Raw genomic sequence first — 125543 nt, 5'->3', positions numbered from 1 at the left:
TATATTCATGTCACCATAGTCATATTATTTACTTTTTGAAATTATTTTTTGTCATCTTATAAAATTGTTTTATTGGAGTATAGTTGATTTACAATGTTGTGTTAGTTTCTGCTGTACAGCAAAGTGAATCAGTTATACATATACATATATCCACTCTTTTTTAGATTCTTTTCCCATATAGGTCATTACAGAGTATGAGTAGAGTTCCCTGTGCTATACAGTAGGTCCTTATTAGTTATCTATTTTATCTATAGTAGTGTGTATATGTCAGTCCCAATCTCCCAACTTATCCCTCCCCCACACCTCTTTCCCCATCCCCCCCGGTAACCGTAAATTTGTTTTCTACATCTGTGCATAGTCATATTATTATATTTCGAGGGACTCTGAAGTTGCAGGTGCTAATACACATACTGTCTCCAATATTCCCAGGGACCTGGGGACTTCAGTTTGCTACCCTGGTTTCCTGATGAGGAAAATAAACTTCAGAGAAATTCAAGAATTTGCCCAAGTTCTCTTGGAAAGGAAATGACAGAGCTGAGAGGCAAACCCCATTTGTTGGCTACATTGGAATCTGTGGGTATTAAAGAATTCTTGACAAAGTTTTTAAAGCATGATAATGGTATTGTGGTTAATTTTTTTTGTTTTTCCAAGTCTTTATCTTTTAGGGACTCAGAACAAAATATTTACAGAATGATAAGATTTATAGAATGACTGGGGTTTGCTTTGAAATAATAATCTTAGAAGGTGAGGTAGATGGAGTGCGGTTGGCCAGGGGGTAATGGTGGCCAGGGCTGGGGCTGAAGGCTCATTTTACCACTCTGCCTACTTTTGTGTTTCCAATTCTCTGTAGTAAAACTGTAAAATATTCTTACGTCTTGCTCTTAGGAAATAGTCGTTATTATCATTATGTATTGAGTAGGGCCTGAGCCCTAGTCAGATTTCCAAACCTCCTCTGCCATCCCGTAAGCCTAATGTTATCATTCCCACCTTACAGGAGAAGAAAGAATCTTGGCTAGGAGGTGTTAATAACCTGAATCAAGCTCTTAGCCTGGAAGGTGGTTCCGGGAGTGAGCATGAGTGGGGAAGCAGCGCCGCCTGGAGGCCATCGCTGGGCCTGGCTCGTGAGCTTGAGCCCCGTGCGGAGGAGGGGGATGCAGTAGAGGTGCTGGCTGGCCTGAGGTGCAATATTTGCGGTGGGGGGGGGGGGTGCCAAAACAACACAGCAGTAGAGATAAATAATATTTTTTTATTGTCGTAGAAGGATAAATAATATTTCAATGCAATATTTTTAAAAAATCAAAATCAATGAAGAAAAATCCACATCAATTAAATATCACAATTTAAAATACAGTGAAGTGGGAATTCCCTGGTGGTCCAGCGGTTAAGACTTGGCGCTTTCACTGCCCTGCACCCAGGTTTGATCCTGGTCGGGGAATTAAGATCCCACAAGCTGAGGAGCACGGCCAAAAAAAAAAAAAAAAAAAAAAAAATACAGTGAGGTGAGTGAGATGAGTATACAAATGTAGGATCCTGTTTTTATTAAGATTTTGATATTTTGGTTATCATGGACTTTTGTTTGCATTGATTTTAATTTTTTTAAAATTACTTTAAAATATTATTTATTTGCAAATCAAAACCACAATGAGATACCACCTCACACCCACTAGGACAGATATCATCAAAAAAGTAGAAAATGGGCTTCCCTGGTGGCGCAGTGGTTGAGAGTCCGCCTGCCGATGCAGGGGACATGGGTTCGTGCCCCGGTCCGGGAAGATCCCGCATGCCGCGGAGCGGCTGGGCCCGTGAGCCATGGCCGCTGGGCCTGCACGTCCGGAGCCTGTGCTCCGCGGCAGGAGAGACCACAGCAGTGAGAGGCCCGCGTATCGGAAAAAAAAAAAAAAAAAAAAAAAAGAAAAGAAAATAACAAGTGTTAGTGAGGATGTGGGAAAATTGGAGCCCTCATGAGCTCTGCTTAGCGACAATGTAAAATGATGTAGCCGCTGTGGAGAACAGCTTGAATTCATTAAAAAGTTAAATACATAGGACTTCCCTGGTGGTGCAGTGGATGACTGCGTGCTCCCAATGCAGGGAGCCTGGGTTCCACCCCTGGTCAGGTAACTAGATCCCACATGCCGCAACTAAGGATATAGCCTGCCACAACTAAGACCTGGTGCAACCAAATAAATAAATAAATAAATATTATTTTTAAAAAAGTTAAACACAGAATTACCATATGATCTGGCAATTCCACTCCTAGCTATACACCCAACAGAATTGAAACAGATGTTCAAACGAATCCTTGTACACACTTATTCGTAGCAGCACTAGTCACAATAGCCAAAAGGTGAAAACAACCCAAATGTCCATCAACTGGTGAATAAACGAAATATGGTAAATTCATACAACAGAATATTATTCAGCCATAGACAGGAATGAAGCACTGATACATGATACAAAGTGGGTGAACCTCAGAAGCATTACACTGAGTGAAAGAAGCCAGACACAAAACGTCACAGAGTGTGCTAGTCAGGTTATATAAAATGTCTGGAACAGGCAAATCCACAGAGACAGAAAGAAGATTAGCGGAGCTGGGGGAGAGGGGATGGAGAGTGACTGATAATGGGCAGGGGATTTCCCTTTGGGGGTGATGGAAATGTTCTGTAACGAGACAGAAGTGATGGTTGCACAACATTGTGAATGTATTGATACTTAATGCACAAAATTGTACGTGTCAAAATGATTAATTTTGATATGTGAAGTTTACCTCAATTAAAAAAATAGTTTTAAATAGAAAAACATATTGAGGGGCGGAGTCAAGATGGCAGCGTGGGAAGACGTGGAGTTCCAGTCTCCCCACAACTGGGGTGCCTGCAGGCCCTGGTGGGGGACCTCGATGCCCAAGGAGACGGGAGGAACCCCCAAGCGAATCCGTAGGACGTGTGGGGAGAGAGAGGGAAGGAAAAGTGGAGGACAGGACCGGCGCCCCCTGAGGGCGAGGGGGGTTCCCACTCCAGGAGGGACCCTCAGAGGCTCGGATCAGTGGGTAGTGCGCGGAGTGTTTCTCCTGCCCAATTGGCAGGGGAAGTCTGCCTGGCTCTCGGGCCGGGTCCTACGCCCTCAAAGGCCCCTTCCAGGCTGCATTGGTCCTGGGGGCATAGGAGGGAGGTGAGGGAGAACAGGAGAGGCAGGCGGGAGGGGCCCTCCAGGACCGCGGTAGAGGAGTGGGGGCCCGTTTGCCCTGCTCACTCAGCTTTGGAAGCCTGCTGCGCTCCCAGGCGGCATGCCCCACCCTCTGAGGCCAGAGGCTCGGCCTGGGCCCCTTCCGTTCCATGGAGCCTGAGCCCGCCATACACACCCCCAAGGGCCTTTACCAGCCCTGTGGGTCCTAAGCATAGGCCCTGCTCACCGCCCAAACCCCGCCCCTGCTTAGGCCCCACCCTCCACAGCCAAGGCCTTTTCCACCTTTTTTGTTTTTTTCTTCTCCTCTTTTTTACTATTGTGGCTCTATTTTACCTTCCAGTTGTTGTTTCAGCTATTTTTTTATTCTTATATTCTTTCTAACATATCTGTTAGTTTCCTAGTCTAATTTTATTTTTTACTCTTTGTTATTGTTCTCCTTTTTATTTTTTTTTGCCAGCTTACGTGGCTTGTGGGATCTTAGTTCATGAGCCGGGGGGTCGGGCCGAAACTCCTGCAGTGGGAGCTCTGAGTCCAAACCACCGGACTAATAGAGAACCTCAGACCCCAGGGAGTATTCATCAGAGTGAGGTCTCCTGGAGGTCCTCATCTTGGCACCAAGACAAAGCTCTACCCAACGGCCTACAAACTCCAGTGTTGGAAGCCTCAGGCCAAACAACCAGTAAGATAGGAACACAATCCCACCCATCAAAGAAAAAACAAATGAGACAGCAAAAAAATATGTCACAGATGAAGGAGCAAGGTAAAAACCTACCAGACCAGATAAATGAAGAGGAAATAGGCAGTCTACCTGAAAAAGAACTCAGAGTAATGATAGTAAAGATGATCCAGAATCTTGGAAATAGAATGGAGGCACAGATTGAGAAAATACAGATGTTTAACAAAGATCTAGAAGAACTAAAGAACAAACAGAGATGAACAACAATAACTGAAATGAAAAATACTAGAAGGAATCAATAACAGAATAACTGAGGCAGAAGAACGAATAAGTGAGGTGGAAGACAAAATGGTGGAAATAAATGCTGAGGAGCTGAATAAAGAGAAAAGAATGAAAAGAATTGAAGACAATCTCAGAGACCTCTGGGAAAACATTAAATGCACCAACATTCAAATTATAGGGGTCCCAGAAGAAGAAGAGAAAAAGAAACGGTCTGAGAAAATATTTGAAGAGATTATAGTGGAAAACTTCCCTAACATGGGAAAAGAAATAGTCACCTAAGTCCAGGAAGCACAGAGAGTCCCATACAGGATAAACCCCAGGAGAAACACACCAAGACACATATTAATCAAACTAACAAAAATTAACTTCAAAGAAAAAAATATTAAAAGCAGCAAGGGAAAAAGATAACATACAAAGGAATCCCCATAAGGTTATCAGATGATTTTTCAGCAGAAACTCTGCAGGTCAGAAGGGAGTGGCAGGATATACTTAAAGTGTTGAAAGAGAAAAACCTACAACCAAGATTACTCTACCCAGCAAGGATCTCATTCAGATTCGACAGAGAAATCAAAATCTTTTCAGACAAGAAAAAGCTAAGAGAATTCAGCACCACAAAACCAGCTTTACAACAAATGTTAAAGAAACTTCTCTAGGCGGGAAACACAAGAGAAGAAAAAGACCCACAAAAACAAACCCAAAACAATTAAGAAAATGGTAATAGGAACATACATATTGATAATAACTTTGAATGTAAATGGATTAAATGCCCCAACCAAAAGACACAGACGTGCTGAATGGATACAAAAACAAGACCCATATATGTGCTGTCTACAAGAGACCCACTTCAGACCTAAGGACACATAAAGACTGAAGGTGAAGGGATGGAAAAAGATATTCCATGCGAATCAAAATCAAAAGAAAGCTGGAGTAGCAATACTCATATCAGATAAAATAGACTTTAAAATAAAGACGGTCACAGACGTAGAGAAAGGACTTGAGGACACAGAGGGGGGAAGGGTAAGCTGGGATGAAGTGAGAGAGTGGCGTGGTCATATATATACTACCAAATGTAAAATAGATAGCTAGTGGGAAGCAGCCACATAGCACAGGGAGATCAGCTCGGTGCTTTGTGACCACCTAGAGGGGTGGGAGGATGGGAGGGAGACGCAAGAGGGAGGAGATATGGGGATACATGTATATGTATAGCTGATTCACTTTGTTATACAGAAGAAACTAACACACCATTGTAAAGCAATTATACTCCAATAAATGTTAAAAAAAATTAAAAAATAAAGACTGTTACAAGAGATAAGGAAGGACACTATATAATCATCAAGGGATCAATCCAGGAAGAAGATATAACAATTATAAATGTTTATGCACCCAACGTAGGAGCACCTCAATACATAAGATAAATGCTGACAACCATGAAAGGGGAAATCGACAGTTACACAATAATAGTAGGGGTCGTTAACACCCCACTTACAACAATGGACAGATCATCCAAACAGAAAATAAATAAGGAAACACAAGCTTTAAATGACACAATGACCAGATAAATTTAATTTATATTTATAAAACATTCCACCCGAAAGTGGCAGAATACACTTTCTTCTCAACTGCGCATGGAACATTCTCCAGGATAGATCATATCTTGGGTCACAAATCAAGCCTCAGAAAATTTAAGAATATTGAAATCATATCAGCCTGTTGTATTTTGTTATAGCAGCATGAACAGATTGAGACAGACCTTGCTGCATACCAGGTCACATCATGGTGGAGCCAGTCAGGTGGATCGGATTCCCGGGGATGTTATAACAAACAAGGTGGCTTAAAACAACAGAAATGTATTCTTTTACAATTCTAGAGGCCAGAAGTTGAGATCAAGGTGTCAGCAGGACCGAGCTCCTTCTGAAGGCTCTAGGGGAGGATCCTTCCTTGTCTCTTCCAGCTCCTGGGGGCTCCAGGCATTCTTTGGCTCATGGCTGCATCACCCAACCTCTGCCTCATTGTCACATGATGTTCTTCCTATGTGTCTGTGTCCAAATTTCCCTTTTCTTATAAGGACCCCATCCACCCTAATTCAGTTATGACCTCTTCTTAACTTAACATCTGCAAAGACCCTATTTCCAAATAAGGTCATAGTCACAAGTGCCAGGGATTAGGACTTGAATCAAATATCTTTTTGAGGGGACACAATTCAACCCACCATACATGGGTTTGGAGGAGACAGGCATGGGGGTTAATTTAGTTAGTACTGTGACTTTGGTCAAGCTCTTCCCTCTCTGAGACTCTGCTAAAGCATGGTGATGACCAACACGCCCCTCCTGGCCCATCTGATTGTCTCCCAGCCTTCTGCATCTCATTAACAGTCACCCATACACCCAGTTGTTCAGGTCCCAAACCCAGAGTCATTCTCAGTTCCTCCCCGTCACCCCAAGTCTGTCACCTCAGGAGCCATCCACCCAGTCCAAGCTCCACCGTCACCTCTCAACTCATCTCCGCATCTCCACCTTGACACCCTGAGGTCTGTTTTCCACTTCTCAGGCAGCTGGTGGCTAATCTCTTCCCCTGACATTTAGAACAAAATCCAGTCTTCTTAAAAGAAGACCCAATTTGTCTCCTCGACCTCATCACTGCTGTATGTCCCACAGACCCATGGTAGAGGGCTGAATGGTGGCCCTCCCAAAGTGTATGTCCATGTCCTCACCCCTGGAACCTGTGACTGTGACCTTAACTGGTAAAAGGGTCTTTGCAGATGTAACTAACTTAAGAATCTTGAGAAGAGATCATCCCGGATATTAGGATGGGCTCTAAATCCAATAAGTGTTCTTATCAGAGAAAGGCAGAGTGGGATTTGGGAGGAAGAAAGAGAAGAAGGCCATGTGAAGACAGAGGCAGAGATTGGAGTGATGTGGCCACAAGCCAAGGAACACCTGGAGGCCCCAAAAGCAGGAAGAGGCAAGGAAGCATCCTCCCCTAGAGCTTTCAGATGGAGCTCTGTGGTTCTAATAAGGAACAATTTCCAATGTACATAGTGGAAAAAACAAGATGCAAAACAGCAGGTATTTTAAAAAGAGAAGATGGGGACACATATATGTATACATGCTCACATAGGGAAAGAATATTTTTAAATTTATTTATTTATGGCTGTGTTGGGTCTTCGTTTCTGTGCGAGGGCTTTCTCTAGTTGTGGCAAGCAGGGGCCATTCTTCATCGCGGTGCGTGGGCCTCTCACTATCGCGGCCTCTCTTGTTGCGGAGCACAGGCTCCAGACGCGTAGGCTCAGTAGTTGTGGCTCGCGGGCCCAGTTGCTCCGCGGCATGTGGGATCCTCCCAGACCAGGGCTCGAACCCGCCTCCCCTGCACTGGCAGGCAGACTCTCAACCACTGCACCACCAGGGAAGCCCGGGAAAGAATATTTTTAAAGTGGGGAGAGCAAGGGGGCATGGTGGTGTCTGGGGGAGGGAGACAGAAGTTGGGGATGGGGAGGAGACTTGGGAACACTGCTCACGTTTTGGAGTCTTTACATCTTTTATCACGTGCATGTATCACAGAGATCACCTTTGTTTTAAAATGCTGGTTAGAAAGCTGGAGCAGTGCTGCCCCCATAGAAATTTCCATGATGATGGAAATGTTCTCTGTCTGTGCTGCCCAATACAGGCAGCCACCAACCACACCTGACGATTGAGTGCTTGAAATAGGGTTAGTTCCACTGAGAAAGGGAATTGTCAATTTTATGCAAGTGTCATCCATTTAAATTTAAATGGCTACCAGCTACCAAATTGGACAGTGCCACTGTGTAGCATCGTGGACAACGTCTTAGGATAACATATTAGGTGAAAAGAGCCAGGTCCAGAAGTGGAGGTAGGATTTGGAGGATATTATGTTAAAAAAAAAAAAAACAGCTAGAAGTACAAGGGGGAAAAAATGACAAGAAATAAAGCAAAACACAACCCACAGCTGGAAATGGGGATTATTTTTCTTTCTCCAAATGTTCTGTAATGAGTTTACATTATTTTTAGAAATATATGTATGTATTGTTCTCTATATATAGCATATTATATACGACAATGTAATAGTATAGTAAATTATATATAGCACATTAAATTAATGTAAATTACTATATGTTATGCTATAGTATATAGTAAATTAAATCACATATATTTTTGTATGCTGTATTAAATGACATATATTGATACTATATTAATTTATCATATGCTATTATAGTACATAATAAATCAAATTATGTGTAGTATATTAATTTACTATATGCTGTTACAGTACATAGTAAATTAAATGACATATAGTACATTAACGTACTATGTGCTATTTTATAGTACATATGAAATCAAATTACATATAATATATTAATTTACTTATACTATATCATAGTATACTGTTATACTAATAATATTAAATATAAAATTATATATTCAATATAATTTAGATATCCTAACTTATTCGATGCCTTCTGAGTTTTGCAAGTGCTGGACGGTTCAGCTCCCTGGACAGATGAACCTTCTCTGTGTCTGGCAGTCCAGTGTTTATGCCTCTTCCTGTCCTTCTCGGATAAGCGAATTCAGCTCTCTGAATGTTAGTTCCTCACCTGCAAAATAGGAAGGTCATCGTGCCTCCCACGTGCTAGAAACTGCTTCTCCAAATGTGCTCAGTGCACCCATGTGGTCCCTGAAATCCTTTCCAGGATCTACAAGGTCAGACCCCTGACCATGACATTAATACTACGTCATTTGCCTTCTTCCCTGGGTTGGCATCTGCCCTGACGGTACACTAGCAACCTGCTGGTGCCTTAGCTGGAATCAAGACAGCAGCGCCAAGTGTACAAGGAATCGCGGCTGCTCACCACAGCGCATGCGCAGAAAAAGCAAAAAAGCGGGGTGGGGCGGGGGAGCCAGTGTCTCTTGATGTTATTACTGAAGCTTGGTGAAACAGTAAAAATTACTAATTTAAAAAAATTTCAACCCTTGAGTATGTTTTTCCTCCTCATTCACTTTCTCATGTTATTTTATAATTCACATACGATAAAATTGACTCTTCTGTTTGATGTGGGGGTGGGGTAGCAGATTTTAGCGCACGCGCAATTCGTGTAACCACCGCCACAATCAGGATGCTGACCCGAAGAGCTTCATCAGCCCTCAAAACATCCTTAGGCTGTCCCATTGGACATCCCTCCCCAACTCCTGGTACCTCCCCGTTTCTCTGTCAAGGTAAGTTCTTCTTCTGGAGAATGTCACATGAATGGAATCATACGGTAGGTAACCTTCTGAGGCTTCTTTTCGCTCAGCATAATGCCTTTCAGAGTCGTACATATTGTCACGTATCCAAAGCTCTCTCTTTTTCATCGCTGGGCAGTATTCCATTGTACGCATATATCAGTCTCTACTCAAGATATTTGGGTGATGGATAGTGTCTTGGGGCTGCCATGACAAAGCACCATAAACTGGGGGGCTTAGAACAACACAGATTTATTCCCTCGGGGTTCTGGAGGACGGAAGTTCAAAATCAAGGCATTAACAGGGCCATACTTCCTCCCAAGGCTCTAGGGAAGGATCCTTCCTTGCCTTTTCCAGCATCTGGTGGTGGCTGTCAGTCCTTAGTGACGATAATCAGCTTGTAGATGCATCGCTCCAGTTTCTGGCTCTGCTGTTACATGACGTTTTCCTCTTTATGTCTGAGTTCAACTTTTCCTCTTCCTGTAAGGACAGCAGTCTTACTGGATTAGGGCCCAACCTGGTGGCCTCATTTTAACTCAATGACATCTGCAATGAACCTATTTCTAGATAAGGTCATATTTTTAGATACTGAAGGTTAGGACTTCAGTACATCTTTTAGGGGGACACAATTTACCCCACAATAGGTGAGTCCATGTCTCTTTAATATTTTGTGTAACAAAATGGGAAATACACATAAAGTCCTCCTAATGAGCATTAAGTTCAATGGTCATCTCTAAAAAAAGGCACTAGAACAAATTTTCGAGTCCAGCTGGCATCTTTTTTCAGGGAACACCATTTTTATTTGAAATATCTGACAAACTATGATTCAGACTTGGCTGTTTGGCAGACAGTTTTCTCAAAAACAAACAAAAGGAGCCTGTTACTTCAAGGAAAACAACACAGTTCTGTTGCCAACGTAAGATTTAAGCTTTCAAGGTAAAATCAAAATTTTGGAAATCCCATGTCTGCCACTGTCTGACCACTTTCTGACACTTTTAAAATTTTTTTATTTATTTATTTTTGGCTGCATTGGGTCTTCATTGCTGTGCGTGGGCTTTCTCTAGTTGCGGCGAGCAAGGGCTACTCTTCATTGCGGTGCGCGGGCTTCTCATTGCAGTGGCTTCTCTTGCTGCGGAGCATGTGCTCTAGGCGCACGGGCTTCAGCAGCTGTGGCTTAGCTGCTCCGCGGCACGTGGGGTCTTCCTGGACCAGGGCTCGAATCCGTGTCCCCTGCATTGGCATGCGGATTCTTAACCACTGCGCCACCAGGGAAGCCCTCTGACACTTTTAAAAGGCTTTTCTTATGAGACAGAATGGTGGTGATATTAACAAATGTAGGTTTCTGATGTTGAACAATAAAATGTGACAACTTCTGCGTAACCCAGGGAACCAATATTTTGCAAATGATCGATGTTACAATCATCACAGGAGATGTATTCAGAGCGCAAGACAGATCCATAGATTTTATTTTATTTTATTTGGTTGTGCCAGGTCTTAGCTGCAGCAGGCGGGCTCCTTAGTTGTGGCATGCAAACTCTTAGTTGCGGCATGCATGAGGGATCTAGTTCCCTGACCAGGGATCGAACCTGGGCTCCCTGCATTGGGAACATGGAGTCTTATCCACTGCACCACCAGGGAAGTCCCAGATCAATAGATTTTAATCTAGCCAAGCCTAGTGAGTTGAATGGGGGCTGCCAAAAACATATTCATGCTCTAACTGCCAGCATGTGAATGTGACCTTAGTTGGCAAAAGAGTCTTTGCAGATGTAATTAAGTTAAGGATCTCAGGATGAGATCATCCTGGATTACCCGGATGGGCCCTAAATCCAATGACAAGTGTCTTTATAAAAGACAGAAGAGGAGAAGACATAGACACAGAGGAGGAGGCTACGTGGTGAATAGAGACAGGGATTGGAGTGAGGCAGCCCCAGCTGAGGAATGCCTGGAGCCACCAGAAGCTAGAATAAGCAAAGAAGGATTCTCCCCTTGAGGATGGTACATGCAAATGCTCTGGGGTGAGAGACAGCGTGGCATGTTCTAAGAACTGCATAGTTTGGAGAGGCTCAATATTAGACATAAGATATAACAAATTTAGATATAAGCCATGAGAAGTAACAAAATAGACACTTTTTCTATTAAAGTCCAGATGGTAAATATTTTCAGCTTTGCAGGTGAGATGGTCTATGGCTCAACTATTCAGCTCTATCATTGTTGCTTGAAAGCAGCCATAAACAATACATAAACAGATGGGCATGAATGTGTGCCGATAAGACTTTATTTCTGCATGGAAGCAACCTAAGTGCCCATCGACAGATGAATGGATAAAGAAGATGTGGCACATATATACAGTGGAATATTACTCAGCCATGTAAAGAAACGAAATTGAGTTATTTGTAGTGAGGTGGATGGACTTAGAGTCTGTCATACAGAGTGAAGTAGGTCAGAAAGAGAAAAACAAATACCGTATGCTAACACATATATATGGAATCTAAAAATAAAAATGGTTCTGAAGAACCTAGGGGCAGGACAGGAATAAAGACGCAGATGTAGAGAATGGACTTGAGGACACGACGGGGAAGGGTAAGCTGGGACAAAGTGTGAGAGTGGCATGGACTTATATATACTACGAAAAATAGATAGCTAGTGGGAAGCAGCCGCATAGCACAGGGAGAGCAGCTCAGTGCTTTGTGACCACCTAGAGGGGTGGGATAGGGAGGGTGGGAGGGAGACGCAAGGAGGAGATATGGGGATATATGTATATGTATAGCTGATTCACTTTGTTATACAGCAGAAACTAAGACACCATAGTAAAGCAATTATACTCCAATAAAGATGTTAAATAAATAAATAATGAATACACACACACACACAAGACTTTATTTCTGGACACACGTGATTCGAATTTCATATAATTTTCACATGTCATGACACAATTGTCCTCTCTTTTCCCCCCAATCATTAAACAAATGTAAAATCCATTCTTAGCTCTAGGGTTGTACAAAATCAGGCAACCCTGACCTAGCTTAAAAAATAGAACATTTCCAATACTTGAAAGTTCCCTGCACCTCACCCAGTCATGTTCCCAGCCATGATCTTGCATCTTGTGTTCATCATTCTCTTCGTTTGTGTGACGGTTTTGTTACCAAACCAAGCTTAAGTATGCTCACCAGCACACAGTAAAGTCAATCTACTGACAACAGGTTGTGTTAAAGGAAAGTACAGCAATTATTGCAGGCACCAAACAAGGAGTCCAGGCAACTAACACTCAAAAGACCTGAACTCCCTGATGGCTTTCAGGGAAAGGTTTTTAAGGACAGGATGAGGGAGAGGCTTGCAAGGTGCATGATCAGTTCATTCTTCTGATTGGCTGGTGGTGAGGTAATCAGGAGTCAACATCATCAACCTTCTGGTTCCAACGAGTCTGGGGTCTATGTGTTTGTGGTCAGCATAGAGTTAACTTCTTCCACCTGAATTGGGTTTTCAGTATCTGCAAAATAGCTCAAGAATATGGCTCAGAATATTATCTATAGCCCTTGAGGAGGAACTAAAGGTCTTTGATTTTGTTTAATGGCTAAACTATTATTATTTTGTCTTGCTTGACTGTTTTTCTTTGCTTCTTCACTTTCTCACTTCTCTAAATTTATTCTTTGGAACTTGGGGAAGGCCTAGGAGGCTAAGGTTTTTCTACAAACAAGAGGCAGGCAGAGGACATGGTGGGTGGATCTCTCTCTGCTCTCTGCCATGTGAAGATATGAGGAGAAGACAGCTATTCACAAACCAGGAAGAGAGCCCTCACCAGACACTGGATCCGCTGACAACTTGATCTTGGACTTCCCAGCTTCCAGAACTGTGAGAAATAAATGTTGTTTAAGGAGGCCAGTCTGTGGTAATTTGTTATAGCAGTCTGACCTAAGATACCTAATTATGGTAGGTTTTTATGAGGAAACGTGTATACTTGAGGGATGGCGAGATGCCCATTTGTGGGGTGGCACAGAGTTTGATACGACCGCCTTGGTTTTACCTAGTTAATTGTACTGTTCATTTCTTCCATTAATTATCAGATTTTTAGAGTTAGAGTCTTAAAAATCTTCCAGTCCAGGGCTGGCAAACTTTTCCTTCAGAAGACTAGACAGTCAATATTTTCAGCTGCACAGGCCAGTCTCTGTTGAAATGACTCCACTCTGCTGTTATAGCTTGAGAGGGGCCATAACAATGTGTAAGCAAATGAGCGTGGCTCTGTGCCAATAAAAGTTTATTGACAAACACAGGCAGTGGGCCGGATTTGGCCTATGCACTATGGTTTACCTACCCTTGACCTGGTCCAACATTTTCATTTAATAAGGAGGAATTCGCCCGGGATCATGCAGCAGGTGAGAAGCACTCACTCTCAGAACTCACTCTCAGGCTTGCCAACATCCTGTCTTGGTGCCTTCACTTTGACCTCTCAGCTGGCTTCTATGAGCTCAGATGCTTGTATCCTCCGCTGCTTAAGCTATGACTTTTCCCAGATGCCTCCAGGCAGGTACCAATCAGAAGGTGCAAAATAAACACAGTTATAACCGCCCACGTCTGTGGTAACCTTTGGATGATGGTCTTACCTTTGCTAAACACCTGCTCAGCATCAGAGACTCTGCCAAACTCTTCCCACGTGTGTATCTTATGCTTCCTTAAAGAAAACCAGAGAAGTGAAGTGTAAAGGAAGAAGCCTATCTCTTGGAATGAGATAGGTATGGATTTCAGTTCTGCCCCACTGTCAGCTCTGTGTGATTGATGTCAAGTCACTTGGCCACTGAGCCTAAATTTTTTCCCTTAGAGTGTAACAACCCACTTCAAAGACATACTGTTTAGAAAATACCTGCTTATGTGCTTGGCATGTTTCAAGTGCTTAATAGAAATTTCTAGCTGCAACTGTGGTCTGGATTTGCTTACGAGGAATAGTGGGCGGCTTCTGTGGGTCCCTGCACCTGGTGCCCGCAGCTTTGTATAATCCCTACCCTTGATTGTAGGGTACTTGGAATTTGCTTTGAATGAACATATATCAACAACTGATTGAATGTGATTCCTCAAAAAATTAAATATAGAATTACCATATGATCCAGAAATTCCGCTTCTTGGCATATATCCAAAAGAATACAGAAGAAAACTTTGTAGGTGATGAAAATGTTCCATATCTTAATTATGGTGGTGATTATGTGGGCATATTCATTTTGCAAAACTGATTAAATGGTACACTCGAAATGGGGATGAGAAGCGATGAAATGTCACTTCCAAGATTAGGTTGTAAAAAATATATGACCCAGAAATTCCACTCTAAGGTATATAACCCAAAGATATGAAAACAGGTATTCAAACAAATGTTTAGAGCAGCACTATCTACAATAGCCAAAGGGTGGAAACAACCCAAATGTCCATCAATGAATGAATGAGAAACAACACGTGGAATATTATGCAGCCATAAAAAGGAATAAAGTTTCAATATATGTTACAAAGTGGATGAAGCTCAAAACCATTATAAAAAATTATGCTAAGTGAAGGAAGCCAGACACAAAAGGTCACGTACTCTCTGATTCCATTTGTATGAAATGTCTAGAATAGGCAAATCCATTGATACAGAAAACAGATTGGTGGTTGCCTGGAGCTGCAGAAGCGGGTATGAGGAATGACTGCTACTGGGCATGGGGTTTCCTTTCGGGGTGATGAAAACGTCTTGCAACTAAAGAGAAGTGATAGTTATACAACATTATGAATGTACTAAGTGCCACCGAATTGCTCACTTTAAAAAGCTTAGTTTTATGTTATGTGAATTTCACCTCAATTTAGAAAAAAACAACAACTGTGACTTCCATTTTCCTAACAGGAAAGATATTTCTTGCTGGCTTTGATGAACTTGCCGGGTTGAAGAAGCCCCCATGGCAAGAAATTGAGGGCAACTTCCTGTCAACAGCCCGTGAAAAACTGAGTCCTAGTTCAACAGGCCACAGGGATCAAAACTCTTGCCAACAACCATGTGAACTTGGAAAGCTGATTCTTCCCCAGTCAAGCCTCAAGATGAGACCACAGCCTCACGGCTCTTAGTTAATCCTTGAAATAGCCCATTGTAGAGGCAAGATGCTTGAATTTCAAGAGGTAAAGTCACCTGCTTATTTTTAATAAGTTTACCCTGACACTGAGCCCCTGCTCATGTCACCAGCTCTGTGGCCTCCTATGGCTAACATCTGTGAGAGATGCAAATACCTAATGTACAGTAGTTTGCTTGATAAATATTCTTTTGCTTCCTCCTTCCCTTTCTTAGGTGGAGAGTAGGAAGAGGCATCACTTAATGGTTAAAAGAAAAGACGTTGCAGATTTCTCCCTACTGGAGAAGACTACAACATACCCTGTGCTGCTGAGTATTTTTTACAAATTGAAGATCTGTGGCAACCTTGTGTAGAGCAAGTTTATCGGCACCATTTTAACAACAGCATTTGCTCACTTCATGTCTCTGTCACATTTTGGTAATTCTTGTAATATTTCAAACTTTTTCATTATTATTATATTTTTCACGGTGATCTATGATCAGTGATCTCTGATGGTACTGTTGTAATTGTTTTGGGTGCCATGAACCGCATGCCCATGTAAGATGGCGAACTTCATTGATAAATGTTGTGTACGTTCTGACTGCTCCATTGACTGGCTGTTCCCCCATCTCTCTCCCTCTCCTCAGCCTCCCTATTCTCTGAGACACAACAATATTGAAATTAGGCTGGTTAATAACCCTACAAGGGCCTCTAAGTGTTGAAGTGAAAGGAAGAGTCACGTGTCTCTCACTTGAACTCAAAAGCTAGAAATGACTAAGCTCAGACATGTCAAAAGCTGAGACGGGCCAAAAGCTAAGCCTCTTGTGCCAAACAGCCAAGATGTAAATGCGAAGGAAAAGTTCTTGAAGGAAGTTAACAGTGCTACTCCAGTGAACACATGAATGATAAGAAAGCGAAACAACCTTATTGCTGATACAGAGAAAATTTTAGTGGTCTGGGGAGATCAAACCAGCCACAATATTCCCTTAAGCCAAAGCCTAATTCAGGACAAGACACTGACTTTCTTAAATCCTATGAAGGCTGAGAGAGGTGAGGAAGTTGCAGAAGAGAAGTTTGAAGCAAGCAGAGGTTGGTTCATGAGGTTTAAGGAAAGAAGCCATCTCCACAACATAAAAGTATAAGGTGAAGCAACAAATTATCCAGAAAATCTAGCCAAGATAATTAACGAAGGTGACTACACTACACGGCAGATTTTCAGTGTAGACCAAATATCCTTATATTGGAAGAAGATGCCATCTGGGACTTCCCATAGCTAGAGAACAGAAGTCAATGCCTGACTTCCAAGATTGAAAGCACAGTCTGACTCTTATTAGAGGCTAATGCAGCTGGTGACTTTAAGTTGAAGCCAGTGCTCATTTACCATTCTGAAAATCCTAGGGTCCTTAAGAATCATGCTAAATCTACTCTGCCTGTGCTCTATAAATGGAACAACAAAGCCTGGATGATAACACACCTGTTTACAACATGGTTTACTGGATACTTTAAGCCCACTGTTGAGACCTACTGCTCAGAAGAAAAAGGTCCCTCTCAAAATGTTACTGCTCATTGACTATACACCTGGTCACCCATGAGCTCTGATGGAGATGTACAATGAGATTCATGTTGTTTTCATGCCTGCTAACACAACATCCATTCTGCAACCCATGGATCAAGGAGTAATTTTGACTTTCAAGTCTTATGTTCAAAAATACATTTTGTAAGGCTATGGCCACCATAGATAGTTATTCCTTTGATGGGTCTGGGCGAAGTAAATTTAAAATCTTCTAGAAAGGACCCGCCACCATTCTAGATGCCATTAAGAACATTTGTGATTTGTAGGAAGAGGTCAAAATATCAACATTAACAGGAGATTGGAAGAAGTTGATTCCAACCCTCATAGATGACTTGAGGGGTTCAAGACTCAAGTGGAGGAAGTAACTGCAGGTGTGGCAGAAATAGTAAGAGAACTAGAATTAGAAGTGGAGCCTGAAGGTGTTACTGAATTACTGCAATATCATGATAGAACTTTAATGAATGAGGACTGCTTCCTGTGGATGAGCAGAGAAAGTTGTTTCTTGAAATGGAATCTACTCCTGGTGAAGATGCCGTGAAGATTATTGAAACGACAACAAAGGATTTAAAATGTTACATAAACTTAGTTGACAAAGCAGTGGCAAGGTTTGAGAGGATTGATTCCAATTCTGAAAGAAGTTCTACTGTAGGTAAAATGCTGTCAAAAAGCATCACGTGCCACAGAGAAATTGGTCATGAAAGAAAGAGTCAACAAATATGGCAAACTTCATTGTTGTCTTAAGAAATTGCCACAGCCACCCCAACTTTTGGCAATGATCAACCTGATCAGTCAACTGCCATCAACTCTGAGGCAAGACCCTCCACCAGCAAAAGGATTATGGCTCACTGAAGGCTTAGACGATGGTTTGCGTTTTTTGGCAAACATGTATTTTTAAATTGAGGTGTACAATTTTTAGACATAATGCTATTGCACACTTAATAGACCTCGGTATAGTGTAACTTTTATATACACTGGGAAATCAAAAATTTCATGTGACTCACTTTATTGTGATATTCACTTCTTTGTGGTGGTCTGGAACTGAACCTGCAATATTTCTTAGGTGTGCCTGTATGGATGTGTGTGTCATATTCATATGCATATTTCAAAGCTCTGACCTCTGGACATGGTGACTAACTGTCTCAGTTTGCCTGAGACTATCCCAGTTTCAACACTGAAATGCCCACATTCTGGGAAACCCTAGGGTGGTTGGTCATCAACTGCTGAGCTGGAACTAGAAGCAATGATATCCCAGTAGCAATGAGCACACCTCATGCACAGGTTTTGGTTTCTAAATACCATTGTCCAACAAAAGAACCAGGGCTCCTTGGAGAAATGGTTGGTTCTAGGGCTGGAACAGCAGAAGTATCTTGTGTCAGTTCCTTCCCCTCTCTGAGCCTCAGTTTCCCCATCAGTCCAGTGGGAATAACAGTTTCCCACCGTAATGGGTTGAATTGTAACCACCCCCACCCCCCAATAAATGTCTACCCAGAACCTGTGAATGTGATCATATTTGGAATAAGAGTCTTTGCAGTAAGGATCTTGAGATAAGATCATCCTTGATTTAGAGTGGGCTATAAATCCAATGACAAGTGTCCTTATAAAAGAAAGGGAAAGAGACAGAGAGAGAAGGCCATGTGAAGATGGGGGCAGAGATTGGAGTGATGGCAGCAACAAATCAAGGAATGCTTGAAGCCACCAGAGCTGGAAAAGACAAAGAAGGATCCTCCCCTAGAGCCTTCAGAGAGAGCACAGCCCTGCCCACACCTAGATTTCAGACATCTGGCCCCCAGAACTGTGAGAGAATTAATTCCTCTTTTTTTTTTTTTTTTTTTTCCTTGCGGTTCGCGGGCCTCTCACTGTTGTGGCCTCTCCCGCTGCGGAGCACAGGCTCCGGACGCGCAGGCTCAGCGGCCATGGCTCACGGGCCCAGCCGCTCCGCGGCATGTGGGATCTTCCCGGATCGGGGCACGAACCCGTGTCCCCTGCAACGGCAGGCGGACTCTCAACCACTGCGCCACCAGGGAAGCCCTAATTCCTCTTGTTTTAAGTGACCAAGTTCATGGTAATTTATTACCATAGCCACAGGAAATTCATACACCCACCTTGGACTGTTGCAATGACCAAGGAAAATAAGGCATGTACAGTGCTCATCAAAGGGTGTGGCACCAAGAAAGAAAGCCCTCGGAATGTGGTTACTGTTCTCTTTCTCTGTAGGACTAGACCCTGGCACCCAGTGGCTCTGCATCCACCCCATCCTTTTCACTACAACAATCTTCCTCTTAACTGAAAGCAGGGTCTCAAAGAGGTATTTGTACACCCATGTTCCAGCAGCATTTTGCAAAATAGCCAAAAGGTAGAAGCAACCCATGTTTTCATCAATGGATGAATGCATAAATAAAATGTGGTATATCCATATAAAGTAATACTATTTACCCTTAAAAAGGAAGGAAATTCTGACCCATGCTACAACATGGATGAACCTTGAGGACATTATGATGAGTAAAATAGTCCAGTCACAAAAGGACAGTTACCGTATGATCCCAGTAATGTGAAGTCCCTAGAATAGTCAAAGTCTTAGAGAAAGAAAGTAGAATGGTGGGTGCCAAGGGTTGGGGGAGGGGAAATGGGAAGTTTGTGTTTGATGAGGATAGAGTTTCAGTTTGAGAAGATGGACGAGTTCTGGAGATGAATGGTGGTGATGGTTACACAACAATGTGAATGTACTTAATGCCACTGAATTGTGCACTTAGTAATGGTTAAGATGGAAAATTTTATGTTGTGTCTTTTACAATAATAACAATAATAATAGAACCATGTTGTGTATTTTACGATAATAATAATAACAATAACAATAAAAGAACCTTCCTCTCACCTCAAGACCAAAGAAGCTACTGAGCGCGACACCTGCATCTAAAATTAGGCTGGACTTGAGAGCTGGCCATCAGAGTTCTCACACCTACATGGGATGGCAGCGTCAGCCTGCCCTGCCAGTCATTCCCCAACCAGCCCGTGGCTTGCCCACCCCCTTCCCAAAATAGGCTGAGAGGCTATTTTGATACAATCTGTTCTCTCATAAAATGAGATCTCAGAACATTTGTGCTGGAAGGCAGGGAGCCAGCTTATTGCCAACACCCACCAGGTGCTAGATGAGTCCAAGCAGAAGCATTCTGTGCACTCTTACAGAGCTGTCTTTGTAATCCAACTCCAGACACTCCTGCTGGTTGTCCGAGGAGGAAAGTGAGGCTCGGAGAAGGGGGGTTACTCGCCCAATGCCACACGCCTCGAAGGTGAAAAGGCAGGATAGGAACAGGTCTGAGAAGCTTCAGAGCCTATTCTAGTTTTCCTTTTCTTTTGATTAAGGTAGAATTCTCAGCATACGGTTCTGTAAGTTTTGACCACGATCAAGATACAGAACAGTTTTGCTGCCCTCTCCCCTTGAAGTTCCCCTGGCCCCTTTGAAGACAGTCTCCCCTCCCACTCCTAGTCCCTGGTACCCACTGATCTGTGTTCTGTCTCCATCATTTTTGCCTTTCCTATAACATCCTATAAAGGGAGCACACGGGATGTAACCAGAGTCCGGCTTCTTTTGAAATTCATTCACATTGCTGTGTGTGTCAACCATTCGTTCCATTCCTTCTCTGAGTAGTATTCCATGGTGTGATGGGATCATTGTATGATGTTCATCCACTCACCAGCTGATGGGCATTTGGGATATTTCTGGTTTTGGGTGATTACCAAAACCAGCCACTATAAACATTTCTTGTGCGAACATGAGTTTGTGCTTTACTTAGAAACGGGATTGCTGCGTGATATGGTCAGTGATGTTAAATTTTATATGAAACGACCCAATTCTTGTCCACTAGCAGTGCATGAGCATTCCAGTTGCTCCAAATCCTTACCAGCACCTGGCATTTTTAGTTATTTTTATTTTACTCACTTTAACTGGTATAGTATTCGTGTGCTAGGGCTGCCGTAACAAAACACTACAGACTGGGTGGCTTCAGCAACAGAAGTTTATTTTCTGACAGTTCTGGTGGCTGGAAGTCCGAGATCAAAGTGTCAGCAGCACATCTGGTTTCTTCTGAGACCTCTCTCCATTGCCTGTAGATGGCCATCTTCCCCCTGTGTCCTCACATGGTCTTTTCTCTGTGTATGTCTGTGTTCTAATCTCCTTTTTCATAAGGACACTCATCATACTGGATTAGGGTCCACCTTAAAGAGTTCATTTGAATTTAATCACTTCTTTAAAGACTCCAACTCCCAAAATGGGGGTCGGGGGGTGTCACAATTCGGCCTATAACAGATACTTCAGTGGCATTTTATCATGGATTTAATGTGTATCTCATGTGATTACTTGTCATACATCTATTCTCTTTGGTGAACTGTCTGTTCAAATCTTTTGCCCAATTTTTATCGAGTTTTTTTTCTTAAGTTTTTTTTTACAGCTTTATTGAAATACTATTGACATACAATAAACTGCACAGATTTAAACTATACAATTTGATAAGTTGTGACATGTATATAGACCCGTGAAACCATCACCACAATCAGGAGGGTGAAGACATCCATCACCCAAAGTTTTCTTCTGCTTCTTTGCCATCCCTTCTACCCCAGCACCTGTCTCGTCTCTCTCCCCGAACACCCACTGATCAGATGTTATTACAGGTGAATTTGCCTTTTCTAGAATTTTATGTGAATGGCATCATCCCATATGCATACTTTTTTGTATGGCTCTTTTCACCATCATGATGCATTTGAGGCTCATTCATGTTATAGTTTGTTCCTTCTTATTGCTGAGTACTATTCATTCAAATTTTTTTTTTTTTTGGCCGCACCGCACAGCATGCAGGATATTAGTTCCCTGACCAGGGATCAAATCCCAGCCCCCTGCATTGGAAGCATGGAGTCTTAACCACTGGACCACCAGGGAAGCTCCCATTCACCTTTTTTTTTTTTTCTTTTCGGTACGCGGGCCTCTCACTGTTGTGGCCTCTCCCGCTGCGGAGCACAGGCTCCGGACGCGCAGGCTCAGCGGCCATGGCTCACGGGCCCAGCCGCTCCGCGGCATGTGGGATCTTCCTGGATCGGGGCATGAACCCGCATCCCCTGCATCGGCAGGCGGACTCTCAACCACTGCGCCACCAGGGAAGCCCCCCATTCACCTTTTGATGGACATTTGTTTGCTGTTTCTAGTTTGGGGCTATTACAAACAAAGCTGCTATGAACATCCGTGTCCACGTCTTTTTTTTTTTTTTTTTCCCCGGTACGCGGGCCTCTCACTGTTGTGGCCCCTCCCGTTGCGGAGCACAGGCTCCGGACGCGCAGGCTCAGCGGCCATGGCTCACGGGCCCAGCCGCTCCGCGGCATGTGGGATCTTCCCGGACCGGGGCACGAACCCGCGTCCCCTGTATCGACAGGCGGACTCTCAACCACTGCGCCACCAGGGAAGCCCCGTGTCCATGTCTTTGTGTGGACACATATTTTCATTTCTCTTGGGCACATAAATACCTGAGTGGAATGTCTGGGTCATACAAAACTTTTTAAGAAACTGCCAAACTGTCTTAACTTTTGTTTAACTTTTTAAGAAACTGCTGAACTGTCTTCCAACGTGGTTGCACTGTTTTCCATTCCCACCTGCCATGTATGAGATTTCCATCTGCTCCACATCCTCACCAGCACTTAGTATGGTCAGTCTCTTTACTCTTAGCTCTCCTAGTGGGCGTGAAGTGGTGTCTTCCCACTCGTTTCCCCAATGGCCAAGGATGTTGAGCAACTTTCATGTGCCTATTTCTATACCATCTGTATATTCTCTATGACAAAATGTCCACTCAAATCCTTCGCTCCTTTTTAAGTTGAGCTGTTTTCTTATTATTGAGTCTTGAGAATTCCTTACATACGCAGGATACAATCCCTTTATCAGATGTGTGATTTTCAAAGATTTTTCTCCCAGTCTGTGGCTTGACTTTCATTCTTTAACAGGGTTTTGCACAGACTCTTAGCTGCAAATCCCAACCACTCCCATTAATCCTCCCACCTGTCTTTGAAGGGCAGTGATAACATCATCCTCTTTTTCCCAAGAAGCAAACAGGCTTAGAGAAGGGGAAGCCCCATGACCGGTCAATGGCAGAGTGAGGATCAAACCCATTTCTGCTTAACTCCAAGCCCCACAGACTTCACCCACTGCCTCTATCTCCCACTGGTGAGCAAGGGCTGCCCACGAGCCTCGTTCTCCTGGAGACTCCATGCGTCTCTAAGTTCGCAGGACTCCCATTGTGCCGTGAGGCCAAAAGAGCAAGAATGAATCAGACAAGCCATCAGGGTTCTTTCACAACAAATTTATTTGCTGACCCTTCACGCTGAGCCTTGATGGACATGCAAAAGGAGGAATTGGGGGGCCCTACAGCCTCAGGACCCACCTAGCTCCAAGGCATCACCAGATCAAGGCACTTTCCCAATAGCTGGGCAACACCTGGAACCCCAACAACCCCACACCACTCTGACACAGCTGCAGGCTGATGCCCTGAGCATGCTCTCAGCACCCGTGTACAAAGGGCAGCCCCAAGCTGGCCTGGTCTGGGCCCCAACCCCATCTGAGACTGGCCATGCCCAACCCACCTACCCTCTCAGATGTCCTGGTGACCTAGGCTGAGATGAAGATGGCCAGGAGGGGTGCTCAGCTCCCATCCCCCTCGCACACCCTGAATCAAGTTCCCAGCCTGTCTAGCAGCAGCACAAGGTTTGGCACATAGTAGGCATGTGTTTGTTGAATGACTCAGTGAGCGGCAATGAAGGATGACAGCATGAGGGAGGTCTCATGCAGCTTCCCAGGTCCAACAGTGAGTTCTTGGAGCCCCTGGACAGAGCCAGATCTTGGAACCCCTGACCAGCCAGCTGCATTTCTTTGGTTTAGGAACAACCTGAAGCCAAGGATCAGAACAAGCCTTCCCCACCCTCCACGCTCTCAAGTCTGGCTTAGACATGTCTCCTGAAGGGCTCCTTTGTGCCAAGTAACTTGTGGGGTTCTCCAGTCCACAAACACAAAAGATCTAAAATGCAAAGCCATTTTTACGCACAATGAACATCCACCAAGGCCTCCCCTCCTAACTGCATTGTGCTTCTGAGCTTAGAAATCTGGTTCACGTCCAGCCTCACATCAGCCCCTGCATACAGAATGGGGTGAGGAGCCACTATATAGATGGGGCACGCAAGGCTCAGAGCAGGAGGCAACTTGCCCAGGGATGCCCAGGAGAAGTCGGCAAGAAGAGACGTGGAAATCACAGCAGCTACCTTACAGCAGACACTTAGTATAACGTCTGTCAAATGAATGAGCCTCAACATGGCTTGAAATTCTTTTGGAGTCAAGGTGTAATTTTAGAGGAAATAATAGAACCAAGAACATAACGGCCAGGGTTTCCGGCTGGAGCTGCTGCTGGGATTCTGTGAACTCCCCCCCCACAAAAGCTGTAACTCTATGGGGACCTGGCAGAAAGAGAAAGGGACCCCCCATTCCTACAAATGCCCTTCACCCCCATATCTCATTTAACCCCCACATCAGCCCTGGAGGGGGGGCTAATGGCTCCAATTTGTAGATGGCGAAGTAGAGGCCTGGAGAGGGGAGAACTGAGCCCAGGTCCTGGGTCTGGGTCCTCTCCTTGGTGCCCTGAATGCCCCCAGGGCTGCCCTCTAATCTGCCTTCTTGGTTTTTTTCTTCCTGGAGCCCTCACTCAGCTCTTCCTTGGACTTGGTGGGCAGGGCTGAGTGCGAGGGGCCGGGCCCACTGCCGCCCTGGGATCCACCGTGGTTGTCATGGTGATGGTCGCTCCCCCAGGCCGACCCAAACAGCACAGGGCAGATGTAGCCTTCCAGAACATCAAAAGGGGAACTGTGGGAGTGAGTGGCCATCAGGAACACCTGAGGTGGTGTGGCAGAGGGACAGGAGAGGCAGCAGAGCCAGAGGGAGAATGAGGCAGAAGCAAAGTGGGGGGTTGGGGGGGAAAAAGGGAGAAGGTCAGCCAGGTGAAGGGCAGAGGTAGCCCAGACCCAGCCTTCTGGCTGCATGCACCCCTAAGAAGGTGACCAAGTGTCCTGGGTTTTCTGGGAGGTGAGATTTTAGTGCTAAAAACCCAGGCACACCAAGACAGTTGGTCACCTTTTCCCCAGGAGTATCCCACACACACACCTGGGCTCAGAGAGGAGCTGTGTTTGGCTTGGGGTCGCTCACTCCCTTTCCCTATGTGATGGCCTGTGGTCCCTTCCCAAGGAGCCAGCAGCGAAGTCCCTCAGCTCCACGGGGAGGGAAGAGTGCATGGCCCCAGAAGACCTTTCCTGGGTAGGGGGTGACCCGAACTCAAGGCCTGAGGGTCAGACCAGCACCATTCCTGGTCCAGCCCGCTCTCCATGCCCGAGGCACAAGGCCCTGATACTCCAAACAGACTCCGTACACTCCTGCCCCCATCTTGGCCTTTGCCCCTGCTGGGCCCTCTGCCTGGAAGACCTTGTTCTGCTCACCGCCATCCCCACCTGCTGGACACTAATCTTCTCATACCCTTCTCCCATGCATGAACCTACTGACAAGCTCCCCACCCCTTGACCTTAGGGCTGTCCTTTCCCCAGACACTCAAGGCCATGAGTCTAAGCTCCCTCACCTCAGCCTGGGAGGTTTGGGTCGGCGTCAGGACAGGAAGGCTTACCTTACAGGACACCATGAACATGGTGAAGATGAAGATGAGGCTGGCTTTGGACACTGGGAGCCAGCGGGTCTGCTGGAGGGTAAAGAGGATGGCTCCGTACAGGCTGGCCTTGGTGGGGCTGGAGGAGGTAGCTGTGGTTACCGGGAGGTTCTGCATGGCTCAGGCCCCTGTACCACTGTCCCAGGCCCCCTTCTCTGCCCACCCCTGCTGGTCCCAGCACCCATCCCAGCTTCTCCAGAGTGCATGGTGGGAAGGTGCCCATGTGACATGGATGAGGGGGGATCTCCCTGTACAGTAAAGAGCAACCTTGGCCCCAAAAGTGGTCTCTCCTTTTCCCTGCTCCTGGAAGGTGTCCATTAAGCCCTGGGAATGTCCTGCCTGATAGGAGTGTCTTTGTTTACCTGGGGATTTGGGGTCATACCGGATGGTAATGGTGTGATTTAGGGTGGGGTCTTGGGCCACATGGTATCAGCTGAACCTCTGGAGGGACTGGAGACTGAGGTCAGCCATGCAGGCAGTCAGCTATGTCTGTGTGACCAAGCCCCAGTAAAGCCCCTGAACACCAAGGCTCAGGGGAGCACTACTGGTTGGCAATCTTCAACGCATACGGTCACACATCGATGCTGGGAGAAACAGGTGCTGTCCACACAGTTCCACTGAGAGAGGACAGTTTGAAGCTTGCGCCTAGTCTCTCCCTGGATGCTGCCCCACATGTCTTTACCTTTGCCAATTTTCATCTGTAATAAACTATAATCCTAAGTATAATGGCTTGGCCAAGCGCTATGGGTCCTTCTAGCAAATTGTCAGACCTGAGGGTGGTCTTGGGGATTTCTGAACAGTGCACTCCCCCAGAAGGTGAGATTACAACACACAGTTCTTCTTAATTTTCCTTTTCTTCCTTGAAGAATAGGCTTCCGCTATTTTGACTTGTTGCAGAAGACAGACCAGTGACTTCCGTTTCTGAAGTCTGTCGCTCACTGCACATGTTTAATGATGATAATTGGACCTGATATTTCCAAAGCATGCACCAGGAGCCAGGGTCAGAGGGTTATGTGTGTGATGGCGCCTTCACACTCAGCTGATGAGGCAGAAACAGAATCTGAGAGGGGAAGCCACTTGCCCTCTTAGTAGCAAGGGACACAACGGTCTGAGCCCCCATTTCCCTGTCCATGAGCTGAGTGTGGGAACAGACCTCTCATGGGCATAAAGTGAGATAAAGTTATGTTTTCCAACATATGAAATGGAAGCTAGTTTTCATTGGCATATGGGTGAGCCTTTTAATGTTGTCATATTTTAATGGCAACAGCGTTATTGTAGATTGGGAGAAAATTTAACTAGCTTGAACCTTTAGGTCTTTTAAAAATGTATTAGGCTAAACGCCCTGTGGGGTCCTGGGTTGAGTCCTGTATGTTGCCATCTGGCCCTGCCCAATGTTCCCCACTTAGCCGCAGCCACACTCCTCACCCACGCTGTGTGTTCTACATCCTGAATCCCTCACTTCCCACCCACAATCTGTACCCTGACCCTGCAGAACCAGGCAGAATCTTTGCTCTTTTTCTGACTTGAGAGTTGGCAGAGGTGCTGGCCTCTGTCCAGAAGCTCCCTCTTTGCCAGAAAACTCTTATTCGCTCTTCAAAACCCAAATCAAGTGTCTCATCACCCTGCAACGTTGCCTGCCCCTGTCCCCTAGGTAGTGTTAGGGCTCTACCTCCGGGGTCCCCCAGCCATGGTCTCTGGAAGCTTCTGAAAGGAGAATCAGGGGCTGAGACTTCCAAGTTACCAGAAGTATCCAACCCAGGGTCAGGCCCAGGGAATAGGGAGGATGGGATACTCACAAGGACATGTGCAGAATCTCGTTGGTCTCTGGCTTCCAGACCCCTCGGAGCAGCTGCTCAAAGTTGGACATGAGGGCGACACCAGAGCCTATGGGACAGGGTACTTCTAAACAAGCCCGCCACCTCCAGCTCCCTGTTCTTGGCTGAATTCCCAAGGAAGCAGCTTCTTTGCTTCTGGAGTCTCCTCCAGAGGGATACTGAGCCTGGGGTGTATGATCATCAGTTGCAGGTGGGGGAATTGAGGCCCAGAGAGGGGACAGTCTTGCTGAGCGTCACACAGCACATTTGGAGCAAAACCAGCATGAAGTAATCGAGGTCATATCCCACCTGCAAGGTATGTCTTGGACAAATCTGGGTTGTCTGCCCTGATGCTCCCAATCCAGGACCCTGAGGTGTGCATGAGGCTTCCAGAGGGCTCCCCACCCCCAGCCTCTCTTCTCTCTGGGTTCTGAGCTTTCAACCTTTTTCAAGCCACTTGCCCTCTGGAAGGCATGTCATACCCCTGGGGAATTTGCTCTGTAGTACAGGCTTCCTGGAGAGAGAATGAGACCCATGTCAAGATTTCTGGTTAAATTTCTAGAAGAATCTTCCCATTTACCCCAAATGTATTGGCTAAAGAGGCTTGGATGCCCACTCCAGGAGTGGTTGTGCTAACTGGGATGCCTGATAGGCACCACTGGACCAGGGGTTTGCATCTTGGATGACTTTGCCCCCAAGGAGGCATTTGGCAGTATCTGTAGACATTTTTGGTTGCCACAACTGGGGAGGGGGCTGCTACTGGCAACTAATGGGTTGAAGCTAGGGATGCTCCTCAACATCTTACGATGCACAGGACAGCCCCCACCAAAGAGCATGATCCAGCCCTAAATGTCAGTGGTACTGAGGACACTCTGACTCAACGGATGATGATTCTAGACCCAGGCATTTGAGGGTACCCACTTTGGTGAGCAGGAAGCAGGGATTCGGTGCCCAGTGGCATTTAGCACCCGCTCAAGCCTTCTTTCCCTGCCTTCCTTTTACTCCTTGGTCCACCACTGCAACTGTTACTGTTGAATTAGCTATTTCTCCTTTAACTTCCCTCTACTTTTGCTTTATGTATTTGGGTGCTCTGTTTTTAGGTGCATATATGTTTATAATGGTTATATCTTCTTAGTGGAGTGACCCAACATTATAAACTGTCCCTCTATATTTTTAGTAATATTTTTTTGTCTCAAAGTCTATCTTGGTCTACCTCTTAGCATAAATGGAGGAGGATAAAAAAGGAGGGCTCCAAAGCTGTTAGGAGAGTGGATGTTGAATTCAGAGGACTTGGAGTCAAACCCAGCTGTGTCCCCATAGCCATGTGACCTTGGGCATGTCATTTCATTTCCCTCCTCTGTAAAAAGAGATGATGTTAGCCTTCTCCTAAAGGAGAGTCTTAAGGATCAAATGAAAAAAGATGCACAAAGGCCTCAACTCAAAACTTGCCCTGGGTCAGGGATCTTAACCTGGAGTCTATGAACCCAGACAGGAAACAGAATTACATCTTCATTGTCACATCCCTCACTGAAATCCAGCCTTTCCTTCCATCATGAAGGGAGGCAGTTACCTCAGCAGGATTTGCAAGTCTGTGATTCTGTCACCAACAGAATTCATGGATGTTTTTCTTTTCACATTCCCATTGTTGCAGATGGTGGTTTCAAAATATCATTTGTGCTCAACACCACTTCAAAAGTCTGAGAGTTACTAGGAGCCACTGTAAGGTCTGCTATTTAATCACTAGGAAAGATGGATAAAGCTACTACAGCATATATTTTTTTAATTTATAACTACTTTAAAATAATAGGCTTCCTTTATTCTCCTATATAGTTTACTTTATGCATTTAAAAAACAGAAAAGGGTCTGTAGGCTTTACTGGGCTGATCAAAAGGCTGTAGTCCACAAAGCGTAAGAACCTCTGTAGTTCCAGGGGTATGATTTCCTCTCTAGGAGGCATTTGGCAATATCTAGAGACAATTTAGGTTGTCACACTGGTAGGTGCTACAGGCATCTAGTGGGTGGAGGCCAGGGACGCTGCTCAACATCCTACGATGCACAGGATGGCCTCCACCACAGAGAATGGTCCAGCCCCAAACGTCAGTAGGGCCACAGTTGAGAAATCCTGCTCTAGAGACATCAGCTGTCATTGCTTCGTTGTCCTATTTACCTTTGATAGTTAAATTTCTGGAAGAATCTTCTCATTTACCCTAAAGGTGTCTACTGATGAGGAGGCTGTCCTGACATCCCTTAGCCCAGAGCAATGGCTGTGCCAGCTGGGGTGCCCGATATGTCCCACTGAACAGGGATTCTCAACTGGGGTGCTTTTCCATTGTTCTCATCATGGTCCTGTTTACCTTTGACCCAGCCAGTGGCGATCATGACGAACCACCCGTGGTGGTAGTGGTGATGCGCGTGATGGATGCCCACGGCGATCTTGCGGACTCTCACCACCTCCTTCATGGCCACGAAGATGAGTTTCACCGGCAGGAAGCAGACACACTTGTAAAAGAGGTCCAAGGGGCAGAAGAAAATCAAGTACCTTTGGGGAGAGAATGCCAAGCCTCAGGGGGAGACAGACCCTGGGGCCCCTCGGAGATGAGGTTGTATCCAGACCCTCGCTCTCACTTGCCGGGCTTAGGACAGCTGGGCAGTGGAAAGTGGTGGGTCAGGACCACTGTGGAGGTTGTGCTGGTGGGTTCTAATTCCTCCAACCTCCCGCCTCCCCAGTCCCAGGTGGCAGGGTCACCCTGCCCGCCTGCTCTACTCTCCCACATCCCGCCAGACCAGTGATTCTTACCAGACTGCTGAGGCCAGCAGGATGCTGGAGTTGTTGCTGAAGTAGTCGACCGGGGGTTCCCCGAGGAGCAGATCAGCCAGGATGTAACTCCCGAAGCAATGCAGCATGGCACACAGCCAGGATGCCATGGGGTGGCGCCGGGACAGCTCGACTGCTCCTGAGGGGCATGGGGCATCCCCCACCATCACCAGGGCATCTGGGACATGCTTCACCCTTTATGCCCTCTGTTCAGCCCATCCTAATTCAGCTGCCTTCAGAGAGTGCCCACCCAATGCCTTGCAGTTTGCCCATTTCAGAGGAAGAACCAAGGCTCAGAGAGGGTGCACACATGTCTGAGGTCACACAGAGAGAAGGCAGAACCAGGCTGGGGCTCTTTCCTCCAAGCTCAGAGAGGTGGCAATAACGATAACACCAGCTCATTAGCAAGCATTCCCAGGTCTCAGACACTGGGTTTAGCATTTATAGGAAGGACATTAAATCTTCATTGATAACTGCAGCCAAGTGATCACTCTTATTATCCCCATGAGAAGACTGAAGCTTGAAGAGACAGGACAACACGCAGTTGGGAAAGCTTTGACGCAGCTACTCCTGCCTTGGGCTGATGCCAAGATCCCTATAAGCTTATACCTGTACTTTTGGTCTCTCCCTATTTAAAAAATTTTTGTGTGCGTGGTAAAATATACATAAAATGTACCACTCTAACCATTTTAAATGTACAGTTTAGTGGCATTAAGCACATTCATGTTATTGTGCAACCATCCTCATCATCCATCTCCAGAGCTTTTCACCTTGCAAAACTGAAACTCTGTCCCCATTAAACACTAACTCAGACTTCCCTGGTGGCGCAGTGGTTAAGAATCCGCCTGCCAATGCAGGGGCCACAGGTTCAAGCCCCGGTCTGGGAAGATCCCACATGCCATGGAGCAAATAAGCCCGTGCGCCACAACTACTGAGCCTGCGCTCTAGAGCCTGTGCGCCACAACTACTGAAGCCCGTGCACCTAGAGCCGGTGCTCAGCAACAAGGGAAGCCACCGCAGTGAGAAGCCCGTGCACTGAAACGAAGAGTAGTCCCCGCACGCTGCAACTAGAGGTAGCCCACGTGCAGCAACGAAGACCCAACGCAGCCAAAAAAACCACTAACTCTCCATTCCTCCTTCATTCCAGTCCCTGACGCCTACCACTCTACTTTCTGTCTCTATGAACCTGACTACTTTATAGACCTCATGTAAGTGGCATCATACAGTATTTGTTGTTTTATGACTGGATTCTTTCACTTAGCATAATGACCTCAGAGTTCATCCATGTCATAAGATGTGTCAGAATTTTCTTTTTAAGGCTAAATAATATTCCATTGGATGGATCTACCACATTCTACATATCCATTCATCCTTCAATGGACATTTGGGTTGCTTACACCTTTTGGTTATTGAGAATAGCGCCGCTAAGAACATGAACATACAAATATCTGCACGAGTTCCTGCTTTCAATTCTTTTGGGTATATTCCAGATGTGGAATTGCTGGATCAAATGTTAATTCCATTTTCAATTTTTTGAGAAACTTCCGTACTGTTTTCCACAGCAACTGCCCCATTTTACATTCCCATCAGTAATGCACAAGGGTTCCAACCTTTCCACCTCCTCAGCAATACTTGTTGTTTTCTGTTTTTTAGGAATAGCTATGCTGATGGGTATGAGGTGATATCTCATTGTGGTTTTGATTTGCATTTCCCTAGTGATCAGTGATATTCAGTACTTTTTCATGTGCTTATTGGTCATTCCTATATCTTCTTTGGGGAAATGTCTATTCAAGTCTTTTGTGTATTTTTTTAAAAATTGGGTTGTCCTTCTGTTGTTAAGTTGTGCTCTTATGGAGAATGTTCATTTGCTGAGTAAAGAGCTTTGGTTGGCCCCAGATGGGAAGGCACAGAAGAAATTTGAAAGGTGGAGCTGAAGAGCTCCGGAGCCCTATCTTGCTGGGGGAGAGCCATCAGTGCAGAGGGAAGTCACCAGGTATTGGTACCGAAGGGGACAGTGCAGGGCATGCCCACATGTGAGGAACGGTGTAGAAAGAGCAATGAGCAAAGCTGGATAATGGAGTCCTTGAAGGCAGAATTAAACTAACAGGGTGAGGAGGGAGAGAGGGCATCCCATGCTAGCAGCATGGAAGGAACAAAGACACAAGCAAAAATGGCCAAGCACAAATGCCACTTCCTCCAGGAAGGCTTCCTTGCTCTACTGAGCCCTTCACTCCTGACTCTGGGCTCTCACCACTCTGTGGACTCCAACCCATTTTTGGTCTTGGTACTTTATTCAATTTTTCACATAGAAAAACAGAAAGTAGATTAATTGTTGCTTAGGGCTGGAGGGGATGGGGGAGATGGGAGGGTAAAAGCTAGAGGATCCAGCTTGGAGGAGATAGTTGCACAGTTCTGTGAATATACTAAAAACCAGTGAATGGGATGATTTAAATGGGTGAATTGGGTGGTGTATGAATTACATCTCCATAAAGCTCTTAAAAAATAAAAGGATAACAAAGAAAAAAAATGTAACAGTTCACAGTTTCTGCAACTGAGGATAAACATTCATAAATGATACTAAATTGAGTCTTCTTATAAACCCAAGGCAAGAAAATGCAAAACACTGGACTAACTTAGCGAACAGAAATAGGGACCCCACACCTAAGGAAGATGGCTCAGTGCATCGGTTTCCAACTTGGCTGTACATCCGTTACCTGGGGACTTTACAAACACCTGATGCCTGCTTCCCATCCCAGAGGGTCTCGGTTTGTCGGTGTGGGATGTGGCTGGGCTTGTGGATTTTTTTAATGCTCCTAGGTGATTCCTTTGTGCAACAAAGTTGAGCACCACAGAGATAGGGGAATGAACTGGCCCATGTCCTGACATCCTGCAGCCTTGATAACCCAAGACCTCCATGGTCTGAGAGGATGGGCTCCCAAGAGCAATGGTTTTCAAACTGTGTTCCTGGGAACCGTGAGGGTTTGCAGGGGCAAAGGAGAAACCAAGCAAGTATGTCCTGGGTCTTCCTCCTGTTTCAACCAGAGCACAACTTCATTTACTGCTTCATCTCAGAGTTCGGCGTAAGATTTTGTTTGAAAAGGAGAATCTGGTATTCACACAGGCGTGCATGCAAATATTCATAGCAGCTTTATTTGTAAACAACCCAAATGGCTTCAATGGGTGAATGGATAAACAAACCATGGTACATCTGTACCATGGAATACTACTCAGTAACGAAAAAGGAATAAACCAGGGATACACAAAACAACCCAGACAGATCTCAACGGTGTGACGCTCAGTGAAAACTGCCAATCTCAGAAGGTTACATACTGCATATGATTCCATTTATATAACATTCTCCAAGCGACAAAACCATAGTGATGAGTGGCAGCGAGCAGATCAGTGGTTACCAGGGGTTAGGGTTCAAAGGAAGATCTAACTATAGAGGGGCATCACAGGGGAGTTTCTTTGGAGTGTCAGAACCATTCTGTAATCCTGATCGTGGTGGTGGTTACTCCAATCTACACATGTGATAAAATTTCAAAGGACTATATTTTTTAAAGTCCATGTAAAAACAGCTGAATAAAGTCTGTAGTTGGTGTTAATGGTATTATTCTGACGCCAATTTTCATGTTTAAATAATGAGCTACCATTAGGTAAGATGCTGTCATTGGGGGAAGCTCGGTGAAGGGGACTTGAAAACTCTTTGCTCCATTTTTGCAACTTCTGGGACTCCCCTGGTGGTCCAGTGGTTAGGACTCAGCACTTTCACTGCCAGGGGTTCAATCCCTGGTTGGGGAATTAAGATCCTGCAAGCTGTGGCATGGCCACAGGAAAAAAAAAAAAAAAAGAACCCATTTTTGCAATTTCTTATGAGTCTTAAACTCTTTCAAGATAAACTGTATTTTAAGCTCCCAAATTAAAATGAAGGCAGGGGGTCTAGTTCTTTAAAAACACGTTTACAAAAAACACTAGAGGTACAGGATTAATGTCTATTAGTCAAATACACTTTATACTACACACTTAAGTCTTTTGTATCTTTTTTTTTAAACATCTTTATTAGAGTATAATTGCTTTACAATGGTGTGTCAGTTTCTGCTTTATAACAAAGTGAATCAGTTATACATATACATATGTCCCCATATCTCTTCCCTCTTGCATCTCCCTCCCTCGCACCCTCCCTATCCCACCCCTCTAGGTGGTCACGAAGTACGAGCTGATCTCCCTGTGCTATGCGGCTGCTTCCCACTAGTTATCTATTTTACGTTTGGTAGTGTGTATGTGTCCATGCCACTCTCTCACTTTGTCCCAGCTTACCCTTCCCCCTCCCCATATCCTCAAGTCCATTCTCTAGTAGATCTGCATCTTAAGACAATAGTAGCATAAAGATAGAACCTAACTATCTCAAAAGATTCAAAAGGAAGAAATGGACAAATTCTTTTGAATCTTTTGAGATAGTTAGGTTCTATCTTTATGCTACTATTGTCCTAATCTTCTATAGCCACACCCCTGAGTTGGAACCTGGGTGTCTCCTGGTGTGACAACTTATTTCATCATCTTGATTCCTTCCCTCCCCCACTAGTTTCATTTTCCAGAGAATGAATTTAGAATTAAGTCATAAGACACAGCTACTTAGCTCTCACAGCCAGAGCTGGTACCAATGACTCTATTTTTTAAGTTTTATTTTAAATTTTATTTTATTGAAATATAGTTGATTTACCATATTGTGTTAATTTCTGCTATACAGCAAAGTGATTCAGTTATACATATATAAACATTATTTTTTATATTCTTTCCCATTATGGCTTATCACAGGATATTGAATATACTTCCCTGTGCTATATATGCTATACAGTAGGACCCTGCTGTTTATCATCCTATATATAACAGTTTGCGTCTGTTAATTCCAAACTCCCACACCTTCCCTTCCCCCACCCCCCACCCCCGCCCCGCCAACCACAAGTCTGTTCTCTACATCTGTCTTTTTCTGTTTTGTAGATAAGTTCATTTGTGTCATATTTTAGATTCTACATGTAAGTGATATCATATGGTATTTGTCTTTCTCATTCTGACTTACTTCGCTTAGTATGATAATCTCTAGGTCCATCCCTGTTGCTGAAAATGGCATTATTTCATTCTTTTTTATGGCCAAGTAGTATTCCCCAGTGCCTCTCTTTAATAAACAATTTACTTAATCCAATGAAAACTCTACTCAGTGTGGATGTGAGATGACAAGCTTACAATATGTAATCTATTAGTCAAAAGGCTAATCAAAAGAAATAATTAGTTCAGGTTTTGGGAGTTTGGGGGGAAAGTTTCTCTTTGTTTCTAGAGATTGGATGCCTTTTGTCTCTAAATTGTCAAATCTGAACGCTTGGCCTCTTTATGCTGTGTACTAAGTGCGAAGCTACTGACATAGATACCTGTATATACTATTGATACACTCAACAAGTTGACTTGATCTTAATCCTTTCGTGAGTACAGGGACCTTATCAGTCTTATCTGCTGCTGAACCACCCCCTTCCCCTGACCCCGTGTGCTTGGCACTATGCCTGATACATGGTAGTTACTCAATAAATAATTGTTAGTGAAAGAACGGTCCACATGGAGGTTACATTCTAGCAAATGTGGACTGAACACTCCTAGGCACTGAGGTTGTATTGGGCACTTTTGGTTACATCATAACAACAACTTCCCCTGCTCCCTTTATTTATTGAGTTACTTCTTTTTTTTTTAATTGAGTTACTATTGTGTCCCAGGCAACTACATACCTTCACACCATCCTCAAGGCTTCAGCGTCAGAGCCCAGGCTTTCAACCACAGGTAAGGTAGGGATCGATATCCCTGCCTATAGTGAGTTATATAGGAGGGACACCCCCCACCCCAAATTCATGTCCTTCAAAACCTCATTTGGAATAGGGTCTTTGCAGATGCAAATAAGGTAAGGCTCTCGAGATGAGATCATCCTGGAGCATCTGGGTATGTCCTGAATCCAATGAGAGTGTTCTTATAAAAGACAAAAAAAGGAGACACAGACACAAAGAAGAAGGTGTTGTAAGTTGAACTCACAAGAAGATATGTTTAAGTCCTAACCCTTGGTATCTGTGAATGTGACCTTATTTGGAAATAGGGTCTTTGCAGATGTAATTAAGTTAAGATGAGGTCATTAGGTGGGCCTTAATCCAATGTCTGGTGTTCCTTATAAGAGGAGACATATCACAGGGAAGAAGGCCAAATAAACAAGCAGGTAGAGACCATAGGGATGCATCTACAAGCCATGGAACCCAAGGATGCTAGCCACCTCCAGAAGCTAGGAAGAGGCATAGAAAGATTCCTTCCCAGAACCATCAGAGAGAACATGGCCCTGCTGACACCTTGATTTTGCATTACTAGCTTCCAGAACGGTGAGACAATACATTTCTGTTTTAAGCCACTCAGTTTGTGGTACTTCATTATGGCAGCCAAAGGAAATTCATACAGATGGCGATATGAAGACAGAAGCAAAGACTGGAGTAATGTATGTATAAGCCAAGGAATGACAAGGATTGCTGGAAGACACCAGAAACCAGGAAAGAGGCATGGAAGCATCCTCCCCTAGAGCCTCCAGAGGAAACCAGACGCCTTGACTTTGAACTCTGGCCTTCAGAACTGTGGAGAATAAATTTCTGTTGTTCTAAGCCCTCTGGTTTGTGGTCATTTGTTATGGCAGCCCTAGGAAATTAACATAGCATCTGACAGATGAGGCAACAGAGTCTCCCCAAGGTCAATGGCTTACCCAAGATCACCCAGGCATTCAGTGAGTGTTTTTGAGCTCTGACCATGTGCTGGGCTCTTGCTAGGCACTGGGGATGCAGCTATAAGCAAGAGCTGGTTCAGGCATTACCTTTGTGGGGCCCATAGTGTGGTAGAGAGGCAACGTGGTTAAATAATCCCACAGATGAAGGTTAAACCTCATAAGGGAGAGACACATGGTGCTTTGAAGGGTTTAATTGGGGAACTGTCCCAGCTGAGGAGGTCAGACTTCATTTAGGAAGTGGCACTTAAGCTGAGATCTGAACAATGAGCAGGGATTTCCTAGAGGACGGGGGTGGAGGGGTGAAGATGATCCAGGCAAAGGGAGAGCATGGGAGAAGGTGGAAGGGGGAGGAGAGAGGAAACCTAAGGGCTAAGGGGCACTCAATGCCAGATATACTGGTCAGGTCGGCATGGGCTGGATATCCAGCAAAGCAAGTGACCAAGCCAGGGCCACACAGACCCCACACCTTTCAACATGGCATCCAAGCCTCTTTCCTGGGTTTGATGTCCAATGTTCTAAGCCCGTGTTGGGGAAAGAAACATGAAGTCTACTGTACTCCATAGAGGGAGCTGCCTTCTTCTCAAATCTGTCAACCTCACAGAGAAGTGGGGAGGGGACTATCTGCCCCTCCTCCAGAGGGAAAAAGCCCAGGTTTCCCTTGTACACACACAGTTGGGAGGGTCAACAGGCATAACCAGCTTGGAGGCAATCTGACAATACTGAGGAAGCCAGAAGCTGTGAGTCGCCTGTGCTCCAGCAATTCTGCTTCTCACTGTTTGCTCAAAAGAAACTAGTGCATGTGGGCAAAGAGACACGGGGAGGGGGATTTCACTGCCATACTGTGACAACAGGAGAAAAGTGGAGTCTACTGTTTCTTAGTGAGGGAGTAGAGTCACGCAAAATGGAATATCGCAGAGGAGATATATAAAAATGAATTAGATCCGGGCTCCTCACCCTCAGCACTGCTGATGTATGGGGCAGAATCATTCTCTGCTGCAGTGGGGGCCATCCTGTGCACTGCAGCATGTCAAGCAACATCCCTGGCCTCCACTCATTGGAGGCTAGTAGCCCACCCCCACCCTGGTTGTGACAACCAAAAATGTCTCCAGATATTACCAAGTATCCCCTGAGAACAAATTCCCTTCTGGCTGAGAACCCCTGCTCTAGATGTATCAACATGGATAAAATCCCATAACGTTATTGCTGAGTCAAAAGGTTAGATTGCAAAATGATTATGTTTATGTATATTTTATGTATATATGTAAAACAACACAAAATGCTCCATGCAGTTCATAGATACATAAACAGTGGTAAAGGTATACATACAGGCATGGGAAGAATATAGGCTGCCTTTAGGGCAGTGGTCACATCTAGAGAGGGAGGGAGAGGAACAGATGGGGTTAGCTCTGCCTGCCACTATTTCTTTAAAAAAACAACAACAAAAAAACCCATATCTGAAGCAAATCTACGTTCACATCTGGTAAGTCTGTGTACGGCGAGAGTACGGAGGTGTCAGTGGGGATAGTTATTTTGTATGTTTGAAATATTTAATCACCATAACTGCAAAAAAACAAGGGTGCCCTTAAAGCTGATAAGCAAGAAGGACTTGGGGTACTCTCCCGCCTCATCACACTAGGCTCCACAGTCTGTACCAAGCCCCCTCATGGGCCCCTCACTGCCTGCCCCCTCTCTGATGGCTGTGGATGGGGGTCCAGGAACAGGAGGTCTCATAGCCTAGGGTAGGCAGCATGGTACCGTGCTGCCCTATGCACAAGAACCCATCACTAGGTTCTGGAAGACTCATGCTCATGTTCACAGCAGCACTAGTCACAGTTGCCAAAAGGTGGAAATAACCCAAATGTCCATCAACAGATGAATGGATAAACTAAATGTGGTCCATCCACACAATGGAATACAAGTCAGCCTTAAAGAGGAATGAAGTTCTGATACACGCTACAACATGATGAACCTCAAAAACATGCTAAGTGAAAGACGCCAAAGACAAAAGGCCACATAACGTATGATCCCATTTTTATGAAATGTCCAGGACAGGCGAATCCATAGAGACAGAAAGCAGATTAATGGTTGCCAGGGACTGGGGGAGGGGGGAATGGGGAGTGACTGCTAATAGGGAGAGGGCTTCCTTTGGAAGTGATAAAAATGTTCTTGAACTTATACATTACATATAGGTGGGATCATAAGACATGGCCGTTGGCATCTAGCTTCTTTCACTGAGCACAATATTTTCAAGGGTAATATTCATTTTCACTGCTGTATAGTATTCCATCACAGGAACAGATTGCAAGTTATTTATCCACTTTCTTGCATATACATTTTATAATCAGGAAACACGTCTCATAAAAGTTGTTTCAGAGTAAGTCAGCAACATTCTTCCCTTTCTCTTTACCACCCCCATTGACTAACCACGTGTTCTTGGACAAATCATTGTTTTCTTTCTCCAGCTCTTTCCTTCTGTCAGGTGGGAACCCTAATCCCTTCTTTGCCCAACTCCTAGTAGAGGTTGGAATCAAATTTTCCCCCCTCAGTCTCACCCTGGAGTCACAAGCCCAAAGCGCATCTTCTCCCCGCCCTCGAGGTTATCCTGAGTCTCAACATCTACCAAGTTCCTCCATTATGAAGCCGAATGCTCTCTTTTCTCCTCTGGGGCATCTATTTAAAACGCCGCCAGCTGAGAGTTAATCCTTTAGAGCAGCTGGTGGGTCCTACAGGGGCCGGGTCAGGTGAGGCACCCATGTTTTGCAGAAATGGATACCTCTGCAACTAAAAATAACCCCCAGGGGTTGAATTCTTTCCAGGGTCTTTCTTGTGCCCTCTGGGACCATAAGGCCAGGGAAGGTGGGGGTGGGGATGGGAGCCTGGGTTTTGCGGGAACAAAGTAGGCTCCTCACTATGAGTGGGGCCTGGTAGAAAAGTCACACGCCTGGGTTTTGGCTCTGCTGTTCACTCTGGCATGGCTTTGGGCAAATAACCGCCCCTCGCCCCCTCTCCCCTGCAAGCCTGTTTCCTCTGTTGTCAAAGGGAGAATGAAAGCACTCCCTCCACCAAGTTATATTGACGATTCAATGCTCTGCGTATTATCATCATTATGCATTTTTTTTTAATTGAAGGGAATTCCCTGGTGGTCCAGTGGTTAGGACTCCGTGTTTTCACTGCCAAGGGCCTGGGTTCGATCCCTGGTTGGGGAACTAAGATCCCACAAGCTGCGTGGTGTGGCCATATAAATAAATAAAATAAAAAATTGAAGTTTAGTTGATTTACAATATTGTGTTAATTTCAGGTGTACAGCAAAGTGATTCAGTTATACGTTGTCTGTGTATACTTTTTCAGTCTTTTCCATTATAGGTTATTACAAGATATTGAATATAGTTCTCTGTGCTATACAGTAAACCCTTGTTGTTTATTTTATATACCGTAGTGTGTATCTGTTACTCCCATACTCTTAATTTATACCTGCCCCCCTTCCCCTTGGGCAACCACAATTTTGTTTTCTACGTCTGTGAACTTCTTTTCATTATCAATACCCTCCCAGCAACCCTAGAAGGACGGGATGAGTCTACTCATTGCTACAGATGAGAAGACTGAGGCTGGTGGGGATGTCCTGCCCCAAGGATCCACAGCAAGGCAGTGGTCAAGAAACTGCCCCCTGGCTCTTTCCCTTTGCCATGCTTCTTTTTGGTTTCTCTTGCTGAGTACTTGGGGCAGCACCCAGAAGCAGCAGAATGTGGGTTTCAATTCCAGGTTTGCCACCAAAGCACTCCCCTCTCACTGGGTGAGTTTGGTTGCTCACTCCCCTACCTGGGCCTCAGTTTAGTCATGTGTAGAATGAGGATGCTGTCTAGAGTGACCAACTGTCCTGGTTTGCTTGGGGCTGAGGGGTTTCTGGGACTTTGGGTGCTTGTCTTGGGCGAATGTGGGCGAGTTGGTCACCCGGCACTATCATTCATTTCAGAGGGCATCTGCGAAGATGAAAAGAAATTGCTTAGTGTTTAACAATTATATGAGAGTTATTTCTGGAACTGAACTGAAATGGAAAGTACCTGTGGGTGGAAATTTTAGTGGATGGACTTATAAAAATCAGGTCTGCCTAAGGAGGAAGGAAGAAACCCCTATCAGGACCCTCCTTCTGACCTGTGATGGGCTCCACAACATTCCCTCTCTGGGGGTCGGTGTCCTGTCTGTGGATGGCCAGGAAGTGCTAGAAGGTTTCCCAGGGCACCTTTAGCACTGCTGCCATTCTGCGCTATTTAGTGTGAGGTCCAAACATAGGAAGTGTGTTCACAGAGTTTCTCTAAGAAAGTCACCCTCTCCCAAGCCTCTGTGCTCAGCTCTCTTCCTCAGTTTCCCCCACTGTAAAATGGAATAGTAGCCCCTCCTCAAAAGGCTGGAGGGTGAGCAGTCCCCAACCCTCAAAAAGCTTATAGTTCAAACCAGAGATCAAGGAACAGTTCTCTTTGGCTCCCACTGTAGTTTTTAAATGTTCAAACTGCAACCAACATGTCTTTCAATAGGTGAATAATTAAACCATGGAACATCTGTATCGTGCAGTATTATTCAGCACTAAAAAGAAATGAGCTACCAAGCCACGAAAAGACATAGGGGAGCTTTAAATGTATCTTGCTAAGTGAAAGAAGCCAGTCTGAAAAGGCTACATACTGTATGATTCCAACTCTATGACATTCTGGAAAAGGCAGAACTATGAAGACAGTGAAAAGATCAGAAGTTGTCAGGGGTTTGGGGAGGGAAAAGGGGGGGGTGGCATGAATAGGCAGAGCTTCAGGGTAGTGAAACTATTCTGCATGATACTACAATGATGGATACATGTCATTATACGCTTGTTAAAATCCATAAAACGTACAACACAAAGGAACCCTTATGTCAACTGCAGAGTTTAGTTGATAATGATGTTGATAATACCTGATAATAATGGTAATAGGACAATAATGGTGTTGACAATAATGTTTGTTCATGGACCATAGCAAATGTTTCCACTCTGGTGCAGAATGTTGATGGTGGTGGAGGCTGTGTGGGAGGTTGGTGTGGGTGGGTAGTCAAAGTATATGGAAACTACTTTCAGTTTAACTTTGCTGTGGATCTAAACTGCTCTAAAAAACTGTCTATTAATTTTAAAAAAGAAAAGACATGTTCAAATAGCTAACATATAAACATAGGGAGCTACAAATCACATTTCTAGCTTCCCTTGAAAAATTAGTTCTGCTGGTTCTAGCCCCAATCAGGGAGAGATGCACACGGCTGGATCTCACCTGGGGACGGTCCTCACCTGGCTGTCTTATTGTTTTCCATATATGACCTGCCTGGCCCTTGGAAGCATTAGGGCTTGAGACTCAGTCTAGATCAGTGAGTCTTAAGTGGGGGTAAGTGTGTCCCCCCGCAGGGACACCAGCAATGCCTGAGGACATTTTTTTTTCACTTTTTTCTTTTTTTTATGGCCCCACCACATGGCTTGTGGGACCTTAGTTCCCCGACCAGGGATTGAACCCAGGCCCTCAGCAGTGAGAGCGCAGAGTCCCAACAACTGGACTGCCAGGAAATTCCCTGGGGACATTTTTGTTTGTCACAGCTGGGGTATGCTCATGGCATCTAGTGGGTTGAGGCCAGGGATGCTGCAAAACATCCTGAAATTCACAGGACGGCCCCTGCCACAGAGAATAATGATCTGTCTCTGTCATTAGTGTTGAGGTTGGGAAACACTGGTGCAGAGCTGGTTCTCATCTGGGGAACTTTAAAAAATACTGATGATGGTACCACGCCCTGCGATTCTGATTCTAATGATAAAGGGGTGCTACCTGGACAACAAGAGTCTTAAAAGCTCCCCAGGTGACTCTAATGTGTAGCCATACTTGAGAACCACTGGTCTGGAAGGCTCTTTGCATGGGTCAGGGCTTAAGGTAGCCAGGATTGTCATTTAATCATTCATTCACTCATTCCTTCAATCATGCCGCCAGCATCCACTACTTCTTTATTTCTTCTTGCATAGAGCTAAGGGTCCTAGAGGTGAGCCAGACCTGGCCCTCCCTTTCCTATTAAGGAGCTCCAGCCTCTTTTAGCCCATCATTTCTCAAACATTAGTATGCTTACAGGGATCTTGTTCAAATGCAGAGTCTGTTTTAGCAGGTCTTGGTGGGGAGCCTGGCATTCTGCATTTCTTAACCAGGGGCCACAGATGCTGTTCACCTGAGGACCACACTTTGTGCTTCATCCTCATTCAGGATTCTCACAAAAGCCTGACCCAGAAAATGCCTGCATCCTGGAAAACACATTGCCCCATGCCTTACAAATAATTCTACCTCTCACAAGTGCCTTAGATCTGACTACTGACAAAGTTCTCAACAGATCTTCACAATAGCCAGGAAAGGGAGTCCAGGATTATTTTACCAATGAACCCATTTCACAGATGAGCAAACTGAAGCTCATGTAAGCAAAGCAACCAGCCTGGTGTTTACTCACTGTGAGAAGCAGAACTGACTCCCAATTTGAAGATTATTCCTTAAAGCTAGCTTGGCTCTCAGGTTCACAAAATTCTTAATTTCTGTACAAGGGGTCACACATATTCTGTAACTGGTCCTGCAATCAGCACACAGATTCTGAGAAGAAACTTTTAGAGAGGCTTAGCAGGAATACCAAACTGGGGGACTAACAGCTAAGTCCAATGCCTCCCTTTTCTAAGGGTAGGCAAGTACCCCAGAGCAATCGCAGTGATTCTTGGGATCAAGCAGACCGGGGTTCGAATTCCAAGGCTGTCATCTACCAGCCCTGGGACCACAGGCTCATTGTGTATGTAAATTAGCTTAGCCTCTATTTCCTATTTCCCCAGTTATGAAAGGAGGGAGCTGAATGTTGATCAGACCAGGGGGTTCTCAACCTTGACAGCATATAGCATCCTTGGGGGATGGGAGCTTGAAACACGAGCATGCCAGGGCCCTATCCCAGATATTCTGATTCTATTGGTCTGGAGTGGAGATGAGATGGGGGTTTAAGAACCCCCAGGAGCCTCTAATGTGCTGCTGGGGTTCAGAACCACTGAACCCTTTCAGCCTTCAGGAACCTTCAGGCTGCAGTCCTTCAAGTTCAGGTGATTTACTCTGTGACTCCAGCAGAAATATCCCAACCCCTCTGCATGCTCCCAGCCAGCCCAGAGACCTCTTTCCTTCCGAGACTTGTGTCCTACATCCCTACTGGGCTGCTGCCCTTCACAATTTTCGATTTCCCAATGTGTGCTAGGTTCTGTACTTGCCCACGGGACTGGCCTGAGCCACCAGGAATTCATCTGCAGACAGGAAATACAGCTCCATGTTCAGGCTAAGATAATACAAAGCTTATTTTGCTTTGCAAAGTAACTGCTTTTCAGAAGAGCCTTTAAAGAAATAGACTCTGGCATGTGGACGAGCTAAAATAAAATGGAACAAAAACACTTGCCAGGCAGAGTTTGATCTTATTTGCATAAGACTGTGCATTTACATCCGTAACTACAGGGGTATAAATGCAGAGAAGTGAGGTCTGGAATGGTGGCCACCATGTCAACTGTAACTATCCCCTTTTTCCTTTGGGCTTTTCAGTTCGTTTTTCTTTCTTTTTTAAATATACACAAACACGTATTTTTATCATCTTTAAAAAAGCTACTTCCAGAGAATATAGTGATAATTTACATCTAAGTGCGAGAAAAGATCACAAAGTTTCGGGTGATTGGTCTTTTCTAAAGCTAAATTCTACTGTCCATTTAGTTTGCTGGTGTGCTAGAATTATTAAAATACTAGGAGACGAACAAGAAACACTCCCAGAACCTTGTATAAAAATAGAATGCATTCTAAGGAAGCCATTTACCATCATTTAAAAAAATCGTTCAAAAAAAAAAAAAAAACAATCCAAGAAGCTGGGTTTTCCCCCCAGCGATTCTCCATGAGGGTCTGGAGCTGGTGGGAGGAGGCTGACCCCAAATCATCCTGCCCTAGGGCCAGTACTGCTCAGTAAGTGAAAAGGATCCGGGCCAGACCTGGAAGAATTCCCTCTGGGCTCCGAGATCCAGCAGAGCCTTGGCCCAGGGAAAGGGAGAGGAGGTTGCCCCAGGGCCACAGCGGGGAAGGGGCACCGGTGTCACTTTCTCTGAACCTGATCACAGCTCCCAGCACTGCCGGCCCTTATATAGACACTCAGCTGCCGTTCTGGCTCCCCGCTCCAAGGGCAAGGAGGGAGGTCACGGCTGCGGGCAGCTAGGACGTCTGGCCAGGCCAGCAGAGCCGACCCGCCTGCGCCCTCACCACGACCTACGCCCCTCGCCCAAGTTCCTGCGACCGTACCCTGCTCGGACCCCTGACCTTCTCTCCCTGCATCCTCCCCAGCACCTGTTCCCTCTCCTCTGAGCAATCACATTCCTTTCCTTTCCTCCAGCCTGCATCTGCTTCCCCTCCCCCAGCGCCACAATCTCAGGAGCTTCTCTCCTTGCCCTCTCTCTTGTCTCTCCCCTCTGTCCGGCCCCGTATGGGAGAACCCCATGATCCCAGCACCTGCCTGTTTCCCCAAACCGGTCCCTGGGACTGTTCCCCCACGATTCAGGCCTTTCCCCTTCTCCAGACCCCTGGGTAAACCGCCGTCCCTCGCCCCGGAATGCCAGTCCTCTCCAGCCTCCGGCCCTGGCTCACCTGGCTCATACTTGAGGTAGAGAATGGAGACGATGAAGTAGCTAAGGTCGAAGACAGGAAAGAGGGGCACCCGCGAGAAGCTGAGCGCAAGCTCGCCCAGGCTCAGCGCCGAGAGCAGCTCCATGGCGCCCGCCGGGTCCCACCCCAGCCCCCGGCCCGGTGAGTCCAGTCGCCTGCAACTGCGCCCCCCCCCCGCTGGACCCGCCCCCGCCCGCCAGGCGCCGCCCCCAACCCTGCCCCCGCGGGAGAGGAGGGGCGACCGCTGGCTGGCCTTGGGGCGGGTGGTGGGACCCTCCAGTCCCATGGAGGCCGGTCGGTCCAATGTCCCACACTGTCCCTCGGGCCATCACGACCCCATTCAGCCCAGCCAGGCGGGGTGCGGGGTCCCCGTGGAGTGTGAGTTGGACAGGGGATCTGTCCTTGGAGGGGGGCGGGATCCGTTCCTCACGGAGCCCACCCAGGCGGGACGGACCAATCAGGACCGCGTTCCTGTGGGGCTGATCAGGACCCAAGTCCTCTGTGGAGCCCTTGGATCCGGACCTCCATCCCCCGTGGGACCAGATCAGTTGTGAACCACATACTCCCGTGCCCCATAGGGTCCATTCGGTCAGGACCCCCGTCCTCTATCGAGCTGTCATGATCCCAGCCCTCTGTAAATCATGACTTCTGTGCCGCGCAAGGAATCCCGTCCTCCTAGGGAACCGCTCAGTCGGGACCCCCGCCCCGGGTAGTGCCTGCCTAGTGGGGATCCCGCCTTCCGTGGGGCCCAGGAGGAGGCCCTTTTGGAATGCAACAGTCGGGGCGTCCATGCCCGGTAGAGCCCACTGCATCAGGACTCATTCCCCTATGCATTTCAGTGATCAGGGCGCACCGTTTCTCTAGAAGCCGCATCCGAGAGCCCAGCCCAGCAGAAGGCTAGTGCTCTGGCTGGCTGGTCTCTCACGCATGCGCGAAAGGCTTCCAATCCGTTACCCAACCCTGCCCCCAGATGGCTCCGCCCCTGGGTGACGTCATGATGCCGCCCCGCCCTTTCTTGGTTACCCTCCCCAGGCCTTCCTAGCAAGGAGCGGCGCTCGCTCTTTCTTTAGGGGGCTTGGCCTGCAGAAGGCGGGACCCTGCCTGCCTTGGTCTTTGATTGGTCCAGCCCTCTCTAGAGCTGCTTCGAGATTGGTTGGCTCGTGTTCCTCTCCCCTCCCTTCCCGAGGCTTCCGCTTCCTGTTCGGACGGACGCTCCGGCAGTAACAATGATCGGGGACATCCTGCTGTTTGGGTAATTAGGGGGACCAGAGGATGGGACGTGAGGGCCCGACAGGGTGGGGGCGGTCCAGGTAACCGCATTCTCCCTCTGCAGGACGCTGTTGATGAACGCCGGGGCGGTGCTCAACTTTAAGCTGTGAGTAGGCCGCGTTGGACCGTGGCTCCATCCGGGGGACCCGTAGCCCCGCCTTCGCGAGCGTGAGCCCGGCCTACGCCGCCGGCCCCGCCCCCAGGTCCCAGCCCCAAGTTCCGCCTCCAACCGGGTCCATCCTTTTGTGACTCTCCGCGCCGCCGAGATTTGAACTCCGGACTCTCAGTTCCCCCGGAATCCCTCTGCTCGCACCCATGAGAGCCTCAGACCCATCCCCTGAGAATCTCTTAGCCCTAATCTGTACCCGCAGCCCCGCAGCTGGCTGCCTCGAACCACTCTCTCCACCCCGTCGGTGGCTGCAGGCATGGCTGTGATTGGCTGGGCAAGGGGTGGCCCAGGGAACATCACTGAACCGCGCAAAAGAGGTCACACAGCAAACCAACGGTAGGGCTAGAGCTCCCCTCTGAGCTGGGGATCAGGGCCCGGGGACTAAGTGGTCTGTTTGTCCTATTGAAAGTGGTCGCTGTCTGCTTCTGTTTGTAGGAAAAAGAAGGACACGCAAGGCTTTGGGGAGGAGTCGAGGGAGCCCAGCACAGGTAAGGTCTCCTTTCTGTACTCTGGAATTGGTACATTTCAGAGAGGACAGTTCTTTTTCACCAGTTTTCTTTTAGGGGTGTGTGTGTGTGTGTGTGTGTGTGCGCGCGCGTGTGCCTGAGTTTGTGCTGTTCCTTCTACCCACCTCTGTCATCCACTGCTTTCTCCTACCAGACCTCCCTGCGTAGGTCAGCACTCATATCACTTCTTACAGTTATAATTTTCTTTTATGTATGCTGTCATCTGGCTAATATCTAGCTCTCACACTTGACCTTAAGCTCCAGAGAAGAGGCTCCAGCTTGTTTTGGCTCATCTGTGTCCTTGCAGTTCCAGCATTCCAGCATGAATGAATGAATGAGCGAATGAATGAACAGCCTATTGTTTCCAGAATGCTGTAGACCTGTTTGTTTAATTTTCAATTAGATTAGCTTTCAGATAAATCAGGAGATGTCATATAAAGATTCAGATGTATGATTTTTCAAGAAAAATTGGAACATTCTACAACTTGGGGTTCAAGCGACCTTTTGACACCTGTTGAATAGGAGTTGAGAAGCAGGACCCCACTGAAACCGGGCCTGTGGCCTCTACCTCATCCCAGCCCCTGCCCCCTTTTCTTTGTATCATTTCACATGACTGGCCCCTGGAGGCCCTAGAATATATACTTCCTGCTAAATTGACACATGTGACTATTTGGAGTCTAATGGGACCTGTACGTGACTATTGTATCCATTCATTCATTCATTCACCAAACATTTATTGAATACCTATTATGTACCAGCCACTGTGCTAGATGCTGGGGACACAGCAGGGAACAAGACAGAAGTAATTCCTGCCTTTGGGTTGTACTCCTATGGGGTGGGACAAACAGTCCCTAAACAAGGAACACACAGTGAAGAAGATGTCGGGAGGATAGCGATGGGGTTGCTGCTCTGGCTGGGCTGTGTGGAGGGAAGGCCCTCTGAGGAGGTGGCATTGCAGCCAAGGTGGTGGGTGCTATGATGGAGCATTGCATGAGGACTATAGGAACCCTAAGGGGCAGCGAATCTGAAGGCAGTCTGACAGCTCCCCTTTACTGGGGGCCTGCCAGGTGGTGGCTGCCTTGTTAGGTACTTCCTATGGGTGTTTCACTCCACCTCCATTCCTAAAAGGTAAGGAGCATTTTCCCATTTTACAGATGAGGAAACTCAGGCTCAGAGATGTGGCTCAACTTGTTTGTGGCCACACAGCAAATCAGCGACAGCATTGGGATTTGAGCCTGGGTTTTTCTGACCTCAGAGGTTGTCCTCTCAATCACTAGACTGTCCTTCTGTTCATTCATGCATTCATTCAGCAGCTGTATACGTTGCTTACCCACTACGTGGAAGGCACTATTCCAGCCCCTGGGGATGTGATCTATAGATCTGAGTTGGAGCTATGGTAGGTGGGAAATTGGCCACGTGGGCTCGAAAGTGGCGGGAGCATTGGTGACAAGGATAGTCAGAACGGTGGCTTCCCTCTGATCGGGGGCTCCCTGCTAGGCTCCTTCAAACTAGGACTCTGTGTTGGCAGTTGCCCCTGTAGATCATGCTCCTCTCCCTCCATCCTCTGCCTGGCTGACCCCTAATATCACAGTGGCTTCATTTATTGAGAGTGTCCTATATATCAGGCACCGTACTGCAGCCTTCCCAGTCCCCCATCATCCCCATTTACACAGGAGGAAACTGGGGCATATGTAGGCCCAGGTCACTTGTGTGGAAGGTCAGTAAACTCCAGCCCACGTTTTTTTTGGCTGCATTGGGTCTTTGTTGCTGTGCGCTGGCTTTCTCTAGTTACGGGAAGCCGGGACTACTCTTCGTTGCAGTGTGTGGGCTTCTCAATGCGGTGGCTTCTCTTGTTGTGGAGCATGGGCTCTAGGCGTGTGGGCTCTAGAGCACAGCCTCAGTAGTCATGGCGCATGGGCTTAGTTGCTCCACGGCATGTGGGATCTTCCTGGACCAGGGATCAAACCCGTGTCCCCTGCATTGGCAGGCAGATTCTTAATCACTGCACCACCAGGGAAGTCCCCAGCTCACGTTTAAGGTTGGAGTTCACACACTTTCCCAGTGAGTCTTCTTCTGACCCCACCTGCCTCCCGATGCATGCCAGGTTGGGTTCCCCCATTACAGCTCCCATGGCACTTGTCCTAGTGAATAATCAGGTGTGTGGTTACTTGCTTTTATATTGGTATTTGTCCTCCCTGTGAGCTCCTTAAGGCAGGGGCACGTGTCTCATTCCTTCCTGTATCCCCTGCACTCAGCTACTCCGTGGGATGAGTAGCCTTTAGTCAGCGTTTGTTCATGGTAAGAGAGGCCATTTTTGTGATCCTGGGCTCAGAGAAGGGCCTTGCCAAGCAGTGCCTTGCAGACATTCTGGGAACGGATCTGTCTGACATTTGCAGTCTGTGCTGGGCCAACACTTATATAGGCTATGCTACGTGTTGCTAACCCCGTGGCTTGGACAACACTGGACTTGTCTAAACCATGTAGAGCAACTTGTGCTCTTCATGCGCTTGGATGGTGCAGCAGTGCCAGGTGGCGGTCATGTTGGGTTGCTGTGGAAGTTTCTGAGCTTCCCAGTGTTCCAGCTCTGGTCTGTGGATGACACTTTGGGTAACACCCTTGTAGATCATGTAATCTGGATCCATTCATTTCATTCTGGAGGCCTCAAGAGGCTGGGCAATCAATTCAAAACCCCAGAGGAAGGTCCTGGAACCCGAGTCTCTAGAGTCTTTTTTTGTTTTTAATTAATTAATTAATTGCTGCGTTGGGTCTTCGTTACTGCACCCAGGCTTTCTCTAGTTGCGGCGGGGGTGGGTACTCTTCGTTGCAGTGTGTGGGCTTCTCATTGTGGTGGCTTCTCTTGTTGCAGAACACGGGCTGTAGGTGCATGGGCTCAGTAGTTGTGGTTTGCGGGCTCTAGAGTGCAGGCTCAGTATTTGTGGCACACGGGCTCAGTTGCTCCACGGCATGTGGGATCTTCCCCGACCAGGGCACGAACCCGTGTCCCCTGCATTGGCAGGCAGATTCTTAACCACTGTGCCACCAGGGAAGTCCCTCTGGAGTCTTAATGTACCAAATTCCCTCTTCTTGGGGTGGTTTCTGTTCCTTGGCATCAGAGGGGACTAGAGCTGGTCGTCACCAAAGCAGAACTCCCATTTTGCTTGCCTGAATTAGTATGCTTTTTCAGTTGTAAACTCTGAAAACCAGCTCAAAGTGGTTAAAGCAAATTGAAACATCGAAGCGTAGAATGGTCCTCGGGCACACGTGGATTCAGGGCTTAAACTGGCTCTCCAGCTTGTGACCCTCCCCAGCTCTCTTTTCCTCCTGATTGGTTTTACTATCAGGCTGGCTTGTGTTGACAAAGATGACCCTAGAGCAGGGCTTGGCACATTTTTCTGTAGAAGGCCAGATGATAAATAGTTTAGGCTTTGTGGGCCATAGAGTCTCTGGTGCAACAGTTCACCTCTGTAAGTTGAAAGTAGTCATGGATAATATGTAAATGAGTGGGCATAGCTGTATTTTAATAAAACTTTATGGCTGTTGAAATTTGAGTTTCATGTAATTTTTGTGGCTCACAAAATAATTTGTTGGCTTTTTTTTTTAACCATTAAAAAGTATAAAAAACATTCTTCATTCATGGGCTATACAGAAATAGGTGGCAGAGGCCAGCTTTGGCCTACAGGCCATGGTTTGCACCCTGCCTTAGAGGACTGGGCTTACATCTTTGCAGTCCAGCTAGCCTGGCAGAAAGCAAGTGCCTCTTTCCTGGTAGTTCGGGCAAAAGTCCCAGGGCTGGCTCTCATTGGACAGACTGGGGTCACGTGCCCTTCCCTGAGCCAATCAGAGGCTGAGTGCTTGGTCCTCTCAGGGGGTTGGTCAGTGGCAGCTATAGCCTGAGTGCTCAGGGCTGGGGAACAGAGGTGGCCCAAATGAAAAGCCATGCTGCCATTGGAACATGGGGGCAGTGGGTGTGGGGTGGGCAGAAGCACACTGCAGCCGTGACAACAGAAATGTTAGCACTGCTTGTGAAAATGCTTTCTGACCTTCCAGGTGACAACATCCGGGAGTTCTTGCTGAGCCTCAGATATTTTCGAATCTTCATCGCCCTATGGAATGTCTTCATGATGTTCTGCATGATCGTGTAAGTCCAGCCCGCCTCTCTCCTTCATTGTCATTATCCTCAGGGTCGCTCTCCAGAATGAACCTCTGATGGTCGTTTTCTGTCCTCCCAGTCTGCACTTTTGTGTCATGCTTTCTGCTTTCAAAGTAAGAACTCTCCACACTAGAGAGGAAACTGGGGTCTGAAGGAATTAAACTATGTCACCGCAGTCCAGGCTGGAGCTTCGATTGGAACATGGCGTTCTTCAAGTCCTGGCTGTGCGTGGTGCCTCAGCAGAGGCTGCCAAGAGATGCCTTCCCCTGAGCCCATGGCTCCATCACCTCTCGCCGACTCTGTTGATTGTGCTTAGCCTATACTTGGCGTTGGCCAAAGTGGAAAATACGTCTTGAAAGGCCAGCGTGCTGCTGGGTCTTGCTCCCAGCCTGCTGGAAGCCAGCAGGAGTGCATTCAGGCTTTATTTCTGCTTTTTATGCCTATTTTATTTTCTCATTAGACTAAAAATATCCAATTGGATTGGTTTTCCTTTCAGTGTCAAGACCATGCTGTTAGTGAATTATGAGACTCATAGTAAACAGACTCAGGGGAAAAAAACAAGGAGAACCTGGGGTTCTGGGCCAGGCTGTGCCCATCTCCATGTGCTTCCCCTAAAGAGGAAGAGAGTGAAAAGTTGGCTGTCTTGAGTCATTGAGATGCTGAATTTGGGGTTGCTGTGTGGTCCTTCTGCCAGCCCAGTGGCTGTTTGAGGGGATGATTCCAGGACTTAGGAGATCGGGGGAGGAGGGGTTTCTGTGCTGCTGGAGAGTATTTTAGAGCCCAGAATGAGGGCTGTAGTGTATGCCCAGAGAGACCCTCTTTGGGAGCTCAGATGAGGCCTGCCTAGGTACAGAGAGGGCTCATGAAGAGATCAAGGAATTTGCAGAAGAGTGTACGAAGTATAACTAGCTGTCACAGGAAGTAGAAGTGTTGGGGGGCTCCTCCAGCCTTTGTCTCTCTAGATTCCCACCTATCCATTCATTCATTTATTTATTCAAAACTGTCTTTTGAGGGCTGTGCTCTGAGATTACAGTTGAGACCGAAACAGCCATAGTCCCTGCCTTCAGCGAATGCACAGAATAACAGGGATGTAAAATAAACAAATAGGGGGAAAAATCGGTTGTGAGATGGAGAATTGGAAGGGGGCTCCCAGTTTAGGAGGGTCAGGGAGAGGTCCTCTGAGAAGATGCCATTCAAATCAAGACCTACAGAACGAGAGGAAAGCCTGCCATTTGCAGAGCTGGAGAGAGGCACAGTAGCACCAGAAGCAGCATTGGCAAAGGTCCTGGGGCAGAGAAGAACTCGGTGTGGTATCATCATTTTGTTCTTTTCTGTCCGTTGGGTTCATCGTCCTCTCTTACCTGACTAGCTACTTCTACTGCTCTACCTGCTGGCCTGTGACCAGGATGGTAGCCTCAGGCTTTGTGACCTCCCAGCTCAGCCCAAGGCTAGCTTAGCCAGTAGCCCAGTGTCCTGATTTTGATTTCTGGGAGTATGCAGGTGTCACCCAGATCTACTTGGATTGGGGGTTCCTGCTTCCAGCCACTTAGGTCAGGGGTCAGCAAACCACAGCCCATGGGCATGGGCCTCTGCCTATTTTCATGAATGAAGTTTTCATGAATGGAGCCCATGTCTGTCACTGCTTTTGCACTACAATGGCAAGGTTGGACCATTTTGACAGGCTTACAAAGCCTGAACTACTTACTGTGTGGCTTTTTACAGGTCCCTGACCTAGGCCAGCTCTTTCAGCACATGCCGTGAGTAAGGGAAGCTTTTCTCTAGAACGGGCTCTGTCAGGGAGGCAGTGACTGGCTTTTTCAGGATATCAAAAACTGGAAATCACCTAAGTCTCCAAGAATAGGAGAAGAGTCAGGTAACTCGAAGGACACCCATACGACCAACTGACAAAACACCATCATTGATAACGTGCCTGAAGGTTCTGTCTACACAGGAGAATGGTTTGAAAGTAAAGAAGGTCGGGTGTCACCTGTATGCACACTCTGGTGTCAGTTGTGACTTGCACGTAGTAAACATTGAATAAGTGCTGAGTGGGTGTGTGAGGGAAATAACTTCCAGTGAGAGAGTTGGAAGGATCTACTCCAGACTGTCCACGGAGGTGACTGTGCTGTGACTGCTGAGGAAGTTAGTGGGCTCAAGGGATAGTTTACTATTCCATGTACTCATTTCTGTATTGTTGGAGCTGAGCTCAATTGGAAATTTCAAAAAGTCATAAAAAACTTGAAATACAGGGAGAAAGGTGTCTGAACATTTAGAGACCAAGGGCACTGATATCTGCGACTTTGAAACATGAAAAATAAAGTAGATGGATCAATGGATAGATACACAGTAAAGCAAAGCATTAATTGCAGGTGGTGCGTATGTAGGTGTTTGCTGAACTGTTATAACTCTTCTATATATGTTGAAATCTTCATTAAAAAAGTATGGGCGGGGAGAAGATAGGGAGAAAATGAGAGTGTCAAACCATGGAAAAGGGTTTTAATAAGTAAAAAGTGGAAGTCAGTCTTCACAATTCAGTATTCTGTAGTATTTTCCTATGGTTGTGCAACCGTCACTACTCTCTAATTCTAGACTATTTTCATCCCCCTCAAAGGGAAACCCAGTACCCATTAAGCATTTCCTTCCCATTCCTCCTTCACGCAGCCTTGGGCAACCATTGATCTCCTTTCTGTCTCTATGGATTTGCCTGTTCTGGGTATTTCATGTTGATGGAATCATACAGTATATGGCTTTTTGTGTCTGGCCTCCTGCATTCAGCATAATGTCTTCTAGACTCTTCCATGTTGTAGTGTTTATCAGTATTTCATTCCTTTCTGTGGCTGAATAATAGTCCATTCTATGGATATGCCACAGTTTGTTTATCTGCTCATCAGTTGATGGATATTTGCAGTGTTTCCATTTTGAATAATGCTGATATAAGCATCTGTGTACAAGTTTTTGTGCAGACTTAAGTTTTCAGTTCTCTGGTATATAACCAGGAGTGGAATTGCTGGGTCATATGGTAACTATATTTATCCTTTCGTGGAACTGCCAGACTATTTTCCAAAGTAGCTGCAGTAATTTTCATTCCCATCAGCAGGGTATGAGGGGTCCAGTTTCCCCACATCCTTGCCAATACTTGCTATTGTCAGTTTTTTTGATTATAGCCATCCTAGTGGATGTGAAGGTTGATTTGCATTTCCCCAATGGTTAATGAAATTGAGCTTTCATGTGTTCATTGGCCATTTGTATATCTTCTTTGGTGAAATGTCTTCAGATCCTTTGCCCATTTTTTAGTTAGGTTATTACTGAATTGTAGTTCTTTTTATGTTTTGGATACCAGTCCCTTATCGGATATATGATTTGCAAGTATTTCCTCCCATTTGGTGGATTGTCTTTTCAGTTTTGTTTTTTTTGTTGTTTTTTTTGTTTTTTTTCTGGTACACGGGCTTCTCACTGCTGTGGCCTCTCCCGTCGCGGAGCACAGGCTCCGGACGCGCAGGCTCAGCAGCCATGGCTCACGGGCCCAGCCACTCCGCGACATGCGGGATCCTCCTGAACCAGGGCACAAACCCGCGTCCCCTGCATCGGCAGGCAGACCCTCAACCACTGCGCCACCAGGGAAGCCCATCTTTTCAGTTTTTTGATGGTGTCATTTGAAGTGCAAAGTCCTACAATTTTGATTAAGTCCAATGTATCTGTTTCTTCTGTTGCTTGTTCTTTTTGTGTTATAGCTAAGAAGTCATTGCCTAACCCAAGATTATAAGGATTTACACCTAAGTTTTCTTCTAAAAGTTTTATAGTTTTAATAGTAGGTCTGTGATCCACTTTGAGTTAATTTTCGTATATGGTGTGAGGTAGGGATCCAACTTCATTCTCTTGCATGTGGTGACCCAGTTGTTCCTGCCCCATCTGTTGTTATTTTTTCAAATAACCTTTTTATTTTGGAAAGAGTGTAGATGTATAGAAACGTTGCAAAGGTAACACAGAGAGTTCCCATATACAATTGAGCCTTGAACAACACAGGAGTTAGGGGTGCCGACCCACCTCACAGTCGAAAATCTGAGTATAACTTTACAGTTGGCCATCCGTATCTGCAGTCCTGCTTCCATCGATTCAACCAACCTTGGATTGTGTAGTACCGCAGTATTTACTATTGAAAAAAATCCACGTATAAGTGGGCTGGCGCTGTTTAAATCTGTGTTGTTCAAGGGCCAACTGTGTATCTTTTTAACAATTCTGTGGTTTTCCCCTGTAGGCCTGTATCATAACCTATTCCCAAACTTCATGAACATTTATACAGTTTCTAGGCCTTTTCTATTCCAGATTTTCTTCAGTTAACAGAGTTATCTCTAATAATCGTTTGTTTACTCAAAGGTCTTTTTATTTATGAAAGTCACCACTGATTTGCAGTGATAGAGAATGGGCTAAAATAAAATGTTACAGATTCATACCAAGTAGATACTTTTTAAAAGAGTTACTTTTTTTTTAAGTGTACAGTTTGGCAGCGGTAAGTGTGTTCACATTGTTGTGTGACAGAGTTACTTACAAAATCAGAAAATGATGTAAAATGATCTTAGTGATAGTAACCAGAAAATATTTCCTGAAAGTGTTTTCAAGGCAACCGCTTCCCATCCTCATGGATGTTTCTGCCCTCTGACTTTTCCAGGCTCTTTGGCTCCTGAGCTCCAGGTACAGAACCGGAAACACACCTTCTCAGAGTGTCTCTTCCTCCATTCCTGACGACTTCAAGAATGTTTCTGACCAGAAAACCGGTGACCTTCCCAGAAAGTCCAAGCTTGTGGTGGGTGGAAAAAATGTTCACCAAGATGAACAGTTTCCCAGCCACGTCACTGTTTTCTTTTCAAAGATATTTTCACTTTGATCTCTGCCTTGAAATGCTGTCTACTTAAAAGAGTTTGAAGAGTGTTTATGTGAGGGGCTGTGGTATCTAGATTGTTTAATCAGATCAGAATCCCTCTTCTACCAAACTTTTACCCATCTGGGTATTTATTGGTTTGTTTTTAATAACCATCCTTTTTCGGTTCAAATTATACAGATTTTTAAAAATCTTTTGTATCCAGGGATCTGAAGCAGAAAGGTTGGCTTTTAAGTTTGATGTAGCCTCTTATTGGACTGCATTTGTGAGGAATGAACAAGTTCATTGTTGCTGGGTCTGTGTCCAAATTCCTTCCCCATCCCAATGGGCTCTGCTTGGCCACTCCATGCTGCTGAGGTTGTCCCCAGGACTTGAAGGGTGAAGTGTTATGGGTTCCTGTGGAAGAGAGGTGCAGAGAGGTTGGCAGGGCGGATGGCGGTTTTATGAGAAACTTTGCCTTGCCTTGAAGCCCTCTATTAAAGTAACTTTTGGGGCCATTAATTGTATAGTTTTTAGAATGAGAGTGATTTATGTGGTGATATTGGGACCCAGTTCTGAAAGCTTGGGTTTTGGGGTCTGCTTTTCAAGTGGATGATTTCAAGGTTGAAAAACAAGCCTCATTGGAGGAAATACAGCATTTTGCATAGAAGCTTCTTTGAAAGGGATTCCTGGTTTAATCGCCAACATGACCACTTGGGTGGTCAGTGCCTGGATCCTACAGGTGTTTGATTTGTTTGTTGTGGTTTTTGAAATCCTAACTTGCAGGTAACCTGGTAGGAGGAAAGAATAAATATGCAGGCTCTTAGAACTAAAGAGCATTGAAAATAAAGCTCATTTCTAAAAAGGACCTTTTGTTTATACATTTTTTAACCAAGAAGTCCTTTGTAAATTTTTTTTATTTTTGATACTTTCATCAGGTTTTTTTTTAATTATTGAATATAGTTGATTTAAAATGTTGTATTAATTTCTACTGTAGAAGTTAACTGTCAATTTGAGTTGTTTCAAATTACACTTTGGGAAACACCTAGGATTCATTTATTGTGGAGGCTGTCAAAAAGTCAGAAAAGAGGCAATGTTAGGTACTCCTTTTCAGTTTTTGTTCAATAAATGTTGGGCAGGAATTGGGCAAATACGATTTTGGGCTGCACCTGGAAGAATCGAACGAGTTAGTGATAATGGTGGGATTTTGCTAGGCCAGGGTCAAGTCCACTTGTCTTGCTGCTCAGCTAATTCATTCTACTTCATAGCTTCTGTAATTATTCCCTTGTCAAATCTGGGCCGAGTATCACCCCGTGGTTTGTAAGTAGCAGGGAACAGGGCTGCTGAATCGAGCTTCTCGCAGGTCGGTGTTCTTGTCAGCAGGAATGGACGTGCCAAGATCTTGGCTGGTCAGTCCTCAAGCCATATGAATGATGTGAGGAAACCTCCCTGCCTTATTCAGACCGGCGCTGAGGTTTCAATGAGGTGAGGCATTTGTGTGTCGTGGGGATGAATCGAGCTCGGAGGAGAGAATGCTGTCATTGAGATTTTGTTTCAATAATTGTATTTTTCACCAGAGAACTATTTTCTCATTGTTCAGTTCTTATAAGCAGTGGAGCTGTGGGGGATGCACATCAAAGGCTGCTATACATTTTTAAAGTGGCAACTCATGGGTGTGCATCTTTAGGAGGCTTTTCAAGAACCCACACTGGCACCAAAGGTTACCCAAGTTTGAATTTTGAGTACCTAGGGTCCCACAGCTTGTAAGTGCTCATGTTCTGGGTCAGTTAGATGTGGGTTCAAATCCCATCTCTGCTTCTTGCTCATGGGGCCTTGGCTGGTTATTTCTCCTCTCTAAGCCTCAGTTTCCACATCTTTAAAATGGGCCTGAAAGTCAAACCTACTGGTGTTATTAAAAGGTTCAGTGAACTTGAAGGTGAGCCAGGTGCTTGACTGGGTGGCGCCCAGTAAGCACTCAGTACCTATGGGTGTCCTCACTGCCCGAATTTTCTCTCTTCTTGCCTACATTCATTCAAGCAGTCCACACACAGACAGTTAAAGGAGCAATTACATCATTTTAAAAAATTGGAAACAATTTCCAGCATGGAAAACCTTTTCCTGTCTTCCCATTCCTTTTCTAGCATTTTTCTTATACATATTGGTATATTCGACATAGTTCCAACAGTGGTAAGGCAGTTTGGGTTCTGCTGTTTTCTTTTTTTTTTTTTTAAGTTAAAATATAGTTGATTTACAATGTTTCAGGTGTACAGCAAAGTGATTCTGTTATACATATATATATATATTCTTTTTCCTATTCTTTTCCATTATAGGTTATTACAAGGTATTGAATGTAGTTCCCTGTGCTATACAGTAGATCCTTGTTGTTTATCTATTTTATGTATAGTAGTGTGTATCTGTTAATCCCAAACTCCTAATTTATTCCTTTCCCCTTTGGTAACCATAATTTTTTTTTCCATGTCTGTGAGTCTCTGCTGTTTTCATTTTGACATCATTTCCTTCATATTTTCTGGGCTGCCAGAGAGGCTTCATGGGTCTCATTTTTAACTATCGTGCAGCATCAATAAATCTCATTTTAACCTTGGCCCTCTCATATGTACTTTGAACTTGTACTTTATCCGCTGTTATAAATGCCACTGCGGTCACCATTGTTGTGACCTTTGCTGGCTTCCCTCACTGGTACTTCCCAGAGTACCCGGGAAGGCTACATCGTCATGTACTACCACTGTAGCTTTAGTGGCTTTTGTTTATTTTGTTTTAAAGTTTCTTACTACCAATGCATGTTCATTGTAGAAAAATTATGAAGTCCAGCTTTGCTGTAAGGGAAAAAATCACCCGTAATCACTTTTCCCCAGAGAGCATCACTCTGGGTACACATTCCTCTGGCTCTTTCTCTATGCATGTGCACTGGATATGGTAGATACCTTTTCTCTATCCAGATGGTATCTTTGTATCTTCTGGCCTGCTCTTCTCACCTGATAATATGAGCACACTTCTGTATTTTTACCATTCTTAATAATTGCAAATAAGCCATTGTAAGGACATACCATAATTAATTTAACTAGTCCCCAGCTGATGAAGACTTGAGTTATCTCTAGTGTTTGTCTATTATAAATAACACAGCAATGAACACCTCAGTGTATCATCCCTAATGGCTTTTGGGGGTCACTTTAAAAAAAGAGAGTCATACTCAATATCTTGTAATAACCTATAATGGAAAGGAATCTGAAAAATCTATATATAGTATATATTTATGTATTACTGAATCACTTTGTGGTACACTTGAAACTAACACAACATTGTAAATTATATTTCAAAAAAACTGATATAAAAAAACAGTCCACCTTAAAAAAAAAGAAAGGATGGTAAAATGACTAAACTTATTAAAGAAACTTGCATTTAAAAAAAAAAAGAGAAATCCACGTTGACAGCTTTAGGCTAAGAACCCCCAGCCCCCAAAAACACATCTTTGACAACTTACTTCTTTGTCTTTATTTACTTAATGTTCATTCGTTCCTATGTATGTATGTTTATGCATACATACATACGTACATACATCTCAAAGGCCTTGGTTCTAAGTCCCTATCATCTTTGACTAGGAGCGATGTCCCAGCCACTTAAGTAGATTAACTTTGCTTAATCTGTGAGTAAGGATGAGGTTTTCAGCTCCACCCAGATAACTGTTTCTTTATGCAAGCAACAGCAGTTAACATCACACCAGCTGGCTTTCCACCTTGGCCTTGGTAGTTAAGGATCTTAACCACCATCTAAGTAATAAATAAATGCCCACTATTGCTCATCCTGGAGAATGTTACATAGAGTTGCTGCCAAGGTGAGAAGCCACACGTGGAGAACAAAAAGAAAATAGAAATTTGCAGCACAAGCCCTGGATGCAAACTTTGGGGTTCATATTGGATATACCCCCTTTTGCTTAGTCCACGCTTGCCGTGTTGAGGAGTGAACCCCGTCTCCTTTCTCTAGGTTTCTTGTTGCACTTCAGTTCCAGATGCTCTAGAGCAGAACTCGGAAACTATGGCCTGCCAGCCAAGTCTGGCCCACTGCTTGTTTTATCGGTACCCAGCCACACCCCTTTGGGTATGTGCTCTGTACGGTTGCTTTGGCTGCTTTCCTGCTACGGTGGTAGAGTCGCGACAGAGACTGGCCCACATAGCTGAAAATACTGGCAGTCTGGCCCATTTACAGAACAAATTCGCCGACCCCTGAGCGAAGGGATGATGGAGGGTCTCAAGGTGCCCCTTCCTCCCAAAGCCACTCAGGTGAAATAGTCTGCATGCCTTGTGGTCTGGATTTTAATAAAGACATGTACAAACTTGCTGAAAATGGAGCTGGCCATTTTCAAGTGATGTGGTTAACAGAGCAAACCCAATTTTACTTCTTTGGATAGTTAGGGGAGAAATCTCTCCGGGCTCCCTGGGATTCCTCTTAAGTAGCAGTGAGAGATGTGATAATGAGATTGGCTCTCCTCTGAAGTGGTTAGATTAGAAAAGTCAACGAGGCATTTCCTTTTCGTGTCAACCATTTTTATTATCTCCTTCTTAACCAAATTTGAGATTATGAAATATTTGACAAACCATCAGGAAAACCTGATGTTTTCCCGCATTGATGAAAGACAAGTGCTGTTTGTGTATAAAGCAAAAGGCATGCTATTGGGCTTCCCTGGTGGCGCAGTGGTTGAGAGTCCGCCTGCCGATGCAGGGGACACGGGTTCGTGCCCTGGTCCCGGAAGATCCCACACGCCGCGGAGCGGCTAGGCCCGTGAACCATGGCCGCTGAGCCTGCACGTCTGGAGCCTGTGCTCCACAACGGGAGAGGCCACAACAGTGAGAGGCCCGCGTACCGCAAAAAAAAAAAAAAAAAAGGCATGCTATTAAAAAAAAAAAAAGGTGTTTCTTTTTTTGGGGGGGTTTGTTTTCACCATTCCCTTGATTTTCATTATGCAGAGGAAGGCACTTTATCCCATTCAAGGCCCTTTCTGGCACTTGAGAGAGTTCCTAGAAATGAGTTTGGTAATAACAGGTGTGCCTGGATAAGAAAGTGGGCAAAGGGATCTGTAGCATTGAATTGAATTTGGAAATTCAAAGTCCACATTTTTCAGTAAGAAAATGGCAAGGGCTCATCATCGTCTGGCTCTGTGGCTTTCTTTTTGGCCAGTTGGGTGGTTTTGGATTAGACCAGGGATTAGCAAGCTGCTGCCCACATCTGGCTCCCCGCCTGTCTTTTTACTGCCCACCACCTGTCTCTTCATGGCCCAGAAGGCAGAATGGTATGTTTTTAAATGGTTGAAAAACAAATCAAGATGAAAATGGAAGGAAATTCACGTTTCTTTGTCCATACAGTTTTATGGGAACTCTGTCACACCCATTTGTTTGTGTATCGTCAGTGGCTGCTTTCAAGCTGCAAGGACAGACTTGAGTCCTTGGGACAGAGACCATCTCACCCACAAAACTGTGAACGTGTTGACTGGCTGACTTTTCGTGGAAAGATTGCCAACCCCTGGACTAGACGATTAAAAAAAAAAGACATCTTATGGGTGGATCATATTCATCTGTGTTTAGTTTGCATTACTGTGGCTGTTAGTGGTACATATGGGCCACAAGGATATATGTGTGTGTGTATACACACACACACACACACACACACACACACACATATACATAGAGAGAGAGACTGTGCTTGGGGAGTTTGTAGAAGTTATTTTAGGGGGAGTAAAGCTTGGGTGCATCTAATTAGAGTTTATTATGTGAATCAGGGAAAAAAGTGGAAAAGAGGGTTGTGGCGGAAAGCAAGATGGAGGTCTGCCTCAGACCTGGTATCTGTCACTTACAGAGTGTGACATGGGGCAGCATCTTGGCTTGTTTGTGCCTCCATATCCTTGTCTATGATACAGAGACAGCCTTGACATGTGTCTATAACCTGCCTGATGTGGGGCAGGTACTCAAAAAGTGGTGGTCTTTTCATCAGGGTCAGTACATTTATTAAAAGACATTCTCAACAGGGTTTTGTGAGGCTTAAATGAGATGGTGTTTTAGTCTGCTCGGGCTGCCATAACAAAATGTCACAGACTGGGTGACTTAAACAAAAGACATTTCTTTTCTCATGGTTTCTGGAGACTGCAAGTCCAAAATCAGGGTGTCAGTAGGGTTGGTTCCTGGTGAGGCTTCTTTCCTCAGCTTGCAGATTACCACCTTCTTGCTGTGTCCTCACGTGGCCTTTCCTCTGTGTGCATCCCTGGGATCACTTCCTTTTTTTTTTTTTTAATTTTTAAAATTTTGTTTTATTTATTTATTTTTGGCTGCATTGGGTCTTCGTTGCTGCACACGGGCTTTTTCTAGTTGCGTCGAGTGACAGCTACTCTTCGTTGCGGTGCACAGGCTTGTCATTGTGGTGGCTTCTCTTGTTGTGGACCACAGGCTCTAGGCATGTGGGCTTCAGTAGTTGTGGCACGTGGGCTCAGTAGTTGTGGTTCGTGGGCTCTAGAGTGCAGGCTCAGTAGTTGTGGCACACGGGCTTAGTTGATCCACGGCATGTGGGATCTTCCTGGACCAGGGATTGAACCCGTGTCCCGTGCATTGGCAGGCAGATTCTCAATCACTGTGCCACCAGGGAAGTCCAGGGGTCTCTCTTCTCATAAGGACACCAGCCATATTGGATCAGGAGCCCACCCTTATGACCTCATTTAAACTTAGTTACCTCTTTAAAGGTTCTGTCTCCACATACAGTTGAATTGGGAGTTGCAGCTTCAACGTATGAATTTGGAGGAGGGCACAGTTCAGTCCATAATAGATGGTCAAGGGTCTGGGCTGTAGTAGATATTCAATAGCTGTTAGTTTATCTACTTGGCTAATAGTATGCTTTGAAGCATTAAAAATTAAAAAAACAAAAAACTCCGTGTGGTCTAGGAAATCCGACCCTGAGAACTGCTAAGAATGGGCCTTGCCTCCCGTTGTTCCATGGTCAGTTATTTGCGTGGAAGTGAATGGTGGCTTCCACCACAGTGTCTCAGACTCTGATGTCCCCATGAATCCCCTGGGGCTTGTGGCGAAGTGTGGATTCGACTTAGCAGGCCGGGGGCTCAGACTGTGATTCTGTGTTTCTAACCAGCTCCCAGGGGAAGCCTGTGTAGCTGGTCTCTGGACCACACTCTGAGTAGCAAGGGCCTCTGCTATCTGTTCAGTAGCCACTAGCCACCTGTGGCTATTTCAGTTTCCATCTCAATGAGTTAAAATGAAAAACCCAGTCCCCCAGTCACAAGTAGCTACATGTCACATGTATTTCATGGCAGAAAGCTCTAATTGGGCAGCTCTGCATCTGAAAGAGAGGGTGGTAAGCTTTTTTAGTCAGGGGCCTATATGAGTTTCCTGTGGCTGCTGTGACAAATGGCCCTAGACTTCATGGCTTAAAACAATACATTTATTATCTTACAGTTCTGGAGGTCAGAAGTCCAAAATGGGTCTCAATGGGCTAAAATCAAGGTGTCGGCAGAGCTGGCTCCTTCTAGAGGCTGTAGGGGAGAATCCGTTTCCCTGCCTTTTCCAGCTTTTAGAGGCTGCCCACATCCTTGGTTTGTGGTCCCCTTCCTCCATCGTCCAAGCCAGCAATGGCTGGTCGACTCTCTCTCATGATGCAGTCTCTCTGATTCTGACACTTCTCCTTCCCTCTTCCCCATTTAAGACCCCTGTGGTTACACTGGACCCACCAGGATAATTCAGGAACATCTCTCCATCTTAAGGTCAGCAGAGTAGCAACCTTCCTTCCATCTGCAACCTTAATTCTCCCTTGCCATCTAACACAGTTTATTTACAGGTTCTGAGGATTAGGACGGGGCTATCTTTGGGGGCTGGGGCAGGGGGTGTTATTCTGCCAGACAGTAAATATTTTTGGCTTTGCAGACAACACCATCTCCAAACTACATGACTCGCATTTGCCACACACAAAACCAAGCAAACGCACAGGCCTGGCTGAGTGGTTTCTTTTCCTTTTTTTGTCTTTAACCTTCTCATGGAAAATTTCACACACACACAAAAGTAGACCAGTGCAGAGATTTCCATCAGGGAGCAGTTTTTCAATCTTTTTTCATACTTTGCTCTACTTGACTAATTGTCTACACTTTGCAAATATCTACTACTCGTGTAATCAGGAAAGAAAAAAAAAAAACACAAAGAAGTAAACATCCGAGCATCCAGGAAACCTGAGGGAAACCAACACTGCATTTTGAGGCTAAAAAGGAAAAAGATGCAAACAGAGCTTCTAGAACCTCCACCCTCTTCTGCATCTCCCTGAGCCTGGGAGGTAGGCAGAGCTCAGGATGTTCTCAGGGTAAGTGGGCTCTCAAATTGGATAGGCTTGCATGGGTCAGGCCCTTTGAATAGAATCTGCTTGCTCACGTCTCCTGACCTCTCCTCCTGAAACTGCACTAAGATAAGAGAATCTTGTCCAAGCCATTTGATACAATAATCCAGCTCTGCTTTAAGGCAAGTAAACTCTAGTTGCCTGGATGGGAGATGGGTGGTTCCCATGTCTGACCACTTTGCATCAAAATTGTACTCTCACTTGGGAGTCTGTGGGCCTCAGTGACCCTGGAGAGCACATGGAAGGTTCAGGAAAGGCCAGAAGGAATTTTGATAAATGGCTTGATCTTGTGCATGTGTGTTTGTGTGTGTGTTTCTGAGAAGTTCCATTGGCCAGTTTGGGGTCTTTCATCGTGGCTTCTGTCTGCCTCCATCTGCTCCACCCTCATCACAGTCTCCTCATTTGGTTTTCGACATCAACCCCTTGGCCTTCGTCTGCTCTTTAGGGAAATGGCTTGTACCTGATTTGGTTCATGTGTTTCCCTGTGAGTCTGGGAACCCCAAGCTCTGGACCATAGTCATCATCCTGCCCCCAATCCAGCCACATGACTTTGGCCAGGTCCTCTGAGGATCCAAGTCACCCAGTTGGAGAATTAGGTGACCAGTGTGACAGACAGAAGTGGAGAAAACCCACTTAGGGATGGTGAGAAATAAGGCTGAACAGGAACATGGGCAACGCATGTGTGTGGCGTGTATCAATGTGTGACATGTGTGGTGTGTGACAAGAGGACCTCGAAAGGCCAAGGACTTAGGCAAGATGAACTAGGAGACTACTAAATTTTTAGAGCAGGGGACAAGAAGATTCAAACCCTGTATCAGAAAGAGCCAATCACGGATAAAAGCTATGACAAATTTATCATTTATCCTGCAGTTCCTTCACTGAACTTCTTATTTTACTTCTATAGACAAATAAACTAAACTAAACTAAAATAAAATAAAAAATTAACTAGAGAATTAGTAGAGTGACTGTTTCTTTGCTTCATGAGAGTAATTGAGAGAACATAAAACTGCAGTAAACAGAAGAATAGCTTCTGATCCAGTCTAACAAATGATTAGATCATTCCAATCGTGATTAGGTTATTTGAGGACTTCAAATACCTTACACACTATTTTAGCAAGATTTTAAAAAAATTTTATAAAATTTTTAAAGGTTACTTCCATTTACAAAATTATTAGCTATATTCCCTGTGTTGTACAATACATCCTTGTAGCCTATCTCACACCCAGTAGTTTGTACCACCCACTCCCTCACCCCTATATTGCCCACACCCCCACTGCTAACCACTAGTTTGTTCTCTATATCTGTGAGTCTTAGCAAGATTTTTGAGGTCTTCTTTTTAAAAAGAAATAAAGCAAAAAGAATAATTTTATGACTACAAACCAAAAAGACAGACAAAATTGATTTTATAATTTCCAAAGTATGTTACCTGATCTGTCTTCTGAAGAATTAAATATAAATTGAAAAGAGATTGATACAAGCATACCTAAAGCTCCTAGAAAAAGACTAGATGGCAGTAGAAAAGTGGAAATAAAAGAGAGATTAGGGCTTCCCTGCTGGCGCAGTGGTTGAGAGTCCACCTGCCGATGCAGGGGACACGGGTTCGTGCCCCGGTCCGGGAAGATCCCACATGCCGTGGAGCGGCTGGGCCCGTGAGCCATGGCTGCTGAGCCTGCGCGTGCGGAGGCTGTGCTCCACAACAGGAGAGGCCGTGACAGTGAGAGGCCCACGTACTGCAAAAAAAAAAAAAAATAGAGATTAATCTTTTATTTCCTTCGTGTGTGTGTCTGTGTGTGTGTTAAAATTATGTGTACTGTGTTGTTTTTATATATGATTATCCTTTACGCTGTACTGAAGGTTAGCATAATAAAGAAGATAATTAAAGCTTAAAAAAAAAAAGAGCTGCCTGGATGTGTGCGTTCAGTAGATGAGAGAGAGAAATGGTCAGCAGGCAAGAAGATTGGGGCGGAGGAGGGAACACAAGAGACACAGGGGTGCCAGAGCTGAGCAGTGGTAAAGACCAGAGAGCAAGGTTTGGAATCAGAAAGATCCAGCCTGGAATCCCAGCTGCATCGTTGTGGGCTAAGTGGCTGTGGGCAAGTCTCCTCATTCTTCAGCCTCAGGCTCCTCCCTGTGTGTCATTTGAGGATTGCAGTAGCAACTATGTGTCCGCTAGCACTGTGTAACAAGTGACCCCAATACTAAGTGGCTTAAAACATCTATATTTAGTTACAGTTCAGTGGGCAGGAAATTGGACCAGCCCGGTGAGGCTGTCTCTGAGCTCCAAGGAGGCTTGTCGACTCATGTATCTTGGCGCCTCAGCCCGGGTGGCCCAGCTGATGGGGTTAGACATGTGGGGCACAGCATTCTGTGTCTCCTGGTTCCTTATTCTCCATGGAGGCCCCAGGCCACTCCCTCTTGCCACGTGCCCCTCCAGTACGGTCACCAGATTCTGACATGGTAGCTTGGTGCTCTCAGGACTGCGAAGGCAGATGGACACTGCCAGGCTACTGCCTCCTCTTGTTTTTAACAGTTTTATTGAGATGTAATTCACATACAGGTCACCTATTGAAATTGGATGATTCAGTGGTTTTTGGTATATTTACAGAGGCAACCATCACTACAGTCTAATTCCAGAACATTTTTATGACTCCAAAAAGAAACCCCGCACCCATTAGCAACCACTGCAAATTCTCTCCCAGCCCTGGCAACCATCAATCTACTTTCTGTCTCTATGGATTTGCCTATTCTGGACATTTCATATAAATGGGAGCATACAAGATGTGGTCTTTTGTGTCTGCCTTCCTTCATTCAGCATGATGTTTTCAAGGTTCATCCACATTGTGGCATGTGTTGGCACTTCACTCCCTTTTATGGTTGAGTAATATTCCAGTGTATAGATGTACACTTCGTTTATCCAATCACCAGTTGATGGGTTTTTGGCCTTTGCACGTTGCACCTATTAAGGATAGAGCTGCTATGGACATTTACCTGTACAAGTCTGTGTCAGTGTATGTTTTCAGTTTTCTTGGGGTGATTCGCAGGAGTGGAATTGCTGAGCTGTGTGGTAACTGCCAGGCCTTCTTAGGGGTTCACTCTGGATCCGGCAGAGTGTGGCTTCTACCGCATCCTCTAGGCCAAAGTGAGTTGCAGACCCCAGACAGAGTCAAGGGGAGGAGCTGATGCAAGCGTCTGACTGTCCAGAGGGCTTCGTCAGGGCCCTCATGTGAAGCCCTCAGTGGAACTTGACACATAATAGGTACTCAATATTACTCCCAGTCGTTATTCTCTTGATTACTAAAAATTATACAAAATTGGGGCTGTAGGGAAAACACAAACTGTTAGGACTTAGATTGACAACCATCAGTCAGCCTGATAGCAAACCCATCTTCAGGATTTTGGAGATTATGATTATACTTCAAATTAGCAGTACCTCAGTCAGAAGGTGAGAATTAGAGGCTACTAGAGGTCAGAATAACACCAGCACTGGACGAGATCATCAGGAGGCATCACATACTCGTTGTAGAAAATGTGGAACTTCAGGCAAAAGTGTCAGAATAAAAATCACCTGTCAGAGATAAATGTTTTGGTTTCTTCCACTATTTTTTTCTATGAATTATGTGCATAAGTATATATATTTTAATGCAACTAAAATTAAGATTGTAAGATATATAGTTTATATGTTGCATTTTAGCATTTAATATTGGGAGCATTTTCCTGTATTATTCAATGCTGGTTTATAATGGCTAGGTTATCTAGCTAGCCAGCTCTATATTCTTTTATTTATTTTTGAAGTTTAATCTATAGTGACATACAGCTTGGTGTATTTCTATATGTTGCCTACATAAGACAAGACCACCACCCAAATGGAATTACAGAATCCCATGGTTCCTCCTAGTCCGTAACCATCTCATTTTCATGAACTGACTCCCAGTTTATTTATATACCCCTCGATTACTGGACACATAGGTAGCTTCCAGTCTTTTGCCCTTAGAAATGATGCTGCTGTGATCTTCCTTGTACAGACACATTTGTCTGCATCTGATTGCTTCCTCCAGATACATTTCTAGAAATTGTGAAATGCCGAGTCAGAGGGTGTCAATGTATGGAAACGCTCTCCGTTGAAATGCTGCCTCCATGTCAGTCATTTTTCTCTGTACTCCAGAATTCCCCTCTTTGTGCTTCTGCAACACTTTGCTTGGACAGTACAACTATGGTATTGTATTAATGAGCCCCTAACTTGTTTTCAGGTCTTGGCTTCAAAACTAGCTCCCCAGGAGCAGGCTTTGTGCATGTTTGTATCCCCACACTTGGAGACATGATAAAAATTGAGTTCTCTCACCTATCTTTGAAACCCTTCCTAAAAGCAGTGACATATCAGGGGCTATTCAGAACCAGTTGAAACTGGCTTCACTTTGGAACAGGACTTGCTGCAAAGCCACGCAGAACTCTGAAACCCATCTCTAGGTGCTTCTGAGATCATTGATGTGGCTGAAGGAGTTAATACGCAAGAGTGTTTTTTAAAAATTCCCACCAGACTGTTAAACTCAGAGCAAACATATGGGTCCAAGTCGGGTGGTGGGTTTGCACACATTTTCCTATTAATCATTGGAGTCTTCACATACCTTATTGGGATAAGTCCAGTAACAACTTCTCCTTTAAGTTGCCCAACTCCAGGGGTTTATGTGTCTAAAGGGGCACAGCTGCTTTTCACTTCAGGTGTGTCTGCCCAGGTATGCCTGCTGTTGCTCCTCGCCACCACCTGCTGTCACTGTTGAACACTGGTCCGCTGCAGGTGTGGGAGCTGGCCTGCTCATGGCCTCCTATTGTGATGCTGTTGCTTGTCCGGATAGGAGGAGGAGTCCGCTCCCAACCTGCCAAGCTTGGCTGAGGATGCTGGGCACTTCCCGTGGCAAGAGCAAGTCAGGGGGTCAGAGCCACTTCCTCTCCCTTCCTCTTTGGGGGCCACCTTGCTAAGAGGTGAGGCATTCCAAGCACAAAAGATCTTGTCCTCTCAGGACAGTGGGGCTGGTGCTATCTAAATAATTTTAGGGACATATTTCCAGGGAAGAACCATTATAGCAAGAGGATTTACTTCGAGCCCCAACTTTGCCATTTCAAGTATCTCTTCCTCAAAGCAAAAAGTCTGCTAGGTGAACTGCATTATCTACCCTGGACCTAAGAGAACTGCTAACATTTTCAAGACTCCCATTTAGTGGCTATCTGATTTAATCTTTATAAGCACCCTTTGTATATACGTTAAATGTGGAATAATACTACATATACTATATACAGAATCTGTGTGTGCCCATGTGCATCCTCATGTGTATTTATATCTAATGAAGTACTTCATTTATTAAATATTTATTGAGCCCCCACTGTGTGCCAGATCTGTGGAACTGAACTGCATAAGTACGTCTGGGTGTGTGTATACAGCTGCCATGTGTTTGGATGAGACATTCATTCACTTATTTCACATATATTTAATAAGCACTCCTCTATCTACTGGGGACACGGAATCAGTGCCCTTGTGGAGCTCACAGTCATCTTAATGTTTCTTCTTAGTTTAGAAAGAGTAGGTAAATGGAGTGCTTTCCAGATCTTTCTTAAGTAACCTGACCCATGGGAAACAAATTGCTTGTTTCTAAGTAACCCTTGATTTAAAAAATAATATATTGTATATCTGAGTCAGAAATTAAAAAGGGAGGCAGGACAGGAATATCCTTGGGGGAGTGCTTGTTTATTTTCCTTGTCTGAAGTGAGATAAAGAATATCTCCAAGTGGGCTGGTTTCCAACCGGGACCGTGTACACAAAGCACCTCATTCTAGGAGGGAGAGTGAGTAAATAAGAGAAGTCTTTTGCCGGTATTTATTAACTCCTACAAGTGTGATGTAAAACTTCACACGTGCAGAAGCAGGCAACCACAACCACGTGCGGAAGCCGCCGTTTTTGCAAATAAAAATGCTTCCCAGAAGCATGACAAATGCAAGACTAACAGGTGTAGCACAGATCCAAGGCGCACATGTGGTTCTCATCAGCTGCCTCTGTTTTAAATCTAGGCCTTCCTGTAACAACGAAAAAAGTTATTTCTTCCGAGGCTGCGGCTAATAATCCACTCAGCCTGCCTTTCTACCCCTTCGCATAACTGTATATTTAACAGAGCTTCCAGAGAGAGAGGAGACAGCAATGAAAGAAGGCAGTGAGGGGGCGGGGGGGAAGCCCTTAGACTTGACATTTAACAATTCTGGGTTTGACCTATAACTCTGGGTGACCTTGGGCCTCAGTTTCCTCCTTTATAAAGGAGGTTCAGAGAATGAGGGCTTCAATTTTCCAGCATCTCCACGCAAAGCAGGGTAGAAGGGTCTTTTAAACGAGTGATTCTCAACAGGGGTCGGTTCTGCCAACCAGGGGACCTCTGGCAGTGACAAGAGACATTTTTGGTCGTCCCCAGCGGGGAAAGGGTGCTACTGGCATCTAGTGGGTAGAAACCAGGGATGCTGCTGAACATCCTGCAATGCACAGGACAGGCCCTGCAACAACAGTGATCCGGCCCCAAATGTTACTGGTGCCCAGGTTGAGAAACCCTGGCGTGGACACAGGTTTGCAACGTTGGTGTCAGCTCATGGTTTGGGGCTTTCCCAGCTTGGGGTAGCGGCTCCTCCGTGAGGCACTTTGCAGTCTCATGCTTTGGGGATCCTGGCCCTCGGCGCTGCCGACCCCGGGTTCGCATCCACGACCTCTGGAGGGGCGGGGGCGGCAGCGTTCCTCGGCTCCTCAGTTGACCCGCGCACGGAATTACAACGTGGACGTCTGCCTACTGACCCCCAGGAACGCAGATAAGAGAGGCTGAGGAGGACCCCCGGGCTCAGAAAACTTGGCAGCTCCTCCCACCTGCGACTCCCGTCACCTCCGTCAGAATGGGGAAAGCTTTTCTGCCCTAGGAGGGGTCCTTCCGCTGTCCTCTCCGCCCCGCTGCCCTCAGGCGGCCACCCACAGCGCCCGGGTTCAAGGACTCGGCGCGTATCGACCGTTTCCGTCGGAAACCTCGGCCCCCGCCCAGCTTGGGTGGGGGCGGGGCCTCCAGGCGGTGGCCGTTGCCCTGCCCAACCGCCTCCCAACGTCACCTTTGACCGGGAGGGAACAATGCGCCTGCGCGCGCATGCGTAAGAAACGAGGGGGCGTGACCCGCGTGTGGCCCCGCCCAAGTTTGGCGTCTCAGACCGCCCCATCTCCCAACCTCCTCAGTGTGGTGCCGACGCTGCGTGCGGCGCGGGTTACCCAGAGTGCTCCGCGCGGGGGCTGCTCACTGGAGTTTGGTTCTCGAAGCGGCGGCAGCAGCGGCGACGGCTCCGGCGGCTCCTCCTCCTCCTCTGGTGGCGGCGGCGCCCCGGGCCTGAGCCCCGGCCCCGGCTCCCCTCTCCGCCACCCCGCGCGCCCCCACTTCCCCCGGTGCCGCGGGGAACATGAGGCTCCGCTCCCGGAGGCCGGCGAGTGAGTGACCCCCGTCCGCCGCCTCAGCCCGCCCGCCCGCTGGCCCGGCCGCTCCCCCCCGCCTCGCCCAGGCAATGACAGCGGCTCCGCCGTCTCCGCAGCAGATCAGGGACCGGCTGCTGCAGGCCATCGACCCCCAGAGCAACGTAAGTGTTCACCGCACGGGCTGAGGTGGAGGCCGCGTGGGCCCGGGACCCTCCCCCTCCATAGTGCCCCTCCCCCGCAGGGCTCCGGGGGACCCACCGGCCACCCACCTGCCCCCGAGGGCCGCTGCCATCCCGGCCTCTCGCCCCCCCGGCCCGGGCCGGGGGCTGGTCGGGCAGCCCGGCGGCGCTCGGTACGTGAGGCCGAGGCTTTCGTGCGGCCTGGGCGGAGGGAGCAGATGGGAGCTGAGATCAGAGCTTTTTCTCCTCTCCCGCTCCAGCTCTACGACCCTTGCTGCTCCTGACGGAGCTCCCCCGCCTCGCCCTTCCCGGGGGACCCGCGACCCCCGGGAAGCCCTCCCGGCGCGGGGGAGGGGAGGGGGGAAGGCTGTGGAGCAACTGGTGTCCGGGGTATGACTCGGGGAAGCCGGTGCCGGCGGTGTCTTGGTCTTCTGGGTGATCAGGGAAGTCCTCTTTCTCTTTCCTCCCGTCTGGAAGCACCTTCCTGGCTTCGGAGGGAACCCCCCTGGCCTGCTTTGCACCTAGCCAGCTGCCCAGGGCACTCGGAGAGTCCCTTTTGGTTCTGAGAGTGGACATGCCTTTGCCGGGTCTCTCTTGGGGTCCCTGCCGACGGAAGATGATCTTGTGGAGAGTGGGATTCTTTCTGTTACCTTTCTGGGCCTAAGTACTCATTACGTCTCAGACCAAGCCAGAGCCCTGCTTTTTGGTAGTGAATTAAAGGTGATTGTTTGCTCTCCCATTCCACCCAGAGCCCTCCGTCGGCTGTCTACGCCCTACCTGGGGTCCTAGCCTGTTGGTTTGTGACCTAGGCCATCAGGGTTAACCCCAGGGTGTCGCTTTCTCAGGTGCTCCTCCACGGAGGCTACTGTTTGTGGAGGGATCTCCCCTGCCCCCCTCCGTGTGTGTAGGGAAAGACTCATCGTGTTCTCATATTTTTTATGAGTGGTTTACGGCCATAGGGGTCATTTCCCCCTGTGGCAGGAGCAGTGGAGCAATGGGAAGATGTAGTAGCATCCAGGTATGAAGTGAGCCCCTGCATTTCCTGGGAGACCAAGAAGTGGCCATTGAAACCACTTTTTAATGTGCTGGGGATGGAAGAAATAAACCATCTTGGGCTTGGCTAGGTAACTTAGGTTTCTGTCACTATGGGGGCTTTTGCTTTTCCTTTACATGAGTTTGGCTGATTACTTTTAGCAGTAGGCTTTAGCCTAGCATTTTGGGAATAATTCATGTTGGATTGTACAATTCTGGCAGAAATAGTTATTTTTGTAAGACTCTGATTTCTGTATCATAAGTAATTCTGTCATTCCTGGTCTTCAGACCCCATTAAGATAGATTTGGTGGTAATTGTCTTTAAGAAATATTGTATACATTTTTGTTATGACTTTGGGGGTGGAGTAGGCACAAGCTATATAAAAACCTTGCAGAATTTTTGCAGAAACGGGTGCTGCAGCAATTCCCAAGACTGAAATATTAGAGGATAAAACAAGTGACTTGAAATATATAGCCTTGGTGACTTTTGCATCAGTCAGAGTGTAATTTCTTGAATTCCATGTGCTTGTTTGCCTTCCGGAGAGTCTGAAAGGTTGCTGAGATATTAGCACTGATCCTTAACGCCACCTTGGAAAGCTTTGGGATCAGGAGGCGCTTTAACGGGCAGTCACCATGTTGTAGATTAGGTGGGGCAGTGACCTCAGGGGTTCCAGTGTTGTGTAAGGCCCTAATCTAAAGGGTTCCTAGGAGTACAGGAGGAAGAGAGGCCAAGCCCACGGTTGTGTGACATGTCATGGAATGCACATTTCACGTGGCTTATTTGGGTGGACTCTTGTGATAGGTGTGTGTAGAGTCCTACTAATATAAGTGTGGTGGATGAAATTGGGAAATTGTCTCTGAATATGAGTGGGGAGAAAGTGCCACCTTTAAATGCTGCTGTTGTCAGTGACATCCCTGAGTATTGTTATAAGCCGTTTGACAGGCGTGTGGCTTGGAGCAAACCCCATATAGAAACTCAGAGCTGTGGAGGGATAGGTTGCTGGCAGAGATGGTGTGACCTTATTTCTGCAGTTTCTCTTGATTGACCTGGGCTCAGGTGAGAGCTAGGTGGCTCCAACCAGGCGGTGCCAGCACACAGCTGTTCTTCTCTTCTGGCTTGCTCAAGTAGGAACTCCACTTCTGTATAGTTAGTTGACACATATTTAAGGTGCTCCTGGAAAATAAAAATGGGGACAGTGTTGAAGAGCCAACACTAAAATTAAACCTCTTCTGAGAGAAGCGACAGAGAATTGTGTCATGTAATGCTTACCTTTATGGGCATGCAAGTATGCTAACAAACTTAGCTTTTGCTGGAAAACTCAATGTCAGGCAGCTGACCTAATATCCACAGGTATCTGAAAACTTAGGGAAATAACAAAGTAACACTTTCTGACCATCTCCCTGACAAAGGAGTTCTTAAGAGGAAAGTTGTTTCTTTGCTCTATATTCTAGCCTCTGGAGTATTTGAATATCTATAGCATCAGGCTCTGCGTTAATAATTTCTCTCAACTCAGTAATAAAGTAAATTCTGTACATTCCTTTTCAAAAAGCAACTAACGGTTTTTCAGAACAGTCGAAGCCTTACTCTTCTTGTGTATGGCAGCCCAGAGCGTTGAAAATCTTTCTTAAGTGCACTCTGCCTTTGTTCCATCTTAATCTTGTTTTGTTATGGATAAAGTTGAGGACTGTCTTACTCCTGCCCAGAAATCAGAGTCAGTCCACCCAAGCATAATCTCATCAGCAAATGATTAGTTTCCCGTTTGTATCGGACACTCATTGTTTCTCCAGAGTTCGGGCTTTGTCTTCTCTGTCTAGAGCAGAAGCCTTAGGTGTACTTTCTAAGTGCTGGTTAAACTGACTGAACCCTAGACTCCTTCTTGGGCTGTCCAGCAGGAAACCTCAGGAACTACTTTTCTTCTTCACTGTTCTGCAGACTTCAGGTGCCAAGGGGAGGTGAACAAGGGGCCTATGCAGAGAGAGACACGGGAAGGATAATTTTCCCACCTAGGAATTTGAAGGTTAAGATACCACTTAGCTTCACTGGACTGCAGGTTCCTCATCTGCAAAGTGGGATTGGGAACTGGTGTATTTGCCCCAAAAGCTCCTTCCAGATACAGGTTCAGATTCTGGAAGGTGCAGCAGAGGCTAACATGAATTGTTGTTCTAGAAGTTTCTTCATTTAATGCACGGTACATTGTGTGAATTTTCTGAATAACAGACACCAACACACTTCTACAGAGATGTATGCTTTACCTGACTTTGTGCAGCAGAGTATCCTGCTTTCTCCCAACAGCCTATAAAGGGAGGTGGAGTGAGTAGCCAGTCTCCCCTTTCTGCAGGTGCAGAAGCAGACATCATGACAGTACTGTTTAGTGAGTGTCTCCCATGGCCAGGAGAGGACAAGATGCCTTTGTTTCCTACTGACTTAATGTGAGGTGACTGCCCTAAAGTTAGGGAGGGACTTAGCCAAAGTCATTAAGCGATAGTGCTTCCAACGTTAAACGCCACCATACTGCTCTCAAACATGGAGAGGCAGCTTCAGAAGAGGCCAAGAAGGCAGCGTCCTTGAGCTGGTAAGAAAAGATGTGGGAGTCTCTTCTCTCCCACACAAGTTTATATGAGATGACAACTTGGGTTCGATTTACCTGTGATAGATCTTACAGGTTGATGACATTAGACAGCCTGTCCCGGAAACATCTTAAGGTTTCTGTCAGGGACACAGAATCCTGGGCCAGACCACACTGTGGTGTGGCAACTGCTAGCTGATGTGGAACTTTTCATGAGTCTTGTGTTCCAGCTTCCTTTTCTGCTTCAAGATTACAGCACTTTTGATGTTAATTTAAAATGCCATTGATCCTGCAGAAAAGAGGAATCTTATAAGTTCTAAAATGGAAGACTATTAGTTCTGATTCTCATTAGTATATTAGAAGATATGAAATCTAAGCATGTGGACTCTTCCTGATCACACTGGTTGCCCACATTCAGTAACCTTCCTGTCTTTGCTCTTTTACGTCGTGGCCAGGACGTGTGAGGACAGCAGTGTGGCATTTTATGACTTTGGGAAGTAGGCAGGTAACAGTGTTGGTTGTGAAGCAGGTGTAAGACCTTGTTGTGATTCACTCTCTCCCTCAGAAGAAGGTGGACTTTACATTCGGTCTTCATGGAGGTCCTCAGAGGAGGCTCTTGTCAGGGTATGTTGTCCTGGCTGGAGGTCACAGAGGCCTAGGAGGACAGTCCAAGATCAGCTTATGGGAAGGGGTTTTTGTCCTGATACAGATATAAACAGGCACCATGGTCACCCGGGCTCATGATGCAGCTTCGTGTGGTAGGACATGCCCTCAGGGGTGCCAAGCGTGGAGTTAGGTGAAGGAGGAGAGCTGTATTTACTTTGCCTCAGTTTTGGTGTCCATGTGAGTGTCTTCTCAGACGGAGTTCTGGTTCATCCAGAACTGATTTAACCCAGCCCAACCTCTAGGTGACTGCCTCAGGGGGTCTCCTGCCCTCCCCCCCCCCCCCACTGTAAACCACCTTCTGGAAGCTGGGGGCTGTGTCTCTCAGTAGAAGTTGTGCTTTTCCTTTTTATTCCTGGTGGTGGCTCTGGCCTGAGTCCGCCTGGTCCCTGTGGGGCCCACTAGCTGGTTGTCAGATTGGGTGACTGAGTTTGTGGCTCAGTGGCCGGCTGCGTAGGCAGCGCATTTTCAGTCCAGCCTTGTGAGTGCCCATGCTCAGAGCCCCTTCTCAAACTGCTCCTTTTCACTCTCCAGGCACATGAGTAGCGCTGAACAAGTATTGACACAGGGATTCCATGAACTGGAGAGCATTTCCTGAATAAGGAGGGCCAACCAATATTCCGCATGCTGTGTTTAAAAGTACTCCCTGAATGAATTCCAGGTCTTGGGAGGCAGTACGCTTACATTTCTTTCTTTCTTTCTTTTTTTTTTTTTTTTTTTTTGTGGTACGCGGGCCTCTCACTGTTGTGGCCTCTCCCGTTGCGGAGCGCAGGCTCAGCGGCCATGGCTCACGGGCCTAGCTGCTCCGCGGCATGTGGGATCTTCCCGGACCGGGGCACGAACCCGTGTCCCCTGCATCATCAGGCGGGCTCTCAACCACTGCGCCTACAGGGAAGCCCTACACTTACATTTCAATCACCAACTGATGCACACTGTTTATGGAGAAATATGGTAAAACTGGAAAAGGTGGCTCAGCAGTTGAATAAACATTTCTAGCAAGCATTTATGGTGCTGGATATGGAGAGTGCAGACCTGGGGGTGCCCAGCTGCAACCCTCCAGGGACCTGGAGCAGGCATAGAGCGTGCACACGGATAGTCTGGGGTGCGGCAGCCTTACAGGGCTACAGCTCTTAGATCCAAGTGGAACAGTTCATGTGTCTTATTCGAAGATAGTTCAGAATTCTTAAGAGCATGAAATGGCTTTCTAGAATCATCATTTTTTTCCATCATTTGAGTTTTCAGAAGGAAAAGGAAGTCAGTTCTTGGTTTGTCTCTGACCTGAGGGGAATGGAGAGTTTGGAGGAGTTGGTAGCAAATCCTTGAACAGTTTGCCCTCTCAGCAATGGGATGGGAAGGGGGCAGGTGTCAGGCTCTGTGAAGGGCCTGGGGCTCGTTTCCAGTACTGGAGTTAGGTAGGCTCTGTGTGGCTTCCGGAGGCAAACCTAGGACTTGGAAGGCAGGAGTTCCTGGGAGGTAGGTGCTGTTGCACTCAGGGGAGCTCTTGATTATCGTCAGAGCTGGCTCAAGAGTCCAGGGCCACCATGCCAGGTGGGCGTGCAGACAGGACTGGGCCCTCTATCTGGGCCCTCAGATTCTTGACCTGTGAGTTCCTGGAGGTTCTGTGATTGTATATGGAGGCTGCTAAAAAGAAGAGTCGTGTCAGGTGATGTGCCACTTCCAGGCAGGTGGGGTTAAAAGCCTTCCAGTGCTCCTGGGACTGCAACAGAGTTTCCTGGATTCATCCATTGGAGGCTGTAAAATGAAGAGCTGCTGTTTACTGAGCACTTACTATATGCCAGGTATTGTGTAGAGTGCTTTGCATCCTTGGTGGTTCTCTGAACCACTCTTGCAAGTGGATGCTCCATCTTCATTTTAGGGGAGAGCAGAGGTTAAGTGATCTGTCCAGTGTCACAGAGGTGGATATGGGAAAGCTCTGGGCCCAAACCCGGTGCTGGTTGGCTCAGAAGCCGATGGGCTTAACAACAGTGTCCCACCTCCTGCATAAGCAGTGCCCAGCATGAAAGTTGAACTCCAGTGCATCTTCTGAGGTTAACCTTAAATGTGAAGTGTTTTTAAACGTTAAGTTTTGCATTTCTATTTCCTTCCCACATCCTACCACCTTTCCCCCCTTAAAATCTTCTAGCCTAGTGGGTCCTAACCTTTTTGGGTGTTAGGGTCCATTTTTATGATCAGAAACATTCAGGAACTTCCACATAATGGCAGGTGTACTTTGAGTAGCTGTTTTCTTGTTTTTGTTTTTGGAGAAAACTCAAGGACAGAAGCTACTCCTAATCCAGTAATGTTTTGAAATGAAGTTATAGCTTGTTGTCAGAACAGCATCTACTTAAACCTGGAAGCCGACTTTACTTGTATGTGTGTGACACCTAGGATCGAACCCTTTGTACTGCCTCTGGTTGGGGCCTCCTGTTGTCCCTACTGCTCTCCCTTTTCCAGAAACCTTTCCTGCTTTAATCAAAGACAGTCTCCTTCTGGCACTGTACCTAACTTAAAAATCCTACATTCCTGCTGAGTATAGGTCTTGTTGAACACGTTTTCTATGGGATTGCAAGCTCCTTGCTGGCAGAGCATGAGTTACTCCCCAGGTATCCAGAACTTCTTCAGCAAGTGGGTGCTCAGATGCTTGTTGATCTTCCGTGAAAAGGGCTGGTCTTCAGAATTGGCTGTCAGCGCTTACTGAGCAGGTATGAGGTGCCAGCACTTTTCACCTTTAATCTGTACAGCAACCCAGGGAGGCAGGTACCAGTGCAGAAACTGAGGCTCAGTGGACACACAGCTAGAAGGGATGACACTAGGGTTGGAACCTACCCACCCAGTCCTTAGCCACCTGCTGCTGCCTCCCATGTCACTCGAGAGAGGGCAGTGGATTACAAGGCAGACATTCCACTCTCCTGCCTGGATTTGGATCCTTATGCTGGATTCATCTGTGCAACGTTTTTATGCTTGTCCCAGAGGAAAGTTGTACCTGAAATACTTTCTGCTTTCTCTTGAACTGGCTGAGGATAAGGTGTGAAGTGTTTTTTCCTTTTTGTTTCTTGGCTGGCATTTTTCACCCCTGACAGAGAAGGTGGCTCTTGATCTTAGATTCCCTGGCTGTCTGTGATCCCTGGAGACACTGTTCAAATGCTACCTTGGGATCCTGTGTCCTTTTTTGGTCATGTGACAAATCAAACCCTTCCTGGACACCCCCCTCTCCCGAGTTTCATTCGTCAAGGGCCAAAAAATGGGTGATGCTTTCTCCAGGCCACACCCTGTGGTGGGTCAGCCTCATGGCTGCTGTGGAGACTCTAGTCACTTGTCCACTGTGTGCACAAAGTGATTTTGTAGGTGGCTGGCCTTGGCTCTGTGATGGGGGGTTCTGTGGTGCAAACATCAGCAGTCAGGTGAGTTACTGACGGAGAACTCAGCTGCACGTGACCGTGGCTCACACCGAGAGGCCATTGGTGGCCTGGCAGCCCTCCTCCAGGTGCCGGTGGCCCCGCTGTCCTGCTTGTACCTTCAGCTCCTTCCCTTACCCACAGTCCGGTCAGATTTGGCTCCGCATGGCACCTGGCCCCCCAAGCTGGCTGCAGCTCTGCTTGCACACACCTGGGGGCTGGTTCTCCTTGTCCCCTCGATGCCTTACTTGGATATTCCTGCCTCCCCTATTCCACCTTAGCTCTCTTGACCCCTCTTTCCATCAGGTCCCTGGCCTAGCTTGGGTTGGATCGTGGGGTGGTGGCCACGTCCGCTTTCCCCTGGGTGATCCCCAAGATAGCTACCTGTGTCCTCCTTCTTGAAGCCAGTTCTCCTGAAAGCCACTTCCAGTAAACACTTCCCAACTTTTTTTTACCCCTTGGTGCACCTTGCATCTGTGCCAGGCAAATAGTTGTCAAGCTAGCTTTTTAGAGCTGCGAGGGTGGGGGGGGGGGTGAATGACACTGACGTGTAGGTATATAAACTAGGAAGAGTTTACCCTTTCTGCTCATTGTTTCACATTGTTTCCTTCAAGTGTTCAGTTAGATAGTTGCAGGCAGAGCACCTTTACTAATTCTTTTAACCCCTTTTCTCCAGAGGGAGGGTGGCACTGCACTCATGACAGGAGCTTAAACGCAGAGGGGCTCATTGGCTTGTGTTACTTAAAGGCCCAGAAATGGGTCTCTTCTCAGGTGACGACCTGGCTTTACTCCCTCTCTCTGTTTTGCTTTTTGTTGTGTTGCCTTTGCATAGTGGATGTCTTCTCCCCAACCCCTGCAGCTTTGGGATTCACCCTCACTGACCATTATCCAGGGGCAGAAAGAGAAGTCACGTCTTACCCAGAAGGCCCAGCAGACATTTCCCGGTGCCTTCTCTGGACTTTGATTGAAATAGGCTGTGTTCGTTGGTTCACCCCTGAATCTTGGCATGGTGTTAGTTCCATCCAGACTGACCCAGAGTGGAGGGGGTGCCCCCAAGAAACATTAGGTCCTGTTAATGGGAGAATGGGATGGGGAGTGGGCTGGCGGTGATCCCTGAGTGAGTGCTGGTTTAGTCACCTCTTTGATATGATAGCGCCTTCAAATAGTTGGGCGCCTTCAAATAGGTGGGTGTCATGCTAGGCCTGGGAGACTTGGGTCCAGATGACAGAATGGATGTAACTGAAATATGAGGTCTGGCGTAAGCAACGGGATTGTTTGGATGGCGTCAGATCACAGCCAGGGTTCTAAGTACCCACTCCTGATTGAACTGCAGACTCTGATTTGCCTGTAGTCTCACTTGGGTACCTTGTCTTAGTGCAGGTGCTAGGTTGCAGCTTCTGACCCTGTCCTGGGCTAAGGAGCCCTTTAGGAGTCCAGGAGAGCCTCACCATAGCACTGCTGATTCTCCTGTCCCCATCACCTTTCCTGATGCTGCAGTAACTGCCTGGATGAGCCTGGGTAGAAGGAGACCGTGCCTGTGACCCAGGCAGGAGCCGAGTTCTCCAGACTTCTGTTCTCTCGGGCTCAGAGGTATGGCTGATTACTCGGAGGTCTGGTCCGAGCTGATTGTCTTGCCCATTTCCTCTTGTCTGTACCCCCCATCCCGTCGTCGTCATTGTTGTCCTCCCCCCGCACCCCCCCACCCCCCCGCTTACCAGAAACTGGTACCTGCATTTCTTTCCCTTAGGTTAACTGAAATGCATTGGGTCAGGTGATCTTTCGTGTCCCTCCATTTTTCCCTTCCAATCTGAGGGGCTCTAGGCAAGCACCCGAAATTGGTGATGTCTGCTCCCCCTTTGCTGGATGCTGGCAGCCTGGCAGTGGCAGATGGGGGCCACATGTTACATTTTAGGCGTGTCTGGGAGCGAGGAGGTTTGTGAATGGTTATTTCACTTTCACTTCTATTTTAAAGGAGCTTCTTATTCTTAAGCATTTAAAGTTCTCCCTTTGAAGGTTGGTCAACAGGCCAAAGCTTCCACTGAGTGCAGGAGCCTCACTTCTCACCAAAGGGCAAAAGTATCACCCTCCCAGGTGTTGTGAGCTCATCCTGCATTCGCTTGTAACCTTTCTCCTCTCACCACTGAGTCAAAATACTGTTTGGGATTGAAATTGGAGTGGGAGAACTGAGAGGGAAACTGTTCTTTTTTTTTGTCCTCAGCATTGTGTGTGTCTGTATGGCTTGTGGACAGACTTCTTCCACATGGCGGGAAATGTAGCAGCTCTGGGATTTGAACTCTTGAAAGCTAGGACATAATCAAAAATGGATTCACTGACTTGCTTCCAGTTTGAAAACTCCTGGAGAATCACTCCAGCTTGGCTTGGGGGTGGGGTGAAGGGGGCTTTGTAAGAAAATGGCAGTGCCCTCAAGAAGTCAGGGAGGAGCTTGCAGAAGGAGCAGGGTCTGTTGTGCAGACAGAAGCTGTAGGTGTCCCTAGACTGCTGTAGCCCTCCCATGTGGCAGGACAAAAACAGTGAGGTCTGGGGCGGGTAGGTGGGGACTGTCAGGGTTTCTGGTGAACCTGCTTATCAGCCCCACTCAGAGTTAGGGGAGCAGGAACCTGCGTGTTGCCCTGGGGATGATGCTCCTGTGTCAACCATACAGTGGGCATGGTTTTCTGTACTGTTGGTGGTGGGCTCCCTCAAGTTGGGGAAATAGGAAGTGGCATCATCTGCTTTGTAAGATGAGCCAACAACGTTGTGCATGAGGATGCCCTTATGCTTGTCACTCCAGGCTGTCTTTCTGGATCATCATGCTGTCCTCAGTGGCCTGCCTCAGGGTCAGTGCTGAATGCATCTCCTTGGGAACGAAGCAAGCCTGAGGCCTAACACTGAGCGGTTCCCATTGTCCCCTGGCTCCCTGTACCTTACTGCATTGGCCTTTCCGCTCTCTTCAAACCTCATGCCCACGGTGCCTCCTTCCCCTTGAGTATTTTGGCTTTGCTTTGGGGACCCCTGTCTGGCCTTTAAGACTTTCCCCAGGTATTCTCACCATGGCTTCCAGCAGTGCATGGGCCCTTGCAGTCCAGCTGCCTGCTGCCCTCGGCATGCTGTGCTTTTGGTTGGTGGTGCCACAATCCACTGCTCAGCTGGCCACCTCCCTTGGTTGCCCCATTCCTACAAGCAGGATCACTAGGGAGATGTAGCTGCTTCCCAGCCAGTCTCCTGTGTCCTGGTCTTGCCTCTGTGCCGGGCCCAGAGTGAGTGTCCAAAAACAGACTGGGATGTTTCACCCCCTCTGTTGGGGCCATGTGGCTGACTGGGTAACATGTGAGCTCTGTAGGTGACATAGTGAAGAAGACAGTCTTTCTCTGGGTGGAAAACTTGGGCTTTAGAGCTGAGCAGAACTGAGTTGGAATCTTGACTGCTGTTCACCATGTAGCTTTGGAAGAGGTTAGGTTTGTAGCCTTAATTTTCTCAGGAGGATGTACATACACTGCTTAGGAAAGCTGTTGAGAGTAGGATGTGGTCCCTGGCCTGAAGCATCTTGGATGTTGATGTGTGCATGGTAGCAAACAAACTTGGTGGTGGGCAGCTCACCCAGCTCCCATCCCCTACTTCCTCCTCCCTCCCTCTGGTCCATGCCCATGGGATGCTTAATGATTGGGGTCTAGCCAATCATGGGGCTGCGTCTTCCTGGACAGTGATTGGTTCAGGGATGGACCTGTGCCCATCTGAAAGTTTTAGTGCTCTGCTGGGATAGTTGGAGGAGACTTGAATGGGGAAGGATGTGAGCAGGTTGCTGCTAGGGTCTGCTGCCTAGGGACAGCCTGCTCAGGAGTGAGACTGGCCCAGAGGGATGGGGAGGAATAAGTTGCCTGGGCCCAGCTGGCCCTAGGTGAGTCAATGGCTTCTTTTCTTGATGAAGCCCATTTGAACTGGCTTTTCTGTCACTTGCAACCAGGAGAGTCAGCTGAGCACATTATGCCCTATAACCTCTGGCTCAGGCATCCTCTCTCCTCCCCTGCTGCAGCCGCACTCAGCTGCTCATCAGCTCCTGACCCACTGTTACACCCCCACCTGGGTGGCCTGCCCTCCCTCTATTCTCCCTCCTTCCTTCCCTTCCTACCTGCCTCTCTGGGCTCCAGGTCCAGCATGCCTTTCCCAACAAGCCCAGTGCCAGCTGTCCCAGGAGCACTGTCTTCTGACTGTTCTGGCATCCTGGTCTGATCTTGCCCACCTTTAACTTGTCTGACATGCCTGTGTCCGCCCCACCCCATTCTTTTGCTGATGCATAGTTCATTCTGTTAGGGCCAATGACCAGTTTATTGTGGATCCATCTCTGATTTCAAGCTGTGGGTAAGCGCAAGCAGTGCCTAACCTGGGAGGACCAAGCTGGGTTTGGGGTAAGAAAGAGTTCAAGTTTAGTGGGGACTGGGCAGGGCAGCTGCTTGGCTTTCTAGTATTGGGGTTGGGATGGCTGGTTCCCTGGAGGATGCCCCCCTCCTGTGATGACTGCTTGGCCCTCTCCAGACCTCAGGTCTTTGGAGTCCTCCTGTGGTGCGTCAGTTCCCTTGGAGCCATAGTGGCATGGTCAGCACGCAGGCATTGAGCCTGTCCTGTGTGTGTCACTCAGTTTTAGGGAGTCGAGATTCTAAGGGCTGGAGACAGGACTCAGGAAGCGGGGGAGGTGGGCAGCTACAGGTTTTGCAGCACTTGCCTAGCCCCCCTCTCTGGTGTGCACATGCCTCCTCCCTCCTTCAGGCCAGACCTGGACTCCCCCTAAAAGAGTCCCCCAGGCCTGGAGTCCCCCTAAAAGAAGGTTCTGAACTCTGAACCCCAGCTGTTCTGTGAGAGCAGCAGCTCCAGGTCCTACTTGGTTGCTTCCACCTGAGTGGCCTCGGGGTGAATCACTTAGTGTCTCCGGGCCTCAGTGTCTTTATCTGTGATATGTGGCTCTTGGTGCCATCACCTAGTGGTGTCATCCTAAGGGGCTGAGCATGTTAGGTGCCTGGTGCAGTGTCTGGCTTGGTTTAGTCACCTAGGTGAGGGAGCTGATACTGTTTCTCTGTTAAAGATGAGGAAAAGAGTGAGGGGGGTTGTCCTTACCTGAGGCCTTGCAGCTGGAAGGAGCAGAGGGTGGATTTTAATCCTATTAATGGGTAATAGACCTGAAGGTGGAGTTCAGCATGGAGGGACTGGATCTCATTCAATCTAATGAGCAACCCTACTTAACAAATCAAGTGTTCAGTGTCTTTTGGCATCATCTTTATAAGGATTATCTCTTTGTAAGGACTTTATCTTTGGACCATAACAGAAGCAGGGGGACAGGAGCAACTCATCATATGCTCATTCTGTGCCAGGTATTATACCATTTAATAGATGAGTCTAAGGTTTAGCCAGGGTAAGTAGCTGGCCACCGCACAGCTGACCTCAGAGCCTTTACTTTTCTTAGGAGGCAACACTGTGCCCAGTGCAGGGAGGAGAGGGGACTGCGAAAATCCCTGCTGAGCTCTTTCCTTCCTGGCTGAGCACTGCTGCTGATGGAGATGGTCTCTGTCTGCACTGTTCTGTATGGTAGCCACAGCCACATGTGGCTAGTGAGCACCTAATGCGTGGGTGGTACACCAAGGAATTCACTTTAAAATTTCTATTTAATTTTAATGCCTACCTGAATTGGACAGCGTGCTTCCAGGGCCTCATCGCTTGTGCTTTGGGTAAGAGCTGGGGCCTGTGCTGTGTTTTTCCACATGGGGAGTTGGGTAGCATGGGGGTACAGAGTACGGCCCCTGTCCCCTCCCAGCGACCCTCAAGTCTTGACCCCTCCCCTGTCACACAGCCTGGTTTCTCTGATATCTCTGGGCCCCCTGAGCCATGTCAGCTCCATTCACGAGGTCTTGTCTCATGGAGAAGAAAGGCTTCTTCTCATTTCTTTTTTTTTTTTAATTTTTTTTTTATTTTTATTTTTTTGCGGTACGTGGGCCTCTCACTGCTGCGGCCTCTCCCGTTGCGGAGCACAGGCTCCAGACACGCAGGCTCAGCGGCCATGGCCCACGGGCCCAGCCGCCCCGCGGCACGCGGGATCCTCCCGGACCGGGGCACGAACCCATGTCCCCTGCATCGGCAGGTGGACTCTCAACTACTGCGCCACCAGGGAAGCCCTTCTTCTCATTTCTTAAGTACAGGTTGGTGAATGCGAAATCCTCTGGGCCTCCCCCCAAATGAAAAAGACAAACGGATGGCTAGAAAGAAAGGGAGGGAGGGAGAGAGGGAGGGAGGAAGGAAGGAAGGAAGGAAAGAAAGGAGGGAGGGAGGAAGAAAAGTATTTCATATGCAAGGGTTTTGGAGTTCAAATCTATATAGCTCTGTTTCTGAGATGTTTGTCCTTGGACAAATCACATCAAATATTGCTGACAATCTGTCAGACTTGCTGTCCTCTATAAAGCGAAGACAAGCTCTACCCTACTGAAGGGTTAAATAATGCCTGAAGGGAAGTTGCTGGGTTCATCGTAGACACTGAACACATATAAGTCCCCTCCCTGCTTTTCTTGGGGGTTGGGGGCGGAGGCAGTTACTCCCCTGGATGAGTTTGTAGATATTTAACTGTGGTTTTCACAGATGGTATTTTTTGCCAAAGATAGTCTTCCTTTTAGTGTGAGCAATTACCAGACAACATTGCATAATTTTGCACATTTCTGAAAGCTCCCTAGGGGGAAGCAGGAAGAAATTGGTTGTAGAACAAAATCCCACAGTTGTAGAAGGAAAGGCACACTTCGGAAGAGGTGCTTGGGTTGGAACTCGCAACCAGGTTTACAGCCTGCCTGAACTTCTCCGAATCTCTCTGTATTGTGGTTGCAGACTGGGGAGGGGAGGGATCAAAATACAGATTTGTGTGTGTGCACGAAATCGCCTTTAGGAAGCAGTGTTCTTTTGGTATGGAGAACTTACTCAGAACTAACAATCACAAGCTCCCAGAGACGTCACCAGACAGAGAAATGTTGATGTGATTAATAATCAGAAAATATACCTCATATTCAAATATGTGGGGGAAAAATGTTGTTGGCAGGTAATCAAGACGGCGTTAAACTGTCCTGTTGCTATTTTATATCTCCTAGAGCATCTGCCACTCTACCCACCTCATCCCACAGCACCTTGCTCCAGGACCCAGGAGCAACTTCATACTTCACCCTTTTGGAAAATATTTACGTGGCAGGAGGCATAGCCATGGTCACGTCCTTTGATCAGGTCATTTTACTCTTGGAAATTTATTTACAGATACATGGTCATTTTTAATAACAATGTTAATGAATATATTTATGTAATAATAATTTTTAATATCATTAATTAAATGGCGTGGGAGAGGCTTAGGAAACATGGTGTATCTACAGAGTCAAATGGAGTAGAACTGTGAAGAATGATCCTGCAGGCTCTGAAGAAAAATGGACAAGCCTTGCCATGATGAAGAAAAGGAGCATTTTTTGTCAGCCTTGCACAACTAGAAAAGGCACAAAAACTAGAACTTGGGGTAAAATGGGAAGCATTTGTATTGGGGCAATAGGAACGGTTTTTGTTTTTCCTGTGCTCCATTGTTTTTTCAATTAAACAGTAAAAAAATGAAAATAAAAGTAGATTGATTTAGCCTGAAGAGCACTCGAACTATTGAGAGCAATCAGATGTGGAGTGGATCGTGGGGCCACTGTGTACTGCAGCCAGTGGAGACGAGAGGATTATTTCCTCTCTCATGCCTTTCTGGGAGATTCAGAGCAGGGGTGTGCAACTCTTTACCCCAGTCAAGTCCCCCAGTCGTATTTTTCATGCTCTCAGAGCACTGGGGTCCAGCCTCCCAGGACAGAGAAGATGTGCAGGACTCTTTTTAAAATTTTATTTATTTATTTTATTCTAATTAATTAATTAATGGCTGCGTTGGGTCTTTGTTGCTGCACGCGGCTTTCTCTAGTTGCAGCAAGCAGGGGCTACTCTTCGTTGTGGTGCTCGGGCTTCTCATCGCGGTGGCTTCTCCTGTTGCGGAGCACAGTCTCTAGGTGCGTGGGCTTCAGTAGTTATGGCACGTGGGCTCAGTAGTTGTGGCTCGCCTGTCTAGAGCACAGGCTCAGTAGTTGGGGTGCACAAGCTTAGTTGCTCCACGTCATGTGGCATCTTCCCAGACCAGGGCTCGAACCCGTGTTCCCTGCATTGGCAGGCAGATTCTTAACCACTGCACCACCAGGGAAGTCCTGTGCAGGACTCTTGAGTTTTTATTGCAGTCAGTGCGGCCATAACTGTGGCCCTGTTAAAGCCCCAGCATCATCCGTGCTCCCTGCTTTTCTCCACCTTAGTATGTCCAGTCTATCTGTAAGTCCTGGTGGCTCTACTACCAAAATGTATATTCTCCCTTCATCATCTTTTCTCCATCTCTTGTCCAAGCCTGGCCATCACCCTCTTGCAACACTTCCCTCTTGCCCCTTCCAAACCAATATCAGATCACATCATTCACTTAAGATCCCATGTGATTAGAATAGACATCCCCTCTCCTCATTGTCATGATCTACAGGTGCTATGTGACTTGGACCCTTCTTTCCTTTCTCATCTCAGTTTATACTTCCGTCTCCCTCATTCATGACTGTGCACGTCTGCTCCCCAGACCTGTGACCTCAGATTCCTTCAGACTTCTGTAAAGAGCCCCATCCCCTCCCTGCTGTCACACTGCCTGCCTCCAGACTACGTGTGTTCATGGCACACATAGGAAATAGGGCGTCCAGGCAGGGCACTGGGAAACTAGAAGTGGGAGTGGGGGGAGGAGCAGTACATTTCTTCAGTATAGTTATGAGAAAAGTAAAGTGTTAGGGAATGTATTAAATATTGAACTTCTGTTTACTTTCCAAGTAACATTATTGATTTTCATAAAAGGGAGCACTGTGTCCATGAACATAACTTTTTTATGTTAGGTGGGCTTTTTTGTTTGTTTTTGCTTGACGTTAATAATCACCATGGAGAAATTCAGTTTGCATGCAGAGATGATAAAACTTAGAACCATTTTTTTAGTAAACCGTAATTTATAATAGTTGGTATCTAAAGAATCCAGGTTCTTTCCTCTTTTCACTTATATGTAATGTTGAATTACAGTAATGCAAATGGATTTTAGTTTCATTCAAACTTTATTTCAAGCACTTCGAAGTAATGAAGAACTCTAATTTACTCTAGTGGTGTGCCCATAAATGTTTGACAGCTGGCTCTCCAGGAAAAAAAAAGTATGCCTATACACACATAATTTATAAATTATACTGATAGAGAAAGGATAGGTAGCAGACAATTTACAAATAATAATGAAACAGAACACTTTATTGTCAATTTGATGTAGTCAGTTGATTCTCACAGACTGCTTTCCTTGTTTTTTGCTGAACTTTTTGTATCTATAATCAGCATATGAGTGTAGTCCTGACATGAATGTTGACTGATAATTTTTATGTTAATGAGTCAAGTAATGTCTTAGCGAATCAGAAGAGAGTTCTCAATTACTGGAAGAATATTTCCTCATCGTTTGTGCTATTCCTAAGGTAACAGCTACAGGCATGACACACTTTTAAGTTTAATCTGCATAATCAACATTTTCTTAAGTCTAAACCCCAGGGGTTGGTGAACTATTTCTGTAAAGTGCCAGATAGTAAATATTTTCAGCTTTATAGACCATACAGTCTCTGTCACAACTCTGCCTTTATGCATAGCACAGAAGCAGCCATAGACAATTTGTAAATGAATGTGGCTGTATTCCAGTAAAACTTCATATTCACATAGTTGATTTTATGTTATGTGAATTCCACCTCAATAAAAAATACATAAAATGAAATTTTAAAACTCTTTACAAAAACAGGCATTGAGCTGGATACAGCCCAGGACTCTACAGAGGCCACCAACTCGACAATAAATCAAGCCCTGATTTGTAGTGTTCGCCAATTTCCATGGTATAAATACTTCCACTATGTCTGATTTCAAGCTACTAACATGTCTGTCACCAAATATGGAGTTGGGAAGAGATGCCTCAGTAGTACACCATTTTCACCATGAAGATATAGTAGTAATGAATAAACTCAGAAACCTAGATAAAATAGTAAATGTGAGAAAATAAGTAGGAAGTGATGAGTTTTGAGTATTTCATCACCTTTGTTTTCAGTATAACTTATTGTATACAGTTTCTGTCATTGCATTTTCTTTAAGTTAAAAAATCTGTTATACTTTTTTAAAAAATTGAAGTATAGTTAATTTACAATGTATTAGTTTCAAGTGTACAGCAAAGTGGTTCAGTTATATATATATATGTGTATATATATATCCGTTTTCAGATTCTTTTCCATTATAGGTTATTACAAGATATCGAGTATAGTTCCCTGTGCTATACAGTAGGTCCTTGTTGTTTACCTATTTTATGTATAGTAGTGTGTTTATATTAATCCCAAACTCCTAATTTATCCCTCCTCCCCTTTCCCCTTTGGTGACCATAAGTTTGTTTTCTATGTCTGTGAGTCTCTTTCTGTTTTGTAAATAAGTTCATTTGCATCATTTTTTTTTAGATTCCACATGTAAGTGATATCATATGATATGTAAATTTCTCAGCCATTTTATATATATATATATATAAAAAACACTGAATCACTTTGCTGTATACCTAAAACTAACACAACATTTTAAATCAACTATACATCAATTAAAAAATACATATATCTCCAAATGAAGATGCCCTTGAGAAGTAAAAGAGAGTGCTAAAAGTAAATTACATTAAACAATTTTTGACCACAAATGGTTTATTAAAAAGCAATAAAAATTCCATTTAAAAACTATTTTTAATAAAATTCTAAAACTTTGTTTAAAAGATGAAAAATCCAGGACACACGCTAAAATGGATAGGACGCCGAGTTAACTAGGACAGAGGTCACCCCAGACCTCAGGAACATGGCAGTAGAAGTAAGGCAGAGGTAGTGTCCATCCTTGCTGCTCAGAGGAACATCTCAAGTGATACTTATTTCAACCAGAATCTTCGTCAAATGAAATATAAGTCATTCCTGCTCCTTGGGTACTATGTCTGCTTATGCATGTTGGTGCCTTTGTTTTTTCAGGAACTAAACAAAGCTTACAAGCACCAACTCTGGAGCCAGACTGCCTGGACCTGATCCTGGCTCCGTGCCTTATTATCTGTGCGGCCTTGGGCAAGTTACCTAACATCTTGGAGTGTCACTGCCCTTATACCGAAAACGGAGGAAGTAATAATACCTATCTCCCGAGGTTGTTTTGAAGATTAAATGAGTTAATACACTTCACACGTCTAGAACAGCACCTGGCACATGGGTCTGCTTGTGCAGTTTTAATGCTATTAGTGTCTACCATGTACCTGACCCTGAGGTATAAATAGAGGTGTTTGTGAGCTGGGTAGAGCTCAAGGATTTGTGTCGTTTCTTAGTACAGTGTTTTTAAAACTGGAATTAGCTACAGAAATACAAATGGAGGTTTTCTATAAAAACCCAGTTATGTGACTTTTCTAGAAAATTTAGAATGCTGCCAGGCAGGAGATAACTAGCTGCCCACAGCAGCCTTCAGGTGGTCAGTCCCAACCTTACCATTGCATTTTTAACAATGGCTGTGTTTAACATCTGGCTCCCAAGATTCCTGAAAGCTTCACCACAGGCTCTCATGGGCTGGTGTGAGCTGGCTCCAGCACACTCTTGGGCAGAGTCCCTACCCCTGTCCTGCTTGGATCTGGGCTGCAGGCCACAGGCTCCTTGTCCAAGATGGCATCAGTGCCTTTGCAGCTGGCTGCTGGGATGGTTCTCTTGGCTCGAGTGTCATGGAGGCCATGCTTGGAGCCCCTTACGAGTACACGATGAGCCAGCTGTTCTGAAGGTGGGGTGGGGCCAGAAGTCTGCTCCAGACCCTTTGCTGCCCCAGGTTCTCTCTGGGGCTCCAAGCTGAGGCGACCACCCCTCCTGGCCCAGGCTCTGGAGGAAGCCTTCCTCTAGCATGTCACATTGGTTATTTTCTTCATAGCTTTCAGTACAGTCACCTTGTCCTGTTCGCTTGTCTGTCGCCTGCCTTCCGCACCCTGAATGTAAGTCCCTCCAGCTCCCTCTGCTCCCTGAGTTCCTCCTCAGCACGTATACATTTTTATTTTCCTGGTAAATACATAGCTGGTGAATGAACTCTGGTGTCTTGTCTTTGTTGGCTGCGGCAGTTTCAGTGTGCAGTCTGAATGATTTTGGCTCCTGCATCCAAGGTTTTCCTAATGTTGGAGACAGCCATTCCCTCTCAGTGTGTGCAGGGTGCCCTTCTCCTTGGAAACGGCAGCTCTGTCTTCTGGCTGTGTTCTCCTTGCAGATCTCAGAGTCACTCTTGGTAACCTCACCACTGGGCTGTAAAAATTGCTCTAGGTTTCAGCAAGGCTAATGCCATATTTGCTCCTATCCACACCCCCTACCCCCAACCCTGTGCCATTGTGTCCCTTCAGGGCTGTTAGAGCCCTCCCCAGGTAGAGTGACAGTCGCGTTAATCCTTGCCTGTCTTCCCAACAGCCTCTGAGTTAGAGCCAGCAGGCAGGGGGCCCAGTTCTCTCCCATTTCTGTGCAAGGAAGCGGTCAGCAGTTGTGAGCAGAGTGGTCTCAGTGCCGGTCCTGGAGAGTTGTGTGCACTGGGTTCTCTCTCCCTTCCCTGCTGGTGGAGTCAAGGGATAGATGACAAGGGCAGGATAACAGCTCCGACATTTGAGGGCAGTTTGCCAGACAGGTGGGCCCGCCTCTTGGGGACCCTGTGCAGGGTACATCAGATTCAACCCTGCTTTCTTCCTCCCCTTCGTGATGGGGTCATTGCATAGTGTAAGGTGGGAGTGAAAAATAGCTGAGGCAGAACCAGTTGCCATAAAAGTATTTGGACCCTTAAGACAGAGTTTAACACCTGAGAATTTATTTCTGAGGGAAAAATGAGAGAAGGAAGTCGTACGTGTGAAGATGATCTTTGCAAGATTGGTTGCAGTAGGGGAACCCGGAAGGAAATGGGATGCCCAGCAGTTGGAGAAGGTCAAGGAAATGATGCATTAATGGGACGTTTGGCTGTTAAACAAGATCATTATGAAGATTATGTAACAACAGGAAGAAGTGTTCAACGAAAAAAAAAACAGTATCTGTGATGCAATTTCAACTACATAATTGTTGCAGGCTCTGGACAAGAGCAGGAAGGTCAGCCAGAGAAACGTGACCATGGCTTAGGCTGGTGGGGGCTCGGGGGACTTGAGGGGCTCAGGGGAGACAGTCCTGCAGAGCTTGGCCTCTGGGGTCAGACCTGAGCCATGATGTTGTCATCTGCCTCCTGGGGCTGTTGTGTTTCAAGAGTGACAAAGGTGGTGGCCTAGAAGATACTCTCAGAGAAAAGGAAGACCAAAGTGGGCGGAGGAGAACTCGAGATATTTAGGGTGAAGAACTTGGGCACCATGAAGCCTCAGGTCCCCATCCGTGAGCCCGGTCAGCACTGTGTTAGGTCAGACATGGTCAGTCTGCATAAAAAGTTACGGGACCGGATGTGGGCACACTCAGACAAAGTGCCCGTCACAAGTTGGCCAGGAGGTGGGCTCAGGTCCACCATTTCGGGGTTGAAATCAGGGTCCAAAGAAGACATGCCTAACTGGGCTAGTGTGAATGTGTTTATTTGGAGGTGAGGGAAAAGGGGGCTTGCCTGCTCCGAGGGTCCTGCCCCACCTCTGAGGGTGGGGAGGGATGGAGTCAGCCAGTGGTACCTAGACACCCTCAGTGCCTTTGAGATGCAGAAGTGCCGCCAGGTGGGTCCAGAGGTGGCACCTGGGCCCCAGATGCAGATGTGGAGCTGCCTGGGGGTGGGACTGCTCAGGCAGTGGAGAAGTGGAGTGAGAGAAGGAAAGGGTCTCGGGTTGTGCCTTGAAGAGCTCCAAGAGGAAGAAGGTGAGCGTGTGGAGGGATGTCAGGATTTGCTCAGGGTCCGAGAGATGAGACGAGGCAGGGCTGACGGGTCCTTGGCTTTGGTGAAAAGTTGCCTGGGCAGAGCAGTTTTGGTGCAGTGACAGGTAGGGGTGAGGTAGAGCTCCTTTTTAATTTCCTTTTTAATGTTAATGTAGGTTTTAGTAAAAACTTGTGCTCTGTTTCCTCACCTAGTTGCCATGGTCAGTCGTGTTTGGTATCTACCTGTATGGTGATTATGAAAAGGGGCAAAAACAGACCTTTAAAAAAGTTTCAAAAAATAGGTTTAAAATAGTGAGAAAGTAATGTTAGAAAATGATACACCGAAGGAAATACAGTAAAAATGGAAATCCTCTGTGTTCCCAGTGCTCCTCAGTATTCTCTGCCTGGTATGTTTAAAGCAAGGGAAAGCTGCTATGGTGCTTCTCCTGGAACCCAGCTGGGGTCCCGCCTTGCCTTGGACTTTTGATGACCGGGACCTCGTGTCGCGCTGCAGGGCTGTCCTGTGACATTTAGCCATGGGGCAGGCTCTTGTCCTCAGGATCCATTTTGCCACCCCTTGCCCTGTGGGATGCAGGTGGTTTGGGGTGAGGCAAGCAGTGCCGATGGGGGTCCACGCCAGCCCAGCGGGGGCTGCTGTTGGGTGTCATGCTTTCCCAGGGTCCCCAGCAAGGAAGGTTGGGAGGAAGCGGCTGGTTTGGCTTTTGGTAGCAAGTGACCTCGGGAGCCGTGGTGGTCCTCCATCACCTTCTACCAGCAAACTTCCACTCATCCGCCATGCCATGCAGTGCTGCTGCTTGTGGATCATGCTGTCACTGAATTACCATGGTGGATTGTGATGTTTGGTTCCCCCCATTGCTTTAATGTTGCCTCCACAAAATTCTCACCTGGCTTTCCTTGCTCCTGCTTTATGTAACCCATCGGAATCATTTCAGGGTGGCCAAGAAGGTAATTTGGAGAAAGTATTTGTGGTTGTGGTGACGTCTAGGACAACTGTGTTGAAAATGGGAGACTCTCTCCAAAGCCATTGGGCCCTGCTGAGCAAACGTGTTTGCCTGGAGCAGTATCAGAGCCTGTGCCACCCTGGTCACAGCCTTCTCCTGCCCTTGCCTCAGCTTTCCCTCTGCCGGCCACCCAGCCATGGTACCCTTGGCCTTGTCTTCCATGGGGGTTGTGTGAGGAGCACTGAGAGTCACCTCCCTGTTCCCATGAGCCTTGTGGGGTGGCCAGTACAGATGACAGCTGGAAACTGGACAAGGCCTGTTTGCTCTCGAGATACTTACTTGGTGACTGCACATCCTGACTTGCTGCAGAGGGAGACCCCTGAGATGTTTATAATATTGGAGTAAACATGGTGCCCAGCAACCAAGGACAGTAAGATGGGGCTTCATTTATCTATCCGTCCTTCATTCGTTCATTCATCCATTCACTCACACTTGAGAGTAGTAAGGGTCTAGCTCAGTTGTCTTGAGGGAAGTCAGGATTTCAGACACTTTCAGTCACAGAAGCTTAATACATTGCAGAAAACCATGAAGAGTGAGGGGGGAAAAAAAGCTGTCAGATGCTTTGAGGCTGTTTTCATGTCAGGAGGATGGAGACAGGTTATCGCTCACACCAACTGTTTGAGGGGAGAACAGACTGCTGTTTGCCTAAGACTTTCTGTAGATATTTGTGGCCACTGGCCTTTCCCATGTGAGCATGGGAAGTTGGCTCCCTCTCCTGGGTTTCCAGTTGAAGTATGACAAAACCCCACAGGCAGGCTGAGGAGGGCACATGTCCTGAAGTTCAGTCCTCGGCGGCTAGTGAGCCTTTCATTTCACAACCTATAAGACACTGTCACCCAGCTCCAGCCATAGTGCGTTTTCTGAAGGAAAGCCAGGAGTCACCTTTTCCAAGCCCACAGTTAGGATGTGCAGTCTGTTGATGCACAGGTGTTGCAGGGGCAAGCAGAATGTCCAGGAAAAAAACATATATATGGATTGATGCCTGCTGCTTTTAGGAGTGCGTTATACACACGTGCCTTTGTCATGCAGTCCTCATGATACCCCTGGGAGGCCCAGGCATGACAGGCTTCTTCATTTCATCTTCATGAGGGGGGAAAGGAACTTTCTGTCTGACCTTCCTCCCCAGGGAGGGCTGAGCCCAGGAGGGGCATCTGATGCCTAACCTCCAACAAAGGAGTGTTCCTTCTCTTTGCCTCCCACCCCTCCTCCTTTTTCTAGGACCTGTTGCATCTGTCATCTGCCTCCATAGTTGCTTTACAACTCTGAGGTATAATTGACATACAATAAACTGTGCACACTTAAAGTGTACAATTAGATATATTTTGATCTGTAAATACACCTGAGAAGCCATCATCACAGTCATGGTAATAGATATTTCCAAAAGTTTTTTCTCGTCCCATTGTAATCTTCCCTTCAGCCCACCCCCATCCCCAGGCAACTGCTGATTTACTGTCACTGTAGATTAATTTGCCTTTTCTAGAATTTTGTGAAATCATGCAGTATGTACTTTTTTGGCAGGGTGGTGTCTGGGCTCTTCTTTCATTAATATTTATTTTGAGATTCATGCATGTTGTATATATATGAATAGTTCATTCTTTTCTGTTGCTAACATTTAATTTTATGGATATACTACAATTTGTTTATCCATTCTTGTGTTGATGGACTTTTGGGTTGCTTAATAATCTGTCAAAATGTCTTCCAAGGTGATTATACCATGTTATACTCCCACCCCACCAGCAGTGTATGAGAGTTTCAGTTGTCCCACATTTTGATGAGCACTCCATGTGGTCAATCTTTTTTAATTTTAGCTATTTTAATAGGTATGTAGTGGTATCTCATGGTGTTTTAAATTTGAATTTCCCTGATGGCTAATAGTGCTGAGCATTTTTTTCCCCCTTGGGTTCTTTGCCTAATTATTGAATTGAAAGAGATTTTTATATATTCTAGAGACAAGTCCTTTCTTAGATATATGATTCATGTATATTTTCTCCCAGTGGTGGCTTGCCTTTTCATTTTCATAACAGTGTCATCCTTTGAAGGGCAAAGATTTTCAATTTTGGTGAAATCCAGTTTGTTTTCTCTATAGTTTGTACTTTTTGTTTCATATTACTAAAGTCTTTGCCTTTTAAACCCAAGGTCACTAAGATTTTCCTCCTGTGTTTTCTTCTGTATATTATGTAGTTTTAACTCTTATATTTAGGTTTATGATCCATTTTGTGTTAATTTTCGTATGTCTTATGAGATAGAGGTCAAGGATTTGATGTTTTGTTTCAGTGTTGTTGTTTTTTGCCTATGGCTATCCAGTTATTCCAGCACTATTTGTTGAAAGATTATTCGTTCACTTCTGAATTGCCTTACCACTATTGTTAAGAATCAGCTGCCCATGTATGTGTGGACCTGTTAAATGGACTCTACTCTGTTCCATTGATCTGTTTGTTTGTTTTTGCTCTAATACCACACTGTCTTGACTATATAATGTCTTAAAAATCAGATAATGGGGGCTTCTGATTTTCTTTTTTTCAAAGTTTGTTAGCTATTCTAGGACCTTTGCGTTTCCATATACATTTTAGAATCAACTTGTCAATCTCTCCCAAAGACCCTGCTGGAATTCCGATTGGGATTGCATTGAATCTATAGATCAGTTTGGGGGAGAACTGACATCTTAACAATATTGACTCTTCCATGCTATTAACTTGGTATATCTTTCCATTAATTGAGGCCTCTCGTAGTGTCCCTCAGCCATGTTTGGTACTTTTCAGTGTTGAGGTCTTACATCTTTTGTCAAATTTATCTGTAAGTTCTTCATAGTTGTTTTTTTTTTAACATCTTTATTGGAGTATAATTGCTTTACAATGGTGTGTTAGTTTCTGCTGTATAACAAAGTGAATCAGCCATACATATACATATATCCCCATATCTCCTCCCTCTTGAGCCTCCCTCCCATCCTCCCTGTTCCACCCCTCTAGGTAGACACAAAGCACTGAGCTGGTCTCCCTGTGCTATGCAGCTACTTCCCACTAGCTATCTATTTTCTTCATAGTTTTAATTGCTATTGTAAATGGAATTGGTTTTTAAATTTTCAGTTTCTGAATGTTTGTTGCTTGCATATAGAAATACAGTGGAATTTTATATTGAACTTATATCCTGCCACCTTGCTAAACTCACTTATTCTTATTTTGTAGATTCTATAAGATTTTCTATATAGACTGTTCTGTTATTTGTGAATAAAGACAGTTTTACTTCCCCCCTTTCCAAACTGGATGGTTTTTCTTCTCCTCCCTCCCTCCCTCCCTCCCTTTCTTTATCTCTTTTCCTTGCCTTATTGCACTAGCTGGAATCTCCTGATGAGACTGAATAGAAGTGGTGAGCACATGTCCTTGTTTTGTACCTGTTTCTGGGGGAAAACATTCAGCCCTTCACCATCATGTATGACGTTAGCTGTGGGTATTATCAAGCTGAGGAAGTTCTCTTCCACTCCTAGCCAACTGAGAGTTTTCATCAGGAATGGATGTTTAATTTTGTCAAATGTTTTTTCTACATCTATTGAAATGATCATAAGGCTTTTCATTTTTGGCCTCTTAATATGGCAGATAAAGTTGAGTTTTGAATGTTATCTGCCTCCCCCACTTTAATATCTAGTCTTTCTTTGCTATCTTCATTCCTGGTGTAGGCATGCAGAATTTTCCTCATCCAAATTGTTCCACTGTTCTCCCTTGAGCCAGCTGTTTCTGCCCTTGTCACCAATACGACTTGCTGATGGCCTGTTGTGTGGAGGCAGGTATGGGCTAACTGCACAGGATTAGCAGGTTAGGTTAGTAATGAAACTGTGGCCAGGTGTGTAATGGGCACCCTGGCTTCCTCATTGTGGAAGTGGCATAACACCTACTTTGGAAGTCTGTGGTCTCAGGAGAGAACCACTGTGTGGTAGGAGACAGAGGCCCGCCTGCCCACCCACCCAGGATGCTGGCTAGTAATGCCCAGGCAGTGGTTGCTGCCTGCCTGCCTGCCTCTCTCCAGTAACTTTAGAGCTTGCTCCTTCCTGGGGACTCTGACCTGCTCGGTGCTCCTTCCATGGAACCTAAAGAGCGCCCTTGTTTTCCTCAGACTGGCCTCTGCCCAGGATAGGAGCGTGTGGACACCTTTCTCTGTGAGCTGTGAAGCGTCGCACACACTGGGTATCTCAGAGGTAGCCTGGGCTCCTGGTGCGGTAGTTCTCAGACCTTGAGAGGGTCTCTGCTGCCGAGTGGGGGGTGAGGGGCTGGCTCGCCAACACCTCTCCCTCCTTTTCAACCCCAGTAGCGCTGGCATCTGTTTCTAGGATGGGATGGCCTCTAAGACCAATTTTTCATTAAAGTGTAGCATATATCCAGAAAAGTACACAAGTTGTAAGTATTACATCTCAGTGAACGTTTATGAAGTGAACATACCCTAGAAACCCCTACCCAGGTCATGGAATAGAGCTTCTCCCCAGAAGCCATTCTTGTTCCCTCTCCTAGTGTCTCTGCACCCCCAACTTCCCTGACTTCCGTCACCATGGACAAGTCTTGCCTGCTTTTGAGCTTCCAATGCAGTACAGAATGTATTCTTTTGTATCTGGCTTTTTCACTCAGCCTGTTTTGAGATTTATCTTTGATGTTGTGAGTAGCAGTAATGTGTTCATTCGACGTTGAATGGCTAGACCATGATTTAGTCATCCATTATACTGTTGGTGGCCACGTGGGTGGTTTTCAGATGGGGCTGTTCTGAATATGGCTGCTCTGACCATTCTCAGCACATGCATGCTCACATTTCTGTTGGTCCCTACCCCAGAGTGGAATTGCTGGGTCCTGGGGTATGAGTGTTCATCCTTACATGATGTTTGATACAGTGCACAGACTTACCTTCCTGTTCCATGTGACGATGTCCTTGGTCTTCTCCACGGTGGCCCCTGTTGCAGGAATGCCCACTGAGAAAGTCCCCATGCCCACTGCTGTTCTTCTAGCTCCACACAGAGCCCAGGGCAGCAGGTGGGGGAAAGAGGTGGCCTTGAACCTGATCCCTCTCAAGTCCCATGACAGGCTCTGTGGTGACCCCCTTTCTTGAGCGCTTACTGTGTGCCAGCCAGGCCCTGTCCTGGGTGTTCATGTGTGTATCTCTTGTCCCCCTCCCAGGAGCCTGTAGGAAGCTTCTGTCATCTTCCCACTTAGTGGCTGAGGGAATAGGTGGGTGGGCTCAGAGCTCTCTGCTCAACTCCTGTGTACAGTCTTCTCTGGTGCTTTTTGCCCTGGAGCATGTGATATGGAGTTCACGCAGCCCATTAGACCATGTCCTGCCTGATGGTTGCTGTGTCATGTAGGACAGGCATACCCTCCCTCAATTACCTTTAGGGCCTGGTGAGTTTGCGGATCTCACAGATTCCTGTTCTGTGGAAGGTGACATGGGCTCCTCCGTACTTAACCCTGTGACTCACCAAATGACTTAACCAGTGTGACCCCCACCCAGGCTCTGGCAGTTCCTGTTACTCTTTTCACATCCACCCAGCTCAGAACAGACATTGGTGACCCCGTGTGGAGTGCCCAGGAAAGTGAGGGCCACCAGACCCTGCGAGTCAGTCACGTGTCTGTAGCACACTCTTAACTGCTTACCACGGGAGTCCTGGTCATCGGTTGTGGGTGTGGTCACTTTTACCCATCTAGGCTTGGCAGCCTCAGGTTCTGGGACTAGTTCTGGGCTTGAGGCCCTCTGAGAAGGGGTATGTCCTTGGCTCTCTTCTCCATAGTCCTTCTCATGTCCTAAAGGAGCCTGCTTGATATCGCCACTTTGGTGCTCCTGGCCGCTCAGCTGAGCCTCAGTTGTGGTGCCTCACCTGTTACTTCTGTCCTTGCCACTGGCCATTTCTACATATGCCTCAGGACTGGGCCATAACCAGCCCTTCCTGCATCCTCCAGGCCTGCATTTGGTGACTTGTTGAGGGAAATTCTAGGATATCCCCTGTTCTCAGGATCCTATAGCAGCCCAGGAGCAGACTGGCAGACTTTTGGCGCCACACTAGGCACTGTGCTGCCTGAAGGGATCTTAGAAACCCCAGAGCGGCCTGGCGGACAGTGCACAGGACCCTCTCCTGGCCTGACCACTGTGGGCACAGTCTCCCAGGATGGTGGTCAGTGTGCCACTGAGGATCTACAAACACAGTCTGTGGTTTTCCCAACATTCCGCCCAGGCTTTCCGGCTGCCAGAGGGAGAGCTGGGCTCAGGTTGGTGGCTGGTCTTGCTTTAAGTCTTATTAGTTGGACCAGCATTGGAAGCCAGGTCTGGCCCGGCTGCTTCTCTGCCCAGCCCCGGCTGCTTCTCTGCCCAGCCACAGCACCAGGCGTTTTTCACCGGCAGCACAAGAGTGCACTGCTGTCACCTCGCTGTTTCACTTAGCATTCTCTTGGAGGTTGGCCCCATCACTTCCTAAAAAGCTGGTTTGTTCTAGTTTTGGATCGCCTGTATTCTACGTGTGTGTGGGCCGAGCACTGTGTGTGCCCCTCCCCTGGGCGTCGGGTGTTTCGTCTTGCGCAGCTAGTATTCTTACTGGCTGTTCCCACGAGAGCACGGCTGAGAGGGAGGAAACCTCACCCGGAGTGCTGTCATCAGATGCACTGCCACCTGGACCCTTCTGCGAGCATGGATGCAGATAGAAAACGCTCTGCTTGGCTTTCTGACTATCCAGTTGTATCAGTGTAGGAATGAACCAGCTCCCAGATGACATGTTGAGAGCTCTTGTGCTCTCAGAAAGGGCTGAATTACAACAAGAATTGTATGTTGACCTGATTCAGAGTTCAAGAGCATTTAAGTTTGTAGTTTCGTTGGGAAGAGCTGCTGGGACAGTTGAGAGAGAGGACCAGCACTGTGGAGAGGGCCCTTTCTCACCTCTGCAAGCCTCTCGGAGAGGTCCCACGGATGGTAGCCGCTCATGGCTGCTGTCCTAGGCCCTGGGCTTCCTCTTCCTGGGCTGCTCATTAGGTGCAAGCAGTGCTCTGCGTGCTGCCTCTGGGCCAAGTTGCAGCTGCAATCGGCTGCTCTGGCCATGGGCGCTCTGCGGGCTGTGAGTGTACAACAGTCAGGGCCACGCAGGCAGTGGCCATCCTCCAGCTGTGGATGCTCCTGGGGAGCAGATGGGCCCCACCGATGAGGAAGTGCTTTTGTGCTTTTGCAAGTGGTGAGCTTGGTGGCTGCGGCTGAGACACAGCCCCTGCCCCAGTGTCGTTCTTCCTCTCAGAAGCCGTGAATGAGAGAAACTTCACCCTTGTGAGTGCGAGATTCCCATGGGGTCCTGGCAGAGGAAGGCAGCTTTGCCAGGCAGGGCGCTGGCATGACACCTGCCTGAGGGAGGTTCCCCTGGCTCCCGCCTGGCTGTGGTACCAGGCAAGGCAGAACAGGGCCAGGAGGCTGCACCTTCCGACCTGAGAGGTAGAATCAAGGCACATTGACGTCTTTTCCTCGCTCAGGGAGATGGGGTGGGACACGGGCTGGTCACCACCAGGCTCTCTGGGAGATGCAGGCACCGCCTCTTGCACTGACTTGCAGTAGAAGCAGTTAGAGTCACAGAATAGCACCCACCTTGGGAACATGTGGAGTTCATCAGAAGCGGGAAGACTTGCTGTGGCTGAAAAGAGTGAGACTGGAACCAAATCACAGATACGCACTCGCCTGGCAAAGCCTCTTTCATCCACGTGGACACGACTGACGCCCACTGTGTGGCTTGCAGGGCACAGTGACTCAGCCAAGGATGGCCTTACAATGCTCAGCACATTGAAAGGCTCGAGGTTTGCTTGCTTCTGGGTGCCATCTGTGTCGTGTTTTGGTTTGGAAGGACAGCTTGCTTGCTGATGAACACTTCCAAAGCCTTTCGAGCTAAGTGGGTTTTGTAAATTCTAGTCTAGACTATTCTGCTTTAAAAAGAAAAAGAAAAAAAGTGACTTACACATGGTTGGTTTTAAAGCGAACTAGTTTTTGCTGCTGACCCGGCGGGCTTTGAGCCCACTGAAGGAGTTGGTGTGGGCTGTGCTGCATAGATGCAGGGCCACAGTGTGGTCAGGGCCTGGCTAGACAGGCGGGGTGAGTCCATCCTCGGTGTGTGCCATTTCCTTCCAGGGCCTGGCAGGGAGAGGCTCCAGTGCCATTGTCATTTACCAAGTGTCCTGCAGCTTAGGGCAAGCGTTGAGGGTGGGCTCAAGCCCCTGATGTTGTGGGTGGGCGTGGGGACCTCTCTGGCTCCAGTGCACCCTGGGGGTAGACAGAGGCAGCCTGGCCATCCATAGGTGCTGCTGGGCATGAAGCCAGCCCTGTGTGGAACTCTTGTAACCTGTGCATTTCCCTGCTGTGGCAAGTCGGGGAGAGTATGTGGGTGGGATGCCAGCATCACCAGCCTGGTGGTGTCTGGGTGCCCTCCCTCACCCTACCTAGTAAAGCACCAGCTGGGCCGTGTGTGTTGGGCAGACCCTGTGCCAGGCTAGCATAAAGCCACACTCCACTGCCTTCTAGCTGCGTGGTGAGCACTGGACCTCTTTTACCTTCCTGGACCCTCAGTTTTTTCTTATCTGTAAAGTAGAGTTTCAAGGGAGAAAAGCTAGAGACCTTGGCCCCTGGAGGAACCCAACAAGTAGTGGTCCTGTGAAGAGTCAGGCTGGGTGGGCCTGCCCTGGCTTACTGCCCTTGAGTCTCACCAGTGCTTGGACTTGGGGAGTACAGGGTTTCCTCTTTGCCACCAGGGCTGCACAGGTCCAGCTTAATTAGTGAGAGATTGGGGATTTCGGGTGGAGCAGGAGCCCTTGATGCCTGGAGAAAAGGGAGCAGTGAGCAAGGGGCCTTGTGGACTCTAAAGAAGTCTCAGTTCCTTGTTTCACATCAGGGCTGGAAATCCCCCACAGGGTGGTAATTACTCAGGGCCTGGGCCTATCCCCTGAATTACCACGAGGAGGAGGCTGGTCAGTGGTGGGTCTGTCCCCCCTGAGCCGTCCCCACCTCTGCACGTGGATCCAGGTTCAGACCACTGAACCAGTTCACAGAACAGTTTTCAGACGTGTGATGTGGGAGTGGTGGCATCCTGCACTGTGTAGTCCACACTTTTACCCAGGCTGCTTCTGAGGGCTGCTGTCCTGCCTTGGTCCTGTCACCTGTGCGTGTCCAGCGCCCCTTCCTTCCTCCCGTGAGTTGAGCAGCAAATGTCGTGGGTTAGGCTGGCTGGAGTAGTGACTTAGCAAGTGATGAGGGGCTCACTAGAAGGTCGGCCTTGCTGCTTCCCCGCCTGCCCTTGGTTCTCACGTGGTGGGAGGTCTGCATAAGAACCCTGGGAACTGGGTCAGTGGTGAGGAGCGTTCCCTCCCCGCCTCCCAGCGTGTGCCCCTGGGCGTCCCTGAGGTGTGAGTGAGGACAGTTTGAGGAGGGTTCTTTCTCTCCTCTCCCTGAGCCGGCCTGGAGGAGGCCAGTTTAGGGGGTGTCCGTGTGTTCCATGTGGAGACACTGGCTGCTTCACCTCCTTTCTGCCTGGGATGGTTGTTCGTTCGCTTTCCTTTCTGACCGTGGATACCTGATTGTCCCTCATGAATCTCCAGTCTAGGATCCGCAAGCACTCGGCGCAGTAGTGACAGAGTCAGTTCCACCAGTGGTCACCAGCTGACTGTGTTCACCTGGGCCACACCCTGGGCTGCCCACTGACTTCCTGCCCTGCCTTTGCTCTGCTCTGAGTGCTCCCCCGCTGCCTGGCTCACCTCACCTGCGCCCTGCCCTTCCAGAGTAGCCCTCCCCGCTCCTGACACCTCCCTCTGCAGCACCAGCCCTGAACACATTTAGGCACTTGTGTGCACAGGGGCAGACATCACCACCCTGGGACGGTATTTACTTGCAATAAAGAGGCCAGTCAAATAATGAAAGTAAGTGGGCTGGGACAGTGAGCAGTTCACATGGGAAGTCAGCATTAGTAGAAAGGAAGTGACATTTGGCTTCACTAATTATTGAGGAAATTCACATTAATCTGTATCTGTTGAAGGAGCCCTAATGAGAAGATGAGGCTGCAGGTGTTCAGATGTCCCTCATGTGTGAATTCTGCCCTTTTGGGGAAAGCTGTTTGGCATATAGTTTTGAGAGGTGGTTTTTTTGTTTATTAGTTTTGGTTTGACTTCATTCCCTGGGAATGAATCCCAAGGGAGATATCCAAAGGACAGAAGGGCCACAGATGTGCCAGGCTATTCCTGACAGCAGGAGGGTGTGAGTGACCCTTGAGCACTATGACCTGTAGAGCTGCCCCAAAGCCCTCTTTGAGAGCAGTGCCTGGGAGTAGCTCAGAGGCTTCCTCCCCACACAGTAATGGCATGGTCTCTGCTGTGATCGTGAGTGAGTGTATTTTCAGACAGATGGGTGCCAGGAAGGACCTAGCAACAGGGTGGCCTGTTGGGGTAGTGGGAGCAGTTTAGCTCCCACAGTGGCTGAAGTTAATGGAAGGCAGGTTGTGTAGCCAGCTTACTTCCCCTGGGTCTGTTCGTCCTCCTGGCCTCCTGACTTATGCCACTGTCTTTGCTCTGGACCCCTCTCCCCTCTCCAGGGCTTTGGTGCCATTTCACCATCTCCTGAGGTGTTGGGGCTTCTCCTGTCCACCCTGGGAGGCCCTGCTCAGATGCTGCCCTCACCACAGGTACCCCTGGCCTGCCTGGTACCTGACACCCATCTCCCTGCCCCACGGGTCCTATGCTGGACTTTTTATAGGCCTGGAGCCTGGATGGGAGCCTCCCCTTGGCTATCTATATCTGAGCCTTGGCGTCCCTGCTATGCACAGGGTCCTCTCATCGAGGGTGGGAGGCAAGGGCCACAGGCTGCCGGGGTGTCACTGTCTGCTGTGTCTGAGGCCGGAGGCCCAACCTGGCACTGCATAGACCCCAGGACTCCTGCCTGTTTGGTGTGGTGAGGGCAGGGCTTGGTCCACTTCCTGGTCCCAAGGGCCTGACTGCCTCCAGAATGCCAGGTGATGCTCCCCACACAGTGCTCAGTGCCCTTGCCATCATGGCCAGAGTGGGGGCCAGAGCGGAGCCAGAGGGATGAGCCCCCAGGGGTCCTGAACTTCAACGCAGCAGGGGCAGAAAGAAGAAGGCAGAGGACGTAGCACTTTCCACGGGGCCGAGAGCCTCCTCAAAGCCGAAAGCCTCTCTTGCACACCCGCCCGAGTGCAGGAGCTGCTCAGCTGTGACAGTGGGGCCCGCAAGCCTTACCGCATCCCCGCCCCTGTGCAGCTTCCAGGAGGGTCTCCAGCTGTGTGAGGTCTACAGTGCCAGCTTGCTGCCAGCCCCTAGGGTTGCTCAGGTGTTCTGCCTCCCCCCTCCTGTCTGGCAGCAGGACAGTGTCTGCCCAAGGACAAGGACACTCTGTGCCGCTGGGCTCGCTCTGCGGGGATTGCTGGTTCATAAGTTTGTGGGGACCCAGGGCTCTAAATATACCAGGGTGAGGTCACTGGAGTGGAGACAGGCCATGTGGCAAGCCCAGGACCCTGTCAGGGCCAGAATCCCAGGGCTGGGGACAGGGAGAGGGTGGCCTCGTCCCTGTGGGACTGGCCTCCTCACTGCCCAGTCTGTATTTTTCTTGGATATTAGTGCTTTGGGGCTCCTAAGAAATCTTTGTCTACCCCAAGGTTGAAAAGGTATTCTCCTGTTTATTCTAGAAGCCTTAGAGTTTTTGCTTTCACATTTAGGTCTGGGATTCATTTTGAGTTAATTTTTGAGTGTGCTGTGATGCTTGGTGTAATTGGAATCAACAATATGTATTTTCTGTGACTTTTCATCCTTCGTGGTTTGAACTTCACCTTGTTAATGCACTGAAGCTGCAGTGTGCTCATTTCTAGTGCTCTTGAATTCCTCAGTCTGTTCCTTCAACTCCTGGAAGACATTGGTGTCGTTATAACATATGACCACATGACCCACACCTTTCTGTGCCATCCCCATTCATTAAGTGTGATGGTAATAATAGTACCTTCCCCTTGAGGTTGTGATAATTCAACAAGGTAGTGCTATGTGGAAACAGGCCTTGGTAGAACAGGGCCTGGCTCGTAGCAAGTATCGTGTGAGGGATAGAATTGCTTGGTCATGAGATATGCACGTGTTTGATTTGACTAGACACAGCCCCATCGCTCCCCAGAGTTGGCTGCACCCCAGAACTACCTGGTATTGTCAGACCCCATTTCCACCTGTCAGGTGTGTATGCAGTGTAGCAGTCACTGGTGGGTTCGGTCTGCATCTGCTGATGACTAAGAGAGTTGAGCACTGCTGCACGATCTCCTGTTTTGTCCAGTTCCTATTCGTGTCTCCTGGCCCAAGTTCTCTGTATGCTCCAGATGGAACCTCGGGGCCCTGTGGCATTGGTCTTCTCCCACTTTGACTTTTGCTCTCCTTGTGGTGTCTTTAGATGAACTCTGGAGATCTCATTAATTGAACTAAATTGATTAGATTATTATGTATGGCTCTTTTCAACTTGGTGCACTTTATTTGATACATCTTTCAACCTCCCATCAGATGGCAGATTTGAGTGCATCTCCCATATGAAGGGGAATCTTGTTTCATAAACACAGTGAATCTCAGTTGTGTGACAGCCACTTGGACAGGTGGGCGTGTCCATAGACAGGCTCATGGTAAACTGGTCACCATGCACTAGAGGAGGCAGACTGGAGGGTGTGCACTGGGTGCCATGCTGGCCCCTGGGAGCAGGTAGGAGGCTGCACGAGGTGGGGGCTTTGGTGATGCTGGCTCCACTGGCTCTCGGGAAAGGGAGCATTCTAGAGCAGGCTGGCACGGGGAGAAGTGCCTGGGGTCTGACCAGTAGCTCTTGTTTTGCAGATCCGGAACATGGTGGCGGTGCAGGAAGTCATCTCCAGCCTGGAGAAATACCCCATTACCAAAGAGGCACTGGAGGTGAGCATTTCTGGCCTGAACACTAGGGAGGGCAGTGAGGGCCGGGCCTGGGCTGCCCCAACCCAGGTCTTTCCTGGCTTCTTGGAGCCTCAGAGACTTTGCTCACTGGCCCAGTGGGTCCTTAAGAGGAGTGAGGGGGGCATGCCCTCCTGGCCTGCACTGTGCCAGCCCACAGCACATGCTCCAAGAGTACCATCTTCCCACAGGCACTGCAGGAAATGGGTGGCTTTAGTCTGGGGCCCCTTTCTCTGCAGGAGGCCCTGCACACCCTGGGGTGCATGCCCAGCAGAGGTTCCAGTGAGTGACGCTGGCTCAGGGCCCTCTGTTTGCTGTTGCCTTTGCCACAACGTGCTCCCCCAGGATGCTTTGCAGTAGCCTTAAATGGTCCGTCCACAGCCTCCAGGAGTTGGGAGCCTGTGAGATGATGCTTCTGAGACTGCCGTCTCTGGGACCATAAGGTCTGAGGACTTGGGAGTTGAGAATTTAAATGTCACAAGGGACCCAAAATCCTCGTAGGTTTTGTGTCTGGGAGGCCAGTGGTTTAGGGGCCAGTGGGGTCATTTCAGAGACATGGGGCCCTTCCCCCCATTTCTGTCTCAGCTCCCTTTTCATGGGGTGTCCCTGTCCTAAAAGTGTGTCATCGTCTCTCTGGCTGTAGGAAACCCGACTTGGGAAGCTCATCAACGACGTCCGCAAGAAGACGAAGAACGAGGAGCTCGCCAAGCGGGCCAAGAAGCTGCTGCGGAGCTGGCAGAAGCTCATCGAGCCCGTGCACCAGAATGAGGCTGCACTGCGGGGGCTGGCGGGTGCCCCCGGCTCGGCCAACGGGGGCGCCCATAACTGCCGGCCAGAGGCAGGGGCGGGCGGCCCGCCCAAGAGCATCCATGACCTGAAGAACCGCAATGACATCCAGAGGCTGCCCGGGCAGCGGCTGGACAGGCTGGGCAGCCGCAAGCGCCGGGGGGACCAGCGCGACCTCGGTCACCCTGGGCCACCTCCCAGGGTCTCCAAAGTGAGCCACGACTCCCTGGTAGCCAACTCGTCCCCCCTTCCCACCAATGGGATCGGTGGGAGCCCTGAGAGCTTCCCCGGCCCCCTGGACAGCAGCGGGCACGTGGGCCCCGAGGGCAGCCGCCTGGAGCACAGCGAGAATGACAAGCACAGTGGCAAGATCCCCGTCAATGCCGTGAGGCCACACACCAGCTCCCCGGGTCTGGGCAAGCCCCCCAGGCCCTGCTTGCAGACGAAGGCTGTGGTGCTGCAGCAGCTGGACAGGGTGGACGAGACTCCAGGTCCCCCCCACCCCAAGGGGCCGCCTCGCTGCTCTTTCAGTCCCCGGAACTCACGGCACGAGGGCTCCTTTGCCCGGCAGCGGAGCCCGTACACATACAAGGGCTCCATGCCCAGTCCCTCGCCTCGGCCCCAGTCACTCGATGCCACACAGGTGCCGTCACCGCTTCCGCTGGCCCAGCCGTCCACGCCCCCCGTGCGGCGGCTCGAGCTGCTGCCCAGCGCAGAGAGCCCGGTGCGCTGGCTGGAGCAGCCTGAGGGCCACCAGCGGCTCGCGGGGTCGGGCTGCAAGGCAGGGCTGCCACCGGCCGAGCCCCTCCTGCCCCGGGCAGGCTTCTCCCCGGACTCCTCCAAGGCAGACAGCGATGCTGCCTCCTCCGGTGGCTCGGACAGCAAAAAGAAGAAGAGGTACCGGCCTCGTGACTACACGGTTAACTTGGACGGGCAGGTGGCCGAGGCAGGTGTCAAGCCTGTCCGGTTAAAAGAGCGGAAGCTCACCTTTGACCCCATGACGAGACAGATCAAACCTCTGACCCAGAAAGAGCCAGTGCGGGCCGACAGCCCTGTGCACACGGAGCAGCCGAGGACAGAGCTGGACAAGCCCGAGGCCAAGGCCAGCCTCCAGAGCCCTTTTGAACAGACGAACTGGAAGGAGCTGTCGCGCAACGAGATCATCCAGTCCTACCTGAGCCAGCAGAGCAGCCTGCTCTCGTCGTCGGGTGCACAGACCCCGGGCGCTCACCACTTCATGTCCGAGTACCTGAAGCAGGAGGAGAGCACTCGGCGCGGGGCCCGGAAGCCGCACGTGCTGGTGCCTCACAGCCCACCCACGGACCTCCCAGGGCTAAGCCGTGAGGTCACGCAGGACGATCTGGACAGGATCCAGGCCCATCAGTGGCCGGGGGTGAACGGGTGTCATGACACACAGGGTAACTGGTATGACTGGACGCAGTGCATATCGCTCGACCCGCACGGCGACGACGGGCGGTTGAACATTCTGCCTTATGTCTGCTTGGACTGACTGGCCTGTCGGGCTCTAAGTGCATTCCCACCTTGCAGTCAGCCATAGAGCCCGGCGCCTCCAGTGGTTGGGAATCCGGAGGGTGGGGGGAGGTCCGGCCTGGGGTGGGAGGGAGAGGGAACGAGAGTCTCTAGGTCTCTCTGTGCTCTTCCCTCAAAATTCTCCTTCTTTTGTGAAATGCTGCTACCAGTTTACTAACAAAATTGCAAAGGAAGGACCGCGTGGAAGGAAGGCCAGCAAAGTGAGTTCAGAACTCTATAGCAAACTAGCTATAAAAAGCGTTAGCCCCCCACCCCGGAAGAGGTGTGGACGCTTCCCAGCCCCCGGTGAGCTGGGACCTCAGTTGCAGGCAGGCACAGAAAACCTGTGGAAGAGGTTACCTTTAACACAGCAACAGAAGCACGCATCTCATCTCTGCATTTTCTGTTTTTTAACATGGCCCTGAGTGTTTGAGGCAGTGGGCAATGCTGTGGCCTCTGTTTGCACCCCACCTGGCCAGCTTTTCCATCATGGTGCCAGAAGCTTCTCAGCTGTAGCGAGCTGCTGGCATCAGGCAGGCCAGCTTGCCAGCCAGTTTGACCCATGCTCCCTGGGCGTCCACACATTTGTATCTGGTTTCAGTTACAACCCAATTTTTAAAGAAATGCTGCAAAAATTTAAGTTTTCTGGAGTTTATTTTACCCCCTCTTCCATCTGACCATCAAACGAATAACGTTCCTTGTTCCTCCCTCTTCATTTTCCCCTTCCTGCACATATCTAGAAAAGTTCACCTTTCTAGAGTCTCCTCCCCAGAAAACACAAAAGTAACCGTGGGTGCTACTGGTGTGTAAGCTGTACTGTTGGGTGAGAAGAGACCTGTCTGTACGCTGGAAACACTCATAACCATTCCTTTAGATTCGTTTGCCTTATGGTTATTTGTCATAAATGCGATTTGCAAAAACAAGGAGCCTTAGTGAATGTACAGTACCTAGACTTCTGTGTTCTCAGGACGCAGAAGGGAGCAACTTTGCTATTTGGTCCAGTAAATGGACACCTTGTGATATAAATGTGGAAATAAAAAAAAAAAACATTTGCACAAACCAGTCTGAGAACTGTTTTTAATTTGGTCCTTTACAGCCATATCAGCCCTTTCTGGATTCTGGATTAGCCAAGACCTGGACCCCATATCCACGGTTCAGGCCCCACAGCTAGCCAGACCATGGGGAGGTGGGCAGGGCAAAGTCACAAAGTCAGCCTATTAGCCTTCTGCATGGAGACTGACCTCACCTTGCCTTTCATTCACTCAGGGCCAAGATGCCTCTCCCATCTCTAGAGTCACCTGCTAGCTTTGGGTGACAGAACAAGGGGCCACATCTGTCTCCATCCAGACCTCATCTTCCCCAGAAAGAAGCCCTCCCAAGCCGGCTCCACAACCCAGGTCTCACTGACCTTGTCTTAACCCCCTAAAATATTTGTAGTTCTTAAATGGCATGGCTCCAAGCTGTGTTTGGCAGCCTAGCCCTTGGCCCTAGCTAGCCCCAGGCTGCCAGCTCCCCATGCAGGCCTGGGGCTGTCTTACTGTCTGGCTGGGGCTGACTTTTTAAAAAATAACTTTTCTTCCTTGACTTCCTTGATAATCTTTTAATTCGTTCCCCTTGTCTCTGAAACTGTATGCTTCGGCTTTCTAGTTTTTTTCACTCTGGAATAGGTCTTGTCCATATCTACTTAATTTCACAGGTAAGGAAGCAGCTACCCCTTTAGAGGGGCAGCCCCACAGGGCAAACCATGGGGTCCAGGAACATTCAGTCAACCCAGAACCACAGTTTCAGAGCCAGTGGGGAATTCTGACATAGCCGTGGTGCAGAACACACCCACTCCTAGAAAAAGTAGGTGAAGTAACTTTAAGGGCAGTGTGAGGTTGAACTCTGCCCCTGCCGTCTACCATCTGTATGGATCTGGGCTAATCACTTTACTGCTGTGCACCTGTCCCCATTTGGGAGCTGCAAGTGCTACCCCAGAGTTGTGAGGACTAAATTAAATCATCAGACTTTAGGGTGGAAAAAAGGAAAGCATGTCAGCAGGACCATTTGTGCTGTGGAGTAACTAGTTTCCTAAGTCCACTGTGCCTGTTTTCTCACTTTGTAATATGGCCAGCTGACATGTGGGTATCCTGAGGGTGACATTATTCTTGTGACAAAGGGTCACAGGCACAGCTGGAAACTATTAGGGTGCAGGTTGGCATCCCATGAGCCTGTCCTCTCAGGCCTAGGCTTTGAGGGAGGTCACTGCTCCCCCACCCCCTCCAGGGACCACCTGTCCTGTGTCTGAGTATCTGGTCAGCCCTAGGATACAAATATTGCCTGCCTTTGAGAACACAAGGCTAAGCTAAGACCTGCCACCAACATTTGGGGATCAAGTTGGGCTGTCACTTTTTAATTTGCCAAGTAAGGACACAGTAGAAGGAAATTTTAACATTCCCTATCCCCCCAAAAGTTGGAAGTACATGATTTTTCGAACAAAGTCCTTCAGTATAAGATCATCTTGCTGAAAACACCGTTTTGTTTTCCTCCGTTGCGGCTTGGGGCTGCTCTATCCCAGCCGGTCCTTGGGCGTCAGCAGTCGGGGCCAGCATCACGCCCCTCCCTCCTGCAGATCCCCTAGAGACAGGTGCCCGAGGAGGCTGCCATTATCACGGCTCCCAAATTGGCCGGAGGATCTAAGCCACGTCGCTTCCCTTCTCTGGGCTTCGGTCCGTCAGTCGGTGAAATGAAGATGGTAATACCATCTTCGTTTCACCGCACAGCGCACATCGAGTTCCCAGAACGTGCTCCGGGGCGCTCTGAGGTTGGCCCCTCTGTTGGAGTCCAGCCACGGGAGTTCGCTCCCGGTTTGCAGAAAGAATTTGGCCCAAGGAGAGGTTTTTACAATTCGGTTTCTCTCCCCGAAAGGTCTGGTCTTTTACCTTCGTTGTCCGCCGCCGGCCATCAGGAATCTGGCTGGGGGGCGCCGATGCAGCCCGGACATCGAGGTTTGACCCACGAACTCGATCGCCCGCTCACGGACACCGACGTGGCGGGGCCTAACGCTCCCGCCCGCCCCTCCTGCTTGTGCTCTGGGCCCCCGTCCCCGGTCCCCCGGGCCACCCCACCGCTTGAAGAGCCCTTGTGGCTTTACGGTCCCCGTTCCTTCCTTCCGCTTCCGGGACAGGCCCCCTCCCTCCCCCTGTGGGCTTCCGGAGGGGCGGGGCCTGCGCGCGCTACGTGGTGGCGGGCGCGTCTGCCGGCGCGTGTCAGTGACGCAAGAGGTGGCAGCCAATGGGGAGCGGCGTTGGCTGGCGCTCCCGCTCCCGTCCGGCCCCACCCCCGCCCGGCGTCGGGCCGTCGGACGGGCGGGAAGGGGTGGGTGCTCGGGGAGGATGGCGGTGGCGGCGACGGTGGGAGTGGGCGCTGGCGCCGGGGGCCCAGGAGCCGCGGGCGGCAGCGGCGGGGCGCGCGAGGGCGCGCGGGTGGCGGCGCTGTGCCTGCTGTGGTACGCGCTGAGCGCGGGCGGCAATGTAGTCAACAAGGTGATCCTGAGCGCCTTCCCGTTCCCCGTGACCGTGTCGCTGTGCCACATCCTGGCGTTGTGCGCGGGGCTCCCGCCTCTGCTCCGCGCCTGGCGCGTGCCCCCGGCGCCGCCAGTCTCGGGCCCTGGGCCCGGTCCGCATCAGTCGCCGGGCCCGCTCCTGCCACCGCGCTTCTACCCGCGCTACGTGCTGCCGCTCGCCTTCGGCAAGTACTTCGCGTCAGTGTCTGCGCACGTCAGCATCTGGAAGGTGCCCGTGTCCTACGCGCACACCGGTGGGTGCCAAACCTGGCCTAGGGGAAGGCGGCCGGGGCACGCCGCCTGGGGCTTCGGCTCTTGGGTAGGAGCGCGCCGGCCGGGGTGCAGTCGACGGTCAGGAATGCCGGGCTGAGAAGTCAGCTAATGTCCGGAAGGCGCTGGAGGCCGCCAAAAGCTTTTAGCAAGAGAGGGACACGCACAGGGGTCTCGGGAAAGGAAGGGGCCGAGAAGAATGCTGGGAGCTGAGCAGGGCGGATCAGAACTGTTGGGTTAGGGGGAAGGCCCACAGAAATAGAAGAGCTGAAGCAGGTTGAGGGGCTGCCAAGCCTTCCCGCCCCTCCAGTGGAGTTGGGACAGAGTCCCAGGGTGGGTTCTGGGACTAGAACAGCTCCCTGAACGCCCCTTGCCTCTCTTTGCAGTCAAGGCCACCATGCCCATCTGGGTGGTCCTCCTGTCCCGGATCATCATGAAGGAGAAACAGAGCACCAAGGTAACCCAGGAGGGCTCTGGGCCAGTGGGGGCCCCAAGGGCTTTCCGGCTGTTGCCCAGCTGGTGACGTGGTCCAGGTTCCTGGCCTGCAGGCTGCCTGGCTTCCTGTCAAGGAAGGAAGTCAGCTTAGAGACCTCTGGTGGCTCTTTTGCTGCTAATGTTCTGGAATCACCCTGGGGGCAGTGGTGTGTGGGGTGTGTGTTCCTGAGTTGTCTCTGTTGGGTGATCTCAGGATGCTGCCATCCATCTCAAGTTCCTTCCTGTTTTGATTACCTACCTGGGGTTGCTGGTAGGCAACTTGGATAACTTGGTCCCATCCTGACCAGACACCCCATGCCCCTCCAGTGGGGTCAGGGTTGGAACACCCTTGGAACATCCGACTCCTTGCTGGAACGGAACTCTGACAGAGTTTCACATCTTTGCAAGAGATAGCGGTCAGGTTGGGACTTCTGGGGTCAGAAGTGAAATGCTAGTCAGAGGAGTCCGATTTTGGCAAAGCCCAGCAAAGTCTTCACAATAAAAACAGCCAGGAATTGTGAATGTCTGGGAATGGAAGTGAAAACAACACGCAGAACCCAGGGCTGCATAGGGAAGATGCTCCGGGCACAATTCAGGGTCTGTTCAAGATGCCAGGCCTGGGTATTTCCTGGCTTGGAGGGAGAGAAGCTGTGGAGTCAGCCAGAGACAGCCTTTCCCTGTGTCCTTAAGTGGAAGTGGGACTTCTGTTGTCCCAGCTGGAATCCATTTCATGCTGGACAGAGCTCCTCTTTCCTATGTGGTTGGTTTCTGGCATCCTGTATTTTATGTAACTTAGAACGGCGGTGCCCTGGATCAGCTTATAGAAATGGGGCCACCTCTGGCTGATGTTTTCTTTCAGCCAGTCTTTTCCCCTGCAAGATCTGGGCGCGCTCTGCAGCCCACCCGCAGGGTGATGTCAGGTGTGACTTGTCTCCCCAGGTCAGGAGTTGCCTGAGAGGTGTGCGGCTGCATCTCTCCATATCACATTGTGTTTATCAGGTTTCCTGTTGTAAGGGACATTGTACCCGGCTTGGGCGGGAAGCCAGAACCTTACACAGAGAGGAAAGACAGGGGAATGGCTTAGGCAGGAGACTAAGGATAATGATAGAGTAAGTGTGGCCCCACCCTGTTTGGATAAGCTGGGTAATCATTCCTGATCTCTGGGGAAGAAATGGGACTTCAAAAGGGAGAGCCTGAGGGCGACAGCCAGTAGTGGGGGGAGCAGGAATTCTGGAATTCAGAGGCTTCCCTCGGCCCTGTGTGTGGGCGTTGGTGGGGTGGAAGCCTCACCACCCCCTCCTAAAGTCTCCCAAGTGCTTTAAGAGTATCCTTTGTAGAAGGATGAGCCAGGAGTAAGAAGAGCTAAGTGTGGGGAATGGATCCCATTTTAGCCACCAGAGTTCCAGGGCCATTCCTTGCCCTAGGCCCTGGAAAGCTTGAGCCTTCTGGAAGGCCCCCTATCATGGCACTCGCTACTCGTTCTTTCGGCCAGCAGTTACTGGGTTGCCTGCCGTGTGCTGGGCACCAGGAGCAGTGAACAAGGAGCTGCCCTAAGCGAGTGCAGGGACGCAGACAATGTAAAGGGCGCTTATAGTGAATGGAGAGCGCTATTCCCTGGAACACACAGCAGAGGAAACTGACAGCGTCTAGGGGGAGGTGAGTCAGGGAAAGTTCTTGTGTTTGTGAACTGACACCTGAAGGGAAAGGAGGTCTCCAGCTGGAGAAGGTGTCGGGGGAGTGTCCCTACCAGGGATAACTGCATGTTGGAAGAGCCCAAAATAAGAGGGACCCGGCCAGCCTTTCAGACGATTGAAGTTTCAGACCCTGGTGTGTTGGTGGCAGCAGCTGGATAGATCCTATTGAGACCAGCCCTGGTTTGTGGCTCTTAATGGGGGTGATGGTATAGGGGGTGGGGCCACCCACAGTGATACAGCCCTGCCCTCAGGTACTCCGAGAACCATCTGCGTCCTACCCCCCTCAGCGCCCCCTAGAGCATCACTGTCGTGGCTAACACCGTTGTTAAAAGGGGTAGGCAGTGTCCTTTTGGGGAGGGAAAAGACAGCAGCTGAGGCTTTCCTCTGGTCATCTGTGTTGGGTGGCCCAGCTCAACCCTGGCCCATCAGCCCCTCCTGCCCTCCTCTCACAGGTGTACCTGTCACTCATCCCCATCATCAGCGGCGTCCTGCTGGCCACTGTCACGGAGTTGTCCTTCGACATGTGGGGGCTTGTCAGTGCCCTTGCTGCCACACTGTGCTTCTCGCTTCAGAATATTTTCTCCAAAAAGGTATTTGGGTGCCATCCAGGGTGCACCTGGTGTTGCAGGGGTGTGCGGGTGGCATCTAAAAAAAAGTGGCCAAGTAGGGATTTCTTCGGTGTTGGAACAAAACAAATCCTGTTGCCCTTCTGCTGGTTTTCTATTTGTTTGGTTTTTAAATAGCTTTTTTGTTTTTTTATTATAAAGTTCGCCTACATTCAATGTGAAAAAATGGAGAAAGGCCCAATGAAAAGAAATCAGAAAACTTATTGAGCACCCACTGTGTGCCAGGCACCACAGTAGGTGCTGGAGACAAAGAATCAAGAGAGACCTGCCCTCTGCCGCAGGGTTTCCTCTTTACTGAGGAAAGTCGCAGTGCTGTCCCCTAAGGAGAACTACTATTAATGCTAGAGTTTTTTCCTGCACAGTTTTTAGAGTTGTAATATTATACATACTTTTCAAATTCTGCTTCGTTCATTTATTATTGCAACACTGCATGCTCCCATATCATTGAAAGTTATTGCTCCTAACTCCAGTAATAATCACATCTTTTCAGGTGTCACAAGTAACACAGTCAGTTTCCCTGTTGCAGACGCAGATTATTTCCAGCTATTCACTATAAATAATATTGTAATGAACGTCTTGGTGCATAACATTTTTCTGTCTCTCAGGTTATTTCCTTTGGATAGGTTTACAGTTCTTGGGTCAGAGGGTATGAGATGTTTATGGCTCTTGATATACTTTATGCCAATTTAGACATTAACCAGTGCCACTTCAGAGTGCCTGTTTTACTGTAGCTTCACCAGCATTGAGTGTTGGTGTTTTTTGTTTTTGTTTTGTTTTGTTTTGTTTCTTTTCTCCATCCTTCATGTACGAAACATCGTGCCTGTTTTGGACATGGGCTGTGTGTCTCGTCATAGGTGCACTTTCAGGTTTGGCAGTCAAGGTCAGATGTCAGAGTTAATGTACAGTCACCATGTTTGGGGCCTGGGTAAGCGGAGCCCCTCTTGCCACTTAATAGTTTCGATCAGCCTTTAAAGAGGTTTTCTCCCTTCAGGTATTAAGAGATTCAAGGATCCACCATCTCCGGCTGCTGAACATCTTGGGCTGCCATGCCGTCTTTTTTATGATCCCCACGTGGGTCCTGGTGGACCTCTCGGCTTTCCTGGTCAGCAGCGACCTGGTGAGTTGGCCTGTGTCAAGAACATGGCCTTTTCTTAACTGGTTCCAAAGTAGGCCCTTTGTCAGGGGGTTACGCCTCTGTGTTGACTTTGGGGCATCTGAGGCCTCTGATAGGCAGCCCTTTTAGCCCTCAGCCCTTTGATGACTCACACCGCTTGCAGTTGAGCAAGAAGGCTGCCTGTGCATTTCCTTCTCTGTCATGCTAGATCCTAGCTGCTGATAGCTGCTGCATTTGTGCCAGTACATTCAAGGAAGAAAACAAGCACAAGCAAGTTTCCCATCTTGACAGTCTGGTTCAGATCTCACTTTGCCTTTTGGAAACTGTGCTTGCACTGCTCGAGTCCTTTCTTGGTGTCATCTCTGTACTTCCATTGGCACCAGATGTATCCATAGCTCTCTAGTCACAGGAAAGAGCATCTTCCCACCACCTACAGGACCAGCCTCCAGAGAATGTGCTAGAAACTAATGCAGGTGACAGTGATAAGAAGGAGGTTCTTCCAGGCCCGAGTTAGGTGGAGTCAGTGTTTATTAGGGCTTAATGAGGTCTGACTGGATTCTTGACATTGGTCTTTAATCCCTACCACCACCTATGGATGTAGTGGAGGTTATCTCTGGTTTCCAGGTGAGGCAACTGTGGCTCTGTGTTCTAAATTCCCTTCCATGTTGATTAGCTGTAATGTTTCTGTGAAGAACTTTCCATCATCGGCTGGAACTAGTTTGTTACCTGAAAGTACAGTGCACAAAAAGCAGTTTACTACTTCTCTTTCCTTCTAGTTACCAGTTTTCAAAGTAAAGAAAGCCAGGGAGTGTTAACCAGGGAGTTGAGGGTTTCTTTTGGGTGAAGGAGGGTTCTTTGATTTATTTACTTTTCAGTATCATTGTGAACTTGTGTTTGTCAGTTGTATGTGTTATTTTGTTAAATATTCAGAGTATCTTGTCTGGGCTGATGGAGTCCTTCTTATTGGCTCCCTGCCCTTCTGATAGCACATATCAGCCTTGGGTAACTTTTGGCCCCACAGGACGTCCTCCCTCATCTTGTGCGCCTCCCATCCCAGACCTGCAATCAGCCACTCCTTCAGGGACCCGGGTTGCTTTTAGCAGAGAGAGATTCGTGTTTAGAGATACCATCTCAGTGCCACGTGTGCTCACTGCTGTTGGGTTGTCATTGTTTTTAAGACTTGGCAGTAAAAAACCAGGAAAGACGTATCTGGTGGTGGAGGGGAGAGCTTATCCTGATTCATTCTAAGTCCAGTTTAACATTGCAGCATTTATTACTGCTTTGATTTTGCGTGTGTGTGTCTTTCCTGGTACACTTGGTTTCTCACAACGTTTCTCATTCGCAATACACTATGGAAACTGTTCATACGTGATTCTACTGTACACACATATAACTGCTTCAGAGTGAGACTCCCTACCAGGCAACTGCAGGTAGCGTACAGAGAAACAGTAAAGATTTCTTGGCAGCTCTGTCTGTCCTTAAAACAGGTTTCGTTACAGACGTACAACTGGAATACTGTGTTCTAAGGGCACTTGAAATAATTGTTTTCACAATGTGCCTCTGTCACCAACTTCTTGTGCATTTGGGTTCCTTTACTTCCATTTGTTTTCAATTTCTAGGCAATTTTTTTTCCTCACTGAATATATCAAACCTTTATATTTCCAAACCCAAATGATATGACAGGGTTTATTCAAAGAAGTCTAACTTCAGTCCCTGTTGCCTCCCCACTGCCAACCCCTATAAGTAGCCATTTTTATGATCTTGGTTTACCCTCTCAGTGTTTCTTTTCGCAGACATAAGCAAATTTCTATATACGGTCGGCCCTCCATATCCATGGGTTTCGAGTCCCCGTATTCAACCGAGGATCAAAATTTTCATCCGAGGTTGGTTGAATCTGCAGATGTGAAACCCACAGATACGGAGGGCCGACTATAAATTGTACTACGCCATTTTATATGAGAGACTTTGAGCATCCTCAGATTGGGGGCTCCTGGAACCAACGCCCCACAGATACTGAGGGCCAAGTGTGTTCATACCTACCTCCTCCTTACACAAAAAGTGGCTTTTTAGATACTTAGGAAAGAGTGCCTTGCTCTTTTCACTCAATGACATGTCCTGAAGATCACTCCATACTGACCTGTTAGGTCTTTTTTGTTCCTTTTATTGACTGCATAGTATTGTCTATAGGTTTGGCTTCAGTTCGGTTACACTGTCCTGTTACAACTCATTGGGGTCTGTGTGTATACACACAAACAGGTATACGTAGGCTTTGCTCTGCTCTCTCTCTTTTATTTTTTTGTCTGCTCTCTTTGCTTTGCGTTTCTCTTGTATTTTGGATATTTTTCGGTTTTCTTCTAGTTTTTCTCATTGAGGCCATCTATTTTTTACCTTGATGGGGACCTTGTGCGTTTTAACAGCAGCCCTAGGAGCATGCAGTAGTCCACAGTGCTGCCGCCTGAAGGCGGGGTTCCTGTCGGGGCTCCTCCTCTCTGCCCTGTGTCTCTCAGCCAGGTGAGTTAGCTCTGTTCCAGTGTGGCACTCCATAGTAGGAGGAAGGAGGTTCAGGTTGGCGAATATCAGCTGGGGCCTGCTATTCGCCATGTTACCAAGAAAGGCTACAGAGGGCAGTTCCCAGACACGCCCAGCCCTGATGCCAACAGTTCAGCTGAAGCCAGGCACGGATCACCAGATTTGGGAGCAGGAAGCCTAGTTTTAAAGTTTGGACACGATGTGTGAAACAGGTATTTGAAAACTGGAAAGTAAATGGGAGCAGGCAGGCTGGTAGAAAAAGCCAGATTGCAAAGTACCACTGAGCCATCTGTGAGTTTGCCTTTCTTTTGCCTCCTGTGTCTCCAGCCTGGACTCAAGGCAGCCGGAAATGCAGAAGTGGGCACTGGGGAAGAAGAGAGTCAAAAGCCCTCTATGCTGGCTTGCAGACGGGGAAAGGAGATTCCTGATGTTCAGAGAGAGTAGAGGAAATCCCCCATTTTCTCTGTTTCCTTTGTTCTCTCGCATCCCAGGCCCCCAGCAATCCCATGGTAGTGGCGGCAGCAGGTCCCACGGGCACCTGAGATGCTGAGGGGGGCAGCCTCCCTCTGCAGTCAAAGGATGGGATTAGCCCCATTGCATTTTTTTTCTCCCTTCATCCTCCCACTGCTTGGCCCCCGAAAGGAGGTGCAGTTGTGGGAAAGACACAGCAGAATGGGGTAATTAATTCCAACTTTCTGACTGGAGGACTGAAAGAGGGAGCCCTCAGAAACCATAAAGTACCAAGGAGACATGGAGAGGAGGAACCCAGAGAAAGTGACCTCATAAAACATGAAATCCTGGGCCCACTCCTGAGCTGCACACGTAGGAATCTGATCCTAGCAGCATACAAAGACAGGATAGACTACTACCCAGGACCAAGAGTGACAACTGGGTAGAGCACACTCAAGACAGAGCTGTGTACCACTGAAAAGGCTTTGAAAACAGAACTGACATTGGAACCACAACCCACAGGAGGCTGCTCAAGCTTGTAGCCCGAACCCAACTGAGTCTGCTAAAACCAAATATTGACGTTCCCCATGGGACTTAAATGAGACCTACAGTCTTATAATATTCTAACTGTCCAGGATGTAATCCAAAATTACTTGGCATATGAAGAACCAGGAAAATTTCAAGTCTTGTGGGAAAAGATAATCAACAGATGCCAACACTGGGATGACCCAGATGTTGGAATTATTGGACAAAGACTTTAAAGCAATGATATATAATCATGCTCCAAGAATGCTCTTGAAACAAATGGGAAGAACAGAAGATAGATAGAACCGAATGGAAGTTCCAGAATGGAAGGAACAGCTTAAACACTCACTGGATGGGCTAAGCAGAATGGAGGTGACAGAGGAAAGTCCATAACTTGAAGATAAATCAATAGAAATTATCCAGTTGAAACCACAGAGAGAAAAAGATGAAAAGACAAAGAAAAAATCTTTGAAAACAGCCAGAGAAAAACGATGCAGTATTTATAGAACAGCAGTTTGGATGACTGCGGGTTTCTCGTCAGAAACAATGAAAAGCAAAAGTAGAATAACATTTTTTTTAAAGTACTGACACTAAGGAACTATCAACAGATTATATCCAGCAAATATAGAATCTTCAAAATCAACAGAACTATAGAAAATCAGCAAGAATAAAGAACTGAATGCCACAGTCAACCAACTGGATGTCTCATTGACATTTCCAGAATACGCTACCCAAGAGCAGCAGAATAGTCATTCTTTCAAGTGTACATGTGGAACATTCACCAAGATCATATTCTTTGTTACAAAACAAACCTTAACAAAAGGATTGGAAACATGCAAAATATATTCTCTGATCATGATGAAATCGGAAGTAAATGACAGAAAGGTAATGAAAAAATCTCCAAACACTTGGAAATTAAACAGCACATTTCTAAATAATCCCTGGGCCAAAGAGGAAGTCTCAAGGGAGAAAAAAATTTTTTTCAACTTAAGCAAAACTGACCAAAAACGAGAGAGAGAGAGAGAAGACACTACAAATATGAGGAATGAAAGAGGGAATAGCACTGCAGAACTCACAGACCTTAAAACCGTAAGAATACTACTGACAGCTCTATACACATAAATTCAACAATAGATGAAATAGACCAGTTCCTCATAAACCACAAACTATCAAAACGCACCCACTCAAGATGAAAAAGATAACCTGAGTCTCAGAGCTATTAAAGAAATTGAATTCGTAGTTTAAAACCTTCTAAAAAGAAGTCATCAGGCCCAGATGGTTTTACTGGTAATTTCTACCAAACACTTAAGGAAAAATAAACACCAGTTCTACACAATCTCCTCCAGAAAACAGAAAAGGAAAGGAACACCTTTGGCTCATAACAAAACCAAGAAAAAGACCAAAATCCCTCATGAACACGGAGGCAAAAGTTCTTAACAAAGTATTAGAACAAATCAAATGCAGTGATATATAAAAACCATGCTACACTATGAAAAAGTGGGATTTCAATCCAGAATGCAAAGCTAATTCAATACTTGAAAATCAGTCAGTGTAATCTACTATAATAGTCTAAAAAAAATCATGTATTCATACCAACTGATGCAGAAAAGGCATTTGACAAAGTCCAACATCCAGTCATGAGTTTTAAAAAGTCAACAAACTAGAAATAGAAGGAAACTACCTCAACTTGATCAAGGGCATATATAGTTAACATCATAATGATGAAAGATTGAAGGCTTTTCCCCCTAAGTTCAGGAATAAGGTAAAGATGTTTACTTTCAACATGCATATTCCACATCATACTTGACATCGTAGCCAGGGCAACAAGACAAGAAAAAGAAATACAGATTTGAAAGGACAAAATAAAATTCTCTATACCCAACAAAATTTTATTCTTTAGTATTAATTCAACTATAAATCACTACTTAAATTTTAATTTTTCTCCTTGTCAAAGGTGTAAATGAAAAAAAAGTTGAGATACTAATCTATCTGTGGGTGTGTGTATACATGGAGATAGATATATACCTATATATATTAAAAATTTTTTAATATAGAAAAGCTGATTGGAAAATTTACATACATTGACTGGCAAGAGAACTGGAATAGCCAAATAAGTTTGAGAGAGAAGAATAAAGTTGGAGGAATCACACTACGTAATTTGAAGGCTTGGTATAAAGGTATGGATATTGGTGGAGAGAGACATCGATCAGTGGAGCAGAATAGGCAGTTTGAACTTATACTCACAAATATGGGTAACTGATCTTTGATGCAGGTTCAAAGGCAATTCAATGGAGAGAGGATAGTTTCTTTAACAAATGGTGTTGGAACAATTGGACATCCATAAGCAAAAACTGAGGCTTGACTTCAACCTCACACATTATACAAAATTTAATTCATAATGTACTCTAGACTTAAATTTAAGAGCAAAAATGATAACCTTTAGAAGAAAACAGAAGAAAAATCTTCACGACTTGGGATTAGTTCTTAGACATTACACCAAAAGCAAAGTCCATAAAGAAAATAATTGGTAAATGGGGGCTTCCTCAAATTAAAAACTTTCGCTTTCCAATACACTATTAAGCGAAAGAAAGACAAGCTACAGACTGGGAAAAAATATTTGCCAATGCGATACTGACAGAGGACTTATGTTCAGGATATATGAAGAACTCTCAAAATTCAATAGTAGGAAAACAACTTGTTTAAAAATGGGCAAAAGACTTGAACTTCACCATCGTGATTGTACAGATGGCATGTGAAATATGTTCAACATCATTAGTCATTAGGGAAAAGCAAATTAAAACCAAGATGAGGTGCTACTTCGTATCCAGTAGGATGGCTACAATGAAAAGTACTGGCAGTACCATGTTTGTCGAGGCTGGGCCACAACTGGAATTCTCATATATCGTTGGAGCAAGTGCAAAGTCATGCAGCCACTCTGGAAAACATTTGGGAGTTTCTTCTGAAGTTAAACATACACTGACCATATGTCCCAGCAGTCTCACTCCTGGGTATTTACTCTAGAAATGAAATTCACATTCACACAGAAGCCTGTACATGAATGTTTATAGCAACTCTATTCATGATCACAAAGTATTGGAAACAACCCAAATGTCACTCAACGGGTGAATGGTTAAGGTAACTTCGGTATGTTTGTACAGCAGAACATTTCTCAGCAATAACAACTGTCATCCCTTACAACAACTTGCGGGGGGGGGGGGGCGGTTAGAGGCATTATGCTGAATGAAAGAAACCTGTCTGAGAAGGTTCCATGCTGTATCATTCCATTTATAGGACAGTCTCCAAAAGATGAACCTATCATGAGGAACATAGCAGTGGTTGCCTGGGTTGGGGGAGGGGGTTTGCACAAAGAAGCCCTGGGGAGTGTTATGGGGTGATGGAGCTGTTCTGAATCCTGATTGCAGTGTTGGCTACATGAGTCAATATATGTGTGAAAACACATGGAACTATCCACCGGGAGGAAGAAACACTTGACTTTATTGTTATGTCAGTTCTTTTAAAAAGCTGGATTGCCTGGGTTCCTTTCCTGCAAGATAGATATCTTTGCAAGCTGGCTGCCTTGTAAAAATAGCTTGGAAGTCCATATGGGTCACC

The 125543-nt window shown here is 47.3% G+C and overlaps 4 protein-coding genes and 1 long non-coding RNA gene across 6 annotated transcripts in view; 4 read left to right on the top strand and 1 right to left on the bottom strand.

The window, feature by feature from the left end:
• Nucleotides 1–9243: 9243 nt before the first annotated feature.
• LOC132597050 (uncharacterized) lies at nucleotides 9244–18770 on the top strand. Its single transcript, XR_009563327.1, has 3 exons — nucleotides 9244–9366; nucleotides 15230–15498; nucleotides 15665–18770. It is a non-coding gene; the product is annotated as an uncharacterized lncRNA (long non-coding RNA).
• Nucleotides 18771–23320: 4550 nt separating this feature from the next.
• TMEM38A (transmembrane protein 38A) lies at nucleotides 23321–46009 on the bottom strand. The gene is made up of 6 exons (XM_030880225.2): nucleotides 45831–46009; nucleotides 30342–30498; nucleotides 29899–30083; nucleotides 27527–27614; nucleotides 25692–25809; nucleotides 23321–24912 (listed from the first exon to the last, which is right to left on the bottom strand). The coding sequence occupies exons 1-6, from the start codon at nucleotides 45952–45954 to the stop codon at nucleotides 24685–24687; spliced, it is 900 nt and encodes a 299-aa protein (XP_030736085.1). The 5' UTR covers nucleotides 45955–46009; the 3' UTR covers nucleotides 23321–24684.
• A 1001-nt stretch (nucleotides 46010–47010) lies between these two features.
• SMIM7 (small integral membrane protein 7) lies at nucleotides 47011–65004 on the top strand. 2 transcript variants are annotated; one of them, XM_030880227.3, is made up of 5 exons: nucleotides 47011–47100; nucleotides 47182–47223; nucleotides 47722–47774; nucleotides 51840–51930; nucleotides 56609–65004. In XM_030880227.3, the coding sequence occupies exons 1-5, from the start codon at nucleotides 47075–47077 to the stop codon at nucleotides 56622–56624; spliced, it is 228 nt and encodes a 75-aa protein (XP_030736087.1). In that variant the 5' UTR covers nucleotides 47011–47074; the 3' UTR covers nucleotides 56625–65004. The 2 variants fall into 2 exon arrangements, with proteins under 2 accessions (XP_030736087.1, XP_069901401.1); XM_070045300.1 differs by lacking the exons at nucleotides 47011–47100; nucleotides 47182–47223 and adding an exon at nucleotides 47313–47622.
• A 7461-nt stretch (nucleotides 65005–72465) lies between these two features.
• Nucleotides 72466–111786, top strand: MED26 (mediator complex subunit 26). The gene is made up of 3 exons (XM_030880229.3): nucleotides 72466–72820; nucleotides 108300–108374; nucleotides 109033–111786. Exons 1-3 carry the CDS (start codon nucleotides 72749–72751, stop codon nucleotides 110683–110685), a joined length of 1800 nt encoding a protein of 599 aa, XP_030736089.1. The 5' UTR covers nucleotides 72466–72748; the 3' UTR covers nucleotides 110686–111786.
• A 2246-nt stretch (nucleotides 111787–114032) lies between these two features.
• SLC35E1 (solute carrier family 35 member E1) overlaps nucleotides 114033–125543 on the top strand; it is a 16780-nt gene continuing 5269 nt past the window's right edge. Inside the window, exons 1-4 of the mRNA XM_030880230.3 lie at nucleotides 114033–114503; nucleotides 114906–114976; nucleotides 117140–117277; nucleotides 118305–118430. Coding sequence (XP_030736090.1) covers nucleotides 114080–114503; nucleotides 114906–114976; nucleotides 117140–117277; nucleotides 118305–118430 — 759 coding nt within the window. The 5' untranslated portion in view covers nucleotides 114033–114079. The remainder of the gene's footprint in view (nucleotides 114504–114905; nucleotides 114977–117139; nucleotides 117278–118304; nucleotides 118431–125543) is intronic.

This window comes from Globicephala melas, chromosome 3, assembly GCF_963455315.2.
Source record: "Globicephala melas chromosome 3, mGloMel1.2, whole genome shotgun sequence".
Taxonomy (NCBI): domain Eukaryota; kingdom Metazoa; phylum Chordata; class Mammalia; order Artiodactyla; family Delphinidae; genus Globicephala; species Globicephala melas.
This window is presented reverse-complemented; position numbering and strand designations above follow the sequence as displayed.

Coding starts and splice junctions, on each gene's coding strand:
- MED26 (XM_030880229.3), top strand. CDS start 72,749: ATGACAGCGGCTCCGCCGTCTCCGCAGCAGATCAGGGACCGGCTGCTG. Junction 72,821..108,299: donor CCATCGACCCCCAGAGCAAC/GTAAGTGTTCAC, acceptor CTTGTTTTGCAG/ATCCGGAACATGGTGGCGGT. Junction 108,375..109,032: donor TTACCAAAGAGGCACTGGAG/GTGAGCATTTCT, acceptor CTCTGGCTGTAG/GAAACCCGACTTGGGAAGCT.
- TMEM38A (XM_030880225.2), bottom strand. CDS start 45,954: ATGGAGCTGCTCTCGGCGCTGAGCCTGGGCGAGCTTGCGCTCAGCTTC. Junction 25,810..27,526: donor GAGATTCTGCACATGTCCTT/GTGAGTATCCCA, acceptor TACCTCCTCCAG/CCCCACCAAGGCCAGCCTGT. Junction 24,913..25,691: donor TGTTCATGGTGTCCTGTAAG/GTAAGCCTTCCT, acceptor ACACCACCTCAG/GTGTTCCTGATGGCCACTCA.
- SMIM7 (XM_070045300.1), top strand. CDS start 47,543: ATGGCTGTGATTGGCTGGGCAAGGGGTGGCCCAGGGAACATCACTGAA. Junction 47,623..47,721: donor GGTCACACAGCAAACCAACG/GTAGGGCTAGAG, acceptor TTCTGTTTGTAG/GAAAAAGAAGGACACGCAAG. Junction 47,775..51,839: donor GTCGAGGGAGCCCAGCACAG/GTAAGGTCTCCT, acceptor CTGACCTTCCAG/GTGACAACATCCGGGAGTTC.